At 36.0% G+C, this 144179-nt stretch overlaps 4 protein-coding genes across 4 annotated transcripts in view; 3 read left to right on the top strand and 1 right to left on the bottom strand.

Annotated features, from left to right (window-relative positions):
• The first annotated feature begins 50692 nt into the window (after positions 1-50692).
• On the top strand, positions 50693-69978 carry LOC147386619 (alpha/beta-Hydrolases superfamily protein). Its single transcript, XM_086422319.1, has 6 exons — positions 50693-51113; positions 65279-65762; positions 67255-67594; positions 68213-68311; positions 68563-68683; positions 69618-69978. The coding sequence occupies exons 1-6, from the start codon at positions 50921-50923 to the stop codon at positions 69833-69835; spliced, it is 1455 nt and encodes a 484-aa protein (XP_086278445.1). The 5' UTR covers positions 50693-50920; the 3' UTR covers positions 69836-69978.
• Positions 69979-71251: 1273 nt separating this feature from the next.
• Positions 71252-74425, bottom strand: LOC147386618 (Calcium-dependent lipid-binding (CaLB domain) family protein). The gene is made up of 2 exons (XM_086422320.1): positions 73796-74425; positions 71252-71803 (listed from the first exon to the last, which is right to left on the bottom strand). The coding sequence occupies exons 1-2, from the start codon at positions 74256-74258 to the stop codon at positions 71322-71324; spliced, it is 945 nt and encodes a 314-aa protein (XP_086278446.1). The 5' UTR covers positions 74259-74425; the 3' UTR covers positions 71252-71321.
• A 16803-nt stretch (positions 74426-91228) lies between these two features.
• Positions 91229-107204, top strand: LOC147386617 (Tetratricopeptide repeat (TPR)-like superfamily protein). The gene is made up of 2 exons (XM_086423331.1): positions 91229-91467; positions 105955-107204. Exons 1-2 carry the CDS (start codon positions 91366-91368, stop codon positions 107005-107007), a joined length of 1155 nt encoding a protein of 384 aa, XP_086279457.1. The 5' UTR covers positions 91229-91365; the 3' UTR covers positions 107008-107204.
• A 35583-nt stretch (positions 107205-142787) lies between these two features.
• The window catches only part of LOC147386616 (uncharacterized), a 6177-nt gene continuing 4785 nt past the window's right edge, over positions 142788-144179 (top strand). The window contains exon 1 of the mRNA XM_086424346.1: positions 142788-143341. Within this exon, the coding sequence (XP_086280472.1) occupies positions 142836-143341 (506 nt within the window). The 5' untranslated portion in view covers positions 142788-142835. The remainder of the gene's footprint in view (positions 143342-144179) is intronic.

Raw genomic sequence — 144179 nt, 5'->3', positions numbered from 1 at the left:
ATAAAAGAAATGTTACCTTCGATACACAAAGCTTATATTCCCTCAGATCAGGTGAAACTACTCCTTGTACCGTACTCCTTGCTTCGTTCTGTCTCTGGATTTGATTTCTGATCTCCGAGGCAAGGTATCTCCTTCTTGGATCTGGATGTTTCGAATTTGTTATGGATTTTTTGGGTGTTTTTGAAAGGTTTCTAGGTATTTTTCAAGCTAAAATCAAAATATGGGTGTTAGGTAAGGAGTTGGGGCTTCAAAATTAGGGTTTGGGAAGGTTGTGGAGGCTTCTTCACCTATTTTTTCTATGATTTTTTCTTTGATACAAAAATAGGGTGTGGAAGTTCCTATTTATAGAGTTTTTTAGAAGAATTAGGGTTTGATTAGGGTTTTAATTAGGGTTTTGACTTTGGTCTTATGAGATTGACTTTGTCTTTAGGGTTTAATTTAGGGTTTTGACTTTAGTCTTATGAGATTGACTTGATTAGTTTAGATTAGGGTTTTGACTTTAATCTTATGAAATTGATTTTTCAGGTTTTCAATCTAGCGAGCATGCTCTAACTTTTATTTAGACCACCTTTTAAGGTTTTCGATCTAACGAGCTTACAATTTTCTTTTTCTTTGCTCTGATTTTTGCCAAGGCCATCCTTTCGGATTTTCAACCCTGCGAGCTTGCCTTAATTTTTGCCTAAGCTGCCCTTTCGGGTTTTCAACCTAGCAGGCTATCTTTTTCTTTTTTTGAAATTCTGGAGTTATTGTCTGATCACGCTTGTTATTTTCCTCGAACTTTTCATGCAATTCTTAGGAGGACTTCCATAGGTAGGCTTAGGAATAGGCTAAGAAAGAAAGGAGATTTGAGGTTTAAGAACCCGAATGCCCCTTGTGTGGCATTCTTTTAAAATAGTTTTCTTTTCCTTCCCCATTTTGACAATTTTTCTTTACGGGAGAACATATATATTTTTTATTTTGAACTGGTCGGGCCTGAAGTAACTTCTCAGGTTGCCTACGTACCCCAAAATTTTGGGATCAAACCAAAATGTAGTTCGAACATTTCCCTCTCCTAGGTTAAGTGAACGGGCTGAGAAAGAAGAAAGTTTTTTTTTTCATTTTTTAAAATGGTTGCAAGGGGCTGAGAAAGGAGATATTTAATTAGGTGACAGGAAAATTGGTTCGACCGAAGATGGCCTCTTAAAATGTAATACCGCTTGATCTGGTCAAGGTTTGTCGGTTCTGGTAATTCGATGTCATCGTGATCTTGGATTTTGACGGCTTTCCCAGGCAATACCTCTTTGACAATGAAAGGACCTCCTCAATTGGGCTTGAATTTGCCTCTAGGATCGAAGATGGGTGCTCGATTTTCTTTAAGTATGAGGTCTCCAGCTTGTAAGTTGCGAACTTTAACCCTTTTATCAAATGCCCGAGCAACTCTTCTCTGATAGGCTTGCACGTGGTACAATGCTTTAAGCCATTTTTCATCGATTAAGTTCAACTCTTCGTACCGGTGATGAACCCAGTCTACTTCAGATAACTGACTTTCCATTAGAATCCTAAGCAACAGGATTTCCATTTCAACTGGCAAGATAGCTTCCATTCTGTACACTAGTGAATACGGGGTGACTCCGGTTGAAGATCGTATCGAGGTACGGTATGCCCAGAGCGCAAATGGTAATTTTTAGACCAACCCCTATACGATTGACACATCTTCCTAATGATCATCTTAAGATTCTTATTGGCTGCTTCAACTGGTCCGTTAGTCTGGGGAAAGTAGGGTGATGATTTGTGGTGTCGAATCTTGAACTTTGAACACAGGGAAATAAATTCAGCTTTGAAGTGTGACCCGTTATCAGTGATCAATTTAGAAGGTACCTCATATCGACTGATAATGTGGGTTTGGACGAACTTGGGAACTTTGGATGCAGTGAGAACAACATATGAAGTGGCCTCCACCCATTTTGTAAAATAATCAATGACCACGAGAATGTACTCATGTCCATTCGATGCTTTAGGTGTGATTTTGCCAATTATGTCGATACCCCAAACAGAAAATGGCCACGGCGAAGTCAAACCAACTAACTGAGATGGAGGTACATGTATGAGGTTAGCATGTACTAGGCATTTATGGCAGGTCTTGACCAAGTGATGACAATCTGTTTCCATTGTTGGCCAATAATATCCCTATCTCATGATTCGTTTGGCTAACATCTTCCCACTCATATGCGATCCATAGTTTCCAAAATGCAATTCTTCCATTAACTGTTCGGCTTGATTTTCGTTAACACATGACAAATGAATTCCATCATAAGACCTCTTATATAAGTTTCCTGCGCACATGATGAACTGGGATGCGAATCTCTGTAGGGTTTGTCGTTCTTTCCTTGACGCTTCAACTGGGAACTCTTGTTTTTCTAATACTTTCTGGATGTTAATGTACCATGGCTTTCCATCAGGGAGTCGAGCAGCGATATCGACCTGATGGCAATATGCAGGTTTATCTTTGATTTCGACTGTGATAGGCCTTAGTTCCATGCCTGAAGGTAAATGAATCATCGAAGAAAGAGTAGTCAGAGCGTCAGCGAATCTGTTCTCTTCCCGTTGACAGATGTTCTAACATGTTTTTGCTGATATAGTAGATGGCCCTCTCTTTGTGATTGTCTTTGTTGTACTGTGCCATCATGCATCCCATAGCTTCTTCGTGACTGACAAGTAAAGGAGAAGAGGTTCACCTAGGGTAGGTAAAACCAAAATGGGCAGATTTGAGAGATACTCCTTAACTTGGTCAAAAAATTTTTGACATTGCTCATTCCATATTGTCGGCTCATTTTTTTCGAGAAGCTTGAATATAGGTTTACACACATTGGTGAGCTAAACGATAAATCTATTAACATACTGAATTCTGCCTAAGAACCCCCGAATATATTTTTTAGTCTTAAGAGGTGTCATTTCTTGTATAGCTTTGATTTTTTCAAGGTCTACTTCGATCCCCCTTTGACTGACTACGAATCCAAGTAATTTTTCAGAAGTCACTCCGAATACGCATTTTTGAGGGTTAAGGCGTAACTGATATTTTTGGATCCTTATAAGAAACTTCTCTAATGCAGCTACATGTCCCGATCGTTCTTTGGATTTCACTATCATGTCATCCACATAGACCTCGACCTCCTTATGTATCATGTCGTGCAATAAGATCATAGCTGCTTTCTGATAGGTAGTCCCAGCGTTCTTAAAACCGAAAGGCATGACTTTGTAGCAAAATATTCCTCATTGCGTGATGAATGATGTCTTTTGCATGTCATGAGGGTCCATCTTTATCTGGTTGTACCCCGAAAACTCATCCACAAATGAAAGTATGGCGTGCCCTACTGTATTATCGACCAATACATCTATGTGAGGTAACAGAAAACTATCCTTTGGACTGGTCTTGTTTAAATCTCTGAAGTCCACGCACATTTTCACTTTCCCATCTTTTTTAGGAACTGGGACTATATTAACAATCCATTCTGGGTACTCCACCACTTCCAAGAATCCAGCATTGATTTGCTTAGTGACCTCTTCTTTAATCTTCAAAATCCATTCTGGCTTCATACGACGAAGTTTCTGGTTTATTGGCCGAGCATCGGGATGCAATGAAATCTGATGTTGAACGATATCTGTACTTACTCCTGGCATGTCCTTATAAAATCACGTGAATACGTCCTTGAACTTTCTGAGCAGATCTACTATCCCTTCTCGTTTCTCGAGAGATAATGTGACTCCTATTTGAATCTCTTGAGGATTTTCTTTAGTTCTGAGATTGAATAGTTCTGTTTCTTCCATTACAGGTTGAGCCCGACGTTTATCTTCTTCTTCAAGTAGTTTAATTAATTCGATAGGAGTTTCTTCATCAGAAGATTCATCCTTCGAAGTCAGATTATTAGTTAAATCATTATTGCACTCGGGGTAATCAGAAACTTCTTCTATTTCATTAAAGATAGATGGAGTGACAGGACTTATTGCAGACTCGACAGACTCATCATGACCAGACCCGACATACAACAAAGGATTCATTACATGATAATTGGAAAGAGACCTAACTACGGGTTTGATTACAGACTGTGGGTTTTGAGCACCACTCTTGACTGACAAGACTGACACGTTTCATTCTTCGAGAAACATTTGAGAAATATTGAGTGAATCCATAGTTGTTTGCCAATCATCTGCTCCTTCGAATTCTTCAAATGCTCTATCTTCTTCCTTGTCAGGCCAACCCATCCCAAAGGAAATCTCAAATCCTTGTTGGCGAGTACCTGTGACGTGATCGATAAAGGGTTCTGGAAAATCACAATAAGGGAAATCTTCCTCTACTTTCACAAAGTACCCATTCAGGATTTTGTGATAAGGCTTCATGTTGATTATGTCGATGACATGTCCTTGCCTCCTCGCGTTCACCTTATCTTTTCTTATCTTCCAATATCGTGCCCAGTATTCTTTGGTAGGTTCGTACCCTAATCCGAATGTCCCAACTACTTCTTAAATGGCTGGTGCAGCTTTGATCCCCTGTTGTCTACGATCCAAACCCATACCTGGGAAGAATCTCATGTTTTTGAACATGTTGGCCACACAATAGCTGAATGTATTATCGACAGGTACCAGCTCTTTCACAAAATCGTCCCACTGAACAGCATGAATATTTTCAAATTCAAACCCGCTGAGTTGTATTTCTTTTTATTTGGGTTGAATTTCAGGCAGTGACTTATCCTTGGTTTCTATTTCGTTCACAATCCCCATAATTTCGGCATCCTTGTGAAGTGTGATCACCAAACCGTCCTTGATGAATTTAATCTTCTGATGCAAAGTAGAAGGTACGGCCTTGATCTAATGCAACCATGGTCTCCCTAGTAATAGGTTGAAGGATGACTGAATATCCAAGACTTGGAATTCCACAGAGAAGTCTGTTATACCTGTGGATATTAGTAGCTAGAAAGTCCCTAGTACATCTCTAATCGTATTATCGTAAGCTTTGACGCCTTGGCTAGTTGGTTTGAAGTCTTCTGTTTTGAACCCGAAGCAAGTTACAGTCTTCAAAGGACATACATTTAATGCACTTCCATTATCTACCAAGACTAAAGGGACTCTCATTCCATTGCAGTCAATTGTAATGTGTAATGGCTTTGTGTGGCTCGGCCCTTCTTTCGAAAGATCTGAATTTGAGAAGGACAGACTACTTTCAGCATAGGTTGCCCCTACTATACTGGCTAATTGATCGGAGATGTGTCGAGGGAAACTTGGGCTGCATTTAACACTTTGAGAACAGCTTCCCTGTGAGTTGTGGAGGTCATGAGCAAACCCCAAACTGAAATGTTGGCACCTGCCTTTTTTAACTGTTTGATCACGATATCATCTTCTTCAATAGTTTCCTGAATGGGGTCTACTTTTTCCTTCCTTGTCAAGGCCACTGGATTGTCAACGCTAAGTTCTGATGGCTTAAAGACTCTCCCTCCTCGTGTCATGTACTTAACTTCATCATAAGAGAGTGGAAATGGCTCATCTTCTTCGGTCAATAGGTAGGGATCTTCATCTGTTACAGAGAATGGGCTTTTCGAGATCATTCATGTCAAGAGGTGGCTGGTATATGATGGGTTATCGTATCGAGGTGGGGATAAACAGTATGATCATCTTCAGTTAGATCAAATGGCTCATGACTTGTGGCATAGACCTCATTATTTAAAGCTATTCCAACAAGAGGATAACTGGGTGGCTTGGCGTAGATTGGGTGGATGAGAGAAGCTGGGTCGAATGATAGTTGGGTATTGGAGACCATATTCAATGTTGGCGGAGGTTGATATGCAGGTAGTGGATTGATAGTGACATTTGGCTGTGTTGGGGTAGGAATGATGACTTTTTTTATCATCAATGAGATTTTGGATGGCATGGCGAAGAGAGATGCAACGGTCAGTATGATGACTAAGGCTTTGATGGAATTCGCAAAAGACGTTAGGGTTATGTGAAGTTGGTAGGGGGTTTGGCAGAGGTCTAGGCTGGAGAGGGATGATGAGCCCTTTTTTCAATAGTTTCTAAAAGGCTACAGTGAGGGTCATACCTAGATTGGTGAACTGTCGAGGGAGGGCTCTACCTGAATTTGCTTGATTATTGGTTCGAGCTAGGGATTGAACTGAGGTGGTGGAAGTGTTGGCTATATAGGCATGGTTGACGTTGGATTTGAATTAGTGAAAGATTTTTTGGCAAAAGAGTTGGAAAGGATCCCAGAGGCAAAACATCCTCGAGTTGGCTTCCGACTTGTAATAGGGATTCAAATGTGGGGAGATACTGGACAACTAAATGCTGAGCATACCCCTGTGAGAAGTTTTTCAAGATGATTGCCACTTGTTCCTTTTTTGATGGTCTATCCCACATCTGTGCAGCCTTAGCCCTCCAGCGGCTAATAAAATCAGTAAATGTTTCCCCATTTTTCTGCTTAGTGGATTCCAAATCCCTTCGAGAAGTTTCGATTTCAGTGTTGTACTTGTACTGGTGCCAAAACATCCTTGACATATTTTCCCATGTCCCAATTACAGTTGAATCTTGGGACATCAACCATCGTAACGTTGATCCTGATAGAGTACGTTGGAACAATAATGTCATATATTCGTCACTGAGGCCCATTGTGCACATGTTGGTGACATATACCTTGAGATGCATTTTTGTGTAGCCTACTTCATTGAATTTTTCCATTTCTGGCATAACAAACTTCTCGGGCAAACGGATCTTAGAAATTTGATTCAAAGCCTCTATTCCTGTCGCGATTTCATCAAATCCCTTTTATATTTTTCACGGCTGTTTCTAACAGAGTCATTCTGTTGGCTAACATTGGGTTCTCATTAAAATGCTCCTCATTTCCATCAAGCTCATAAACCTCATCTAGATTATTAACTGTGCTATCTTCCGGTCCCTTGCCCCCTTGATCATCAGGCTGGTCTCTTGTTGACTCAGAGATCTGTTCTAGCACTTCTACCTTACTTTTTATGTTGTTCATATCCATTACAAAGATTGCCAGGATCTTACGAATTTCTGCGAGTTCAGATTCAGAAGTCATTTTTAATGGTTCACTTGGCACTGATGTTCTTTCCAAATGACCTGATTCTTGACTCCAACCAAGTGACGGACGCATAAGTTTGGGCGCAATAGTATCTTGAAACCCCATAAAATGTGAATTAAGAATTGGTCCCTTTTGATAGCATTTGCTTTTATTATTATAATTGATGAGTTGTACTGGTCGAACTTATGTTTGATGAGGTGATTTATTGTTAATTAGGGCCTTATAAAAAAGAGACTTCTCATTAAAAATCGTACCAATGAAACAAATGCGAACACAAAAGAAATGAGGAGGCTCTCCTCTTAAAGCAAAGATGACTCGATCTAGGACCCTACATGCTCTTCTACTTCTCTCTTCTGCTTCTTGAATGCTTGTTGATATTTTAATTTAATAAGTAACCGATGGTCCCAAGCGGTAGCTATGTGTTCTGCCAAGTGCACAGTCAGCTCTTTAATAGGATGTCGATTCCTCGGAAGCATTGGGATCCATGAAGGGAATCCTATTTGTCTTGGTATCATCCTTGGGCAATAAAAAGATGTATTCAACAGATTAGTGAGCATTACATGATCAAACCCTTTTGAAGCAAGCACGGTGCCTTCATCCATTCTTGATCTCAATCTATCCCAATTTACATCTTGTGTAGTCAAATTTGAGAGTTAGTCCTTCTAGTCTTCTATGGATGCAAAGTCCACCAATATTTCCTTTCTTGTGAATTTTTCCCATTTACTTTCCTTAATTTGCGGGAACTCTACGATGCGAAGTCAGATACATAACCACAGATAAAGCAAATGTGGACTTCCTCGAAATCCTACCCCTCCTGGTGCATTCTCATTTGATAATCCCTAAAAAGTCTCGACAAGTATTGTGGGGACTGGGTTAACCTTATTTTTTAGTTGTCCGACAATATCAACGAAGAAGCCCAATAACTAATTACTCATCCTAAATGAAACCAGAAAATATGTTGATAATACCCCTAGACATAAAGTAAAATCCATGACCTTCCGTGAGGTTCTGGAGTGAAATCCCTAGGATTTTCTTGTTCAGGAGTTTGGTGTACTTTTAGGAGTCTCCGTATGTTCAGTAAACCGTGGTCTGTGAATCTTATTATTTTTTTGGCTTAACTCCTAACCCTTTCGAGAGTTCTTTTGTGAATTTGGAGATCGATGGAAGAGAAATCATCGGACCCAATGTGCTTATCCCCATAATATTATAATAATTTTCATGAGTTGGATAAAGTGTGACTGAACCAAAATGGAATACGTGGTGTAATTCGGGTCCCAGAAATTGACCGCGGCACATAAGAGGTTCCAATTAACAGTTACTGACTTGAGAAAGAATACGCTTTGAAGTCCATATGCACCAAAGTTATACTTTTCGACGGTGGTGAACGCATCTAAAGCTCTTTCCATCAACAATTGTACATAACCATGAGCCATCTAACCAAGAAACTAACTCTCATTACTAACATATTTAAAAACAAGCCATGTCCATTTTTTTTGTACGATTTTTAATGTGATCCAACCATTTTAATTTAAATAAAGGTCCGATCCATTGAATAGAATTAGTCATAAAAAAAGTTCAGTTATCACATTCGAACCGATTCTATCCAATGGATTCAAAAAACAATACATCACCTCATTGACATTTAATTGAACCAATTAACTCGATCGGCTCGTATATTGATCCAAAATATCAACGTACCAATTGGGCTAATGGGTTGAAAAATGATGGGCCAACATAACTTTTTCGATTACATTTATTGGGTTGGACCAATATTGCGGGTTTCATTTGAGCGGTGTGGATCAGTCCACCCACTTACCTTTTGGGTTAGTTTGGAGAAAAGCAACCCGGGAGCACTTATGGTCGATTCGCGTTGTGGCCTAGTAAGACTGCGCCTAAGTTCTGGGCTTTCTATATGATTGAGGCTAGATTAGGACGAAGCTTAAGTCATTTCAGACCGAAACACCGATATACTATTCCAGTTTTACCTAGTCAAGCAGTACGTGGTGTTCCAGTTTGATATATCCGAAGGTACTGTACTGAAGTTGTAGCATTCATGGGCGTCCCCCATGTCCCGAAGGACCAGATTAGCTTAGATTCGGTTACTGGGTTTATAAGGACATGACATGATGCAAATATGTGTATGCATGCTCGTGAGTGTATGCAAAGGGACAAAGTGCGCCGGGGCATTTTTCGCAAATATCCAACCATTCAAATTATATACATCCAATCATCAAATCAAACAGAGATAAATAATTGAATACATCTAATCACATGCCAATGAAAGAAAAGACTAAATCTAGCCTTATATAAGAGTCTCATTGAGTCAACTGGGTTGACTCGAGGAAAAAAGTCAACCTAAGGATAGTCTTGGATCGGGTCAAGTTTGACCCTAAAGTCCCCAGTGGAGTCGCTACTGAAATCGACTCGACCCCCGCGACCGTCCGCTGAATAGCTGATTAAGGGTTCGTTCTACATATCTCAGGGATTTTTTAAGAAAGGGGGAGTCGCCACCTAGTTTAGGTCTAGGAACCAAAATTAACTCCAAATAGATATGGGTCGATCCGTGGATCAGAAAGATGGGTAAGGGGTTAGGTTACAAATTTCGGAAGGTGTTAGGCACCGAACCCGCCTGATAAAAATGATTAGTCTCTACTGCGACCCAAAAATATCCTACGGTCAACATTCAAAGACTAAAAGTCAAACCAGGGTCCAATCATCATCATATTGCATCGGATTTACTAAATAAATCCTACGGTTAAAATAATTACATGATTTAATGAGGCATACATGACACCAAAAATTAATGTATCAATTCGATCATATTTTGAACAGTACGAAATCGATTTTCAATGCCGCGTATATAAGATTAGTGAATTGGCTCATTGACGATATTTTATCAAAGAGATTCGATTTTTGAACCATTACGTGCATTAAATTCAATGGGTTAACTCACAAATTTTGAGTTGCCACGTGTATTAAATCGAAGAGTTAACCACGTGCCTAATTTTAAAATAAAATCGATTCAAATTTTCAATGTCCCAAAAATCAGCGAGTCGACTCGCAATTTGTTAACTAAAAGAATCATAATTTTTTTTTGGAATCGCCGCGTGTATTAAATCGGTGATTTAACCCACGTGCATAATTTTTAAAAATTCGATTCAAATTCTCAATGTCCCCAAAATCAGCGAGTCGACTCGCAATTTGTTAATCATAAGAATCAAAAAAATTTCGGAATCACCACGTGTATTAAATCGGTGATTTAATCCACATGCCTAATTTTTTAAAAATTCAATTCAAATTTTCAATGTCCCCAAAATCAGCGAGTCGACTCGCAATTTGTTAATCATAAGAATCATAATTTTTTCGGAATCGCCACGTGTATGAAATCGGTGATTTAATCCATGTGCCTAATTTTTGAAAAATTCAATTCAAATTTTCAATGTCCCTAAAATCAGCGAGTTGACTCATTGATTTTCCTTGAGAAAATTGATTTATTAATTTGTCATGCATTCAAAAATTCATGAGTGGATCAATTCCAATATTAGTGAGTTAACCCAATTTGATATTAGCAAATTGAAAAAAATCAATGAATATATTTGATAATATAAACACCCAAAGAGCCGATCCATCAACTTGATATATGCGAGTTAATTCAATCAATCTAAAAACGGTCGAATCAATCCATTAATATTTCGAAAACTTAAAAGTTACCATTAATGCCACATATATTCCAAAAATCGGTGAAGTGATTCAAATATAAAAAAAAAAATAAAAAAAAAGAAATAAAAAATAAAAAATAAAAATAAAAATGAAGTCGAGAATAATAATAAAAAAAATTAAAATAGAAGCATAAATATTTTTTCTCCTAACCTATTAATAAAAAAAAATATAGGAAACTACCTAAGAAAGTATTCTAATCCTATCAATACGCAAATAAAATGAAAAAAAAAACATCTAAGAAAAACAAACATGCAAAACGAAAAAAATAAAATAAAATAAAAATAAAATAAAAAAATAATATTCTACCAACCTTGTCAATATGCAAAGAGAATTATATAAAAATAGACAAATAAATGAGAAAAACAGAAAACATACATAAGAAATATTCTACTAATCCAACTAATGCAAAAATTTTAAAAAAAGTAAAAATAAAAATAAGAACTAAAAATAAATAAACTCACCTAAGAGGGGATGACAAGGGTCGATTCCTTCAGGTACGATCTCCAAAACTCGTGACTATTCGCTGTGAAAAATAAAGGTAGCGGAGAGGCTGCAATAGACCTTGTTGTTGGAACGAGTTGATGAGGTGTGAGGCAATGGGACGTGACAAAGAGAGGGTTAGAGATTGTATTGTTGTGGCATCCCTAAAGGAGATAAAGAGATGGTTGGAGGCCTTACTGTGACGTTTCTACGGGAGAAAAAGTTGGGCTATGGTAAAACAAAGAATAAGGGAGATAATGGGAGGTTAATGAAGGGCTAAAATGGTGGGTCTATGTGCTAGTTTAAATGGCATAAAAAAAAAACAGCATGTGGTTGGTTTTAATGGCGAAAAAATAATGAGGAGAGGGTGGTTGAATTGTTGTGTCTGGGGCGTTCAAGAGGAGAGGGAGTGCGGCCAAGGCAGCACTGTAGTGAAGGAGATGAAGTGGAGATAGGCTATAGCAAATTTTTTTTTTTTTTTAAATGGAGAAGAAGAGGTGCTTTTTTTTTTATGGACATGAAAGGGTGCTGTTTTTTAATGGAGGCAGCCCAAAAAATATTTTTTTTTCTAATTTATGGAGAGGAAGAAGATAGGGAAGGGTAGAGGTGCAAGGTAGAAAGAGGAAGAAATGTTAGAGAAGAAAACGTGGAGATGAGGGAGACCACAACAGATTTTTAGATGGAGAAAAAAAAGTTGCAGGTTTTTTTTTTCAATGGCAGCTAAGCAAAAAAAATCTCTTCTCTAATTCGTTGCTTTCCTTCTCTTTTATAATAATGTTCCTCATCAAAATGTGAGAGAGGGAGAGAGGGAGAGAGTGGGGAGAAGGAGTGGGGAAGAAAGTGGGTGTTGTGTAGGTGAAGAGAGAAGTTGGAGAAGAAGAAGTGAAACACGTGGGGAAGAAGAAGAAACGTGTTTTCTTCTTCTTTTTTATTTTTGAATTTTTTTTCTTTTATTTTTTAAAAGAATGAGAGAGGGGATCCTACGCTACTCGTACTACAGTAACTCTCCGCCAATGAGTCGTGATTAGTCGATTTAATTTTCCTTCCGATTGGTTGATTTCGAAATTTTTTTATTTGAATCGACATTTTGATTTGAATTTCAATTTGATGTTTTAAATTACATTTGAATTTGTATTTGATTTTAAATTTTGAATTTCGATTAAAATTTAATTTGAATTTTGATTTTATTATTGGTTGTTGGTCAGTTTGATTTTGTTTTGATTGGTTAAGTTTTGAGTTTTAATTTGATTTTAGATTGGGTTCAATTTTAAATTTATTGATAGAATTTGAGTTTAATTTTTATGGTTGATTACTTAAAATTTTTATTTTGGTTGATTGATTTTTGTTTATTATTATTTTTTTTAATTTAAAATTTTTTTATTGGATTTAATTGTTCGATTTTAATTTTAATTGTATGATTTTAATTTTAATTGTTTGATTTTAATTTGAATTGTTTAATTTCTAATTTGAATTTTATTTTTAGTTTAGATTGGATTTCGATTTTTATTACATCGTCCTAGGGATCAAGATCTCTAAATTGTAGAGTTGGATATTGAGGAGTATTTTGGTCTTTTAGCGATTTTTATAGATTTTTCTTGATCTTCTCTGTTTTCATAAATTTGGGTCTTGTTAGACTCGAAATCATATTCTGAGTGCAATGGAGGTACTTTCGAGATTTTTCGAAGGTTCGAGGTATAGGAGGGGGTATTTTCGTCATTTTCATGATTTTTTACAAATTTTTATAAATTTCTCTGTTTTCATCGATTTGGGTCCCGTTAATTCAAAATCACATTCTAAGTGCAATGGAGGTACTTTCATAAATTTTGGATCTCCGAAATTATTCGATGAAGGTAAGTTTTTTTATTTTTTATTCTTGTTCCTGTAATTTTTTATGCATCTGAATTGGTTCATCGGTTATTTGGTATACGTGGTACTAATAGCAATCTTTGAGTTTCCGAAATTAGTGGATCGATTCATTGATTTTTAATGTTGATAGACCGATCAAATTATAATTTTTATTTATAAAATTAGATAGCCAACTCATTGATTTTTTAATCGGATAAACTCGTTGATTCTGTGATGTTAATGGATTAACTCGTTGATTTTACAAAATGTGTGGGCTAACTCATTGATTTTGGTACACATGGTAATTAAAAAAAAAATCAAATTTCTGTGATCAAAATTGTTGAGTTGACTCATAAATTTTTGTGCACGTGGCATTAAAAGTCGATTTCATATTTTTCAAGATATAACCGAATCAATTCACTTATTGTTGAGTCGACTCATTGATCTTGTGTACATTAGAAGTCTAAAATCAAAATTTTCTATGAAATGGGCATATGAGTCGATTCACTGATTTTGTGTGCATTGAAAGTCTAAAATCGAAATTTTCTATGAAATGGGCATGTGAGTCAACTCACTGATTTTGGTGCACATGGTGATTCGAAAATCAAATTTTTTTGATTAAAATATATGGGCTAACTCACTGATTTGGTGCACGTGACGATTCAAAAAATTAAATTTCTTTGATTAAAATGTATGAGTCTACACATTGATTTTGTGTGTATTGGAAGTCTAAAATCAAAATTTTCTATGAAATGGGCATGTGAGTCAACTTATTGATTTTAGTGCACGTGGTGATTCGAAAAATCAAATTTTTTTAATTAAAATATGTAGGCAAACTCACTGATTTTGGTCCATGTGGTAATTCGAAAAATCAAATTTCTTTGATTAAAATATGTGGGCTAACTCACTAATTCGATGCATGTAGTGATTCGAAAAATCAAATTTCTTTGATTAAAATGTATTGGTTGACTCACTGATTTTTGTGTACATGATATTAAAAATCGATTTCATACTTTTCAAGATGTGACCAAATTGATCCATTAATTTTGGTGCCATATAAGCCTTATCAATTGTGGGATTTCATTATGCGAAATTCGAGGAATTCACATGATAGAGTTAAGTTTGGAAAATCATAATTTATATTAATTTGAAGATTCATGTAAACTTGAATTTTTTATTGATTTAGTGATTTTTCTAAAATCAGGTAATATTTGGGAAAATTTTAACCGTGAGATTCGTCTAGCACTTTTGATATAAATTGATGATGAAGGGACTCTAGTTTGATCTTAGTCTTTACTTGTTGATCGTAGGATAGTTTGGATTGTAGTAGAAACTGATCATATTGATCAGGCGGGTTCAGTGCCTAACACCTTCCGCAACACGTAATTTGACCATTTACCCATTTATCTTACTCGTGGACCAACCCGATGCATTTTGAAGTTATCTATGGTTCTTAAACCTAAATTAGGTAGCGACTCCCTAATATTTAAGAATTTTTTATTTACGAATCGGATCCTTATTCGCTATTTAGTTGACGGTCGGGTCGAAGTGATTTTAGTGCCCATCTTGATGGACACAGCCTTGGCCTACTTTTTGGATAGGAATGGCTTGGGAATTTACAACTTTCATCTAATTAGAATCTTTCTCGAGCTAAATATTGAGGCGCTTCACCTCTATAGGGGAAATGAAGCTGTGTGTAACTCATGTATCAACCACTGCCTGAATGTTCTTACCACCAATTTCGATGTCCGCAGATATAAAACATTTTCGTTGATGGCTATGAGTCTCAAAGGTCTATTTGAGTGCATTTAACAAATGCAAAACTCCCTTGTGAGGAGATTCGTCATCATCTCGTCCACTTGTAATCTCGTGATTAGGGTCACTCTAGTAGGTTAATAGTGCATTCAGCTTGGCTCGCTGTGAGCAACTGACTGTCTTATTAGGACCACCACACAATGTATTTAAACTTATGATGATTATTAGATGAGGCACCTGCATTCTTCAAAGGGTAGGAATCCTACTAGGATCCTCTACTAAAATTGGGTCTAGGTCTTTTATTCTTAACTTTGGAGGACTCTTGGGTTGTGCTCATGTTGCTAGGAGTACCCCTTTGATTGAGGGTGTACCTTTTTCCCCCCATTCATGGGAATATAATTAGTCAATCGCTTGATCACAACAATATAGCAAATGTAAGATCTTACACATGTGGCCTTTGGAGTTTAGTTTGAATCTAAGGCTTAAGCCCTTTTAAGAATGAAAATAGTGTCCTTTTCGGACATGTTACAAATATTAAGCATTAAGGCGGAAAATTACTTGACGTAATTGTGCACGGTACCTATCAGGCGGAGTTGCCTCAATTTTCTACTGACAATGAACTTCATATTCTCTGGTAGAAATTGATTCTTTAACTCTCGTTTTAGAGTCATCTCATGTATCGATGGATCATTGGCCCTTTCCATCTCAGAATACTTGGTATGCCACCATAGTTTGGCATCACTTGTTAGATACATGGAGGTCGTGGTAACCTTACCTCTTCTAAATTCGTGCAAGTAGCATTGAAGTACTGCTCCATATCGAATGAGAAATTTTTTAGATCTTTCGCATTACAAGCACCATTAAAGGCGTGTGGCTCAGGGACTCGCATGTACGAAGGAGAAGCTTCACCACCGATAGGCCGATCATTACCAACAACTCTTACAAAGAGACCTACCTTGGTAGTGAACTCTGTGATCAATTATTGTTGTTGTGCTAGAAATCTTTGGACATTTTCTTTGAGGTCAATCAATCTAGCGTTAAGGGTCACGGATTCATTATCAAACGTGTTCTGATGATTACCTAGTTGAGTAATACCATCAACGAGACCTGATAGTTGGGCCATCTAAGCTTCGAGTAGCTTTATACATTCCTTGTTGGTAAATGGGAGTGGTGGAGTTGGAATGAGTTTGTTCGCAGTGCCTTTCTCTCCTTTTGCCATTGTTCATGTGAACTAAATGGAATTGGGGAAAAGTTGGGCTTCGATACCAACTGAGCTTTGATACCAACTATCACAGCCGTGTTCTTTCAAAATGAGTTGTGTGGCATTTTGGGTGATAGCTCACAAGCAAGTGTGTGAAAAATATCTTACACACACGAAACGTAGCTAACAATACAAGAGAAATAGGGCAACACGAGGCGAAGCCCAAAGGCAACTTTTTTGACATAGTATGCAATTACACAGAGTGACTCGTTATAAAAGCAAATAAGGTGTGTTACAAGCAATTGGTGATCTAGTACATGCAGGACATCACGTAGCTTGGGAGAGGGCTCAAAGTTAACATGATTGTAGGTCGGAGATTAGGACCAAAGTCTTTCCTAAGTTTTCAGAAAAAAAATATTAAAAGTAGAGGCCGATCATACTCTTTTACTATAGAAATGCTCTAAGCTAACATATATGTCCTGACACGAGGTTAATATGACTTTATATGTGAGCCTTACATAGATTTTCATGGCCATCACACCTGACTTTTGGTGTCGTAGTACATGGCCATCACACCAAGGCTTTAAAAGCTTATTATGAGTTTTTGCACTAGTCATTGGTGACACACAAGGAGCAAGCCTTTTTTCTTAAAGCCGTGCGTGAGGCCAATTTTCTTAAGGATGTGGATTACCCGAAGGCCCTTGCAAAATCCTTCAAGCTGTGGGTAACCCAAGGCCTATACCTAGTTTTTTTTGTTTTTTCCAGGTCTTTGGTAATTAAGGACCGATGCCTTTTTAACTTTTAGGTTTATGATCTACTTTAAGTAAGATATGCACATATAAGTGTTCTCCCACATTTGGATCCATTGGATCCTTTAGAGTTATTTTTAGGGATACTTGAGGCAATCAATTTGAGGATCATTTATAGGGAGACAATAGATGAACTCTTTTACCCCTTGTTTCCATCACAAGGATAATGGTTCAAGGATCCAACCTCATAAGTGATAAGGTAGTTCTTGAGTCTTCCTTACAAAATGTCAAGGAAGAACTTCTAATCTAATTTCAATGGATTTAACTCTATTAACTTGCTAAAAATAAAGTTAAAAAAATAGAAATTAAATAAATGCTTGCCAAGAATAGAAGGATTAAAAGAAAAGAAGAGAAATTCCAATAATCTTGAACTTGAGCTGCAAATTTCATAGAATTTTTTCCTTAGTATTTCCTTACCCCCCCCCCCCCCCCTTCTCTTCATGATCCTCTCTACTTAGAGGCTCATAGGGGGAATTAGTTACAAAAAGATCAACAAAAATAGGCCTAAAAATATAAAATAGTTTTTGTTGATCATTCTTAGATCAAGGTGATCGCTCTTAGATCATAACGATTGTTCTAAACAATTGATCAATCTTAGAGCGATCTGACTATTTTGTGTATTTTTTTAAGAATCTCCTTACTGTTTTGCTTGTATACTTCTTAAGAACAACAAATGCGTCTTATTTTAGACATAAGCCTTGGTGAGTTAAAAAGTATTATACAATATAAAGTCCCCTTGATGGCTGTCCAACAGAGAGAAGCTCAAGGATAAGCGTAAGACAAAAAATGTTCAACATCTCTCCCTTCAAAATTAAAGTTGGTGCAAAAAGGGATCCATTAAATGACAACCAATCAATCTATCCATTACAATTTGTCAATTTGAAGTGTATGATACAAAACTCATGGTGCCCAAACAAATCCCCAAAGGGAAATGAAACACTAAAAAGCCTAGATCGAAGTCTAGTACGGAATGAAAGTCTAAATAAAAGGCTATGAGAAAAAGATCAAAATTTGTAAAAGACTTAATATAGTTAACTGAAGGCCTAGAAAATTGCAGGTGGTGGAATAGGCATTGACAAAAGCCATTGATTCAATTTTTTTTACCTATAACATATAAGCCCCCTTGATGTTAACCCGTTAGAGAACATTTCAAGGGATGGCATCAAAACCATATTCATCAAAAAAATTTATCCATTCAAATCGAATGTTTTATCTTCTTGATTATCAATTGTCACAATTTTAGTTTGAACTAGAAGAGGTGCAAAGTCTCTAGAAGAAACAAGTCAACATATGCTGACACTAGCCCTAATTACTACATCAATTAGACAATACGATGATTAAATTGAGAGAAAGTATGCTTAGTTTTTTTACTTTATCTTTGCAATAATCTTAAACTACTTATCATTGCTCTCAACTGTAGTCATAGATAAAAATCTTATCCCATCATTTACAAATCTGAGGCTTCTTGAAAAAAAAATCCATTTGATCGCTTCTGCATCTGATGGAATATGATTATCGCGTTTTACATGAAATCGATCCAATTGCACTATCGCACCATTCATAATGTACTCAAGCTTTATCAAGACATTGTTCCAAATGTAGACTATAAATACCAAAAGAATTAAACTCGTATCTTGAGGAAAAATCTTTGAAAAATGAAATTTAAATTAGGGATTAAAACACCAATTTTTATTTACAAATCATTTTGAAAAATTTGACACCACCATTAGATACAAAATAATAGGCAAAATTCAATTAGAGAAAGTTGAAATCCTTGATTTACGTGTCAAATATCTACCCCAAAAGAGGACAATTTGCTAGGATCAAAATTTTGTAAATTCGATAGCATCATTGGATTTATATTGAAATATCACCCAAAATAAATTATAAGCTTTTTAAAAACGAAGTTTGGGACATAGATTTTTTAAAACAAATGACCTTTATGTCATTTTGGTTCTATAAATATCAAACTTAAGTCAATTTACAGACTTTTACTTATCCTACGTTCTTTTCTTTTCTAAAAAGAAATCTTGGAGAAAATCCTAGCATCCTTTTATCATCTACCACAATTTTCACGTACTTAAAGGTGCTATTAAGATTCAACGTGGATTAGAGAAGAGATCGACTCTTCGCAAGCTTCGAGCAAAATTGAAGAAGCAGACTTTTTGAAGATTTTTGAGAGACAACCTTCGACTTATTTCAATCCACAATGGATTTTGACTTTTAGAACTCATATCTAAAGTAGAAAATTTATGGATCTTATTAATAGTCATAGTTTTTTAGCATCGTAGTTTTCGATTCAAAATTTAAGTATGTTGTTAAAATTAGGAAAAATATGTCATTTTTGTGAAAATCATGATCCACGTTTTAAAAATTATCTTTTGTTTTGGTTGAAAAAGACAATAATAATTTGAAAGTTAAAAAAATCGAAGCTTTGAAAACTTTCATTTTGTAGAAGGTTCTATCAGTGCCACAAAAGTCATCGACATCACAACTGATAGACCCATCGGTGCTACCAATAGTTGTCGACAATCACTAATAGATTTCATTGGTGCCACTTACAGATCCATCGGTGCTAGCGATAAAAATATTTTTTATCTAAAAAATTATTTTGACTTTTTACCAGTTTTGGTCATTTTCTTCATAATAAGTTGAGAATGTGATTTTTTATGTTTAGACTTGTTGAAAACTTCAATTTTAACTTTTCTAAAGCATATTGAGGATTTTGATCAAAATTTTGGAAACAAAGTGGTTTTGAAAAGTAAAATGGATCACATTGTAAGATAGTAGACTTTTGTTGTGTGTGTGTGTGTGTGTGTTGGTGAGTAGGTATCTAGGGTTAACTTTATTTCTTGTTATCGCAAGGTGATGTTGTATGTTTATTTAAATTTTATTATTGCAAGGCTATAAATACTGTTGTTTATTTTACGGGATTGGATTGTTACATGGTAGAAAATTGGATATTCATTCCACACACTTGTAATGTTAATTTTTATTTTATTTTTAAAAAGAAAAAGTATATATATGTAGTTATTTTAGGATATATTAAAGAGTTAGTGAATGCTTGAAGGGATATTTTATTATGTTATTTTCGACGTGACATACTATCTTAGGATGTACAATTTGGATGCTAAACTCCTATTTTATATGGGATACATATAGGAGTAGTATCATAACTGAGATCTGGGAGATTCTTTTCTATTTTTACTAGTAAACTATGTAATGTAAAGGAAGTTTGTGGATGTGTAGAGATGTATACCAAGAATTATATGTTCACCGAAGAGGCTTAGATGAATATGACTAGCCAACGATTATTAACAATGTAGAGTCATCGAACGTGTTGAAACTTCGTGAAAAACCTTGTAAGTTTTGGGCACAGTTAACGACAACCTGAATTGGATAAACGGTCACCCGGTTGTGGTAAATGCAACAATCGGCCACAAAATCAAGAATTAACGGTGAGGTTCCACATCAATAAAGTCTAGAATATTTCTAATCCTTACTAGGTGGTATCCAGTCGTGATTCTCAATGTTTCTTATCAATTGTACTACCATTGTTTGTATTTAAGTTTTGTTGTACATGTTTTCTTTTATTCAAATAAGATGAACTGCAAATTGTTTAAACAATGTTGCTTCTATAGGAAATGATGTTACTTTTATATTTCTAACCTGATTGTAAACTACTACTTTTGGTTTATACTGAAAACTTGCATATGTTTCAATATTCTAGAATGAGCTTAACCTTATGTTTAAGAAACTATTAGTTGGAGATAGTTGTTTCTTGTTAAGTAACCCTCCATTAATCACCCAATCATTTCAATTACAGATCCTTCTTTAGTTGAGGAGTACTCAAATGAGCTTTCAAGGGAGTTCCAACTCATAAGACACACGGACAACCAGAGTTTACTTCCAGGTGAGCATTGAAACTACTTCTATTAGCTTAGGTTTTAGGGTCCTTGACTTTATTGTTGAGTGAGTGGGTAGAATTTGATGTTAGTGAGAGGATTTTCGTATAATGGTGATGATATTCTATTTCTTTCTATTATTATGTTTTAAGTTAGTATTTTGAGTACTCATGCACCCGGATATTTTGTAGGTGTTTTTGTCAAACTCATAGTTCAATTTTAATATATTTTTGTTTCTATTTTATCATCTTAACAATTTGTTGGCTACTATGCTACCATCATATATTATTAATACTTTGGATTCTAACATGAGATTTGTAGATACATGGGCTTCAAAGCCTTTGAAGGTTTGAGCTCATCTTCTTGGGTTTTGAGTTGCACTATTCAATTAAGGTGTGAATGGATACCATAAAAAAAATTTAAAATCTATTTTTCTTGGCTTGTAGTGACTTTCATATCCAAAAGGATAATGGGAAAGGTCTTCCTAGAGATTCTAAGTAAAAGAGTTCAGTTGATGGACAAGGTAGATGTTAGGCACCTTATTCCTCCCATCCTGAAATGATTACCAATATGAGTATGAATGAAGCATTTAAAACTCTTTTTTGAAATTTTGAAAAGAGGGAGTTATGGAGAGAACTAGGGAAAATAGGCTATAGTTTATTTTTAGAAAATGAGAAAATTGATACAATAAGCAAGACACTATTAGAAGTAGGTGTTTGCTGGATTTCTTTTGTGAGTTTGGGATTTTGATGGAAATACATTTAGATTTCATCATTTGGGGTCTCAAAGCTTCAAAACTAACTTATGTGCTTCTTTGTGAGACTTTGTTTATTAGTTTGATCAATGGGTGAGGTTCATGACTTGAACTACACCATGTAAGGAATCAAGATTACATGCATGAGACTTTTATCCATTGTTGGACTATTTTTGTTAGTTTTAAAGGTTAGATATAAGCTTAAAAAGATTTTCATTCTTACCAATAGCCATTTTAGTGAGTATGTGCATGAGTGTATGCATGAATGGACTTAGCAAGAGAAGATTACCTCCTAGGAGTGTTTAGTCTCTAGCTCTATTGTCATTAAAGGAAATTTTAGCAAAAAAAATTATTCTATGAAACCTAAAGTGCAAGAAAAGTAAATGAAAGTAAAGCCTTTACACTATGGATTTAAATTGCATGAAAGTAAAAAAAAAGAAAACATATTCTAATGCTCTTAAGGAGCTTATTGAGGACTTATTGGGGTTATTACCTTTAGGAGGGATTACTCTCCACCCCAAGCTTCTAGTTAGGGAGTTGCAAATCTACATTATTAAAATAGAAAGCATGTAAATAAAATAAAATTGCGTGAAAATAAATAAGGGGGATAATAAGAATTATAAATTAGATGGGAAAATGAAGGCTTTAACCCCACCTTAGTTTTCTTTTCTTCTTTGGGATTTTCTTCTAGGGATTTTGAGAGAGATTTGAGGGAATGAGAGGCTAAAGAGATTAAGGAGGGATTTGGGAAAAAAATTAGATTACCAAAATGAGCTCTTCCTATTTGTCTAGGAAGGGTATTTTATTTATAAGATTTTAGGAGACTTTTGGGGATAATGTGATCATAAAACCTAAAATTCCCAATATTTTCACTAAAATTTTCATGGAAGATTCAAATTACTTCTCCTATCTTGGCGTTGATGGTCTTTCAGTCATCCATAGAACTTGCCAATCTTTGAGGAGGGTAAAATGATCATCGATCTTAGACTTTGAGTCAAATGTAAAATAACCAAACCAAATGGTATGTAAATAATTGATAGGCTTTTGATCTCTTTAATCACTTCTCTTGAGATAGTCTCTAACAAATTAGGGATAGGTTGGTAATTAAAAAGAAGTTCTAGAGAATTCTCTAGTATAGATAAAGTGGTCATAAGTTTTAAAAGATGGTCGATTTACATTGAATGCCATGAAATCACATTGCATTTTGAAAAACGTTATAAGAGTAAAAGGGGGATTTGTTCTTAATGAGTCTCATCAAACTAAGGTTAAATGAGGTAATTGGCCTTAAGTGGGGATCAATCAAGACCTTGAGTTAAGATTAGGAGATTGAGAAGACAACTAAAAGATCGTAGGTGAGAGAAAATTAAGGGGGTTTAAGGCATGGGTAAAAATGGAATTAAGAAAGGATTAGGAGAGGGAAAATCTCATTTAGAGGGATTGATGAGGTCATTTTCTGTTGAGAATCTCATGCACATATGGGCTTTTCAACTACCTAACATATTTGGATGTATGCTTGACCGTAAACTTGAGGTATGGCCAAAAAAAATTAAACCTGCACATATCATTTAGAAAAGTCAGCACAAAAAATATATTGGCCATATGCACCAAATGGCCAAGCAAAGCTATGCTTGGCTGTTTGGTCCATATAGCCAAACAAAAAAAATTAAAATTTTGATAATCTGTTGATCACCCTTGATTAGTTTAAGTGGATCATATTTTTTTTTATTGAAATTCTCTTGATTTGATCCTCAATACTCGATTCGAATGAGCTCTCAGGCTTGTTCGGTTAAATTGGGGTGTCTACGGGATCATGGAGATCCGTGTTAGAATTTGGAGATAAAGTGATATCTCAATGTTAGTTCCGTATGGGAGGAAAATTCATTGAGTCTAGAGGTTTGTTAAAGTCTAGGTAGAATTCATGAATATGATCAGGATTGTATGGTACTATTTTGAGGCCATGTGACAGTTTTTCAAATTTTGGATTAAGCGGGGTGGGCATGATTAAAAATCTTGAACTTAAAAATCACACAACAATTAATGGGTAGGCCTGATATAGAATTACTACACAGATGAAGCACTTTCGAAATTTTAGTATGATGAATGAGTGTTATTCTCTATATAATGGTTATCTATTAAGAGAATTTGACCCATGAATTGTTCGTATCGTAATTTACGATATGAGAGAAAGAGAAAGAGGAAAACGAACAATGGAAGATGGTCATCCTTCATATCAGGGTAACGATGACCAGATAGGGTAGTTATTGGAAGCCATAACTCACATCATAGAAAACCAAACCAAGATAACGGAAGTGATGGCTAAGATTAAAGACTGCCAAGTGTAGCCTCAATGGAAAGATACTACTCCACTTTAGGTCCCTCCCCTAGGATCCTTACTTCCTATGCAACCACCAGTTATAATGAAGGTTCCAACGCCTTAGGGTCTCTTACAACCAAGAGTGTTATTACTAACTTTTAGAGCCTACAACCACCATCATTCAGATGGTTATTAGATTAAGTAAAGGTAGAAGAGTGGGTATGGTGGAAAGATGAGCTATTGATAACCACAAGATGCACGAATAAGAAAAAAGTAACCTTGACTTTCTTTATGCTAGAGGGCAATGCAAGTTAGTGGCGACGATTAGTTAAGAATGTATAAGGGGACGTATCGACCACGTGGGTAGGGTTTTAAAAATCATTTTTAGAGAAGTATATGTCCGAGACGACAATAGAGACAAAATACCAAGAATTTATCAATCTGGCTCAAAGTGTATGAACTGTGATAGAAAATGAGGCAAAGTTTACCCAATTGTTTCACTATACGCCAGATGTTGTAGCTATAGAGCTATTGAGTTACAAAAGGCAAGATGGTTCTTTAGGAGTTTGATGCCATTTCTCAGGAGTACAATGACTAGGTTTGAGAACACTACCTACTTAGATATAGTAAACGAAACACAAAAGATTAAGAAATAGGAGGGTGAGTTGTAGATCACTAAAGGACAAATCAATTGTTCTACAAGACAGTTCCCGATTCAATAAGATCCGATTATGTAGATACCCCATTTTCCATCCGCCTATTTTGACAATCCGTCACCTGATTGTTGTAATGATGAGCGCAGAATATGCGAAGAAGTCGAAACCTTGCGAGAGACCTTCTTTTGATTCCCCCTTTATTTTTTATCCAGTCCTCGAATTCCTAGGTTTCTTTGAATTCATTATCTTTTTTCTTGGCTTGCTCAATGTTGAAATTGTTAGTGCCATGTTTTGTCAATTCCAAGATTAGTGATGTGTTGTCATGTTGTAACTACTGGAAGACATTGTTCGTATGCATTGTATCAATGACAAATCCATAGTGTATCAAAACCAATCAAGGACAAGGGACATCTTCACTTTTGGACCCAAAATCAGCTCTATCTCAAGGAAAATAGAAGCTATCGGTAGGAGTGAAGGATCCACCATCAACCACCGACAGAACAAAATGAGTAAACTTCTATCGATGGCAGAAGCTCTAACCTGTTGGTTCCACTGATGAATAACCTATCGGATCCACCGTCATCTACCGACAGATTAAAATGGGATATCTTCTATCGGTGGCAGAAGCACAAACTTGTCGGTCCTTCCGACATAATAGTCATCGGTTCCACCGATGAACAACTTGTCGGTCCCATCGCCATCCACCGCTAGATCTAATTGAGAAATCATCTCTCGGTAGCAGAAGCACAATTCTACCGGTTCCACCGTTATAATGCTCATCGGTCCCACTGATGATTCTTGGAGGTTCCACCGACAGTGTTGTCGATAATGTTCAATGGTAAGATTTTCAACTGTTATGTTTGGTCGGTGCCATCGACGGGATTCAGGTGCCACCGACAGGAAGCCGTTAAGAGCAGTTCCTATAAAAAAAAAGTTCTAGGCTTCATTATTTGATTGATCAACATCTTCTGAGTTACGCCCAAGCAAATAAGTACACTTCAAAAGGCTTAACGACGTAAGAAGAATCGTGAAGTGAAGTCGAAACCATGCACATCAAGCTACTTCATCTAGGTTGATCAAACTTCACTTACTTCATCCTTCAAGCATTTACATTCTAACATCGAGCTAGGCAAGGAGCCATTGATGAAGGAAGTAGTGAAGAATCGAAGAATAACAAACTCACCTCAATCGTCATAATTGTGAGTTTGATTATTTTTGTTTTAAATTTTAAAAATACTCTTGTAATAGTTTACTTGATTTCTCTGTCAAAATCAAGCACTTGATTGAGTTGCGGACTCAAGATAAGTGATAAAGGTTACTGAGTTCCCGAAGTATAAATCTCAAACATTTTGAGTGGATGTGGTTCACTCAATCTTAGGATTGCAGAATTAACCCCGAAAAATTTTATGTACGGTTTAAGGTGAACCACAAACCTCAGTTTTAGTAAACACCAAAGAACCATCGATTGGAGTTCTATTAGGAGTGGACGTAGGCTCAATTGCTGAACCACTATAAATTGTGTGTCTCATGTTCTTCTCTAATTTCCTTATCTTCATGCAAATCTGAATGTATATCATGATTGTTCATAGCTTGCATAAATCTTTATTCCATGAATAATTTGATGATTGTATCAATAGAAAGAACACATTAAAAATTTGGTCATACTTAAGTGTTCACAATAAGAAGAATTTTTTTAATAGTCCTATTCACCCCTCCTCTAAGTCTATACAGTGTCAAAGCCTGTAATTTTAATTGGTATCAAAGCGGTTACTCTAGAAAGGTCTAACAACCCTGAGTGATCCGTGGCCTTTGCATCATGTCTAGAACCGATAAATGGTCATCGGCTCGTCCACCTATGTTCGAAGGCATCAAGTATGTCTTTTGGAAGAATAAAAGGATGATATACATCAACTCCCTAAGTAGGGATGTGTGGGACATGATTGAGGAAGGTTGAGAACCTCCCGTTGACATCATCGAGGTAGATGGTGTCACTACATCTATTTCGAGACCATCAAGAAAATGGACTGAACAGGATAAAATAGACAGTAGCAATAATTACAAGGCTCTTAATGCCATTACGAGTACCATTTTCGATGATGAGTATCAACGGATATGCACATGTCAGTCGGTCAAACAAGCATGAAAAATTCTAGAGGCCGCTCACAAAGGCACGAGTATAGTAAAAAATCTAAACTTCAACTCCTTAGCACCCAATTTGAAAATATTAAAATGAAGGAAAGTGAAACTATCCAAGAGTTCTATGCACGTCTAAGTGACATTTGCAACTCTATATTTTATGTAGGGGAGACTATCTCTCAAGGTAGGATTTATGCAAAAATCATAAGATCCCTGCCTAAGAGATTTGCCTCTAAGGTCACCTCAATTAAGGAATACCGAGATGTGGAAACAATGATCGTTGAGGAACTTATGGGGTTTCTCACTACCTTCGAACTCCATCTCAAAGGCCCTCCATCAAAAGGGAAGACTCTGGTCCTGAAGACTTCCTCTTCAAAGTCCACGTCCAAGCGAAGATCTCGTATCAAGTCTCAATCCTCCTCCCATGATCATAAGAAGATATTGATTGAAGAAGATAAGGAGACCGAATCGAATGAGGAAGACTTAGCCTTGTTAGCTTCAAAGTTTCAAAAGAAAAGGACTTGGTAACACTAGTAAACGTAATCATCCGATAGATAGACATGCGCCTATAGGTAGAACCGTGTCTAAACCAAGGGAAGATACTGAGTGTTACACATGTAGTAGTCGTGGTCACTACTCAAACGTATGCCCTACTAAACCCAAATCCAAAGGTCTCTCTGGACCTAAGACTAAGGGCACAACAATGGTTGCTAAGGCCACGTGGGATGACTCTGAAGAGTCAGAAGATGAAGAAGAGCTAGGTTCTCTTTCAGATACTGAAAACCAAAACTCTTTGGATCCTTATGGCTGCTACCACGGTCTATATCCCGGATGAGGAAGAAATTGAAGGGGAACAGGACTGTGAAAGTCAAAATCACTCCTTAGTCACCTCTTCCTCTGATGAAGAAAAAGAAGATGAGGATAGTGATGAACTTGAGCTTCAATTTGCATTTGACCAACTGTTCGTTAGTTATGTAAAACTAAACAAAAAACACAGTCAAGAAAAACTCCAAAAGGAACAATGGCATGCCCAATATAAGCAAGTCTACGAGGAAAAACTCTCTATAGGCCTTGAATTAGAAGATATTAAGATCCAACTCTCAACAGCCTTAGAAAGACAGTCCAACTTGCTCTCTACATCGGAAACAGTCTTGATTGAGAAAGATGAGATGGCAAAAAATCTTCAACAACTCAAGAATCTCCTTTTGATGGTTAACTCTACAATAGCTCGTCAGAATTTAGAATTAGTAAATCTTCGTGATGAAAATAAAATTCTTAAGTTTGACATCAACGAACTACAAAAATAGAAGACTAGACTTGAGTATAACTACACTCAAGGTAGCTTGGAGTTACAAAAACTTCTAGGAGTGTAAAAACCCTATGGAGATAAAGGAGGATTAGGCTATGATAGGCATATTTCCATTTCCACTTCACCTCCATCTCCTACTGTGTTTGTGCATAGAGAGTCATCAAACACTAAGAAAGACTCCAAGAAAGTTATCACATGCAATTTCTATGGTGGAACAGGTCACATGAAATTTGAATGTATCGAGTACAGAACCATCTACCACTCAACCTCACAAATCTTTATTGGTAAATCTTTATCGGTTGAAAAGAAAAAGCATGAAGAGGAAAAGAATCCACGGTTAAATAAAGTCGAAAAAGTAAAGAAAGAAAAGTCTCTAAAATGAAAGGGAGCAAAGAATACATCTCCTCCCAAACAAAGTAAAATATTGGGGAACTCTTCAAATAGATTGCTTACCTGAACCTAAAAGCTAAAGCAATTGCTGAATCAAGTAGAGGAAATCAAGGTAGTGGAAGGTATCCAAAGAAAAATTTCCTTCAAAATCACCCAAGAAGGGAAGGTCTCCTAAGAAGAGTCCACCGATTAAGGAGAACTTCCCTCCTAAATATAATCCTCAACCCCCCAAGACGACTCTACAATGGAAAGTCAAGAATGGGAATAACAAGTGCCTTGTAATTCACACAGCCCTCAAGGCTAGAAATCTTTCGCGATGGTACCTTGATAGTGGTTGTTCCCGACACATGACGGGTGACCGGAGTCAATTTAGCCACTTGATTGATTTTAACGGAGGGTCAGTCACTTTTTGTGATGGCAGCACCGCTAGAATCGTTGAGAGAGGAACTATCAGTGGTCGTGGATTGCCCACAGTAGAAAATGTATTGTGTGTAGATGATTTGAAACATAACCTTCTTAGCATATCCCAAATTTGTGACAAGGATCACAGAGTGAGCTTCAATCGTAAAGTTTGCGAGATCTCCACCCCGATTGGAAAAATTATCATGATAGGTCTTCGCACTTTTGATAACTATTATGTTATCGAAAACTCAGGAGAGACCACTGTAAGCAACATGGCTCAAATTGATGAAGTCCAATTTTGGCATCAACGTCTAGGTCACGTTCACTACAAGAACTTGTTTCGACTTGCCTCAAAAGGCCTAGTCAGAGGATTACCCAAATTGGGTAAACAAGCAAGAGATGTCTGTGGGGAGTGTCAAATTAACAAACAAATTCGAAGTACCCACAAAAAGACAACCACTCTTGCAACCTCAAAACCCCTAGCACTTTTACACATAGACCTTGTGGGTCCCACTAAAGTACAAAGTATAGGTGGAAAGAGAGATTTCTTGGTAATCGTTGATGATTACTCTAGATTCACCTGGATCGCGTTTCTAAGAGAGAAATCAGATACTTTTGATGAATTCAAAAAGATCATAAAGCGTATCCAAACATAAAAGAAATCTGTTGTTGGTAGAATAAAAAGTGATCACGGTGGAGAATTTGAGGATAGTCGATTCACACAATTCTACGATGAACATGGAATTCGACATGAATTTTCAGCTCTGAAGATCCCTTAGCAGAATGGAGTTGCTGAGAAAAAGAATCGCGTTCTTCAAGAAATGGTGACAATCATGCTACATAGTAAGAATCTTCCTAAAAGTCTGTGGGCCGAAGCTGTATACACTACCTGTCACATCATCAATCGAGTTTATCTTCGAACAGGCCTAAACAAAACAACATATGAACTATAGAACAACAAAACTCCAAGTGTCAAGCACTTCAAGGTCTTCGAAAATAAGTGTTATATCCTTAGAGATCGAGAACATTTGGAAAAGTTTGATTTGAAAAGCAACCAAGCAATCTTTCTGGGATACTCTTCGAACAGTCGAGCTTTTCGAGTTTTTAATCAGAGGACCTCTACAATTCAAGAATCCATAAATGTGGTGATCGATGATCAACCCAATCAGGAGAATGGTCCCTCTAACGTTGAAGGTGAGGACGAAGGAGTGTTCCCTCATACATCCTTACCACCCCCAACGTCTCAGGTTCCAGAAACATTACTTATTGTCAATGATCATCCCGCCAGTCAAATCCTTGGAGATCCTCACATCGGAGTAAAAATTCGATGACAACTTGAGACGTTAAATAGTCATCTCTACTTCACATCCAAGTTGGAGCCCAAAAATATAGATGAAGCCCTCCATGATGAATACTGTGTCCAAGCCATGCAAGACGAACTTCTTCAATTTCATCGAAATCAGGTGTGGCATCTTGTACCAAGGCCATCTGATAAAAATGTCATCGGGAAAAAATGGATTTATAAGAACAAATCTGATGAACTTGGCAATGTTGTCCGAAATAAAGCTCGTCTAATTGCTCAGGGAAACTCTCAAATTGAGGGAATTGACTTTGATGAAACTTTCGTTCCGGTAGCAAGACTTGAGTCAATTCGGATCTTGATGTCCATTGCATGTGTGATGAAATTCAAACTATTTCAAATGGACGTTAAGAGTGTCTTTCTTAATGGCTTCTTAGATGAGGAAGTATATGTTGAACAACCAAAAGGATTTGTTAATCCCAAACATCCTCACCAAGTCCTCAGACTGAAAAAAGCTCTCTACGGTCTCAAACAAGCCCCCCGTGCCTGGTACGAACGACTGACTCAGTTTCTGCTCAGTCATTAATTTGTAAGGGGGAGCGTTGATAAAACATTGTTTGTTCAAAAAATTAGTGGTCACACTCTTATTGCTCAAATCTATGTAGACGACATTGTGTTCGGGTCCACTGCCGAAGGATTGGCTAACAAATTCACCTACCTGATGCAATCTGAATTTGAAATGAGCATGGTTGGTGAACTCAACTTCTTTTTGGGATTGCAAATTAAACAAGTCGAGAATGGCATGTTCATTTCCCAGACTAAATATGCGCGAGACTTGGTAGATTAATTTGGTTTAAAGTCTGGCCGAACTCACCATATCCCTATGAGCACCACTCTTAAACTTTTCAAAGATCCTTCAGGTAAGAGTGTAGATAAGCATCTCTACAGGAGTATGATTGGTAGCCTTCTCTATCTTACAGCCAGTAGGCCGGACATCTCTTACAGTGTAGGAACCTGTGTCCGTTTTCAAGTCGATCCTAAGGAATCTCATTTCCTAGCTGTTAAGAGAATTATCAGGTACGTCGTCGGTACTACCGAAAATGGTCTCTAGTATCCGTTTGATTCCTCGTCCATCATCGCTGGGTACTTAGATGCTGATTGGGCCGGCAACATGGATGATAGAAAATCCACTGGTGGGGGTTGTTTCTACATTGGGAACTGCTTAGTTGCCTGGCATAGTAAGAAGCAAAGTTCCATATCCTTTTCCACCGCTGAGGTTGTGTACATTGCAGCTGGAAGTTGCTGTGCGCAACTTCTATGGATGAAGCAGATACTCGCGGACTATGGGATCTCTCAAGATACGATGAGCCTCTTATGTGATAACACCAGTGCCATCAATATCTCAAAGAATCCGGTTCAACACTCTCGTACCAAACACATTGATATATGACATCACTTCATTTGTGAACTTGTTGAAGAACACATAATCAGACTGGAATATGTACCGACTGAAAGTCAACTTGCTGATATTCTCACTAAGCCATTAGATTCCCTAAGGTTTGATCACCTTCGGAAATCCATTGGGGTCTGCTCTTTATGACAGGGCTTTTCTGACATAATACAAGAGTGCCTGTGTGCACTCGGGATGCAAGATTGCTTCCCACTCTCGTTTTTCATTGAACATTCGATTGGCCCCTATTATTATATGCCCTTATTGGAAAATTTGATAAATGTTAGTCTCACAAAAAAAAGGGGGAGGAAATCCGTCGATGCTAGAATGAGCATCCTATCAGTTCTACCGCCAGATTACTTATCGGCAGATGTCGGTGGCACCAACAGAATCTAACGGTCCGATCGACAGCATACGATTCGTCGTTTTAAACCCTTTTTTCCCATTTTCTCTTCGTGCCCTTTCATTTTCCCTCACTATTTCATTGCCTTGTCTCTCCCTCTTCCTTCGTCTCCGTCTTCCTTCGTCTCTCTCTGCCATTTTCTCTCTCTCTCTCTTGTCGCTTGCCACCATGATGCTTCTCTTTGCTCTCCTTACTCTACTCTTCGCTGGGCTCATCATCGATCTCATGGCTCGTCGTCGCCAAGCGAGGCCACCACCGGCCCAAAGGAATGTTAGAAGCAAGTGTGCTTCTACATCATCTGCTCGTCCTTCCTCCTCGTCCTCCTTTGCTGAGGACGGAGACAATGATGAAGAGGACATTGATCCGTCCCCTCCACAGGGTTCTCGCCATCCTTCTGCTTTAGATATAGGCATTGATGATGATCAGCGCAAATATATAGAGCGATTTCAGTCCTTTCGAGACCGCTCCATTGTCTGTGAATGCCGCGTGGACATCGCAGTAGTGCACCCCTTTGGCATTCCTGATTTACTTCATCAAATAGGCTAGGAGGCACTTCTAGACCTTGGAGTCGATATCTTTCCTGCGCTAGTTCGTTGCTTCTATGCCAGCATTGTGGACTCTCGTGACTTTCCTCATTCTCTTGATGTGGTGGCATTCGGCACGCCCGATCAGATCAGTACTCATGTTACTGCCGCCACCATTGCCTCCATCTTGAGCATCACGTGCACTTATGTTGGCCATCCTGATCCTATCTCCGACCTGGGGACTCGCCGAACTGCATATATGGATGTACTCTGTGGGCGTCGGGACATCCAGTGGGTCAAGGACAGTGCAATTTGTGGCACGGATCTCCTCCCGCGGTATAGACCTTTTCACAAAATGTTTACCTCTAATCTCTATCCGCGTGTCGGGAACAAGACCGATGTTGCGATGCACATGGCCAATACTCTGTACTGTGTTGCCACTGGTCAAGCCATGTTCCTTGCCACCTATCTTCTTCATACAATTGTCGGTTTTGCCCGCTCAGGTCGTTCGTCCGGTAACCTTCATATGGCAACCTTATTTCTCAATTGGTTGTCTTCTGTGATCTTCCAGCTGGCACCAGTCCAGTGCTTCATGAAGAAATTTTCACCACCGCTACATTCTCCAAGATGCGGATTGCCCTTCCAGCCGTGCCTCCCCCATCTCGCCCAGCCCGTCGGGCCCCCACTCCACCTCCTCCGGATGCACCCGCTACTCCTCCGGCTGCCCCCTCGGATCTTGAGTCTCGGTTGGTGAAAGCACCCTAGATTCGCGCGGTGCACGGATCCGCTTTTGACCCTTGAGGTTTGGGAATCGCCACCTAGTTATTATGGTCTAGGAACCAAACTAACTCTAAAATGGATAATAAACTAATCTACTACAAAAAATCTGAATCCGGAGATCATGTTACGGGGTTAGAAGGTGTTAGGCACCAACCCCGCCCGGCCAATACTGGTCTCTACTTATCCCAAATAAAACTACATCGCTAATAACAAACCTAGATTAAAAAAATAACAAAAAATCTTACCTTCGATCTGCAAAAGTACTATTCCCTCAGATCTAGTGGAAACAGCTCCTTGTACCGTACTCCTAACTTTGTTCTATCTCCGGATCTGATTTCTGATCTCCGAGGTAAGGTATCTCCTTCTTGGATCTGGGTGCTTCGAATTTGTTATGGATTTTTGGGGTGTTTTTGAGAGGTTCCTAGGTATTTTTCAGGCTGAAATCGAAGTAGGGGTGTTAGGTAAGGAGTTGGGATTCCAAAATTAGGATTTTGGAGAGGTTGTGGAGGCTTCTTCACCTACTTTTCCTAGGGTTTTTTCTTTGATATAAGAATAGGGTGTGGAGGCTCCTATTTATAAAGTTTTTTTTAGGAGAATTAGGGTTTAGACTTTGGTCTCATGAGATGGACTTAGTCTTTAGGGTTTTGACTTAGGGTTTTGACTTTAGTCTTATGAGATTGACTTGATTAGTTTAGATTAGGGTTTTGATTTAGGATTTTGACTTTAGTCTTATGAGATTGACTTGATTAGTTTAGATTAGGGTTTTGACTTTAGTCTTATGAGATTGACTTTAATACTTAACTTTAGTCTTACTTAATTGACTTTAATTTTGACTTTAGTCTTATTTAATTGACTTTAATATCTTGAATTTAGTCTTGCTTGATTGACTTTAAATTTTTGGAGAACCCCCCTCTAATATATCTTTAATTCTTTGGACCCCCAAATGGAGGGGTCCTTAAAGAAATATCTTACGAACCATCAACAATTTTGCCTGAAAGCCTGATTGATCGATTTTTTTATTTAAATTTTAAAATTAATTTTATTAATATTTCACTTTACATTATTTAATGATTTATTTATTAATTTTAAAATTTTTAATTATTAAAATTGTAAAATTACCATTTTACCCTCGGAGAGGATTTTTTACGTTTTAAGTCGTTTTTCAATGTTCCAGGATGTTTTAGAATCATTTTTTCATAAGGAATTCAATGGGAATGTTGGTTTTTGTCATTTATGAAGTTTTTTGCATGAAATGATCGTGAACTTTATGAGGGGTATTTTCGTAATTTTGTCAAATTTTATGAAAATTGGCGAAGTGATTTACTTAGTTTCGATTTGTTGTTTTATGTGTTTGAATGGGTCTTCCTAAGCGTAATGTAGGCTCTAGGATTATTTTGATGTTAGGGGTATTTTGATAATTTGGTTATTTTTAATGATTTTTATCGTGAAGCTTCTTTTTGGTCTGCAATATGATGATTTCTCTGTTTCTGGGATTTTATTTTCTTAGCGTAGCGTGGTTTCTAAGGTTTTATCAGTTCGAGATACCTCATCCGGATTTTCGAAATATATCTGGTAACAAAATAAAGCATTGGAATAAACATCCATCATTGGGAACCGTTGCGATCAGGTTGACGAGTTGATTAATCAAGCAAGTGCAAAAATGGGGTGTCTACAGTTGGCTGCTCTGGAAGCTGGCCAGCTCCACCTAGTACAAGGGCAAACTCGTTTGGAGTCACTTCTTAAGAAGATGAACTGATACCTCAAGACTCTTATTCGGGCTTGTGTACCCGAGCACGCCACCTCTGATAACAGCTCTAGCAGTACTTAGGTGGCGACTCCCAAACCTTAAAATCAAAAGTAGATCCACACACCTCGAGGATCAAGTACGTTTTCAGGGTGTAATTGTTTGGTTTGGGTTAACATTTGAAATGAAAATGAAAAATTAAGTTTGGGTATTCATTTAGTGGTTTGGTTTGGGTGTAATCATTTGGTACCCAACATGTGTATGCAATAAGTTACAAAGTTAGCATTTTGGTGTGGACAAATAGAGCCACCCTATATGTAGGGTAGTGTTTGATGGAAAACACTAGGGAACCAATAGTAGGAGCCAAAAAATTTCATATATAGCTTAAAATTTTTAAATTGGACAGATTTTTTGTGAGGATGATCTCTATGGCGAGAAGATCATCCTAAAAAAATTCAATCCAAGAACATCCTCACAAAAAATTAGTCGAATCACAAACTTCTAATCCCTTCAAAAGTGGTTTACAAATTGAAGGTAAAAATCAACTGTCCAAATTCCTAAACAACTTTTGATGGGGTTAGAAGTTTAAGATTAAGCTGATTTTTTTGAGGATATATATATTGACATGAAACAGATGTTGGAACTACTGTAGATCTTGAGTCACATAGGATATCTAAATCAAATAATAAATAAGGTTGGAGAAACTTATCGATTTGTTGCGTAACTAAGCATAAAGTAACTGTTATCCTTAACACCAATTTCGTCCCCTTAAGATGATATCCACAATGCAATTAGTCTCAAACAATTGACTTCCAAGATGATAATGTTGAAGTAACATTATGGGGGACATTTCTTACGTGGAAATGTGTAGGAACCATAGTTACTCCTGCACGACTATTTCCAATATTCAACAGTCACAAATTTGTTAATGCACGAAAATAACAGATCTTCGACAAATTCGATCAAATTAATGGGTATACGAGCAACAATAATGATTAATAATGAAAGAGAAGAAAAGAGATCAAAACATCATTTTTGTTTTACAGTCTATTTCTTTTAGTGTATACCCCATACTAGGTCACAACACATTAACTCCTAATAGTTCAAGAATAAAATTGATCAATGAGTGAGATTAAAATAAAACTAATGAATCTTTGAGTAAAAAACCTCAATAAGACCCACCAAATCTAGTTCGCCATGCGTGTGTGTGTGTGTTATTGCTTGTGTGACGTACACACGTTTGCGCATTAAGATTTTGGATCAGATTGGACTCAGAATTCAATATATTCCAATTTGCTAACTTCAAGTCTAAATCTATGTGTTAGATTCTGAAAATGATCCGATAAGGTTTTGATTCAATATCTTGTTGGATAGGATCTGGTGGATCGACCATGTCTCAATCTTATAGTATGTTAGAAAGTATATAAACTATGTTATATATTTATTGAAAGGCATGAAGTTTATTTAGATTTTGTATATAAAATCAAGTTTGGCCCAATCCGATACTTATTGAATTAGTTCACAATCCTATATGGACTCGATCCATTGATAACCTACTTGGGCCCATATGTAGGCGTGAGGCACATTCTCGTTCTCACTCACATCCAATCTGTTGGAAATATTATAATAGTTAGTTCTAGTTTGACTAATATTAATTTATTTCTCTGTATGGCCATTTATGTCCCTTCACTTATTATTAGTTATAAATATATGACAAGCTCTCATTATGAGACTTTAATTTTCTTTTCTAAAATTTTTCTTCGTATTAAAGCCTAAGAAAACCTAATGCTCCCCTCTTGGGCACTCCATCTTCATTTCTTCTCCTCCTCCATTTTTCCTTATCTCACTAATCCCACTACACTTTAACCTTAATCACCTAGCAACAACCTCATCTGGAGTTTCTCTCCTTTGATGTATTTTTTTCTTCTTTTTGATTCATATTCTCTTAATCGCATGTTGCGATAGAGATTTTATTAGCTTTTCACATGCTGCAATAGAGATTTGCATTGTGTTTTTTACCTTACGTTAGGATTTCTACTACGATCATCCCTTGTGTTGTTAGGTCTACTGCAATCATCCCTATAAGCCTTCACTACCCTTTATAGGCCCCTACAAGCCTTGCAATCTACCTTAAAGGCTCCAAACTGACCTACAACAATATCAAAGTGTTGTTGGGTGCATTGCGATCAGCCATACAAGCTTAGATAGCCTTGCGACAGCAACAAAATGTTGTTGGGTGAAGTTCGATCAACCCTACAAGCCCGAAACTAACATATGACAACAGAAAAATGTTGTTGGGTGCCTTACGATCATCCATACAAACACAAACAACCTTGCGATAGTAGCAAAATGCTATTGGGTGGAATTCAATCAGCCATACAGGCCTAGACAGCCTTGCGACAGCAGCAGTATGTTGTTGGGTGACTTTTGATTAGCTTTACAAGCTTTGTATTTGATTGGTTTACAATAACAACAATTATTACTTAGGTATTCTTCTCATATTCCATTTGTTAGAGATCTCCCTTCAATCCATAAATACCTTCCCGTTTATTGTGCACCATGTCATCCTCCCAAAAGATCAAAGATTCCCATACTAGCCTTGGGTCAAATTCTTCTACTCAATGGATTACCACTGCCTTATTAGATGGTCATAATTTTCAGTCTTGATCTCAGTCTGTGCGACTTTATTTGGGTAGTAAAGGTAAATCCAGTTGGCTGTCAAGTGTTATTCTTAAACCACCCCTTACTGACCCCAAATTTGAATAATGGAAATTGAGAATTGCACAATTCTTGGATAACTATTTAATTTCATGGATCAACGCATCTACACTATGTTTATATACCATGAAATTATTTTTTTTTGTGGTCAACACTCACTCAGACATATGCACATGCTCGGAATGACTCGAGGATTTATGAGCTTTATCGAAATATTATTCAGGCTACCCAAGGAATCAAAGTATTCCAAATTACTTTGGATTCCTTCAGTCCCGTTGGGAGGAGCTTTCATATTATGAGTCTATGGCTGAGTTGTCTGCCAAGGCAACCGGGTATGTGGTCGAGAGGATCAACATCAGATATATCAGTTTCTTATGGGTTTAGTCCCTGAGTTTGAGGCACTTCAGACCCAAATCCTTAATACCACTCCTCTACCATCCTTATTTGAGATATTTACGACTATTGATAGTGATGCGCGGCATCGCCGTGTAATTCATTTTCAGACTCAATCCCCTATTATTTTCTCTACTCCATATATAAATTAGATGGCTCTTACAGCCAATTCTGATTTCTCTGACTCTCGTACTCAAGGATCTAGGAATCGAGGTCGTGGAAGTCGTGGACGGGGTAAAGAAAATGGTCTTACTTGTAATCATTGTGGGAATGTTAGCCATAAGAAGACACATTACTTTCAACTCTATCCCCATCTATTGAGATCTCCTGAGAGACAGCGATGTACTGCTATTGTGGAATTTGTAGACATGAAATGTTCACCATGAACCTCAATGCTACATTGTTTGGAGTCGCCACCATTCTTTTTTAGAAATCGGTGTGAATGGGTACCCGAATCGATTTTTGAAAATCATTTTTTTTCATGGCATTGTAGTGACTCACATTTGTTGAAAAAAGCAAGGTCTACCTAAGATCTAGGTAATGAGGTATGGTTAGAGGATGGGGAAGGTGTTAGGCACCCCATCCTCTCCACCGAAGGTGGTTACCTTGCTTGGCCATTTTATTTTGTAAAAATTTAAGATAATAGATAATAAAATGCATAAGAATGCATGCTAAGAGTGGTGTGTGCATTGGAGTGAAATGTCATCTTTTCAAAGGGTTTTTGATTTCAAAGTGACATTAAGGGCATTTTATGGAAGAGAATGACCCATATAGTCACATTAAATTTATGAATATGAATATAGGTTTGAGCTCTTAGAGAGATTTCATGATGGAGTTCCCTTGAAGTCACAATCTTGATGCATGTATGCATGGTTAGAAACTTAATGTTTCACCCCATCAAGAGGGTGGCATATTTCTTCATCATTGCCATGCATATGTGAGTGTGTGCATTGTGTATAATATGATGCATGAAATTAAGGTAAAAAGGGTTTCAACCCCCATCCTTTCAATCGAACCTTAATCCAATCTACCGGGCATGGGAGAGGGTATGCATTACATCCTAAAGGATTTCTAAAAAGAAAATAAAATAGAGGGTTAGAAGAAGAAAATTCAAGCTTTAAAACAAATAAACTACATCTTAACCCCACCTTGTCCTTTGGTGGTCTTGAACCTTGAGAGGTAGACTTGAGAGTTGAGTGAAATGGTTGAGGGTTGAGTAAGTTGAAATTAGAAGATGAGAGAATGAGTATAGATTTTGGTAGAGTTTTAGGTTGAGAGATGGGACTTAAGAGTTTAGTTGTTCATAGAAAATCAGGTATTTATAGAGTTTTTGATAAATTTTTGGAGATAAAGTGGTCTAACCCTAAAAATAAAGAAAATGGACATGAGGTTTAGGTTATTTCTTTTTTGAATTTTTCATTTGTATGAGAGTAAAGACGACATTTGTGAAAAAATCCTAAAAGTATTATTTGATCTTTGATTTTTTGGTAAATAGAGGTGAGAGAACAAAAATACTTTTGGGAGAGTGAATAAATGAGTGACGTGTAAAAGTGGAGTGGTAGGTAAAAAGTAGACCTTGGTTTATTTGTAAATAACACATAAAACAAGGGTGGAAGTGTATTTTTGAAATTGACCAATGGGATAACAAAAGTACTTTTGGGAAGGTGAGTAAGAGAGTGACATGTGTAAAGGTGAAATGGTAGGTGAAAAGTAGACTTTGATTCATTTGTAAATAACTCATAAAGCAAGGGTGAAAGTATATTTTTGAAATAAACTAATGGGAGAACTCCATGTATGTACTTGAAGATTCTCACTTTTTGAGGGTTTGATTGGAAGTTCTCACAACTTTATGGATTATTACCAAAGACCAAATAATCTTTTTGGTTTGACTACACTTTTTGAGAAATGTATTCTTGAATTTTCACAAGGGGGAGTTGACTCTCCAATTAGATGATGCACTAGGTATTGGGGGCTTATGAGATATCAACATGTATCACCTTTTGGGAGGTGTGAGAGAATGGACTTAGAATGAGCTTGGTGTTGGATTTAGAATGGACTTGGTTTTGAGTTTAGGATATGGACTTGGTTTTGGGCTTAGAATGGCCTTGGTTTTGGTTTTAGAATATGGACTTGATTTTAGACTTGGATTAGGTTGGAGAATGGAGATGGATGTGGATTGGATCATGGAAGTGAGTAGAATTGGATTGGATTAGGGACAAGGTATGGGCATGCAAAAATAATATGAGATGATGCATGTATGCATGAATAATGATACCAAGTGGCAATGCGGGCTCGTTGAGAGGCTTAAGTCCTAAATTGAAATCAATTTGAAGAAACATGAATTTTCCTAATGGGTTCGTGCAAATTGGGGTGTCTATAGAATCTACCTCCCTTCATCTTACTCTCCTTAGAACTATTGATTTGCAATACCTCTAGACACAGATTGCAACTATTGTATGGGATTAGATCCAGGCTCAAATTTCCTTACCTCCGACAGTCACATTTGTTACCATACTTTCAGATACATCTTCTACATTTCATGTCACTCAGTCTAGCTTTACTCCTATAACTTAAAAATTGATTCTGGTGCCTTTAATCACATGATTAGTAAGTCCAACTATTTTACTTATTCCATTTTTCCTACTACTCATAAGAAGATTCATCTTGCTGATGGGTCTTTTACCCCTATTCACAGTAAGGGTACCATCTTCTTATCCCCTAATTTTCTTTTTGACTCAATTCTCCATGTTCCTTACCTATCTTTTAACATTATGTCTATGAGTAGTATTATCAAATCTCAGCTGGTAACTTTTATTCTACTCACTACGTTTTTTAAGACCTGACTTCGAGGATGATTTTTGGCAAGGGGTATGGAAGGGATGGCCTATACTTGTTTGGAGCTCAGCTTACTGTTGCTCTAGTCTCCATTTTCCACTTACTATGAACCAGAATTTTTCTTCTCAAACGACTTTAGATTTATGGCATGCTCAATTAGGAAATACTAACTTTCAGCATTTATGTTCTTTATTTCTTACTTTAAAAACTTTTTATAGTGGACACAAATTTTAGTGCTCTCTGTGTGAATTTTCTAAATACACACGTACCACTTATATTTTTTTTTTTGATAAGTAGCATTGCATTCAAGAAAAAAACCAAATCGGTCGAGTTGACCAATCTGGAAGGCCTTACAAATCAGAACTATTCACGTAAATGCCCACAAATCCCATCCCAATTAAACAAAAAATCCTCGAAAAACAAGCCCCTAAGTTCCTTATATACTTTGGACCAACAAAATATAAAACCCAAAATAGACATAATCGAATCTGTGTAATCTTTGTGTTTCCCCTCAAAAATTCGTCTATTCCTTTCAAACCACACCCCCCAACAAATTGCAAACGGTGTGATGCTCCACAGTATCCTCTTTGTGCCGCCAAACGAGTACCCAATTGTCGACCAACCAATGAATATATCCTTGACCGAATTCGGTAAGCATGTCACGACCCCGAATAACTTAAAAAAATGGACCCAAATGGCATGTGAGAATTTGCAATGGATTAAAAGGTGATCCGATGATTCTCCGTTATTCATACATAGCACACACCAACTCGCCCCACACCATCCACGCTGCATCAAAAAGTCCGTTGTCTGAATCCTTCTTAAAGCCGCTGTCCATGTGAAGAAGGCGATTTTGCTTGGCACTTTCGGACCCCAAATTGAAACATGAGGGAATAACGATTCCCCATCATTGCACAAGGATTGGTAAAATGAACGAACCGAAAACCTTCCGTCCTTACTCGCTATCCATATTCTCTCATCTTCTCTTCCCGGGCGTAGCTCGATACTAGAAGCGTTGATAACTAGTCTACCAACTTCTTGTAGTTCCAACTCATTAATATTTCTTCGGAAACCGAGATCCCATTCCCTTTCTCCACCCACATCTCTTCGAATAGAAGTGATGGGTTGTCCTTTCTTCGAGGATATGGAGTATAAGTTTGGAAACACCTCCATTAGAGGTCGATTACCACACCATGTGTCTTCCCAAAACCTTACCCGGTTGCCTCGACCCACCTTAAAATTAATTCTCGTTATGAATAGTGGAATGATCTTCATGATGCCTTTCCAAAATCCGCACCCATATGGTTGTCTTGTTGGACTGCTTTCCCACCCCGTCCGCCTAGATCCGTACTTGCCTTCTATGACTTGTCTCCATAAACTATTACCATCAGTCCCGAATTTCCACAACCACTTCCCCCTCAACGCCGAGTTCATTTCCCGGAGCCTCCTAATGCCGAGGCCGCCTTGCTTCTTAGCTGAGCAAACCTGTTTCCAACTCACTAGGTGGTGTTTTTTACTCCCATCTCTGTCATGCCATAAAAAGTTACGAAACAACTTATCTAACCTTAGCTCTACGCTTTGGGGCATTGAAAGAAGAGAGAGAAAGTATATTGGTATACTAGAGAGCACGCTTTTTATCAATGTCAGTTTACCTCCCTTGGATAGATAATTGGCCTGCCACATTGCTAGCTTCCTTTCGATTCTCTCCACTATCGGATCCCAAATTGCCACCCTCCTATACGGGGCCCCCAGAGGCATCCCCAAGTATGTTGAGGGCAAACTACCTGTCTGCCAACCCAGCGAAGCTGCCAAAAGAGTTACACATCTAACCAATCCAACCGGGAGTACCTTACTCTTCCTTGTGTTAACTGGGATACCTGACACCGCTTCGAAACAACACAACAGTCCGCTTAATCTCCTTGTTTGATCTATGGAGTCATCCAAAAATACTAACGTATCATCTGCGAATTGAAGATGTGAAATAGTCACAGTGCCCGCACCTACGGAAAACCCTGAGAAATATCCATTCGCCACTCCTCTCTCCATCATCTTACCAAATGCTTCTGCTACTATGATAAATAAGAAAGGAGACAAGGGGTCCCCTTGTCTGAGCCCTCTTGTACTCTTAAAAAAACCGTGGGGCGTCCCATTTACTAACACCGAGTAAGATGGGGAAGTAACGCACGCCATAACCCATGAAATCCATCTCCTACCAAATCCCAAGTTCCCCAACATATATTCCAAAAACTTCCAATTGACGTGATCATAGGCTTTCTCAAAGTCCACCTTGCACACCACCCCCGCTTTACCAAACTTCAATCTCGAGTCAATGCACTCGTTTGCTATCAAAACTCCATCTAGAATCTGTCTTCCTTTAATAAACGCGCTCTGATTACACCCTATTAACTCTTGAATGACACATTTTAATCTCTTAGCAAGAATGCTCGTGATGATCTTGTAACTGGTGTTCACCAGGCTAATGGGTCTCAGGTCTTTAATATCTTCAGTCCCCGCTACCTTTGGGATTAGCGCGATGAAAGTACAGTTAGAGTCCCGGTCCAACACTCCCTCTCTGAAGAATTCATCAATTAGCGCGATGAAGTCACCCTTGATGATATCCCAACAAGTTTTATAAAACTCCACAGGAAAACCATCGGGCCCAGGTGATTTATCATTCTTCATGTTTGAGATAGCATCCCAAACCTCGTCTTCTTCAACGGATCTTTCCAGCCAATCACCTTGTAGCTCAGATAATCTATTAAACTGCAGTAAATCTGATTTTGGTCTGTCACCAATTCTGTCAGTATACAGATCCGAGTAGAATTCCACGATCCCCTTAGCAACCGCCTCTTCTCCTTCCAACCACTCCCCGTTCACCTGCAGTCTCATGATGTGGTTGTTCCTACCTCGAGCGTTGGCCATGCTGTGGAAGAATTTTGTGTTACTATCCCCTTCTTTCAGCCATCTAATTCTGGATTTCTGCTTCCAACTGATCTCTTCCATAAGTGCCAACCGTTGATATTTCTCACGAAGGTTTATTCTCGTTGCCCTATCATCCATTGAGATAGGGCTCATCTCTTCTTTACGATCCAGATCTTCAATTCTCGACAGAACCTCCTTTTTTTGCACGTCCACCCTTCCGAAAGATTCTTTATTCCATACTTTTAGTGCCTTTTTTAAGGCCTTCAACTTTTTTCTGAATACCTCCCCTGCTGATCCTGCAAATGAGAAACTCCTCCACCATTCAGTTACCAATTCCTTAAAGTTATGTTGCTTTAGCCACATCACTTCGAAGCGAAACGGAATAGGACCCCTACTAAATGGCCCCGTTTCCAACTGGATGGAGCAATGATCAGAAACTGGGTTTGGAATAGTCGTTTGAGAAATTTGGCAGAACAACGAGGTCCAATCATCTGAGACCAGAAATCTGTCTAATCTGTTAAGAGTGGGTATATCATGATGATTGGACCAAGTAAAACTTCTACCCTGGAGGGGGATATCCATTAAACTGTTTCGATTCACAAATTCCCCAAATCTCCTCATCCTTGTTGTTACCCTCGATCCTCCTTGTTTCTCACAAGCGAATCTAATTACGTTGAAATCTCCTCCCAGGCACCACGGACGGTTCCAATAACTACCCACGTCATCCAATTCCTCCCAGAACTGCTCACGTTCCCACTCTTTATTAGGACCGTACACTCCCGAAAATACCCAATTGTCTTCCTTCCCAACACACCGACACAAAATAGATACAGAAAAGGCTCCCACTAAAGAATCCTCCACCTCGATCACCCTTTTGTCCCAAAGCACCCAAACTCCCCCTGCTGTCCCATTTGATGTAAGAACTTTCCAACCCACATTCCGACCAACCCAAATGTCACGTATCATCGCCAAATCCACTTGGTCTAATTTAGTTTCTTGTAGTGTTACTACGTGTGGCTTATGCGCTTGAAGCAGTGCCTTAACTGACGCCCTTTTGGTCTTATTGTTGAGTCCACGCACATTCCAAGAGAAAAGTTTAATTGTCATTTGCAACCTTAAGTTTCCTCCCGCTCCTTAAGACTACGGACGTTCCAATCTTAATCATATCCCCTGATTTTTGTAACTCCTGGACCTCTTTGACCAATCTGACCCTTAACTTCTTCACTTTATTTTCATCCACCATCTCAACACCTTTCCCTTTACTTCGGCAACCTTGTTGTCCTGTCTCCTCTTGACCCACCTCTGTACTTAGGATTAATTCCACCTCGTCTCGGATACTCGCTTGTTCCTCGTCTAATGGATCATCCTCTCTAATCGCTGTATTATAACATTCGCCAATCCCAACCCGTTTCTTAAGTGCCAGCTCTAACAGAATATCAGTACCTTCTGACTGCCCTTCTGTAGATAACCCAGCAACCCAACTAACTTCGCTCAGATTATGAATGATCCAGTCAGCTAGTATTTCCACTATTTGGTTTTTCGATCTATTCCTTCCCCAGCTCCCCGAACTATCCTCTCTATCGACCATGTCCAAGGGAATGACATCCGTTTCGGTTTCCTCCTGTATGACGTCTCCTGTAGCAAAGTTGTTGTGTTCACCACCATTCACCAATTCCTCACTATTGCAACCATTTCTTTGAAGATCCAAATCTTCAACGGACTGAAGTAACTGTAGAAAACCTCCCTGTCCCAAGGCATGTCTTCCTCCCCGCCTCTGATCATCTAGCAACTCATGATGTATCACTTCATATCCTCCTGACTGAGTTCCAACACTAGATAGTTGCTTACAAACTGTCTGTTCCTCATGAATCAGTTCCATAGGCCCCATGGTGATTGGTACTATCTCTAAATCATCTTCCTGATAGTCGATCTTATCTACACCACCAGCTCCCACTGCCTTCGTTTTCATCATGTCCTCAATGAGGTCCCCTTCCAAGAATGTCAGGCTCGAAGGTTTTGTCCCTACCAATCCACTGGCGCTTCCACTTGCTAAAATTCTATCTGTTGTAGCTATAACACCCTCTTCTGTATTCACCTCTCTGTCCGGGCCAACTAATTGAGTCAAACTAGAGGTAGACTGAATACATACCTTTGAATGTTTTGGATCTGGATCGGGTATTTGGACCATCTCGTAAGAGGGCTGAGTTTTAAACGCTGGGCCTGATTCAGAGAGCATCTCCACCTCACCAACAGGCTGCACATTAAGAGCACTATGCACTGGGCCTACTTGGTTAATCAGCTGGGTTGGCTCATTGTCGGGTTGTGGCCTGCCCACTGCATATAATGGGCCGCCTGTTCCAGAGATCTCCTCTGCCTCGCTTTCGGGCTGACCGTTAAGATGTGGGTTAAGCGTTGGGCCCATGTGGCAAAGCGACTGCTGGTCTGTCTCACAGTTGTGTTGAGAGGTGTCCATTGCGTAAGATGGGCCGCCTGGCCCAGAAACCTGCTCCATCCCGCGTACAGCCCGAATACTAAACTCATGAATTAATGGACCGCCAGGTCCAGTTAATCCGCCCATTTCGTGTAGAACATGATTGTTTCTCGTGTTCGCCCGGTCCACCTCTGAGTCGTAGCAGCCCACCGCACTAGGCCCTACTGATGTTCCATCTGTGGTCTTGGCCCCAACGGTCTCTATCATGTCAGCATAGACATTAGAAGAAAAAATCATTTTACTTGTTTCATACTCATGTGCAGCCGCCTTCCCATTCCTATGATTTGACAAAGCATTTTTAAATCCTTCCACATGGCCCATTGCTACAGTAGTAGAAGCTGGAATTGTATTAAATGGATCTGACATCAATTGCTTTGCTAAGTCCATGCCACCTTTGCTATTGCCAGGCTTCATCTTCTCCACTTTGTCCTCCATGTTCTCAGTTAGTTTGATGCCCACCGTCAACTGTACATTCCTTACTGGAAATTTAATCCATCTGGGGATGTCTAGTGCTCTCCGTCTAACCTTAATGCTTGCCACTGTGAGATCTTCCAAGTTTCGAGTACACTCCTTGATCTCCATGAGACCGCCTAACATATCGCCAATGAGGGTAAAGGACTTAGTCTCCCACCTATGGAAAGGGAGTCCAATGATGTCTATCCATGTCCCATTATGCTCCCAGCTCTTCGCAATGCTATTACAGTTAGCATACCAAGCTCTTAGTCCAACCACGGCATCCTGGACCTTAATTTGTTTCAGTTTTATAAAGATGTCGAAGTCTTTTCTCCTATGGCATACAAATAACCTCCTATTGGGCCCACACGGTCTTAGAACGAGTTTACTAGAATTTGGAGCTAAGGAGTTGACCACTCCCTCCACCTCTTCCCAGCAAGTCGATTTGTCCCCTGATTCGCAGATAATCGCCCACCTCCATACACCGAAGTGTTCTATTGTGTCAATCTTATTGATAAGTATTGTTGGTCTATGGGGATCGTTCTTGCCCTTCCCAGACAGGAGTATGTTACCTACCCCTCTCTTCCAAGGATCTCCTTCAGCCGCTCCACCTTTGTTTAATGCCTCACCAAGATTATCCCATCCTAATCCTGCATCTCCTTCCGGGATCAGTAGTGAAGGAAACCAACCTTGCCCTGAAAATTCTGAAATTTTAATGAATCGACCGTATTCATTTTCATACCCTCGTGCCATCTTGCAGTGCCCCAAAATCGTCGATTTCTTCCAAAACAAACTGCCTGTTCTCCAGCTCTTGGCATCCTCCAAAGTCTGCATCAACCACATTCTTTCTTTTTCAAAAAGCACAAGTTCCGACCCTCCCTTATCTCTTCTCTCCACTACCCTGATTGCTTGGTTATTTTTCACCCAACATCTCTGAACTTCGAAAACCTTCTGATCGACTTGAGCTATAACGGCCCTCCCCACCAGGGAGTAATCTGTGTGTCTCCAATGGTTCATCTCCTTTGTTAAACTTTTTTTTTTTTTAATTCTAAGTTCTTCACGTCTTCATATAATTGACATCCTCTTGAAGTTTGTGATGCCTAGGTCAACTTTTCCCCTTGTGACAATTTCCATATCTTGAGTTTACGTACCACTTATATTCCTCGCATGCCTATATTTATTGTTATTTTTTATTTAATTTATTATAATGTGTGGGGACCTTTTCCTAGTATTATTTTTAATGGGCATAAATATTATGTTACATTTATTGATGATTGTTCTCGTTGTACTTGAGTTTATTTAATGCGTTCTCATTCTGAGGTACTCTCTATTTTTGTTAATTTTTTTAAAATAATTCTGACTTAATACAACATTACTATCAAATATCTTAGAACATATAATGTAGGGAAGTATATTTCTGATGGGATTCGGTCCCATCTCCATGAGCATGGTATGCTTCATCAGTTAACTTGCCCATACAATCCTTGAGCAAAACAGGGTGGCAGAACGCAAGAATCACCATCTCATAAACACCATCCATTGCCTTCTGTGAGGGATGCATGTTCCCAAGTCATATTTGAATATGGCAATTCCTACTATTACTTTTTTTCTTAAATCGTGTTTCGAGCTGCAACTTAGGGGAATGGGTGCCTCTTCATGTTTTTCGACCTAATAGCACTCTCTTCTCTATTACATCGAGAGTTTTTTGGTGTATTTATTTTTTTCAAGATAGAACTCCCCATCGCATAAAACTAGATAACAAAGCTATTCGTTGTATTTTATTGGGTTACTCATCTACGTCAAAGGGGATATCAATGCTATGATCTCTTCTCTTATCGTATTATTCATTCCCTAGATGTCACATTTTTTGAAAATATTCCATATTTTTGTGCATAATTTTCTTTACAAGAATTTTTTTCCTTACGAGATCCCTCTTTTATAATGCTACCATCTTCAATTTTATCTCCATATTCATCTTCGTCGTTGTTGCAAGTTTACTTTCATCGTCTTCCCTTCTCTCCAACCTTTCTAACCTCCTTCTTAGACTCAAGTATAACCCTTTCTATATTTATTCTTATTCCTTCTATTTTTGACTTTCACTAACGTATTGCACTTCACAAAAGGTTAGCGAACGTGTGTTATGGATCACCCTATCAATCAATTTGTTTCCTATAAGGGTCTTTCTCCTTTCTATCGAGCCTATTTTGCTACCACAGACTCTATTCAAGTTCCTCGATCTGTATCTGAAGCTTTACATGATCCTTAGTAGATTAGAGCCATGACTACTAAGATGGATGCATTATAAAAGAATCACACTTGTATACGTATTTCGTTTCCCTCTAGGGTGTGGACTATTGGTTATAAAGGATTTTCATGGTCAAGTATCTTATAAATGATATTGTTGATTGTTACAAGGCCCTTATCGTCGTTAAGGGATTTATATAGACTCTAGAAAAGGATTTTGGTGCCACATTTGCCCTTGTAGCAAAACTTTCTATTGTCTACCTTCTTATTTTTTTAACGGCATGTCATTCATGGCCTTTTCACTAGCTTGATGTGAGGAATGCATTTTTAAATGGCGATCTGACAAAGATTATTTATATAAATCCCCCTCTTGGATTTCGTCTTTAGGGGAAGTATTCTAGGAAAGTATGTCGCATTTTCAAATCTCTATATGGTCTAAAGTAGTCTCTATGAGCTTAGTTCTAGAATTTTCCGGAGGTCATTCTATTTATAGAGTTTTCTAGATGCTACTCTAGCCATACTTGTTTTATTCGATAATAAGTGGATGGCCGTAACACCATTATCTTGGTTTATGTGGATGATATTATAGTAACTAAAGATGATGCATAGTGAATTGACAGGGTTAAAAAACAATTGAATAGTACTTTTTGAGGTTAAGTACGTATGTACTCTTAAATACTTTTTCGGGATAGAGGTAGTCCACTCAAGTCATGATATTTCGCTATCTCAATGCAAATACACATTAGATCTTCTTAAGGATACAAGTATACTTAGTCTGTTATCTATTTGATGTACAAGCTTAAAGACATAGATCAAAGATTCTTGACTTTTACATTTTTACTTAAGGTTTCACCAATTAAGAAAAGTTATACACTACTAGTAATCAAGAGTAAGAGGGCCCGAGTTCCAATATTCAACAGTCACAAATCTGTTAGTGTGCACCCGAAAATAATAGATCTTCAACAAACTCGATCAAATCGATGGGTGTATGAGAAACAATAATGATTGATAACGAAAAAGAGGAAAAGAAATAGGAACATTGTTTTTGTTTTACAGGTTATTTCTTTTTGTATATCCCACACTAGGTCGCAATACATTAACTCTTAACGGTTTAAGAAGTTAATAGATCATCGCGTGAGATTACAATAAAATTAATGGGTCTTTGAGTAAAAAAAAACCACAGTAAGACCCAGCCCAGCCTAGTTTACTATGTGTGTGTGTGTGTGCTATTACTTGCGCGATGTGCACACATGCGCGCATTAAGATTTTAGATCAGTTTGGACTCGGAATCCGATCTATTCTAACTCGATAATTTCAGGTCTAGATCAATGTGTTGGATTCTGAAAATGGTCTGATAAGGTTTTGATTCGATATGTTATTGGATCAAATCTGATGGATCAACCATGTCTTGATCTGATAGCATGTTAGAAAGTATATAAATTATGTTACATATTTATTAAAAGTCGTGAAGTTTATTTAGATTTTGTATATAAAATTAAGCTTGACCCAATTCAATATTTATCAAATTAGCTACCAATTTGATCTAGACTCGATCTATTAATAATCTATTTAAACCCACATGTGAACGTGAAGCATACTTCACATTCAAACAAATGAAAGAGTGAAAATTTTATTACTTGGAACACAAGTCCCCATCTACCCATACAAGATAAAACCCAATAAATAAATCAGAAATCGTACAACAACATAATAATTGGTTGAGCGAGCGAATTGAATCCGTACAATATCTCCGTCTTTCCTCCGTTTCCAAACCTTGCCTACTTCTCTATGTAATGATAGATAATAGCAGAGGAAAAACCATTCGTTCCCGCCAAAATACACTAAATCTCCGAATCCTCTCCAGGAAACCGGATTTTCTGTTATAAAAAAAGTAAAAAAAAAAAGAAAAAACCAGCTTCTGCAAATGAGTTTAGGGTTTGATCATCAGTTAGTGTGCTTTGTACCCCGAATTTCCCGCTCTAAGTTGGAATTCTCGAGATACGATTCATTCCTATTCCCGAGATTTCCCGAAAATTCCGTTTTCAAATATGCGAATAAACAGAAGGAATTCCGCCTGGAAGCTGCTTCAGTTAGCGGCTCTGGCGCCGAGTATTCGGGTGAGCTGCTTCGGTCTGTTTGCATTTTTATGTTATTTAATATATTTGGTTAATTTTTTTATAAAATCAGATTATTCAGATTATGTTTATCATCCGGGTGAATAAACAAAATAAATATAAGCAACAGCAGACTGATATAATTGGATTTTTTTTTTTTTGATAAATAAAAAGATTTCATTAATAGTAAGAAGGGGAAGCAAGACCACCGAGGCAAGTGAAAAGCAGTACACACAAAGTCACTCTCGTATACTACAAACCCAATCCCATCTTCCTACAAAATCTGCAATACCCACCATTACAAGTTCATCAAAAGCTTTAGGCCACAAGAAAGTAAAACCCAAAATAGCGAGAATAAGATTTGGTGTGCCCAAGGACTTCACTTCAAAGATCCTTCTATTACGTTCCTTTCACAAACCCCAACAAATGGCAAAGTCTGTAATACTCCATAGTGCCCTTTTCATCCCAGAGAAAGAGCTCCCAACTTGTAGCCATAACTCAAAGAGGACTCTTATCGACGCCGGTGAGCAAACCGAAACCCGAATAAACCCAAAAAATGGGACCTAACCGCTTGGGCCACCCAACAATGTATTGACACATTGTCTGCCGATTCCGTATCCCTTAAGCACATCATGCAACAATTGGCTGCACAAAAACCCCTCCTTCATCAAGAAATCCATTGTTTGAATCCTTCCCAAAATTGCAGTCCAAGTAAAAAAACCTACCTTAGAAGGTACTTTAGGTCCCCACACCGCACCTCTAGGAATGAGGGAGAATCATCACTAGCCAAATACTGGTAAAAAGAACCAATCGAAAATAAGCCACCCTTACTCTCCCTCCAAACTTTTATGTCCTCCCTCTCTAAGTCATAATGACGTAAAATAGTGCAATTTACCAATCTCCCAACCTCCTCTACTTCCCAATCGTTAAAAGCATTTCGAAACCCAAAATCCCCGACCACAACCCATTTAGGCATCGCCTAAAGCTAGTAATCGGTAGTCCTTTTTTTTGTAGAGATAGAATACAAAGACGAAAACTCATCCATAAGTAGCATGTGGCAGCACCAACTGTCCTCCTAGAACCTTACTCTATCCCCTTTCCCTGTTTTGAATCTTGTTCTCAATCTAAACACCGGTAACACCATCGGAATTCCTTTCCAAACTCCACAACCATGAGGTGCCCTCACCACACCACACTCCCACCCAAATTTAGTCTTCCCAAACTTTACTGTAATAACCCTCCTCCATAGACTATGCACCTCCACCCCGAATTTCCAAATCCATTTCCCCAACAAAGTCATGTTAGCCTCCCCGAGATTTTTTATCCCAAGACCTCCCTTATTCTTGCCTTAGTCACGACCCTCCAACTCACCAAATGATGCTTTCGGTTTCCTACTTTATTATGCCAAAGGAAATCCCGAATCATCTTATCTAGTTTTAACTCGACCTTCCTAGGCATCTGGAACAACGGAAGAAAGTACATAGGGATGCGAGAGAGAATGCTCTTAATTAAAGTCACCTTGCCCCCCTTCGAAAGGTAGTTAGGCTACCACACCACAAGTTTCTTGTTCACCCTTTCTAACACATGGTCCCATGTTTTGGAACATCTGTAAGGAGCACCCAATGGGAGACTAAGTATAAAGTGGGGAAACTATCAACCTTCCAATCCGAAGAAGTCACCAAAAGAGCTACATTTGGAATCCTTCCAACTGTAAAATATTACTCTTCTTTACATTTATTGGAATGCTTGAGACTGCTTCAAAGCAACAAATCAAACCTCCAAGCCTCCCAGCTTGTTCCAACGACACATCTAAGAAGGCAAGAGTATCATCTATGAATTGGAGATGTGACACTACCGTCCCATTGTTGCCAATTGAGAAACCACTGATGTCCCCAACCGGCATCCCCCTTTCCAATATCCTCCCAAGCGTCTCCGTCACAATAATGAAAAGGAACGGGGAAAGAGGATCCCTTTGTCTCAGACCTCTAGAACTCGTGAAGAAACCTTCAGGAGACCCGTTCACAAGGATCAAGAAAGAAACTAACAAGATGCACCTTTTAATCTTACGAATCCATTTCCCACCAAATCTCATCATTTCTAGAACGAATATCAAGAAGTCCCAATTAACAGGATCGTATGCCTTTTCTTAGTAAACTTTTGCACATCACACTTGCCTTCCTAGATTTCAATCCAGAGTCGAAGCACTCGTTCGCCACAAGAACCCCATCAAGAATCTGTCGCCCTTTAACGAAAACTCCTTTATTGAAATTGATCAAGGTAGTGATTATGCACTTCAACTTATTGGCCAACAAACTAGAAATAATCTTGTCAGTTGTATTAATGAAATTGATAGGTCTCAACTCTTTGATATCTTCAGTAGCAATAAATCTTGGTATCAACGTTATGAATGAACAATTAGACCCGACATCCAAAAATGCCTTCCTATAGAAGTCCACCACCAACATGAAATCCTCCCTAATAATTTCCCAACAAAACTTGAAGAACTCAATAGGAAACCTGCCTGGCCCTGGAGCTTTATCGTTAGTCACACCTACCACGGTAGAACTCACTTCTTCCTCCTCGAACTGTCTCTCCAACCAAAAATTTTTGAGTTTTAGAAATTCTATCAAAAGGAAGCCGAGTGGTTCTTGTCCTGGGGATGGGTAACTTTGAGTACAAAATAGAGTAGAAATCCACGATCCCCTTTGCTACAACCTCTTTGCCTACCAATCACTCATTGTTGCTCTTTAACCTGGATAAGTGGTTGGTTCTACAATGAGCATTTGCCATACGATGGAAGTATTGCGTTTTCCCGTCCCCTTCCTTCAACAACCTTACCCTTGACTTTTGCTTCCAACTAATCTTTTCTAATTTTGCCAAATTCTGGAATTTTGCCTTCATATTAAGTTTCAACTCACTTTCCTCCCTCACTAACAGATTGATTTTTACCTTTTTATCTTAAATCTTCAATGGTCTTTAAGGCCTCTTTCAGTTGAAAATCTACTTTCCCAAAGGTCTCCTTATTGGAAGCACAAGAACCCCCTCTAAGGCTTTTAGTTTTTTTTTCTGAACATGCAGCCATCTACCCACAAAAGAAGACTCCCTCCATCCAATCTGGACCATCTTCTTGAAGTTCGGGTGTTTTAGACACATCTGTTCAAATCTAAATGGAATGGGGGCCTTTCTAGAATTTCCAGTCACATTGTAGAAATTTTTTGCATCTCTTGAATCTCCTTTGTGAGTCGGATTTTCAGGTTTTTCACCTTAACTACAACACTCTTTTCCTTGGTTGGAGAAATATACCCCTGAAGATCTATTATTGGAGGTACTTTTGCAACTACAACCTTTTCCACTTCTCCTCTGTGCATGTTTGTTCCTCTCCAATTGGGTCTCATCGTCGATAACTTTGTTCAAACAATTTGCAATCCCTTCTTGTTTTTTCAAAGCCACCTCAAGTAGAAAGCCAGCTTCACCCCGTTCCCTTCTAAATCTAAGCTAGCAGTGATGCCCATTTCAAGGATATGATCAATGATCTAATCAGCGTGGACCTCCACATCTTAATTGGACTTAGTTTTTGGTTTAAGGAATCTTAAGGATTGGATTGTCAAGATTGATAACTAAAGATTGTGTTCCCATTCTTTGGGGATTAAATATCATGCCATTAGGCACCAATCAACGTAAATCTCGATGTTAGGGTGGAATTAGTCTCTTGATGAGCACATTGACCTGTATCTTGAGATTGTACCAAATTCATCTGTGATAATAGATGGCATGATATTTGTGATGGGGTTTATACATTCCTCCTCCCCTAGGCCTTGAATGAACGAGATCTCTTATTTATCTAATTTAGCTGAGTAGCAATTTAGTAATAAAAGATTTGCGTACCTTTGCCCTCTTTGGAGGTCATATTTATAGACCTTAGCCCCTCAATCCCTAAAAATCCAAAACCCCTACTAATTAGGAAGGTATTAGTCAAAGATTCCCTTTCCTTTTGGAGCAAGTTTTCTCCTTATCTTGCCACATGTTTCTTCGTTGGCTAATCAGCCTTTCCTATTTGGAATGTTGATCTTACCTTAAACTCGGTTGCTTGAATATTTGGTATAAAACATTGCTAGGAGTTTGACTTTGTCTCGATAATAGTCACGTGAGTTAGTCTACTCATAGCGTTCTGGACGGGGAATTTATTTCATGCCCTTACAATCTTATTTGGATATACCTAAATATGGGAGTTGCAATTGTAGATGGATAGGTATTAATTTCTTTCCAATTTAGGGGATCAAGATTACTTTTAGGCTTAGGTTTTTATCTATTTAAGGGAATGCATTATGTATTGTAAAAGGGGAGAAATATGGTCAACAGTTTAACTAAAATGGTTCTCATGGAGCCCGGGGACGTAGTTGCTCGATTTGATGAACCTAGTAAAATATTGAATATTTTCCACCATTTTTATTTTTATTAAATATATGAAGCAACTCTGGAGGCTTGGACGATTTTGGGGTGATCAACCAGAGTTTGAACCTAATCAAATTGAGAAAATTATCTGAATTGATTGCAAGGAATGGCGGAACTTTGGGGATGAATGGTGAGCAACTTTAAAAAAAAAAAATACTCCTTCACAAAATTTTAGCAAATAAGGGAGGGATTGGACTTTCACATGTGGATGTTGGAATGCCAATAAGGGGTTTTTTAGCATGTTCTACTTTACTTTCTCAAATTAGTCAGCCATGATCTTCTTCTGGTTGATGGAATAACTAGAGGTGGTTGGATTTATCATTCGGGTGTTTAAATGGACACCTTTCTTTAGGCCTTTAGATAAAAACCCTTTGGTAGTATAGCCTCAATCATGGGAGAGGTACTAGTTATTTATCAAGCTACTAGAAAGTGAATCAGGTTGAATGATGTTAAGGTGTGTGTGCTAATGAACTTGTTAACAGATAACACGTTCAGGTTGAACGATGTTAAGGCGTGTGTGCTAATGGACTTGTTAATAGATTACCCAAAACGTGTATGGATTGGATGTGTTCCGAATGTGTTTTGGTAAACAATAGAAATATGGAATATGTATCTCTTCTAGATTACTTCAATTTTTTTCGAAGCTAGGACATAAAGGAGCCAATTGTCATTAAAAGGGAAAGAATAAGTAATTGCTCCAAAATTTTAAGAATCTCCATTGAGGCAAAAAAAGGTGGAAATCTAAAGTAAAAAACTCTTTCTATTAATGGAAATATTGAAGATATGCTAAATGTTTTGTAAAGTCTTGACTCGGGTATATTGAAGGGAGTACTGGAAATTCTGCAAGAGGTTGACGAGGAGAAAGGCGAAATTGACTTGGGGCAGACCTCGATTGACCTACGAGCCCAAGCTAATGTGGAAGTTCCTGTTGACGTGGTCCCATATGGTTCGAACATGGTGGAAGATTGAATGCTCCAAAAAATATCAAAATTAAAATTCAAAGAAGATATGTTAGGAAAGAGCTAGAATGTGACACCAGTGTGAAGGAAAATTCTCCAAAAAAAATTCATAAACTAAAAATTATTGTAGAAGCATGTGTGGTGGACGAGAAAGAGGGTGATGATGTGTCAATATCTGAAGGAATTCAAATTGTGAATGAAAACATGGTGGATGGGAAGGTGGTTGTTGATGTTTCAAGAATGGAAGTCTTTCAAATTGAAAAGGAAACTCTCAACCCCCCCACTCGGGGTGTCTATATATTGGGGTGCATAACCAAAAGTTTTTGCCCCATTGTATAATATCGGTGACAGAATGGGAAGTTTTAGTAATGATATGGAGGAAGAACAACAAAAAGAGATCATTGTAGGCCCCAATTTACCCTCTATTCAAGACCAAGAAGCAAAGAGGAAGAAGTCTTGATTCCATTTGCAATCATGGACTCAAACCATGACTAGAAGCATATCAATTCTGAGGGTAAGTTCTTTGTCATGAATTCAACACTTGTAGAAAACATTAGTGTTGTTCTTAATGTCCCATCCAAAGGGATATTGTAAAAATTGAAAAATGAGTTTAGTATGATTCTTATTTCAATTCTTGAAACGATGTCAAGAATGAAAAAGGATTTTGGGAAAATTAGGCGATCTTTGGGTAGTACCTTTGCTTTTTAATTGTGCCTCATGTGAAGATTGGGGATGGATTTAGGTTTTTCTGTTTTGCAATCCATTTCAAATTACTTTGATTAGAAGTGGTTAATGGTTCCTTCTTTTTGAAGCTAAGTTTAGTTCCAGATCTGTAATGATTTGTGTAGTCAAACGAGCTTGTATATTACAAAAAGAAGGGAGCTATGAAAGGACCTACATGGTATCTTGGTGTCTCGGATAAATTTGTTGCGGTAGAAGATTTCAATGCACTTATTGAAGCTGCTAAGAAAAGGGGGGAGGGGGATGGCACTACAGTTTGAAGAATTTATGAATGGATGGCACTACAGTTTCAAAAATTTACTTGGAGTAACAATCGGCATGGTGAGGCAATGATTTGTGCCAGATTAGATAGAGCTCTCTTTTCTGCAGAATAAATAGATGCATTGGCACTCCCAGGTGAAGCATTTAGTCAGATTTCTTCAAATCATTGCCTATTACTTCTATCTGTTGAGAAGCATCACCCAAATGCAAGACTGTTCTTGTTTGCTAACTTTTGGGGAAAATGGAACGAATTTTCTTGATGTTTTCATGAAAGCTTGATTGGAAAGGATGGAGTGTTTGTCGACCTATTGGGTGTTTGTTAAATTGAAAATAGTGATGAATGCTCTAAAAGGATTGGAACCAAAATGCTGTTGGGATTTGTCCAAAAAAAAAAATTAATCAAAGAAATGGAATTAAAGTACATGATTTGAGTCTAGATTATTAGAAGAGGTTGGAACCAACCACTATATGAAGAAATATAGAAATCGGAGCTTGTGTCCTTTAGCTTGATTAAGGAGAGGACTCCTTGTGGAATCAGAAATTCAAGGCTCAGGGTGGAAGATCATAAAACGAAGTCTTTAACATGTCTGCTAGAACGAGAAATGCTAAACATATATCTGAAAAATTCAAGCAATTGATGGCTCCTGACTGGAGGACAATGATTTGATGGGATCATGCGTTCAGGAATTTGAAGACCTTTTTTGCATCGCAAAGTCTAGAGCTAAAGGAAGGCATTTTTTAATGCATTATGTATTTGTTTTTGTCATAATAGAATGGAGATTGATCCAACCCAAATTCACCTTGTTAATCACTAATCATTTACCTATCAATATACATGTACAAAAGAAAACAAAACTCCAGATGTGACTCTAGGTTCGGATGGATTCATAGCTTTTTTGTCCAAAAAACTTGGAAAAATAATAAATCTGGACCATTATGGTGTCAATAAGGATTTTCTTTAGTGAGGGCATCATTTTGAAGGTGGTAAATTTAATATGTATAGTTGTCATTCCTTAGGTTCAGGTACCGTCTTCCTTTCCTAATTTCCGTTTGTAGAAAACTGAATTTATTGAGAATTTTTGGATACCCATTACAAATGCCCTAATAGGGTATTTATAGACCAACTATCCTATTACAAGAATATTTTAGAAAACTATCCTATTGTAGAGGATTACAAGAATTTTCTAGAAAGTTAAAAGTGATCAAGAATAATCAAGAAGAATATCCTATTTTCCTAAAATAAGCCTTGGAGATTTTTCAGCAGTCCCCCTCAAGCTGGTAAATATATGCTTTCCATTCCCAGCTTGCCAATGACCTTTTGAAATGTGGTTCCAGGTAATCCTTTCATCAGAACATCTGCAAGTTGCCCTTCTGTTGAAACGTATGGGGTGCAAATTAAACCATTGTTTAGTTTTTCCTTTATGAATTGTCGATCCACTTCCACATGTTTTGTACGATCATGTTGCACTGGATTATGAGCAATATTGATGGCTGACTTGTTATCACAATACAATCTCATTGGACTGTCCCAGGTGATTCTAAGATCTTCCAGAATTATTTTGATCCACAGAAGTTCACAAATTCCTTGTGCCATTGCCCGAAACTCTGCCTCTGCACTTGATCTTGCTATTACCGGTTGCTTTTTACTTCTACATGTAACTAGATTTCCTCCTAGAAATGTACAATAACGGGATGTCGATCTTCTATCCACCACGGACCCTGCATAATCTGAGTCTGTGTATGCTTCCAAACGCAAGTTTGCTCCCTTTTTAAATAAAATTCCCTTCCTTGGACTACCTTTTAAGTATTGGAGGATGTGTTATATGGCTTGCAGGTGTATACTCTTAGGATTGTGCATGAATTAGCTAACCATACTAACAGAATATGCTATGTCAAGCCTAGTATGAGAGAGATAAATCAGTCTTCTAACCAAACGTTAATACATCCCTTTGTCTACAATCTCATCTTTTGGAGCTTTACTTAGCCTATGATTTGCTTCTATTGGTGTCTCCATGGGCCTGCAACCTATTTTTTCAGTTTTCTTGAGAAGATCTAGCACATACTTCTGTTGTGAGACAAATATTCTTTCCTTTGAACGAGTAACCTCTATACCTAGGTCCTTTATTTCAAACTCTTCTGCAAGACATTTCTTGAGTGCTTCTTCTTCCTTCGCATCATTACCAGCGACAATAATATCGTCCACATATACCAGTAGTGCAGTTACTCCCCCAAAGGCCGAGTGTTTTACGAATAGAGTGTGATCACCTTGACTTTGTTTGTAGCCCATTCCTAACATTGTCTTTGTAAACCTTCCAAACCATGCTCGTGGAAATTGTTTTAACCCATACAATGCTTTTTTTCAACCTGCATATCTTCTTATCTCTTGAATTGTCATCAAATCCTGGAGGCCTCACCATATAAATCTCTTCCTCTAGGTTTTCGTGAAGAAAGGCGTTTTTCACGTCGAATTGGTGTAAACTCCAATCTAAGTTGGCTGCCAATGACAACAAAATCCTTACTGTGTTCATCTTAGCTACCGGTACAAATGTTTCTTCATAGTCCACTCCATAGGTCTGTGTATAACCCTTTGCAACTAATCTAGCCTTGTATCGTTCAAGTGATCCATCGGCTTTATACTTCAAAAAAAACATCCATTTGCATCCAACAGGTTTCTTTCCTTTGGGCAGCTCCACCAACTCCTAGGTTTTGTTCTTCGCAAGTGCATCCATTTCCACTTTCATAGCATGTCTCCATTCTTCTTTGCTTAAGGCCTCGGATAGTATTTGTTGTATGGTTGTGGAGTTTAGATAGGTGAGAAAGCTTTTGTGTGATGGTGACACTTTTCCAAATGACACAAAATGAGACAATGGATATTTCGGGTACCTTTTTCTAACTGTAATGGGTAAGTCAAGATCATTTTTTTCAAAAACTTCATAAGACAAGTTGATGACAAGGATATCAGTATTTACCTCATTTCCGAGAGTTGGTTCGGACGATTGAGTTAGCTTCGGCTTAGCAGTGGAACTCTCTTCCTTGAGTAAACTTGCAATGGTTTCGTGACAACTGATTCAATACGAGTATGTCCTGGGGTTATAGGTTCAAGCTGTCCAGCTTTGGGTTGTTTTGATGGCTCAACTTCTTGTTCAAGTTGTTTTGGTGGTTCAGTTTTAGGCAAGGGAAATGGTGGAGTGTTTTGGGTTGGTGGTTGGCTAGCTTGAGCAGGAAAGTCCATTAGAAAGCCATGATCCCCTTGGTCCTTATCTTCACTAGTAAGTGTCTCCCCTTAAAGAGAAGGTTGGAAAAAACTTACTTTCAACAAAAGTTACATTGGCGAACACAGATTTTGCAAGATGGTGGATGATAACATTTATAAACCTTTTGAGTTAAGGAATACCCCATGAAGGCACACCTAAGAGCTCGAGGATCAAGTTTACTACGACCATGAGAATGAATCTGAACAAACGAGACACATCTAAAAACTCAAGATGAATATTTATTGTGAGATGCAAAATGAGGAAAAAATTTGGAAAAAACCTCCTAGGGACTTTTAAAATCAAGAACTCGAGATAGAGTACGGTTTATTAAGTGGGCTGATGTGAGAATTGCTTCACCCCATAAGTATTTGGGGACATTCCATTGGAATAACACTGCAAGAGTTGTTGACAAGAGATGGCCATTCTTCTTTTTTGCCACTCCATTCTACGGGGGTGTATCTATGCAAGAGGATTCATGTATTATTCCCTCTTTTTGAAAATATAGAGATAATACTTGATTAAAATATTCTCTTGCATTATCAGATCTTATTTTTTTTATTTTAACCCCAAACTGATTTTTGACCATGTCATGAAAAATAGGGAAAACCGTGCAAACATCAGATTTTTGTTTTAGCAAAAAAATCCATGTGACATAAGTACAATCGTCAATAAACGTGACAAACTATTTAGCCCTTGAAATATTTGAAATTCTTGACGGTCCCCAAATGTCACTATGGATTAATTGAAAAGGAAATAATGATTTTTTATTACTCAAAGGAAAAGAAACTCGTTTGTGTTTAGCAAATTCACAAATGTCACAATGAAATTCACGAATATCAACATTCTTAAATAAGGAAGGAAACATGACATTCAAAGTCCTAAAGAAAAGATGTCCAAACTGAAGGTGATAAAGCCAAATCTGGTATTTTATTGGAGATCTTGTATCTAACAACATGGAATATGGATAATCAATCCTACAACTCTTATTTTTATTCTGCACATCAAGGTAATAGAGGCCACTGCTTTCCTTAGCATGCCCAATCGTCCTCCCCGTAGCTCGGTCCTGAAAAATACAAGAGGTGGATGAAAAGGTCAAGCTACAATTCAAATCCTTTGTGAGATTTTGGATAGAGACTAGATTTATTGTAAGTTTTAGAACATGCAAAACATTTTTCAGAATTAATGAAGGACTTATGTGAATATTTCCTTGACCTGCTACAATAGCAAATGACCCATCGGCCAATGTAATTTTTCTATTACTAGAACATGGACTATATGTGGAGAATATAAAAGAGCAATGAGTCATGTCGTCAGTTGCTCCTGAATCAATGATCCAAGAGTCGAAATGGTTACTATCCGAGACACTAAAGGCATGAGAAGAAGAAATCATACCTAAATGTGCAAATGAACACATACCCGATGGCTTCTCCAAGGAGTTGATAAGTGATCTTAGCCATTCAATGTATTCTTTGTTGATCTCCTTGCTATTAAAATTCTCTTGAGCACCTGAGCCATCACTGTTGGTTTGTGTCAGATTAGCATGTCCCTTTTGTTGCCAATTCTGCTACCAGTAGAAAAGTTTTGTGGTCTCCCAAGAAGTTTTCAACACTGCTCCTTCAAGTGTCCTGTTTTCTTGCAATAGTTGCAGATGAGATTGGACTTGTTACCATTTCTTTGATCTTACCGTTTACCTTCTGAGTTTACAATAAGAGCCTTCTCTGAGGAAGTTAGCTCTCTAGGATTTGTTGTAGGTAATGCTGAGGCTTCTAGTGATGCGTGTGGAACAAGCATCACTCCCCTTTGGCTTTCCTCGGCATGAACAATCGCAATTGTCTCATTTAGAGATGGTAATTCTTACTTTCCAAAGATCTACACTCTCACTTGATCAAACTCGGGATTGAGACCCGCCAAGAAGTCATATGTTCGATTATTCTCAATAAATTTTTTGAGAATGGCAGCATCTTCACTATCTTTTATCACAATACACCTATAATGATCCATCTCTTGCTGCATGCTTTTCAACAGATTATAATACTCTGTAATTGAACGATTACTTTGTTTTGTAGTAATAAGTTTGGTCTTAATATCATAAATCTGGGTTGAATCGTTTACTTTTGAGTATGTCTGTCAAACTGTCTCCCATATGTCCTTAGCTGTGGTGAGGAACATACAACTGTCTTTGATTTCCGGCACCATTGCATTCCAAAGCCACGCCATGACTATGGAGTCCGCTTCATCCCAAGCAGCGAATACACGATCCTTTTTATCGGGTCCGGTACCAAGGAGATGACTGAGTTTTCCCTTGCCTTTGAGAAAAGTTCGAACTAGCTGTGACTATTTTAGGTAATTTTTACCATTAAGTCTGTAAGCAGCCTGAATATTCTGCCACTCCCCTATAGCCTGATTGATCGTCACCATCTTAGACTGACTGGTGGCTCCTGACTCTTCTGACATCGTGATTTCAGCAAAGATCACAAGGAAAAAATGAAGGAAGGGTAAAAAAAATGAACAACGAACAAGACAGCAAAAAAAAAGAAAAAAAAATCGATTCCCAGGATATGAGCCTAAGGCTCTGATATCATGTAGAAAACTGAATTTATTGAGAATTCTTGGATACCCATTACAAATACCCTAATAGGGTATTTATAGACCAACTATCCTATTACAAGAATATTTTAGAAAACTATCCTATTGTAGAGGATTATAAGAATATTCTAGAAAACTATCCTATTGTAAAAGATTACAAGAATGTTCTAAAAAGTCAAGAGTGATCAAGAATAATCAAGAATAATATCCTATTTTCCTAAAATAAGCCTTGGAGATTTTTCAGTACCGTTCAACTTCCATTCTATAAATTCAAGTAATGTCTTTTATAAAATTTTCTAAAAACAAATATGGTAAATCAGTTGTGTTCTCCTTTTCTCCTTGATCTCAAGATAATAAGGTACTTTTATCAATGGAAGGAACATACATGATAATGTGATCCCAGCCCATGACGTGAAAGGAGATTTGACTAAGAAGATCAAAGGAAATAATATAGTATTGATGATAGAACAAGGCATATTATCATATGGAATGGATTTTTTTTTTTCTTCAAAGCTCTTGAATGTTTGGATTATTTGGTGAATGGATCCAGCTGGTTAGGGGCTGTATTTCAAACGCCTGGTTCTCAGTGATCTTTAATGGATAAAATTTTGGTTATTTTAGAAGAACCCAATTTCTCAGGTTGGGTGATCCCCTCTCCCTCGGACTATTCAATTCTTGTTAAAGACGTTTTAAGTTGAAGCCTGAGCTGATTGGTTGATCAGTCTAGAGTTGAAAGGTTTGTAGGTCAGTCTAGAGTTGAAAGGTTTGTAGGTCCAAGATGTTACTCGGTCCAAAGTCATCTTCTATTTGCAGATGATATATTTGTCTTTGCAAAAGTGATGAAGCTATCTTTGCAAAATCTTCAGCGGGTTTCTGAAAGTATATGAACAAGTGACAGGCCAAGTCATTAACATTGAAAAATTAGATTTTTCATGGAAGAAAAAATTCCAACTGGACATGTGGTGGTTGTCAAAGAGGTTATGGGGTTCGCAGGAGGAAGACTCCCAACGAATTATCTGGGGGTTCCTTTATTCTTAGGTAAAATTTCGAGAGATATTTTAAGCAGTTTTGTGGATAAGATTACTCAGAAGGTTCAATGTTGGGAATCAAAGCTTCTATCTGAAGGTGGCAGGTTAACATTATTGAAGCACATCCTAGCATCAATGCCATTTACTTACTATTAATTCTAACCATTCCAAAATATGTACCTACTGACATAGATAGAAAATTTGCCTCATATGTTTTTGGCACATAGGACTGTTCGAAAACAAGACACTGGGTTGGAAGGCAAAACATTACATACTCTTCATCCAAAGGGAGTTGGGAGTTAAAACTCTATCTGATGTTCATAAGGCATGTTTGATTAAACTTTGCTGGATAATCCAATCAGAGCAAACTAGTGGGTCAAATTCAAAAAACAGAAATATATTGGGAATGGGTATTTGTAGTTTGCTAAAGCCAAACCTAGATTTTCTAAAATGTGTAAGTTCGTGGTTGGTGTCATGCAACATAGCCTGATCTGATCCAAAATGTGATTCGCCCATGGAATAATTACTCTCTTATTGAGGGATATTTGGTCAGGAATTGGTTCTTTTAATGATAAATTTCCAATTATGTTTAGGGACATTTGAGTTTTTATGGGTTAATGAGTTCCCTTCAGCTGCTAGAATAGCTCTAAGTGGTGACTCTTTTTCTTCTAAACATCAGATATAGTCATTTTTAGGTAAAGTTGGGGGGTATGCCCTTGGAACATTTGTAGTTACTTTATTTTGATACCATTGCTTGCTTATCAAAAATAAAAATAAAAAAATGCACTGAGACAACAGATAATAACTTACATCTTGGTTTGTTTCATTTAGTTAATTGTCTTTAAAACTTTTGAGCTTTAAAATTTTTATGGGTTTGGATTTTTCAGAGCAATTGTTGGGGACAAAAACAAGTCAGAAAAAGCAGAGAATAGCTGGTATAGACCAGGATGAATTAGTTGATCCAGTTGTTTTAGCTGATCCTGACAGCTGTTTTTGTGAGTTCAAAGGAGTTCAGATACACCACAAGATATGCCATGCAGAGGAGCAAACAGAACGCTCGTTCCAAAACCAAGCGCCTCAATCTCTCAATCAAACTAAAAAGGTTGGGCTTCCCATGGTTTTACTACATGGTTTTGGAGCCTCGTTGTTCTCGTGGCATCGGGTCATGAAGCCCTTGGCATCGATCATTGGCTCAAAAGTTCTTGCTTTTGACAGACCTGCCTTTGGATTGACCTCAAGGGTGCGTACATTTGAGCATTCGAATGCTAGTGAGGACAAGAAGCCTTTAAATCCATACTCCATGGCATTTTCTGTGCTCGCAACCTTATATTTCCTCGACTTTTTAGCCACAAAGAAGGCAATTTTAGTGGGGTATGTATGTTTTGCTATTACGTTTTTGTTCACAGGTATCATCTCAGAAGAGATCTAGGTATAGCCACTAGAAATGGTCCATTGATATGGCAGGATTAGATAAGAGAGATTCCATTGCCACACCAACTTTTGCTAACGCCATCCCAATTCATATGTATATCACTAAAGAATTAGCACACATCTTGGGGTGGTGCTAGCAAAATTTGGTGGGGAAGTAGAATCTCTCGTAGACAACCCTAACAATCTTCTGTTTACCTTTTTCTAGATCAGTTGCCATATATCGTTTAACTGGGATCACCAAATGGTGAATCACATTTCCGATTTAAAAAATCCTTATAGCCTATCAAATAGGACTATAGGAGCTTGGACTTTGTCATATGACAGATTTTTAAGTCTAATGCCCATTTAAATTGCAATTATTGAACCAGAAATATATCTTAAGAGTTTAATGTTCAGAAAGATATCCTTTTTTAGCAAAAGTAGTGATTCAAACGGCCCACAAGTTTTGAGTATCATATGGGTTTTAGCCATAGTCGCCAAGTTGGGGTTTAGGAATAAGTCTGCAAAAGGAAAATTTGATAAAATGGGAAAAAAATAATAAAATAATTTTTTTTTTTAAAGAACTCGAGCTAGTGTTGATACCTCATGGTGTTCTCATATTATATCATCAAATACCATATTAAGCCACATAATAAATCACCAAATCCCTCATATTGATGTCATCCATGCATCCACAAGAAGTAACCACAAGTTCACAATGCATTCAAGGTTTTTGTATTATTCTAATATAAAAATATTTGATGTCGTCCTCATTATCTGATATTTCATTAATGAAATGATCACATCATCTTCATCAAGGTAATCTTCTGTTACTAGTTCTTCAATGTCATCTTTCGCTTTTTACTTGATTTAATCACAAAGTTTGTGATTTAATTGTGAAATTCGTGATTTAATCACGAAGTCTCATTGGAAAATCACATTTAAATTTGTGAAGGGGAGAATGTGCTAAGTAGCTCAGTTGGTAGTCTTTGGGTGATGATACCATATACTTTGGTTCAATTACCGCCAGCACCGTGTTAAAGCTTAACAATCATTAAAAAAAGTAAAAAGCTTAGTTTCTATTGCCACATAACTTTTGCTAATGCCACCCCAATATGTGTGCTAATTCTTTGGTGATTTACATATGAATTGGGGTGGCATTAGCAAATAGTTGGTGTGGCAATAGAATCTAAAAAAATCAGTGAAGGAAAAGTCAAGATCTAATCATGACTTTTTCAATAAGTCAAAGAATTTGGTGACTATGGTTCTAGCTGTTAGGCCATTATAGAAAATTCCTTTTATCATTTTGACTATTTTTATCAAAATTAAACTGCCATTAGTTACTTCTGACAAATTTTAACCTATTTTAACACAACTCAAGTGTTCTTTCTTGCAAACTGCTCTTTTCTGACACCTGAAATCTGTCCAAATCTGAAAATATGAGATCCCTCAGGCACTCTGCTGGTTCTCTTGTAGCAGTTGATACATACTTTGAGGCTCCTGAACGTGTAGCCGCACTTATTCTCATTGCTCCTGCAATTCTAGCCCCACTTACTTCACCTAAGGTGGTGAAAGGAAATCAAGTTGGAAGAGAAAACAAGATTGAAGATGACAACTCTAATTCAAATGATCGACAGGACCCTTTTTTGAAGATTGGGAATATTTTGTCAAAGATTTCTATGTATATTGCACAATCACTAATGTGGATACTGAAAGGGATGGTGAATATGGTCAACTCTCTGTATAAGAAAGCCTTGACGGCAATTCTGCGTTCAACCTTTGCGGTCATGTTGGTAAGTGGAATGCCCTTCTTGTTATAAGTTTTACCGTTGGAACCATGGTTTGAAATCTCTCTTTGATGTCCCGTATTGTTCATGGACGAGACCAAGTAGTCTCAGACGAGATAAATGATTTAACTCAGTTTATAATTATTTATTTATGTATATTTAAATTTATTTATTTAAAAAAAGGTTGATTAAAAAGATGTTTAATCTTGAAGTCGTATTTTATTTAGATAATATGTATTTTAATTCTAAAACAGTGAATTATTTTAATAGAAATATACAAAATCCTGGTTGACTTAGCTGAGTTTTACTGACTTGGACAAGATTTTCAAAATCTTGGCCAAGTCATCTCGTTTATTTCGCAAGATTCTGTAAGCTTGAGGCACCTTGTCTATCCATCTTGTTGATGGACGATACTGAGAACAAGATTTGAAACCATGGTCAGAACAATTGTCTAATAAACTCTTGATTTGTCAAAGTCAATCATCATCAAGATGAAGTCTTATCCCAAAAATTTGTGGTCAGCAGAACGAAATCTTCTTCATTCAATTATGTCTAAAATCACGTGTAGAAGTTGACACATTCCTAATTTTTTCATCCCAACGTAATTGCATTTTGGCTTTGCAGGTAAGGATGATAATTGATAAATTTGGTACAGCTGCTGTTCGGAATGCATGGTATGATGCAAATCAAGTCACTGATCATGTCCTGGATGGTTATACAAAAGTGAGTTACTTTTATTGAGCTTCTATTGCCACACAAACTTTTGCTAACAGCACCCCAATATGTGAGCTAATCCTTTGGTAAATACATATGAATTGGGGCGGCGTTAGCAAAAGTTGGCATGGCAATAGAATCTCTCTACTTTTTTATGGCTGTCTTTCTCTTAATTATATTGGTATTTCCTACACACAATGGTACTTTTATTCAAACCTGGTTAATTGCTGAGCTTAAAATCAATTTTATCATCAATGCAGCCATTGAGGACCAAGGGTTGGGACAAGGCTCTTGTGGAATACACAATAGCCATGCTTACAGATTCTGCATCTGAATCAAAGCCACCACTAACAAAAAGACTCAATGAAATCTCTTGTCCAGGTAATAATATTTAACTCTTATTTTCTTTGAGTCCTTTGCGCTGATAGTTGGAAAAATTAAATTGAAAGGTCAGAATTGGTCGTGGACAAGTGTGAGTTGTCTGACATTGTGAAAATGGAAAACCTGACTTATTTATCTCTGTGTTGGCATGGTGAACAGTACACAATAAGTTACCAAGCTGTGCAGGAAAATCGGCATTAAAAAAGTTTTTTTTGTCTATTAGATTAAGAGAGTTGCTATTACCGCATAACTTTTACTAATTGCCAGACCAATTCCTATGTAAATCACCAAAGAATTGCACACAGTGTGGCAATGGTAACTCTCTAGATTAATTATTGAGTCGTGCTGCAGTAACATTGAAATGTTGGTTTTCACATTGCTGATGTTGTGGTGCACACATAACCATAGATGCTTTTAACTTGTATCTCGATGAAAAGCATCTATGGTTTTGTACATACATTCACGTCAGTGATGTGAGAATCGATGTACATTTTAATGTTACTTTGGCATTTTCCTTAATTATTATAGAAGAAAAAGAGGTACGATTAGGATGGCGTTGCTTAGTACCATGTACGTCATAAACAATCATTACTCGGGTAGCTATCTGGATTATTCAGTTGGCAGGCCATAATTTGGATTTTGCCCACAACCCAAAATTATTTTGTTTGGGTGGTCATCGTAGTTACCAATCAGCATATAATTTAAAAATGAACTATCTAACCATCCATTTCAAAAAAATTTCTCACAAAAACAAACAAATGTCATTCATCGTCTTTTTTTTTTTTGAACATTATGGTACTAATCATGATGGATGATAGTGATAAGAAATTGATGAATGTAATGACATGAATTGAACAAGTTAAAACTTGGTAGTAACCATTATGAATGTTATTGGTCTCTATCTGATAAATCCTATCTTTCTATATATATACAGTTCTAATCATCACCGGTGATAGTGATCGACTTGTTCCCTCTTGGAATGCTGAGAGACTGTCACGAGCTATACCTGGCTCTTTCCTACATGTAATCAACAACTGTGGCCATTTGCCTCATGAAGAAAAGGTGGAAGAATTCATTTCAGCTGTACACAAGTTCCTGCAAAGAGTATTTGGAGCTACTACAGAGGAGCAGCTTCTGCAAGCCATGGCTTGAGACTCAGTATTATTCTATTATTTGTATAAATTCCTTTTCTTTCTTAATAACGAGAGACAAATTTAACATGGCTTAAGCATAGAAATGTAGAATGATGCAGTATTGCAGTTTAGACCATCAATACAGGAAGAAATTCTGTCTAATAGTCTTTGGAAGCTGGAGTGCTTTTTCTTGAATGCAGACACACATTCGGCAGCTTACACTTAGGGAGCCCATGTTTTGTCCTATATGTGTTAAAAGTTTCGGACTGGGCACATTTTTTGTGAGGATGATCTCTATGATGAGATATCATCATAAAAAATCAGCCCATTCAAATTTCTCATGGGCTGATTTTTTGTGAGAATGATATCCTTACGAGATCACAGGGTCAGGATCCCTTGACTCACGAAGAATGACTAATGAGAAGAAAAAACGATCCAACCATTTAAAATCAAAATTTAATGGTTGAGATTTATCCTCGGCATAAGTATCTCCGAGATGTGTTTTTTCAAGATACCCACAAAATCTCAACTGTTAGATCCAAACGGTTGGAATCATGTGTTTTCTCAGGAGTCATTCTTCACGAATCAACAGATCCCAACCCATATACACATGGATTGAGTGGGTCCTCTAGATTTAGGATGCCTGCATTTCAGAGGACATTCATTCAGGTCTTTATCCATTTCTTTCTGTTGCTTCTAGTAAATAAAGCCGATGCCACAGATGTATGAAACAAAACTATTACTAGTTTACAATAGTAGTTAACAAAGGAATCTAAGAGTACAACACGTCTATCATTATCATCTACATAGATCAGTTAAACAATCAAGCGCACACCTACTCATACCCCACTTTTAGATGTTTTACCTTCTTCAATGAAATACAGAAACAGCCTATCCTTACTAGGACAGGATACATGTAAGTAGGCAAAGCAAAATGGAAAGATGATTCCTATGTTTTCTTATACATTACTTCATTCCCAACAATTATTATTATGGTATAAATAAGAGAAAGATGCAAGTTTTCCATTTCACTTCTTGTCAATTGGAACAAAGAATTGAACTAACGCCCTTGATAATTGCAGCACCAAGGGCTTCTTAAAATAAAATAAAAACAAACATCACAAATAAGGAACGAAAAATGATAGGAATGTTAGTCCCCCGCATTGACCAAGGAAAGAGAATACATCCCATGAGCATATTTGAGAAAACACAAGTTTTCATACGGATTGAGGGTTGAGCTAGTTCGTCAAGTTGGTAATGTTTTTGTTGATTCCACAACAAGGAGCTCTCCTTGAATGAGATTTCCATTACCATTAGAATTGTCACACCGTTTTAAATGGTTACCGGTACCATTAATTCCTAACCCAAGGAACAATGTAAGGTAGTATAATTCATGGGAACCAGATGCTCTAACCTTTTTTTTAAAAAGGGGGGGTTATCAAACTTTTCAACAGATCTTATATTGAAAGAAAAATAAATACATCAAAGTGTGAGGTAGCAAAGTATTAGAAAAGAGGATCACTTGATATAGTTAGATTGGTATCTTGTAGGCCAGATGGAAGCTCAAACCCAGACATAAAATCATCACCAAAGATGACAGCACCAGCTGCTAATGCACCTGCACCAACTCCCATTCCAAAACCAGGTCCACCACTGTGCCCAGGTGCTGCTCCAGATGATGGTAGATTCACGTAAGTCCCTGGCAATTGGTCGTTTCTTGGGATAAAAGTGGGCAAATAGCCCACGTGAGAAGGTGGTGGTGGCGGTGGTGGTGGAGGTGTGTTATAAGATGGGCGATAGCTTGGTCCACCTGCTGATGAATTTGAGTGGTTTGCAGGGAACGATGACATCGGATATGGGGAAGTCATCTGAGGGCCAAGCGGGGCTGGGTACTGAGATTGAGATGGGTGAGGTTGCCCTGGCCCATTTCCCATAGCCAAGGAAATTCCATCGCTGTTACCTGTGAGTTTAAGCCCTTCCCCATAACCTGCAAAACAAGTAGTTAAAAGGGTTGGTGAGATGGTCAAGACCACCCCTCAGGATGCGGAGGTCTTAAGTTTGAATCAACCCTTAGGGGTTACCCTCAACGATTTATACTGGAAATTACTCGGTGCATGTGAGGGGAATGCATGCACCGAGGATTAGTCCAGTGTTCTAAGAGGCCCAGATACCCCTTTTTCGGAAGCAAAAAAAAAAAACATTTAAGACACTATGATATGATACACATGACACTCTTTGGTCCTAACAGAACGGAATTATAAATAACTAGGCCCCCTAATTTCAGGTAATTGTGTGAAGGGGGGGGTCGAAGCTTGATATACCTACTTTACTAGTAGTGTATGTAGGTTTTTCAGCCTCTATTTGGTGGTGGAGTGGGGGCGGGCGGGCGATAATAGCAGAGTTTTGAAACCCCCTTACATGATAAGGAGGGAATGAAGAAGTATCAGAAGTTAGTCCTACAGTTCGCAAACAAGTCCTAATCAATCCACAAGTATATCTGTGGGATTTCCTAAGTATGGCTTAGTGGTTTAGTTGGATTTATCTGTGGTCCTTGTGTATGTGAGATGGGAGGGTGATAGAGAAAGCATTGAGATGTCAAGTTGGATCTTCAATTGTCCAAGTGGTGAAAAAAAAATAAAGAACTGGATAAAACTTTACATAACTGGATACGGTTTTAAAATATTTATGTACCAGATAAATTTTAATGTTTATGGGAAAACTTTTGTAGTGAATTTACCTTTATAACCCGTTGATTTTAAAATAATTCTTAATTTTAGAAATAAAAAGGTATAAAGGTAAATTCATTGCAAAATATTACACATGTAAGAAAATTTATTCAGTTTGTAAATATTTCAAAATCATACCTGATTATAGAATTTGATCAACCTAAAAAATCATAGAGAGAATTACAAAAAGAGATGAATTTTTTAAAAATTACAAAATCGGAATGAAAAAAAGTTACGAAAAGGGGTAAATTAACATTTCGTGAGTTGAAAATGATGAATTTCCGATTCTAGTTCACTGTTCATTTTAATTCCCAAAACATGAAGAACAAGATCGTGGGTTTTTCAAAGTGATGATCTCGTTAATATAAAGTGATAAGATCGTTGATATATATATTTTTTTAAGTTACAATCTCGATAAAAAGTATCGAACCTGCGAGATTGTCACTTTTATAACCAGCGAGATTGTCACTCTTCAAATAAATATTAGCGATCTTGCTACTTTAAATCAGTAAGATCGTCACTTCGAAAATCCTACGATCTCTCACTTCATGTTTTGGGAATTAAAATGAATAGTAATCTAAAATGGGAATTTCATCAAAAGTTGATCATGTTTTGGGAAATTTCTCTATAAAAAGCTATATATTTATTTTTGTAAATATTTTTTTAAATGGGTAAAATGACGAATTCGCTTCTTCGAAAAAAAAATAAAAGAGTAGCAAAATTTAACCCTAATTTTAATCATGCCCTTAACTTTTGATCCGGGAATCTATTTGACTATTATTATGTATGTTCTTTTGGGTAATTTGTGGACATCTGTCAGGTTCGAACAATAAAGCGATTTAACCATTGCATTTTTTGCATATATTTATTTAAGTACTTTTTTGGGCATAATTTTGCAATCCAATTTAGTTTGAAGTCCTAAAAAGTTATTTACAAAGCGATTTAGCCATTTTTTTTTTTTTTAATTAATGAATTTGCCGCTTTGCCCATTTCATATAAAAAGTTATTTACAAAAATAGGTATAAGCACCCATTTTTGTAATTATATTTTCATACCAGTTCTTTTTGTTTTTTTAACAAAGTTCATACCTGTTTTCGGGTAAAACACCCAAAATTTTACCATCTGATTTAAATGAATTTTTACCACACTTACTACAAAAGATGATACAAGTTGTAAGAATGAAAGATAATTCTGAGTTTTTTTATTTTATTTTTTATTAAATGTTCATCCCATGGGCATGCATATTTATATACCTGAGTAAGAAGTCCCTCCTCCATTATCCCTCTCTTCAGAGATCCGAATGGAAACATCTACAAATCCTAGAGGCTTTCCAGAGCTTTTCTTCCTCAATTGAAAGCTTCCCACTTCTTCATTCCCAGCAGGCTTTGAGGAGTTATTCTTCAAATACTTGGCCAAGAACTCTTTAAGGAGAATAGTTGCTGTCCCATAAAGACTCTCTCTAAGAAAAATGGGCTCTCTACTATAGACTTCAACATGTAGTGTTACACCTTCCAAGTTCGATTCTGAATCTCCCATCGAAGCTGAAAACTTGGTTTTCCAAGTCGGGTTACTGCTCCCCGAAGCATCAATTTTTGTACAATATTTGTTATTGGGATCGATCCAACCGACAGCAAACCATTGGAGCTTCCACAGAGACGATGAACGCTTGAGTCCACGAGCGGATAATAGGCAGACTTCAACCCGAATTTTTGCCATGTTCTTCTGATGAAGACGCAAAGGGAAAGAAGAGAAGGACTTTTGTGTGTGTGTGTTGGAGAAGAAGAAAAGTAGATTTACTTTGCTTGATTGTAGGGTAATTCTAAAAGCATCTAATTCCACTTTATGTTAACTTTGCTTATGCTAATTTGGTTTGATTCCAGCTTGCACCCCCCCCACAACACCTACGTACGTATATACAATTGAAAAAGGGAAAAAAAATCTAAATTCTTGTGCCGCTAATGTCGTGGAGAAAAACAGTTATTTTCATGGGGTGCCACTCAATTATTGGTCATGTCTAATTCATAATTTCTACGAATACGACGTTGTTAACATGCACAGTATCCATAAAATAAAGAAAATAGAAAATAGAGCAATCGTACGAAATTAAAATTCAGGGGATTTTACAAAACGTGATCAACTTTTGATTAAATTCCGATTCTTGGTCGCTATTCATTTTAATTCCCAATTAAGTGACAATCTCGCTAATAGTTTATTCCAAAATGACAATTATAATGTCTTAAAAAATCTATTTCATATCTCAGAGGTAATTGATTGTTAATCTATATGCATCTCTAAGAATTTTAAATAAACATTTAAAATTGATTTTTATAAAAATATTTGGAGAGGAGAGTTAAGAAAAATTAGCACATGTCTCAATAAGCATGCACAAAGAATCAATCAAAATATGATTTTTTTTATAAAAGATATTTAAGAAAAGTCTGAGTACACCATAAAATTCATATAAAAAAATTATCAAAAATGGACTATAAATTTGTGTAAATAGAAGTCTCAAGCATTAAGTTATTAATAAAAAAATAATAATAACATAAATTACCATTACATCGTTAATATTATATAAATATCAACCTTAAGAGAGAAAAATCATATTTATCTTTCTTCTCCAATGTAGAATACGCAAATCCTAAACCTTCAAGTAACGATTTGAGTAACTTAGAGCAAAAACTGAGAGCTCGTGAAGAAGAGAAAAAAAGCTTTGCCTCGTCGAGATCTTCACTTTAAGCTAATGAATTTGTGTTGAGATGAAGAGCAAAATTAAGATTTCGAGCAAAGAGCATTTTTGGGAGCCATTCTTAACAAAATCGCATTGTAGAAAATGCAAAACAAGTAGAAAATCTTTCATTTTACTTTTTAATTGCTAGTTTTTTAAGAAACATAGATTTATCAAAGGTATTTTGTTGGGATTTTTTATTTAAGATCGATTCACTTTAAATCATGCATATTTTGGTGTTTGATTCCATAAATTTACTTATATTCAAGTTAAATTATTTGTATTTACATTACCTTACAAGTTTATAAAAGAAAATAAGATACAATAAGTTTTTGATAAGTTTTTCAGAAAAAATCCAAAAAGAAATCTCAAATAACACATGTTTCACTTCTTTGATCGTTATAATAACACTCACCTTCAACCCTTAAATTTCATATTCAAAATTAGCAATCTTCCAACTCAAGATTCTAGGAAGTCCATATTGTCTCTAAGCTTCGAGCTCTTCTTATAAGAGACCTTATTTATAATTCTCAAAGGTTTTAACCCTGTTTAATATAAGGGTAAGGCCCCTCATAGCCCCAACTTATCTATCAAAAAAGAGAGAGATACCTTCTATCAGCACACCAACTTTTACTTATAACACACCAATCCATATATATAAACGTTCATTTTAAAAAGGATTGGTGTGCTATAACTAAAAGTTGAATTTTTTTACTAAATATGAGGACATTTAAGTCACTAAATGTTAATTTTAATAAGAAATCAAAGTACTAACAAATGTATTATAAATTTTACAACCTTGTAAGATCATTACAAAATATGACACGTAAAGCCATAACCTTAACGATATTGTAGATATGTGGACTTCGAAACCTTTGGGGAGGTTTGAGCTCATCTACACGGGTTTAGAAGTTGTCACCATTCAATTAAAGTGTGAATAGACACTACAAAAGGTTTTCTAAAATTTTGTTTCTTACCTTATAGTGATTCACATATCCAAATATAAAGGAGAAATGTCTATCTAGAGAATCTAAGGTAAGGAGATTCGGTTGAAGGACAAGAAAAGTGTTAGGCACCTTGTCCCTCCCATCCTAAAATGATTACAAACATATTGACCATAGGTGAAGATTAAAAAACTTTTTTTGGATTTTGAAAATAAAAAAAATTATAAAGAAAATTTAAAGGGCAAAATAACTATAGTTAAGTTTTAAAAAATTAAGAAACTAAATTAATAAGCAAACTAAAAATGAAACAAGGTGTTTGCTAGAATTTTTTGTAAGCTAAGGATTTTGGTAGGAATCCACATGGATTTCACCTTATTGGATCTCAAGGCTCTTTTAGAGGGTTATGTGCTCACTTGAAGCATCTTTTTGTTGGTTTAATCTTTAGGAAGTGTCTATGAGTTAGACACCACCATGGAAAAATTAGAGACCTTATGCATGAATTGTATCATCTTTGGGACTGTTTTTTGATAGCTTAAAGAGTTAGGTGTAAATCTAAGTAAATCTCTCATATTTGATCCTTAGCTATTTTAGAAAAAATATAGTGTGATATGTGTGCACATTGTGTATACATGTAATGGACTTAGAAAGAGAATATTATCTCTAAAAAGAGACTACTCTCTTACTTTTAAGTCATCAAGAAAGAAAATAAGAAAAATTCTATTCTAGGAATTTAAATTTGCAAGGAAAGTAAAACACATAAAGAGCATCTACACTTAAAATTTAAAACTTGCAAGGAAAATAAATAACAAGAAACAATTACTCTAATGTTTTCATGGAGCTTATTGAAGGCTTATAGAAGAAGATTACCTCTATGAGGTTTTACTCTCTACCTCCAAGCCTCAAGTTAAATGAAACCAGGATCTACATTACTAAAAGTAAAGAAAGCTTAAAAGTAAACTTGCTTGAATATAAAGAGGGGAATAGATAGAAGGGAGAGATTTAAAGGGAGATTACATAAAAAAATCTGAAAATTACAACTAAACCCCATTTTGGTATCTTCTTTCTTCTTAGTTAGAGTTTCTTGGGTATTTGGGAAGGGATTTGAACAAAGTTTTAGTACACTAGAGGATTTTGAGGAAAGACTTTGATAGAATTTTGGATCACTTGAATTCATTCTCATTTTTGCTTTGGAGGGGGGTCATATTTATAGGATTTTGGGAGATCTTTGGGGATAAACTTGCCCTAAATCCTAAAGTTCCCAATATTCTTAACAAAATCTCAATAAAAGATACAAAATACCCCCCATCAAAGAGTCATTGATAGTCTTTTACAATCCTATGAATCTAAGCAATCAAGATGGCTAAAATATAGAATTGTAAAAGACAACAAGTTCTAGAAATTCTATGAGAAGGTTAAAAAGGTCCTAAGGCATTGGCTTTGGATCAAATCCTAGATAACTAGGCTAAATGACATGTAATTAGGTGGTAGGATTTTGGATATTAGGTCATTTAGCCTAATTAGTTCCCCAACAACCAAGGGTTAATCTAGTCTTTATTCGTAAGTTTTAGAGAATTCTATAGGTTGAGAAAAATTATCAAAATCTTTTGAACTTGGTCAAATTAAATTGATCCTTTTAGAATTGAGAATAAGCATGAAGGACATAAGAGTAAACTACTTAGTTGGTTCTAACAAGATGGAGTTACTAATTACATTTATGTAGGGACCAATATTTGATCAAGGGTCTTTGTTGGAAGAATAAGGAAATTACAATAAGACCAAAGTGGTGGGATTATTAGAGAGTTCAAAGAAAGGTAAAAGTGTCAAAGAGATGGATGTCTTGGGGAAAAAATCATTAAGGAGGGGGTTTCAAGGATAATTATCCTTAAAAAAAATTGAGCACACATAGGCTTGTAACTGCCCAACTAAGCTCACCAAGGCCTGAATAAAAATTATGCCTCGTTGTAGGTCACCCTTGGACTATGCAAAAATTACTCTTGGCATAAGTCACCTTTGGCCAGGCAAAAAATTAAGTTTGGCCAAAGATGACGTATAGCCAGGCTTAAATCTAAAGTTGAAAAATGGCATTTAGGCCTTGTGGTTACTTGAAAATTGGACTGGAATATACCTTGGGTCAAACCCTTTCTTAGAATGTTTTTGGTGCTCTTAGGCTAGGTTTAGGCAAAAATGGGGTATCTACAACTGTCCTTCTTTGTGAGAGTTGTATGCAGCAATCATAAAGACGTAAACTCAAACTCCTTTTTGTCTGGCCAAGCTCAAGCCTACTTGCTTGTTCACATCTCACTATAGTGAACTCAAATTGAGTTTATTAACACAAAGAGTCGGTTAGTCCACGCTCTAGGTCTAACATGGATTAAACCTAAAATTCTAGGTTTCTTGATTCGATGTATGGCTTTCGAAGGCGTCGTGGTAAAATTCTGATGAAAATCAAAAATATTTTAGGGTTTTGCTCACACGTGATTCAAAAATCCAATGAAATTTTTTTTCTAGAAAATAAAACTTTGATTTTCAAAATCCTAATCAGAATTCTTTTAAAAATACTGGATCAAACTGTTGTCCCTGGCAATGGCAACAATTTGCTTAAGTTATAATTATGAATCTATAAGAATAATAAAATAAAAATATAAAAACCTTGGCAAGTAAGGGTTGATCCACAAAGACAACGATATCCAATTATCCTTTTAACTTAAAACCAATTAAAGACTATGAGTAACCAATTAAAAATTGATTTAGGAATATTTAATTAAACTAATGAAATATATAAACTATAAAAAAAATGTTAGACCAGTCAAATCTGCCCTAGAAAATATAATAAATAAAACAAGTTCAAATTGTTTTTATCTTAATCTACTCAGACAAAGCTAATGACCATAGATCGAAAAGTGAATCTGGTTTAGCATACACAGTAATTAAAAGTATAATTACATTTTAAATGATCAAATATACATATCTAAAATCAATTACTAGAGCTAAACCATCAGAACTCTTAACAATTTAAAATAGACATTCAACACTTATAAACAAAAATAAAATCAATTAAAAACATTAAAGCATGATAGATTCAAAACAAGTTCATTCATTATATTTTGTTTCAGTTTCATTGACTTTTCTAACGGAGGTTTAGCTAAGAAACATTGCAAAATCAATCAAAGAAAAATTAAATAAAAAGGAAGAGATGAGAAAAAAAGAATTTATCTTTATTGATCTTGGAACCGAATTAATAGAATTTCCTTACAAAATCAAACTTAAGAAAATAACAAAAAAATAATAAACCCTAATTCTCTAAATCTAATTCTAAATTATTGAGAGATTTTTCTATCTTCCTCCACTCCTTTTAAGCTATAGTCTAGTCCCCTATTTATAGAGAGACCAGATTATGGTTTTTGAGATTTTGGATAACTTTCTTAATTCGCACGATTCTGTAACTTGATTTCAATTAAAACTATTTTATACCGCCAACATACTGTATGAATCTCGAGGCAATCCACCTTATGTTTACTGCGCCACCTTACCCAACTTGGGCACCGCAGTCCGTAAGAGCCCACTAGCTTTAAGTCTTGCTCAATTCACTTTGTTCAGATCCTTGATCATCGTGAATGCTTCAAATTTTTCTAATTCATTTTCGAAAACTTGCGAATTTTCCTATTTCATGAAAATAACTGTAATTAGTGCAAAAAATACTTAATTTTATTAAAATTGATAATTATTATGGACTAATGATGAATTATATCTAATTAAGAGACTTATTATATAATTTACTCGTAAATTATATGTAATTAGGACTCTAGAAACCACTTTCTAGACCTTTATTAGAAGGATCGACTCCGAGATCTGGTCCTAAAGGTCCTCTTTGTTCATTTTTAATCTTCATCTCTGATAAACACTTGGTTTTCCTAGATCTATGTAAAGTCTTCGAAGAGATGAAACTTTTCTTCTCTTTCGTCGAGTCTTGAATCTCACTCTACGATCTTCGAATCAAGCTTCTAGCTCTAAGGAAGCTAGGGTTAGGGTGTTAGTCTAGAGAAGGGATTAAAATTCTGTAAATTTTCTATAAATTTTTGTAACTTTAGTATTTATAGAAACCTACAAACATAAGGGTTATTTTCAAATTTGTTTCTTTTGTTTAAAAAGTCTATGTTCTAGACTTTGATTTTCGCAAACTTATAGTCTATTTTGGATAATTTTTCGATACGAATCTCATGGTGTGGTCATATTTCCCAAATTCTAGTTTCAACAATCATTTTTTTTAAACTTTTGGGTATAAACTTGACATGAAATTTGAGTATTTGACAAATTTTTCGTTGGACCTCTAATTAAGGCGTGCTTATAGGCTAAAATATATTTTTTGACCCTTTAAAATATATTGGTGATGTTTGATTTTCTCAAAATTTTGTAAATCAAGATCCATATTTCTAAACCATAGTATAAACTCAATATTTACAATGTCATAACTTTAAACTTCTCCTCGAGATACGAGTTAAATTTTTTAGGTCTTACATGTTGGTTGATGAGATCGAGTTGCTCTACTCAGATTTTTTAGCTTAACTATGAAGACTAAGGGTAAAGTGAAAGAAAATAGGAAGAAAACAAACCCAAGAAACATCATGGTGGGAATTTTCGGATGTTTGAAAGAGAGGGAGACTACAAAGACAAGAAAAGGAGAGGAGAAAATGAAGAAAGGAGGAAAAAGTGAGACATAAAATAGAGTAATGCCCTTAAGTAATTGTATGTGCGGTGGCATTTCAGTAGTGATGTTTTTGATGAAATTGAGCAGTGGCACCTCATGGTCCCACCGCAGAGGGAAATGTTTGAGAACTTTTCAAATACAAAGAATATATAAAATGAACAATAATATATATATCTATATATATATATATATATATATATATATAGAGAGAGAGAGAGAGAGAGAGAGAGAGAGATTAAGAATTGAAATTTTGAAGATGAAATTTTATTTTAGGAGGGGAGAGTATAACAACCTTCCAAAACACAACGTATCTTGAGGAATTTTTGACAAGGCACGTGTGGTCTAAAGATTTGGGAGTTTATAAGTAAATGAGTTTGGACAAGCATTTGAACATCGGAGGATTTGTTAAAAAAATGCACTTGGAAAATTAACGAAGAAACAAAGACGAGTGGGGAGCATCATTAGGATAGAAATTTAAAATAAATGGAAATTCAAAAGGATGAATGTATCATTGGATAGATCTTGAAAAATTATTCAGAAATAGAATACCCGCACATCGAAATCCAAGAAGAGTTGAGTCCGATCAAAAGTTTCAACCTTTAAATTTCTAAAAAAAGTCTTATATGTCAATCAAGCTTGACCAAAGTCCAAAATAAGGTTTGGAATTGTAGAAATTAGGGGTGGACCCCACAACCCACTTAACTAATCATTTGAGCAGTAATTAAAGTTAGTTACTTAAACCCAACTAATTAACTTGGCCAAGGTGCTTAAGACACCTAAGTGTGAGGATGTGTCCTCAGATAATCTGATTTGGGACAAATGTCAACCCCACTTTTTACCCTTGGCACATGGCATAAAAACCTCATGCATGGTTAGGTCAATTAACCAAACCATGGTTAAATGTGTAAGATATCTTTATTTAAAGCCTCCATTAAAAGACAATTTGCCTCCTTTTTGTCTCAATTGGAAACTCATCAATTTGCTTCCATTTTCTCATAGAAAAACTCAGCTAGGATTGAAGGATTTTTTATGGTTTAGGTTTCCAAGAAGTTGGAATAAATTTGAGGTATGAAAGAACAAAAGGCTTGAATTAACTCAAGAAGACTCACAAGGTACATATTGAAAAATAAGAGCTTGAATTATCTCAAAGGACTTAACAAGATTAGTAAGGAATTCGGAGAAAAAGACACCCCTAGCTTAAGGTAGAATCCCTCTTCCTTTATAATTTTTTGATAAAAACATTATTATTGTGAAGGGATAAAATCATCTGCCAACTAAACCATTCATTCACATCATCAATACGCATCCCAAAGTGGGTACGTGGCAATATTTGGGTAGATTTCTATGTAATTAGGGAAGAATCCCAATTTAGGAGGATTCTTCCATAATAGATAATTAATTTATTTGTAAAGGGGTGAAGGGGTAGTTGTAATTTAACTAAGGCAACATACAAGCCCGAACAATGATATCGTTCTTTCCTAGTCGTCTTTGGACATCCATTTTCATCATTTCTTTGAAAAGGTCTGACTCTACTGATCTCTTTTGCCCACTTCATGAGAGAATCGGGAGCTTCAAATAGTAGCCTAGGAGGATGACCAGTCTATCCATCGTTCTATCCAGAAAACTTCGCATTAGGAGTAGTTTGATCATACGGATACCGGGCTTTCTCATCCAATGCTATGGAAGCCTCCGTCTTTTGAATCCCGCTTCTATAGAAGGGAAATCCTGCTGAGGCCAAAAACATAGGGTTTCATAATCTCATATTTTGCTTTGTTTGAAGCCTCTGTTGTTTGCTCCTCCGCTTGCTAGGCCTGGTGGGCCTACTCATAAGCAATTGACTGGCCCTAGCGCACCACGATTGGCTTATTCTTCTCTTGCAGATCCTTTGCTGCTGGGCCTGGGCGCCTACTGATATCAAGTTATGTTCCATGACAAAACACTGATTGGGAGAGACTTGGAAACTAAACCTCTAGAACATTCGGCTAAAGTGGTAATCTGTCTGGTCCATTAGTAGTCATCTTTCATCTCCTTTGTCCCTTTCTCCATGAAGTACCTGCGTTGCTTTTTTAGTTAAAGGCCTTGAGGGCATTGTAAAGAGGGAGAAAAATGAAAGGAGGAAGGGAAATGGGGGAGACCAAGGAGGTTATGTAACCATGAGATTTATAATGAAATGGCTCCCTGAGCCTATAGACATAGGCACGTTTGCCAAACCATATAAAAATTGTGTTATTTATATTTTCATGTTTCTTTTATTATTTTGTGGGTTTAATGATGAAATCATGATCGAGGTCAATTTCTCACAAAATTGACCTCTACAATTGGCGTCATCACCGTGGGAAAGGAACAAGGGACACGATGTACACATGGTCAACAGTGTAAGAATCGAGGGATGAACAACAAGAAAAGTAAATATTAAAAAAAAAAGATCTTTCATGTAAAGTAACGGTCATAAGAGCCATGGAGAGATTGTGGTGAAATTGTGGAAAAGAAAATGGGGGGTTTTAGATCTAATGTGTGATAACAAACAAGAAGGGGGAGTTTTGAAAAAAAAAATTAAAGAAAAATGAGCGGGTTTCTTTGATCTCTTCTTCTCTGTACTTGGAATTGAATTTTGTTCTTCGAAGAATTCATGGCGAACGAATCATTTTCCACCCTCAAATCTCATCAAGTTATGTTCCTCTAGGTTATTATGTTATTCCAATATTGAACAAACTCCAAGACATCTTCACTCAACTTGGGAGTTCTTTAACAATAAAATTACCACAAGTCGTTATTGTTGGGAGCCAAAGCAGTGATATATCTAGTCTTCTTGAAGCTTTGGTTGGGATAGATTTTATATTGAGAGGTTTGGATATCTGTACTCGAAAGCCTTTGGTTTTACAAATGTTGTAAACGAAGCGAAAAGTCGGATGGAACTGAGGAGTACAGGGATTTCTTGCATTTGAAGAAGAATTTTTTTGTGATTTCTCTAAAATCTGGAAGGAAATTCGAAGTTACAAGTTCACACAATTTGCTAAGGTACACACGATATGCTAAGGGATGTCATCATCCATTGGGGTACATGAGGTTTAACGAAGGACAATGCATCAATTGTTAAAAATCCAAAACAGGGTGTTGTATCAAAAGTTCATATTAGATGGAGATGACATGTCACAGTTCCTATTGATGGACCATGTCACACCAAGCCAATAAATTGTTTTGGGGCTTAATTATGTCGACCCAATTTGTTAGTTGGGTTGGCTTTACAAATAAAGTTAGGGGACCAACTATAGTGCCAAGCGATTATATTGCTTGAGGGGCTTAGGTCACACCCATAATAAGAATCCCGAGTGACATAATTTGTTACCAACTCGGCATAAAGAAAAATTTAGGAACTAATTTTATGCCCAACTTGGTCATTTCTACAAACTCCACTGAGTTAAGTAACTCAATTTATAATTCAATTTTATAATCCATTGATTTATGTTTGAGGGCGTAGTTCTAGTTCATAATAAAAGTCCCACGTGACCCAAATTAGTACTTGAGTTAGCTCGATTTAAAAGTAGTATGGGGGCTAACCTCGTGTCCAATTCAATTGTGTTTAGGGACTCCATTGAGGTAAGAAGTTCAGCCTATTAATTTGACCTACTGAGATAAAAGGTATACATAGGGACTCAATACAAGCTCGATTAGTAAAGTAAAATAGTTAATTCATGCATAGGGGCTCAACCCAAGTATAATTTTAGGAACTTTGAAGGCTGCACAAAAGTGAATTTGACCACAATATTGAATAAGTACGCAAAAAGGAGTCCCGACGACCTCATTATTAGTATGTCGGTGCACAAGATAGAAATTCGACCCCTTTGTTGATCGGTCCACATGATATAAATGTGATCCATTGAGTTAAATGGTATACTTGGGGGCTCAATCAGGCATACTTAAAAAGATTTTATAAATAGGATTTTAATAAGTAAAGGGATTTATTTAAATTGTTAGTAGGAGATCTACATTATGCTATTAGATTTCATGAGGTAGAGGGACTCTGTTTTAAATATTTTTAATTGGGCTTATGTTAACAATAAAGATGATTATCTTTTAGTTTATTTCATACTATCAAAAAATAGTTCGACTCATTAAGGGAACTAAACCCTATTATTTTGGATTTAACATGATTAAAATTTTAAAGGTGGCTCGATTCATCAAGGGAATTGATACATGTTCTGGTTGGTTAAACATGTTTAAAAAAGGCTAAGTTTTTAAGTTCGATTTATTGAAAGAACTGAACCTTACTTCTGATGTTGAATAGGTTTAAGATGGTTAAGACTCTGTTCATTGAGAGAATTGAGCCCTACTCATGAGGTTGAGTAGGTTCAAGAACGTTAAAAGTCTTGGTTCATTAAGAGAATCGAGCCCTACTCATGAGGTTAAGTAGGTTCAAGAAGGTCAAGACTCAGTCCATTAAGGGAACTGGGCCTTACTCATAAAGTTGAGTAGGTTTAAGAAGGTTAAAGTTTTAGTTCATTGAGAGAACTGAGCCTTACTCATAAGGTTGAGTAGATTCAAAAAAGTTAAAGTCTCAATTTATTAAGGGAACTGAGCCCTACTCATGAGGTTGAGTAAGTTCAAGAAGTTTAAAGTCTCGATTTATCGAAAGAACTGAACCCTACTCATGAGGTTGAGTAGGTTCAAGAAGGTTAAAGTCTCAGTTAATTGAGGGAATCGAGCCATATTCATAAGGTTGAGTGGGTTCAAGAAGGTTAAGATTCAAATCATTTGAGGGAATTGAGTCCTACTCATGAGGTTAGGTAGGTTCAAGAAGGTTAAAACTCCATTTATTGAGGGAACTAAGCCCTACTCTTAAGGTTGGGTAAGTTCAAGAAGGTTAAAGTCTCGGTTCATTAAGGGAATTGAGCCTTACTTATAAGGTTGAATAGATTAAAAAAGGTTAAAGTCTCAATTCATTGAGGGAACCGAGCCCTAATCATGAGGTTGAGTATGTTCAAGAAGGTTAAAGTCTCGATTCATCGAAAAAATTGAACCTTACCATGAGGTTGAATAGGTTTAAGAAGGTTGAAGTTTCGATTCATTAAGGAAACCGTGCCATATTCATGAGGTTGAGTAAATTTAAGAAGATTAAGATTCGGTCCATTTAGGGAATTGAACCTTACCCTTGATGTTGGGTTGGTTTAAGAAGGTTAAGACTCCATTCATTGAAGGAATTGAGTCCTACTCTAGAGGTTCGGTGGGCTCAAGAAGGTTAAAATTTTGTTTATTGAGGGAACCAAGCTTTACTAATAAGGTTGGTAGGTTTAATAAGGTTACGTCTTAGTTAATTGAGGGAACCAAACCCTATTCTTGAAGTTGAGTAACTTTAAGAAGGTTTAAGTCTTTAAATTCGATTCATCAAGAGAACCAAACTTTATTCTATTGGTTGAACATGGTTAAAATGGTTAAGTAAAGTGGCTTGGGTCAGCAAGGGAACATAGCCTTGTTTTGATGAATGAACAAAGTAAGAATGAATAAATAAGGCAACTCAATGCAAAGAGACTATTGAGATTGAATAGATTTAAGAAGGTTTAGGCTCGGTTCATCGAGGGAATCCGACCTTTTTATTGGTTGGTGAACACATAGAAAAAACTCGGTTCCACCCAATGAACCAGACTCGACCCCTTGGCTAGTCAATTTATTAGATGAAAAATCTTAGATCATTTTAGGATCCAAATCTAATCTATAGGGAAGAAGATAAGTTTGGGAGCTCAAGAATCATTCCAATTGGAAATTAGAGATGGTGCTCATTCAAAAAGGATTGTTAAAAACTACAAAATTTTCAAAGGCAAATCTTGGTACATCAATTTTCACCTTCGAGAGGAGACTATGTAGAGAGATAAAATCACCTCTCAACTATATTATTCATTCTCACTATCAATACACATCCCGAGGCGGACACATGACAAGATTTGGGTATAATTCTATGTAAATAGGGAAGAATCCCAATTTAGGAGGATTATACCTTAATAGGTAATTAATTTATTTGTATAGGGGTAAAAGGGATAAAGTAATTTAACTAGGGTTAGGATTTGTCTTTAGGATTTTTCAATTTAAAGGCCTTAAGGCCATTGTAAAAAAAGAAGAAAAAGGGGATGAGGAGGAAAAAATCAAAAGGATGAGGGGGACTGAGGGAGACCGAAGAGGTCATGTAACCGTGAGATTTATAGTAGAATGACTTTCTGAGTTCGTGGACGTAAGCACGTTTGCTGAGCGACGTAAAAAACTCTTGTGTTATTTATTTTTGTATGTGGATTTAATGATGAAATCACAATCAATGTCGATTTATCACAAAATCGACTTTCTACAGTTATGATTGTAATTTATAATTTGTACACAAAAATATATGTTTCCTATTATATATAATTTAAAATGTTTTCCATCAATATAATCGCAATTGTATGATTGTGTTCATGAATTCATAATTTAGTTGGGTGGATGTGGTTGTTTTCTTTTCAAGGTAAAATCGCATTCGAGTGTTCAATTATCGCTTTTTTAGTCAAAATTAATAGGCAAAAGAGGTGAACTATGCGAATACAGTTGACACAGACCAAATCTACGAAAAATAGCAATTCATGGTGTAAGGCTGTGACTACAAGGTGGGAACCATGGATATGCAAACACAAAAACCCTAGATCTCAAAGAAGAAAAGAGAGATTAATGATATATAACTAAAGGTAGAAACAAAGAAGGAAAGTTTTGCTTCTTCCTTTCCATGTTTCTCTGGCCCTATAAACCTGATAAGCCAATATAAATCAGAATTTTTTTTTTTTTTTGGGATAAATCGAGTTGGATAGAGAGAGATATTATGTGCCTAATTATTGTAGACACCCCATTTTTGCATCCGCCTGATTAATCAAGTCGTCAACCCGATCGCAAAGGTTTCCAATGATGGATGTCTATTCCAATACTTTATTTTGTTACCAGATATGTTTCAGAAATCCGGATGAGGTATCTTGAACTGACAAAACTTAGAAACCACGCTACGCTAGGAAAATATGACCCCAGAAACATAGAAATCATCATCTTGCAAACCAAAAAGAAGCTTTACGATAAAAATCACTAAAAATGATTAAATTACCAAAATACCCCTAACATCAAAACAGTCCTAGAGCCTGCATTACGCTTAGGAAAACCCACTCAAACACATAAAACAACAAATCGAAACCAAGTAAACCACTTCGCCAATTTTCACAAAATTTGATAAAATTACGAAAATACCCCTCATAAAGTTCACGATCATTTCATACAAAAAAACTTCATAAATGAAAAAAACCAACATTCTCATTGAATTCCTTACGAAAAACTGATTCCAAAACATCCTGGAACATTGAAAAACGACTTAAAACGTAAAAAATCATCTCCGAGGGCAAAATGGTAATTTCACAATTTTAGTAATTAAAAATTTCGAAATTAATAAATAAATCATTAAATAATGTAAAGTGAAACATTAATAAAATTAATTATAAAATTTAAACCAAAAAATTGATCAATCAGGCTTTCAAGAAAAATTGTTGATGGTTCGCAAGGACCCCTCCATTTGGGGGTCCAAAGAATCAAAGATATAATAGAGGGGGGTTCTCCAAAAATTTAAAGTCAACCAAGCAAGACTAAAGTCAAGATACTAAAGTCAATCAAATAAGACCAAAGTCAAAATTAAAGTCAATTAAGAAAGACTAGAGTCAAGTATTAAAGTCAATCTCATAAGACTAAAGTCAAAACCCTAAATCAAAACCCTAATCTAAACTAATCGAGTCAATCTCATAAGACTAAGGTCAAAACCCTAAATCAAAACCCTAATCTAATCAAGTCAATCTCATAAGACCAAGGTCAAAACCCTAAATCAAAACCCTAATCTAAACTAATCAAATCAATCTCATAAGACTAAAGTCAAAACCCTAAATTAAAACCCTAAAGACTAAGTCAAAACCCTAATTGAAACCCTAAAAGAAACCATAATCAAACCCTAATGCTTCTAAAAACTTTATAAATAAGAGCCTCCACACCCTATTTTCGTATCAAAGAAAAAACCCTAGAAAAAGTAGGTGAAGAAGCCTCCGGTCCAAAACCCTAATTTTGGAGCCCCAATTCCTTCCCTAACACCCCTACACCGATTTTAGCCTAAAAAACACCCAAAAACCTCTCAAAAACATCCCAAAAATGCACAACAAATTCGAAGCACCTAGATCCAAGAAGGAGATACCTTACCTTGAAGATCAGAAATCAAATCCGGAGATAGAACGAAGTAAGGAATACGATACAAGGAGTCGTTTTCGCCAGATCTGAGGGAATAGCACTTTTGCAGATCGAAGGTAAGTTTTTTTTATTTTTTTTTTATCTAGGTTTGTCATTAGCGATGTAGATTTATTTGGGATAAGTAGAGACCGGCAATGGCCGGGCGGGGTTGGTGCCTAACACCTTCCAACCCCGTAACATGATCCCCGGATTCAGATTTTCTGTAGTAGAGTAGTTTTTATCCATTTTAGAGTCAGTTTGGTTCGTAGACCACAATAACTAGGTGGCGACTCCCAAACCTCGAGGGTCAAAAGTGGATCCGCGCACCCCACGGATCGAGGGCGCTTTCAATTATAGGGATGAGAGTAGAGTAGTTTTAAGTACATATGATGTATAGAATATATTCCTAATAAGTAGTATAATAGTTAAAATAGGTTAGGTGCATGAGATCATAATCTATATTGTGGGAGAAGTTGAGTTGTGGGTTATGGGATAGTGGGTAGTTTGGAGAAGTGGGTAGTTAGGGTAGTATTTCTCTTGTATTTAAATTTATTATGAGATTAATGAAAATATGCAGAAAAATTATTATTAAGATCCTATTGGATTTTGGAGATTTACCATCTCGAATTGGTGGCCTAAGAGGTCCGATCTCCCTTGAACGAAACCAATCTCAATCTTTTTTATTTTTTATTTTTTTCATTTTTTGTGCTCTGATCTAAGTGGGCACGTAACATTGGTATCAGAACGGCGCTCCTCACATGAAAATTGAGTTGATGGATGATGAATTCAAGGAGTTTTGCAAGTATATATGTGATGGTTTGAGGGAATGTTGTCTTATAATTGAAGAATTTCTCAAAAAAAATGAAGAAATTATTTGAAGAGGAGAAACTATATTTAATAGAGTCGATGACCCTATAAATGAGAACTTAGATATGATCGAAGGTCAACCTCCACGATCATCTTTCCAAAAATATGAGATAAATGCCAATGAGAATCTCGTCAAGTATGCTGAAGACAAAGAACATCAAAGATCTAATGAAGATGACAAAGGCGAAGTCAATATTTTTGAAAAATATTCAAAAATTGACTTTATCCTCCCTATTGAATTCAAAGTATATGTCATCCAATCATTAATTATTTTCAAGAAGTGTCAAGACAACGACATCCAAAATGATTATCACGAGGACATCATTGATTCCAATAGACAAATAGTTTGAGAGTTATGTGTTAAGATGAATGTAATTGATTCTAATATCAATTGGGATCCGGGAGGTTTCGATCTTGAGGAAAAAATCGATTTCAAGGAAGATGGAATGTTATGTGCCTAATTGTAGGGCTGAGAGTAGAGTAGAGTAGTTTTAAGTACATATGATATACATAATATATTCCTAATAAGTAGTATAATAGTTAAAATAGGTTAAGTGCATGGGATCATAATCTATATTGTGGGAGAAGTTGAGTTGTGGGTTATAGGATAGTGGGTAGTTAGGGTATTGTTTCTCTTGTATTTAAATTTATTATGAGATTAATAAAAATATGCAGAGAAACTATTATTAAGATCCTATTGGATTTTGGAGATTTACCATCTTGAATTGGTGGCCTAGGAGATCCAATCTCCCTCGAACGAGATCAATCTCAATTTTTTTTTATTATTTTTATTATTTTTGTGATCTGATCTAAGTGGGTACATAACAAGAGAGGTCTTGTTGGCGATGTATTTTGAGGAAGATTGGGGAGATGAAGAGGTTGAGGACGATAGGTTGGAAAAAATAACTTATTTTTAATATCTCAACAGTTGGGTTGATGTTTATTATTATAAATAATAAATAATTATACGAGAAATCCATGCGGGTTATTTTTTGAATAGGACCGAGGTTAATCCAAATCCGATCCAAAAGTTCAAATTATAGATCCAAATCCTAATTTTTCGGATTCGGATCATCATGAGATAAAAATTATAGATCCAAATCCTAATTTTTCGGATTCACCATGGGATAAAAACCGGATCATTGCAGCACTGAGTTTCTTTCTCCCAAGGGTTAAACCGTTAAAACTTAAAACCATAAAACACAGCGGCCCTACTCTCGGAACTCCAAAGCAAATCCCTCTCTTTCTGTCTCTCTCGCCCGTGCGCTCGCTAGTTTTGAGTGTGAGGGCTCGTTTTGATGGCAGAATCGAAGTGATTCGATGAGTAATGTGAAGAGGCTTCTTCTTCTTCATTTACAAGTTTCAAGTGGCGGTTGGATCAGATTGCTCCATTCTAAGAAGCTCACTGGACCAAACTTCAAGGTACTTTCTCTGTCTGGAAAACAAAAATCTCTATTCTTCAATTCATGTTTAGACTTTAGACTATTTGATGGGCGAGAATTTTTTTTTTCTTTGTTTAATTTTTCTAATTCTGAATTAATATGTATGTATGCCTGAAATCAGATAAACTCTCATGGTTTGTTTGTTTTATCAACTGCACTCTGTTATTATAATTATTGATATGTAGTATAATTTGTTACTCTTCAGAGGGATTTGGATTGAACATACATATAATCGCTAGTTCTTCACAAATCACAGAGGGAATACAAATAATGTGGTTATATCTTTTCACCCTATATAAATTTGACTCTGGCACATTTTTTTTTCTTTTCTTTTTGATGTAGGACATCTATAGTTCTAATAGAATTTGTTTCTATTTTCTAGTTCTAGTAGGATTTCTATTTTCTATTTCTAACAGGATTTCTATTTTTGTCTAAATTCGTTTTTATTATTTAGGCTACAATTAGAAGTACTTAAAAGTGTCCAAATTAAGTTTTAATAGGTTTAGAAAGTTAGTATTATGTATAAATAGGTTAAGAAAGTTACTTTTTAGTATTTTAGAAGGTTCTAAGTTGTTATGATGAGGTTATCGATATAAGGAGTTTCAAAAATGAAATCCAATAATTAAAAACATATCAATTCAATTATCTTTGATCTTAGTTACTTTCTAATTTTTTGTTTTATTTTTTTCCAAGCTATTGCTTGTTTATCAATTGAATATATTTATTCAAATTGATTTTATGTGTTCCATTGAATACAATCTCTTAATTCCTTTCGAGTCCATTGATTCACATGCTTTTGCTACATCAAGTAGTATCAGAGCTCTTACTATGATTCACAAAATCTTATCTAGAAGCTCAATTTGCATCCCAAGAAGTCCAAATTGCAACCTAATTTGAGAAATTTGAAGAAAAAATCGTCAACAAAATTATGGCTAAGATGAAGTCTTTTGTTCAAGGCATGATTCTTAACACCATTGAGAAGGAGAAAGGTAAGAAAATCCTTGGAGATGAAGACCCTAAGCATTCCATCCAAAAATTCCCACCATCCCTCCCTCAATATTCCTCATAATTAGCCCCTAGAAACTCTTCTAGAGAGGTTGAATTCCCTCAAAACTAACCCCTGTCTAGAATATTGGTTTTACTCAAATCGCACCTCCCTACACCTCATATGACTCTCTCTCAACTTTCTATCCATATCGCACAATTCCTAGACTCTCAAAATCAAAACCCTCACCCTCCAACAATCACATATCAGCCCCCACAACATGATTCTTATAACCCCAACCCTCCATGTAACCTTCAACATCCTTCCCAAACCCAACCAACCCCTTACCTTGATTATCTTGATAAATTGGATCCCTACTATATTCCATCACCCAATCGAATCAATTAGGTAGAATATCGGTTTAAGACATACATCCCACAATTCAATGACCCTCTTCACATCGTTGATTTCCTTAATTGGTTGTTTACTATGGAATGTTTCTTCGACTATAAGTATAGGTGTTTCAAATCATATGAAGGAGATTTGGTAATGATCGACCTTAATAAGGATAGTTTTCCAATGGGCACCTACAACAAGACTAAGTTCAAGAAGATAGGTCATCATGGAAATCAGCGATAATGCTTACGTTGTGGACTTATCAGAAGACATACATATCTTTCCAACTATCCCAATGATGGAGTGTCTTTATCTGTGTCGAAGATGTAGGACATCTATAGTTCTAGTAGGATTTGTTTCTATTTTCTAGTTCTATTAGGATTGAAAATAGTACTAGAACTAAAAATAATTCTAGAAACTAACAAGGCATTAAGTTCAAAGCCCAAGGTACTGAGGTCGTGGGTTAGTGAACACAAACTAAATGTTGATTTTCAAGGGTGAAGTGCAGGTCGAAGCTAAGTTGTTTTCCTTTAGTTTGTGTTGGGTGAAGAGGAATAAAGGTGTTGAGGTTGTTGAGGAAGTGCAATATGTGGAATCGAAGGTCTTTTTGTTGCTTAAGGAAGGTTTGTGGCTAAGTAAGGTTCTTTCTTCAGATGAAAGCGCAGCCAAGGATATGTATGAAAATTTTACTTCAGAAGGAAGAACTCTGGTTGCAATCAAGAAAAGTAATAGGAATGGTAAGTTTCTGAAGTTACAAGTGTTTAGGGAGAAATTCAAAACTAAGGTTCTGGTTTTTCCTAAGGGCTCTGAAGGAAAAGATTGTTTGGTTTTAAGTTTTAAACTTGAGGTGTTGTGTGAACTAGAAGATTTGATGGAGCTGCCCGGTAGAGTTGTAGATCTTGAGAAGGCAACCTCGTGGGTGGAAGTCCTGGGGAAAGGGAAGCAACTCCTTGTTTGTCCGAAGGTAAAACAGAATGAGAAGGTCTTTGTAAATAAGAAGAGTGGAACTGAGTCAAAAAAGGAAGATTGTTTCGGGGTTTGGAAGAATGCAGTGGTCTAAAAAGCCAATTACTACTAGGTAGATTTGCCGCTTTTAAAGGATGAGGTAAGGTCAAAGGTTGATGTAGGTAAGAATAGAAGAAAATTGCCTCTTAAGTTCTATTCATAGGGAAAGTCTTGTAGTTTACATTTGGTCGAGAACAAATCAATGGCTTATTCGATTATTTGCCTTAAACAAGTGTTGATAGATGGGGTTGAGGTGAGCTTTTCTCAGTGGTATGTGGACGTGAACAAACTGGATGCTTTGTGGAAAAACGAGGGAACTTGGGTTAGAGTGATGGGTTTGTGATGCTGGACGAAGAGGGGAGATATGAAAATATGAGGGGGTTTAGGGAATATGGTTTAGGATTGGGTAAACCGAAAAGGTAAAATGAAAACAATGATCGTAGGTATGACTTCAATACCTATGAAAATTGTTAAAGGTTTGTAGGGTAAGGAAATGATTGAGGGTTAAAGATTTGGAAAAGAGATTAATGAAATAAGGGTTAAAGAAAATGGGAAAGGATTAAGGGTAGAGGTTTGTAGGTTTCAAGAATCAAGAATCAAGAGAGGGGTTTTAAGAATCAAGAATCAAGAAAATCAAGAACAAGAAACTAAAAGAAAATCAAGAAAAAACAAAAGAATAGAAAATTAAAATAAAAATTAGAAGAAGAAAGAAAATGATAGAAAAATAGAACTTTGAAATCATATCAAGGGTTTCTTGAAATCACCCAAGATTGGTGGAGAACTCACTTCACTCCATTATAGAAACTCATTCTTTATTCATCAAAATCTTCGTTTAATAAAAAAAAAAAACCTTAATACAATCTATATAAAGAAAATAAATTAAGAATTCTCGTCAAACTAAAATACCAAATAAGTAACCTTATTTTCGTAACTTTCTCTTTCCTAATTTTCAAATCCTAATAAACTTAAATATAAGACAAACTAAAGTTGCTTTGCCCCTTAAATATCATACTAAGACCATGGGCCAATAAAACATAAAAAAAACAAAAAAAAAAACATAAAATTAAGGCCCTAAAACATAAAACTAAATAACTAACTATAAAACGATAAATCTAGACTCAAATAACTTAAAATCTAAATAATTACAAATTTTCCATCGAAATCCTTGGCCATTAACTTGATTTGCATTCCGCATTAGTCTGCCTTTCAACCTTTGGGGCCCTCAGGTTTTCAACTATATTGGGGACCAGTTAGGGGGACTTGGTGGAAGTAGATGACAAGACCTCAAGCATGGGTGGCGCTTCCTTTGCGAGGCTAAAAGTCAGATTTTGTCCCTAGAGAATGCCTGATTGCCTAATGGTGGTTAGAGGGGATTTTGTTTTATAAGGTTGGCATTGTTCTTGAAGATTCGGAGCTTCAAGGGGTGGTGGACGTTAAAGGAAAATTGATAGTGGCAGCTGGGATGGAAAAAGTTGGCTTGAAATCAGGTTTTTGAGAAGGGTTGGATGGGGTTGGCACTTTTGCGTCTACTTTAGTTCTTTGAGCTATTGGCCTTGGTGCAGAGGTCACCAAAGTTTAGCACTTGTTCGGAGGTAGTTTGGTAGGGGCGACAATGTGTTCTCCAAGTAGAATGGTAGAATCATAGCTCTTTTCAAATTTTGAATTAAAGTCCTCCAAGTCTTCGAAAGATGGATGTGTGGAAGAGTTTGCGTCAAAGAAAAGGAAAAAAGGTGGTCACCTTGGGGTGGGTAAGGTGGCTAAAAAGCGAAAGGGCAAATTGAAAAGTTTGAAGTGTTGTGATGTCTCAAGAGGTTTTGAGGAACGTGTAGTTGAGAATTTTAGGGGTAAACTTGGAAGGAATTAGACACATATTAAACGATTTTGGAGAGCTAAATCCAAGTTAGACACGAGTGGAGAGAATTCTGGTTCAAGTGCAACACATGGGGTAGGTTCTGTGGTGCCATGTTCGTTGGCCCAAGATGCAAGTCAAGATACTGGAGGGTTCGTGGGTTGTGACTGTTTTGTGGTCCATGGGCCTGGGAAAAGGTTTTTTCTGAGATGAAGGTCTTAGTTCTGCCTAGGCCTAGGTTTGGAGTGACGTTCATATTAGTGAGTTGGGGGAGGCAACTCTAAGTGTCTGCTTAGTGGGCTTCAAGAAGGGGTTTTGGGTCCTCAACTGATTTTTTTGAGAAGACTCAGTTATTTTTTTGGCCGACTTCGGTGGGAAGGTTTCAAGCTCTCTCGTTAGATGGAAGGCCCCTCTTTGAAGTATTCTGGCAGACAGGGAGTATTAAAAATCCTTTTTCAACCTCTCTTAGTCTTTTGGTTATTGTAGTGGGTTCTGACTTGCAGTTTCTCAATTTAAGCTTCTGTGCCGAGGCAGGAGGGAGGTCTAAAGGTCGTGAGTTTGACACTGGGACTTCTAAGTTGTTGCCGAAGATTGTTGAGCCTTACAGATGGAATTTAAAAAGGATTTTGGTTCTAAGACAATCGTTGGGGTCAATTTGGACGGTTTAGTTGAGGAAGTGGGTGTTCTGAGAAAGGTGCGATGCTTAGGGATTGGTGGTCGGTGAAAGGTTTATTGAGTTCAGTCATCAGAGCCCAAAGTTGTCGTTGGAGTTCTTATCGATTGTACTGATTGTTCCCTTAATCTGAGTTTTTCGGTGGTTGAGCCAGAAGAATTGGATGATCTGGGGGTAAACACAGAGGCTATAATGAGGAAGAAGTTAAGAATTATGAAAAATCCGGGTAGCATTGGGAAGAAGGAAGGGGTGTGTGCAGTTGAAGACATCTACAAGAAAAGGTTTCGGGAGAAGGAAGTTAGTTTTTAATGACGCTTAAGATTTTTTTCTTGGAATGTTAGAGGTTTGAATGACTCGAGAAAAAAGGTGGTGATAAAATCTTTGGTCCGCAGTTTGAACCCCAAGATTGTCACTCTCCAAGAATCAAACCTTGAGGACGTGGATCTGAAGTTGATTAGAGAGCTATGGGGCAGCAGGGTTGGGACGACTGGGGGTATTGTTGTGATGTGAGACACAAGAAGTGTTGTTGTGGAGGACACATTGTTTGGTGCCTTCTCGACCTCCATTTTATGTAGGCTAGTGGACAATGATTTTTAGTGGGTGTTCTCAGAGGTTTACGTGACATAGCGGAAGCGTGTGAATCAATAGATTCAATAAATTGTGTTCAATGGAACACTCAAAATCAATTTAAATCAATATATTCAATTGATAAACAAGGAATAGCTTGAAAGAAAATAAAACATAAAACTAAAAAAGTAATTAAAAGAGAAAAGATAATTCAATTGATTATTGATTGATTGATTATTAATTTTCGGATTTGGAGCTCCTTATATAGATAACTCCATCATAATAACTTATAATCTTACTAAAATACTAAAAATTAACATTCCTAACCTATCTATAACATAATACTAACTTTCTAATCTTATTAGAACTCAAATTGGAGACTTATAAGCACTTCTAATTATAGTCTAAATAATAAAAACGAAGTTAAAACTAATTAGAAACTAATAAGGAATTGTACTCCTAACATAACTATGAAATAGAAATCCTACTAGAAGTAGAAATAAAAATCCTACTAGAAATAGAAATAGAAATCTAATAGAATTAGAAAACTACTTAGAGCTATAGATGTACTACATCTGGCCCCCTTTCTTTGAAAAGAACTCGTTCTCGAGTTTTTCTTGAAGGCATTTTTTATTTTTCTTGTTTTCCATTCATCTCTCGCTCTAATCCACTTCTAGTGATATCCGTTCTTCAGACTTTGTTTAGAGAATTTAATTGACCATAGCATATCATCTGGTAAATCCATAACATAAGCATTATTACTTATCTTCTCCAATATATGAAAGGGTTGAATTTTCTTCAACTTGGCCTTCTTGTAAATTCTAACAGGGGAACGATTTATACTAAGATAAACCATGACCAAGTCTTCTTTTTCATACTGCTTGAATCTTCTATCGACACCGATTTTGTACTTGTTAATAGAAGCTTCAAGGTTCTTTTTCAGTTGTTCCTTCAATGTCATATTCTTTCAAACTCATCCCATAACGGGGTAGATTTGGGAGACTTGCATCAGGTACCAAATCAATATGATGTATATTATTCATGGGAGACAATGAATCTGATAATTCCAAAGGAAGAAAACAAGAAAAGTTTTCAAGGAGGGATTGTACTTTATGAGAAACTTGAGTTGGAGGGTCTTGATTGGAAGGTTGCACTACCACAACGATCACTTGGCTTGTTTCCTTTAAGTCGTCATTGATGTTGGTAGAAGTAAAATATGTTTCCTTCTCCTTGGTTGGTTCGACAGCCTTGGGCTTGTCATAGGAAATATGTAGAATCAGTTTGACACCATTATGCATGAAAGAATAGGTGTTGGCTTTACCTCAGTAGGTGACATCATTATCATGAAGCCAAGGCCTTCCCAAGAGGATATGACATGCTCTTATTGGGATGATGTCACAAATAACCTCATCCTTATATTGTCAAATATTAAAAGAAATAGAGCATTGACTTGTCATATTCTTCTTGCATTTATTGTCCACCCAACCTATAGAATAAGGTGTAGGGTGTTGTGTAGTGGGTAGCTTGAGTGCATCGACCATGTAGGTTGAAATTATATTTTCCGAACTTCCACTATCTATAATTAATTGGCACAACTTACTTTGAACCTTGCATGTAGTCTAGAAAAGACTATGTCGAATTGAAGGATCAAGATGTTGTACTGGCAATAAGTTGTGGATAATACAACTGAGATGTTCACCTTCTTCAAACTTCTCGAATTGCGCTTCCAATTTAGTTTCAATGATGAATTCTCCTTCACCAACCATGAACGTGGATCGTAGCAAGAGCTTTGATACCACTTGATGTAGTGGAAGCGTGTGAATCAATAAATTCGATAGATTGTGTTTAATGGAACACTCAAAATCAATATATTCAATTGATAAACAAGCAATAGGTTGAAAAAACAAAGTATAAAGCTAAAAATGTAATTAAAAGAGAAAAACTAATTGAATTGATTGATTATTAATTTTCAGATTTGGAGCTCCTTATATTGGTAACTCCATCATAACAATTTGTTATCTTAATAAAATATTAAAAATTAATATTCCTAACCTATCTATAACATAATACTAACTTTCTAATCTTATTAGAACTCAAATTGGAGACTTCTAAACACTTCTAATTATAGTCTAAATAATAAAAATGAATTTAAAACAAATTAGAAACTAACAAGGAATTGTACTCCTAATATAACTATGAAATAGAAATCCTACTAGAAGTAGAAATAGAAATACAAAGCGAATAGTATTAGAAAACTACTTAGAGCTATAGATGTCCTACATCATTACGACCTTTCCATGGACAGAGAAAAAGCTCAATTTTGGAAACAGTTAAGCAATGTGAATTCGTGTTGGGGTAAGCCTTGGTGTCTCGGGGGAGATTTCAATGTTATCTAGTTTTCTTTTGAAAATTTTTGGGGCTCTAGATTCTCGTTAAAGATGAGGAGGTTTGTTCAAACTAATGAGTTGGTAGATCTTCCCTTGGTTGGTAGGTAATTTACTTGGTCCAATAACCAAGAGTCTCCTGTCCTAGATAAACTTGATAGGTTCTTAGTTTTGTCAAGCTGGGAAGTCTTCTTTTCTGGGGTTTCTCAAGAATCGTTGCTAAATCCAACTTCAGACCATTGCCAGATTGTTCTTCAAGTGGGGCCGAGTGTTAGATGCCAGACTCCATTCAGATTCAAAAATATGTGGTTGTTGCAAGAGAATTTTAAGGAGTTAATTGAAAGTTGGTGGTGAGTTTGAGAGGGGACCAGCGGTAAATTTTTGTTTAAAGTTAAAGTTCATTCAAGATAAGCTAAAAGTATGGAATGGGAGGTTTTTGGGAGGCTGGAAGTAAGGAAAAAGGAACTCTAGTTGGAATTAGAAGAGTTAGATAGGAGGGAGGAGTTGGGTCCTTTGACTTCGGGGGGAAGAGCTAGAAGGGGGGAAATTCAAGATGGTTAAATGAAGGGGATGGTAATACTAAGTTATTCCATCGTGTGGCTAATACTCATAGGAGATCCAATAACATTTCAATTTGGGGAGAGGTGGTTTGAAGGGGAGGACGAGTTTAGAAAAGGGGTGGTTGATTTTTATATCGGTTTGTATTCAGAGCCTACTTATTAAGGCCAAAACTTGATGGCTTGCACTTTGATAGTATCACCTATGAGCAAAGGTTGTGGCTAGAGAAACCATTTGAGGAAGAGAAAGTTTTTGCGTCTATATCAAGCTTGTGTTCAAATGAGGCATCGGGCCGGATAGGTTTACTTTAGGCTTCTTTAAGAAGTGTTGGGATACAATGAAGAGGGAGTTGATGGAAGTTTTATAAGATCTCTTTGAGAATGGTGTGCTAGATATTGGGTTGAATTGTTCGTTTGTTACTTTGGTTCAAAGAAGGTGGGAGTGGAAGACATTGCAGATCTTAAACCTATCAGTCTAGTGGGCATCACTTATAAATCATCTCCAAGTTACTTGCAATAATGATGAAAGAGGTGTTTCACGAGATCGCCAAGGGGCCTTTGTGAGTGGAATCCTTGATGGAGTTATTATAGCTAATGAGTGACTAGACTCAAAGTTAAAATCTCAAGTGTTGGGGTTAGTGTGCAAGATAGATTTGGAGAAAGTTTTCGACCATGTAAGTTGGAGTGGTTTGACGTATTTGTTGGGTCGCATGGGGTTTGAGCTTAAGTATTTATTGGGCAATGAGGAGTGTTTCTACCCCATCTTTTTTAATCCTTGTTATTGGTTTTCCGAGGGGTTTCTTCAAGAGCTTTCAGGGTTTATGTCAAGAAGACCCGCTTTCTCCTTTCTTGTTCTTGGTGGTGTTAGAGGCTTTGGGTAGAATATTTGGTAACTCGGTAGCAAACGGGGACTTGGGGGGTTTTCGCCCAAGTACAGGAGGCCCTTTGGTCACTTAGTTGCAATTCGCGGATGATCTGTTTGTCTTTCTGGATGTGGACATTGATTAGATTAGGTTTCTCGGCGGGTTGTTATGCTGTTTTGGAGCTATAACCGGTTTGTCAGTAAATTTTTGTAAGAGTAAGGTCTTTCATGTGGGACAAGCGGTCGATGTGGAGCTTGCAGCTTTGTTGGGGTTTCAAGCGAGTGTTCTCCCTTCTTATTTGGGCTTCCCTTGGGAGCCTCTTATAAGAGCAAAAGTATTTAGGAGCCTGTGGTAGAAAATGTTTCTAGAAGATTAAACCCCTGGCATGCAAATTACCTTTATAAGGGTGGTAAGTTAATCTTGATCAAGAGTGTTTGTTTAGCATCCTGGTTTACTAGTTTGTCTTTATTTTTTATCCCTAGAAGTGTGGAGTTGAGACTAGATAAGTTGTTTAGGGATTTTTTTTGGCATGACAAAGAAGGGAGAAGCAAACTTCATTTGGTTAGTTGGAAGAATGTGTGCACGGTAAAGAGTTTGGGGGGTCTCGGTTTCAAAAAGTTGGGTACTCTAAACGGGTCTTTGCTAGGAAAATGGCTTTGGAGGTTTGGAGTGGCTATGGCGGAAGGTGATAGTGGCTAAATTTGGGGAGGATTCTATGGGTTGGGAGAGGTGTTACTAAAAATCCGTTTGGGTGTGGGGTGTGGAAAGGTGTTTTAAAAATTCTTCCGCAATTTAAAAAAAAAGAGTGACTTTCAAGGTAGGGAAGGGGGACGAAGTAAGATTTTGGGAGGATACTTGGTGTGGGGGAGGTCTTTTGATGGATAGGTTTCCTTCATTGTATGTAGTCTCATGAAAAAGGAATCTTCTGGTCGCAAACTTTCGAGTGTTTGAGCGGATTTCCACAGGTTGGGATTTGGGGCTTAGGAGGTCATTGAATGATTGGAAAGTGCCAGAGATTACAGAGTTGATAGGCCATCTCAATATAGTGTCAGGAAGTCCAATGGTGGAAGACGTGAGATTATGGGTTCGAAATAGTAAAGGCATGTTCTTGGTCAAAGACTTCTACAAGGATCTCACTAGATGTGGGGACCCTTCTTTACCTCATGTTGTGGTTTGGGGTCCTAGGGTGCCATCCAAGGTATAACTTTTTTTGTTTGGTCTACTGTGTGGGAAAGAATTCAAACACTTGATTTGTTGAGAAGAAGGGGAATTCTATAGCCAGAATGTTTGTTGTATGACTTGAAATTCTTGGAATACTTGCTTAGTTAGGGCATTTCCCTACTAGCTTTTATATTAAAAAAGAGAGGATTACAGATTTGAAGAATTTACAAGTATACTTTTATACTCTACAAACTCTAAAATTGCTAACAACACTCCTCCTCAAGTTGGAGCATAAACATCAAACATGCCTAACTTGATAGTGATATCTTGAAGGATGGAAGGGTCCGACTGCTTTGGTGAATATATCTGCAAGCTGATGAGAGGAAGACACATGTTGCGACCTAAGTGAACCATCCCGAACTTTTTCACAACCAAAGTGTATATCAACTTCTATATGCTTGGTTCGCTTATGTAGAACATAATTAGAGACTATCTTTTCGGCTGCTTTATTGTCACAATATTAACGGCATAGATCTCATAATAGGAAATCCTAACTCACATATAGAAAAGATTGAAGCCATAGAAGCTCGCATGTACCATGAGCAATAGCCTTATACTTAGATTCAACACTGGAGCAAGATACTAGTGGTTGCTTTTTACTTTTCCATGCAATCAAATTGCCTCCTAGAAAGGAGCAATTTAATGATGTTGAACAACGATAAAAAAATGATCTTGCCTAATTTGCATCGGTAAAAGTGGTGAGATCCAGATGACCATGTGAACGATATACAAGTCCTCAATTCAGACTAGACTTGATATAACTAAGATTACGATGAACTGCTGCGAGATGGGTAGCAGGAGAAGCATGCATAAACTGACTAACCATGCTCACAACAAATACAATATTTGGCGTGTGAGGGTGAGATAAATCAATCGGTCTACAAGATGTTGATGAGTATGTGGATCAAGAAGAAGATCATTTGCATTCTCATGCAAACATAGCTTTGGATCCATGGGAGAACTAGCCGGTTTGCAATCAATCATACCTGTGTCGCATAAGAGATCTAAGGCATACTTCTTTTGCGAGGGAAAAATGCCTTTCTTGGAATGAGCAACCTCAAGCCCAAGGAAATATTAAGGTGCCGAAATTCATAACTTTCAAATATACGGCCTAATTCCTTCTTCACATAAGTGATGAAGGATGAGTCATCTCCAATGAGAATATATCATCAATGTAGACTAAGAGGATAATACAACTTGTAGAGCCAGAATGAATGAAGATAGTATGATCAGAATGACATCTCTGGTCCGTTTTTTTTTATATTTTATATTGTAGGGTTTTTCCATGCCCTATTTCGATGTGATTAGTCCCTTACATGCCCCAACCCCAAGAATGTTTCCCCACATGCAAAAGGGTAAGTCAAAAGGGCGCCTAGTTTCGAACACGCAACCAGAGGGAGCAAACATCTGTAGCTAGTTTCATTGTTGAGCCACTTAGTCATCTCGATCTTGGGGGCATCTAAGTGAAATATCTATTGTCAATCGTAGTTCTCATTGACCTGCATGAGATCCTAGTAGTCTTGTCAAGATTTTCAAAATCTTACCTGATTTTTTGAAATTTTGGCCGAGTCAACCAATTTTGGTTCATTCTTTCAAACCCTATGATCATTGGATTTTTTTTCACGTTTTTTTTATTATAATTATTATCGAGAATGGAGATTTTCAACACGTTTTGGGTGTTCTAAACACTAATTTTGATGGAAGATTGGAGACCATATTTTGGGTGGTTTAAACGTTTTAATTTATTGAAGAGTACAAAAAATTGAAAATCATCATATTTTTGGTGTGTTTTGAACACCAAATGGTTACAACTCTTATTTTCAATCCTCTGGTCAAAACACCCAAAATGTGTTTAAAATATTCATTTTCAATCAGAGACTAAACGAACATAATAAAAAATTTCAACACAATTTGGTTGTTGAAATAAATACATTTTGATTGTAATTGATTTATTAAAACAATGATGGTTAAGACCACACCTAAGAAAACAAAGGTCTTGAGTTTGATTCCCCTCCTTGTTGGCTACCCCTTGGGATTTTGTATAAATTGTATTTTAAAAGGTATTTAATCAATTTTAGAGTATAAGTAGTGTCTCAAATATTTAGCTAAACTTGTGAGGTGGTTCTAAGATTAAAAAAACTAGTAGGTGGCATGTGTGAAGCACATTTTATTACAAAATTTATGATTTATGCATTCATCAATTTTTATTTTTTATGATTTATGCATTATCAAAATTACTTCAAATTTTTTTTATTTATTTAAATTTCAAATAGACAAACTTATATTTTCATATTTTATCATTTAATATGTTGTAAAGGTTGTTTTGTAATTTAAAATATTAACCAAGGTTATTTTGAAGATAACATAATAGACATATATTCTATTATTTTAGGAAACTGAAAGCTAAGTAACGTGGGTAAGATCGTAGTTTTATTCATTTTGACAAAGATGATGATTATGATAATGAGTTATATGTAAAGGTGGGGGCATTTTTAGTCGTCCAAATTTTGGTGTCAAAAACACCTATTCAACAGGGTTAGACACATAGCTTAGTTGGTTTGACGCATTGCAAAACAACTTTGAGGTCAAGGATTCAAGCCAGCTTACTCAATAAAAAAAAAAAAATAATAAAAAAAAAGCTATTCAACCTTTCTCTTGTTATCACTACAAAGATTTGTGAGGGGCATCAAATTAGTTAAATATTTGGGGTTACATTGTTTTCATTTTTCTTACATATTAGTTGTATTGACTTACAACTTTTCTTAGTAGTTAACTTAATATTATCTTGGTAATGGCATTTACATTATCATTTTGCTCTTTCTTGCATGACCTATACTACATATAAAAAATTGAAACATTAAATTGTTTTTGTCGCCTCGGCCCTAAGGGGGTTCACTGCTTAGGCCCCACCTAGCTCTTTTAACAACCTTGACACCTGGTATATGTGGAAGAGGTGACTTGGCCTCTGAGAATTGGACTGTTGTAGAGGTAGAGTTAGGGTTTTGATCAAAGGATTTGAGAAATAGAGGTAAACAAAAGTGTATCCACTCTAGTGTTACAAGGATCATAAAACCTTAGGTTTGTGGCAAAGAGACAGGGTACTTGTTAAAACAAAAAGAAGAAATAGAGTAGTGAGAGTGTAGCAGTACTCTAGTTCAAAGGAGATTGACTTGTACGAGTCATCTTGGCCTGGGTAGGGGTCAAGGTGAGACAAGAAACTAGGTTTGAGATCACGGTTAACATGCATGGGTTAGGTTCCTAGATGGGGGTGATTTATGCGATTTGATTTTCCAATGAGGGAAAAAAAAAAACAAAAATTTGAGAAAAGCTTACTTCAGGTCTGAAGAACTTTGCCAAACTCAAGGAAAAAAACACCTTGCTTGGTCTTTATCTTGGAGGGGCTGTTTGCTCACTTTGTTAAACAATCAAGAAAATCCTTTGTCAAGTGAAGTGTTCTACTAGAGTCATTGTAATGCCACCCCCCTTTGTCAAGGACACAGCCAATCCAATGACATCCTTATAACCTTGGTGTGATTAACAAGTGTAGTGTTGGCCATTGCAATACACACTCCTTGTGTTGTGTACGCCACCAATCCAATGACATCCTTCTGACCTCATTGAGCGACACTAAGGTGTCTTTCATAGAGTGTGTGTGCCTCCAAATCCTTCTATGCTACCTCAAACTATTTTCTATTAAGCCTTTCTCTCTCCCTTTTAAACCTTTCAACTTGCAACCAAATGCTTCTCACTAGTGTCATTGTCGTTTCCAATATGCATGCCTGATTCATCTCAATTGTATAGTTTATGGAAATTGTATGGTTGTGCAAATCCAAAGAACATTTTCTAGTTGGGAGACGTAAAAAACTTATGGTGAGGATAGTCCAATATTTACTCTTATAAATTTGTAAATCTTCGATTCAAGTTTTCTTTCTCTGCTAACAGATCAAACTTTTTCTCTCAACTGCAGAATTTTCTCTCATCCATCCCACCTGAGTTCAATAGAATCTGGCCGTTCGTTGTTGTTCTAAGTAAGCCCACTAACAATTATCGATTGGTAGCAACACAGGCATCTTTGGATGAACACGAGGTGACAGATGAGGCCTTAAACCGAATTATCTCTGCATTAGAAAATGATCCAGTTTCCAGCAAAGAAACCTGTAGTGTTTATATTGAGAAGCTATGCAAAGCTGGGAATCTCAAGGATGCAGCTAGATTGGTTCGGAGCCTACACGATAAACAGATATTCCTGAACCCAAAAATTTATAATATATTTCTGACATCAGCAGGTGAAGGGAAAGATTTTGAAGTTCTGTTTGAGATATTCGAGGATCTATTACTATCCCGTGTTCCTGTGGGTCCGACTTCTTATTCTATTCTGACCAAGGCTTTGTTGAATGCACCTGATTCGGTCCCGTTGCAAAAATTTGTTGGAAAAATGTCCGAACTGATTTTTCCAAGAAGGGCTACAATCATAAACAAGATCATATCTGGCTTTGCTGAATCCAGACAGATAGATAAAGCCTTGATGATATTTGATTATATGAAGAATCTGAAATGTAAACCAGATATTGTCACATATAACACAATTTTAGATATCTTGGGCAGGGCAGGTCGGGTAGATGGCATGCTTCATGAGTTTGCCTCCATGAAAGAGGCTAATATGGCCCCGGATATTATCTCATACAACACAATAATCAACAACTTACGGAAGATGGGGAGGTTGGATTTGTGCTTAGTTTTCTTACATGAAATGGGTGAGAAAAATCTCGAGCCAGATTTACGTACTTATACTGCATTAATTGAGAGCTTTGGTCGGTCAGGGCGTGTTGAGGAAGCATTGGGTCTCTTTGACGAGTTGAAAAGAAAAGGGATCAGTCCTTCTGTTTATATCTACCGAGCATTGATTAGTAATTTAAAGAAGGTTGGGAGGTTGGAGTTAGCGATTAGTTTATTGGAAGAGATGAATTCATGTATTTCAGATCTTATTGGTCCGAAAGATTTCAAAAGGAGAAACAGGTAGTTTTAGACTTACTGGATTGAGTTCCAAGAAGCCATAGAAATTGAAGAGAGTTCATGAGTTGGCTTAGAAGAATGGATGTTGTGGAGGATACTTTACTGTAACGTGCTCGTGTAATTTTGGTATGTAATTTATGTTACTCAATTTTCAGGTGCTCATATCATTGCTAGAAAATAGAGATCTGCTATTGGCACCCCAAATTTTACTTATTACACCCCAATTTTTTAAATTGTTTATTGCACCCAATTAAAGATTAAAACACACCATTCAAACATTACAAATGTTTGGCTCGAAGTATTATCTAAACATTAAAAAGCTTGTTCAAACAATTTCAATAGTTGTTTATGATGCATGATAGTGAGGGAAAAAAAGAAATTTGGAGAATTAGGGAATTTGATTTAGGATTTTGGGTAAGGATTAAGGATTTGAGATTGGATTTACAATTTGAGTTAACATAGAAAAAAATAAATTCAAGAATCCTAATCAAATTAAAATACCAAATAAATAACCTAATTTCATAACTTTCTCTCTCATAATTTCCAACTCTAATAATTTTAAATCAAAGACAAACTAAAATTACTTAATAGGAATTGATTATCAAGAACTATGCAAATCTGTATAAAACTAGGAACAAAGAAGAAAAAAGAACTGATCATATCCACCTTCAATCAAAATACTTTTCTATAGCTCTAAACTCAAGAAAGGACTTAGAAAAAAGATGACCAAACAATCCCTTACCCAACGTTCACGTCCTACAACCCAAAATAAACCATAACTATTTCAGAAGTCCAAACTTCACCATAATGGTGGCTGAATAATTGAAGTTCTCAATGGACATCACCGATAACAATCTATCTGGAATGATCCCTCATTGTTTTGGAAACTCCAACGAAGATCAAAATTATAAGGATCAATTACTGGAAGTCATGGAAGGAAAAGAATTGTAAGTCGGCATCAACAGGAATCTTTCAAGAAATAATTTGATAGGAGAGATACCCCAGGAGCTAAGCTAATGATTCTTTCTATAGACTACATGGTTTGAATCTATCAAGAAATTATTTAACAGAAAGTATCCCAAATAATATTGGTCAATTGAAGTCAAACGAATCTCTTGATTTCTCCATAAATCAACTTTCAGGGTAATTCCTTAAGCCATGCCGACTTTAATATACTTAAATCACCTGAATTTATCATTCAACAACTTTTTGGGAAGAATTCCATCAGGTAACAAGCTCCAGACACTTAAAATGATCTTTCAATATATAAGGGTAATCCAAAACTTTGTGGAAATCCGCTTAAGAAGAAATGCATAGGAGATGAGCCATCAGAAGCTCCAACCAAAAAGAGGAAGGAAAGAAGCCCGAAGTACATTGGTTCTACGTTGATATGCGATCAGAATTTGGTGTGGGTATTTAGTTGGATGACTGCTTATATAAAAATTTTGGAAGACATAAAAGACACCTTGTTTGTGGTCATGGCATTGAGAATAGGTCAACTGAAGAAGAAACTCAAGTGTGGCCCAGATGAAAAATGAAAACATCTCTCTCTCTCTCACACACACACACACACACACACGTATACGTGCGGGGGGATCGAGGGACAATTGTTTTTACAATAATTTATACTGCGTGTGGATAATAATACAAACAAGTCCCGTTAGGAAGCTGGAGGATGGCTCAATCATAAGGAGATTCAAAACTACGGCCTTTAAGCAATAAGCAAGGAGGTGAGACTTTCTTTAGAGCAAAAGCCATTGCGTGGTAGCGCATCTATTGTGGCCGGGGTTAGAAAAGATGGCTGATTCCAATCGATAGGACCAAGGAAAAAAGTTGGGCTAGTTTTAGGAGGGGAAAAGCTCTGGCTATGATCATTTTACACGATTCCACGACATCTGGGTTGTGTTGTAAAAAACATTGTAACAAATAGTTGTTCCCAGATCCTTACCCAATATATATGGTGAGGTGTGAGGTGCCCATGTATTTGATCATATTTTAAAGAGATAATGTGTAATGGTATACTTGTCTATATTGAATATAATTATCTTAAACAATGTTTTAAAACCCAACTGGAATGTCTATTAAGTCAAGTCACCCGGCAAGTTTGTTCCTACAACAACTCTATTTGAAATAAATAAATAAAACTAAGCAATGTAATTATTTTAAGTACACATAATCGGGCAAGAATGGTATTAGGATGAGTGACCTTTTGGGAAATCCTTGAGTTGCACCCCTCCCACTTAACCTCAAAGGGTTGGTTCACTGGAGATTTCAGACCGGTCAAGGGTTAATGCCTGCATGTCATGAGTTCAATATCTAGTATAAGCATTAATTCCTTTGGAGTCACCGCACACCCTTACTTACCTGGTGCATGTGTTGTGTAGGCGTTGCATGTGCCCAGAGACTAATCCTTAGAAAATATTATGGTCTGTAGATTGGGCAAAACCCGGATATAGGCCCAATCTGTTGTCAACAGGATGTCCAATTATTAAAAAATTAGTAAATGACATTTTTTCTTGTGAGAGGGGAATTCTCTTTGGAGAAATAAATTCCCAATGAACAATTCTTTTGATTGGATTGGAAATCTTAAGAAAATGGGTTTTAGTGGCTCCAAAGTTGATTTGATATGTCCACATTTCAAGCTTGTTCATTTTAAATCATAGTAAAGAAGCTATCTCCACCCAAATTATTACTGGTACTTGTTTTGTTGGTTACTTCAGTTAAAATTAATACAATTTTTACTTCAGAAAAATTTTTGAAAAAAAAATGACCAAAATACCCCTTAACATCCAACTTTGACCTAAAGACCCTGATTCTTAGGAAAACATTAAATAAATAAATAAATAAAATAATTGAAATTCGAAATCAAATTAAAAATCGAATCTAATGAAAATTAAATTTAAATTAAAAATCAAACTCAAATTAAAAATCAAACAATTAAAAATTAATCGACTAAATTAAAAATAAAATATAATCAACCAATAAATCAATATCAATTAAAATACAATTGACCAATCAAAGCAAAATTAAAATCAAAGACTAATTGACCAACTCAAATTAAATTTTCATCGAAATCCAACTAAATTAAATCAAAAAATTCAAAATTTAAAATCAAACTCAATCGACCAATCAAGATTAAAAATACTATTAAACCAACCATTCAAGATTAAAATAAAATCATTCAAGGTTAAAATTAAAATTTAATCACGCTAAAAATAAAAAAAAGTATGAATTCATCAATGAGAAATCATTAAGACAAGTAGTGTGGGATTACCTCTCTCATACTCCTATTTAATAAAGTGGAAAGAAAATAAAGAAAGAAAGGAAAACGTAAGAACAGAAACAAAAATTAGAATTTTTTTTTTTTTTTTTTTTTTTTTTTTTTTTTTTTTGTATAAAAGGAAGAGTCCTTTCTAAAAAGGGCCCCTAGCTCTCTCACCCTCACATATCTGTCTAGCTCTCTCTAATGGCTGGACTCAATCTCTCGACACCCTCGCTCGCACTCCATATCCATTAACGAACAGTTTCTTCACTCGACAAACTGGCTGAATGTCCTCTCTCACACTCTGCCCTCTTCTCTCTCTCACGTTGAACTCCTCTCCAACTCTTTCTCTCTCTCCCACAAACTCCCCTACGTCTCTACCCCTCTCTATCTCATTCTTCTCCTCTTGCTCCATTGCATTTTTCGAGTTCACTCTCTGTTTTGGACAACAAACATGAATAATAATAAAAGAAAGTGGGACTTACTTGGCCGCTCCCTCTACAATCTCTGCTCTCTCACACGACCCTCTCTCTGTCCTCCTTTATTTCTCATGTTCTTCCTCTCCAATTCCCAATAACAACAGCGTTGCTCCCGTCTTGTCCAACTCTTTACAGCAGCAACGATGCTCCCTCCCTTCCTTGAACATCCCAAACAGCCCCAGCCATCTCGTTTTAATATTTCATCTTATCCCATAACAGCACATCCACTTTTGCAATTCTTTCTCTTCTCCTTCAACCCACACCACAACCACTGCTGCATTTTCTTCTTCTTTGATCAGCCCATAGACCAGTGGTCATTCCTTCATCATAAACTTCTTCTTTGGGACGTCTCCAACAGTAGTATCATGAACCTCATCTTCTTCTATCTTTACAATCTTCAGAACAACCTCATTATAACAGCCCTCACAACAGCCACCATCTCTATTCTCTTCTCTTGAATTCTCCGGCCACACATATATTCAATCTTCCATCTTCTCTGCAACACACCCAACAGCGATGTCATCATACCTCTTACGTTGTTCCGAATTTTGCCTAAAGGAATGACATTCAACCGACATCTTATGTTAGAGGTAAGTTTTTATTTAGTTATTTTTATTTGTCTTTTTTCTTTCTTACTTTCTTCTCTTTCTCTCTCTCTTCTCTTGGTGATTTTTTTTGTATTATGTTCCAATGAATGATCTGCCTTCTATTGAGATCCGATAATAATCTTGAATCGTAATCATTATGATTGAATCATTTATAATAGAAGAAGTTCATTTTTCTTCTTCTTAGGCTAATAGTATTAAAGAACATTTTTGTTTTGTGATAGTCTTGTGATCATCATTCTTAAATTAATTTTATATGATGAATCATGGTTAGAGTGATTCTTCGTATTTAGGTATCCAAAGGGTTTGATTCGACGGACCTTAACATGTAATATGTTGGGTGATGATTTGAAAATTATTCCGTGTGACGATGCAATGGCTAATTTGATAAATATGCTATGGCGCCCCGCCAAAGGCTAACACAAATCCCTATGTCAGATCTCGAGGTATTAGGTGGCACTTCGAAATTTCGGCATGGTCTCCTCTGTTTATGTTAGCATTCTAAGGCGTTCAACCTGCACCTGATAAACGACAAACAATCCTGCATACATACAGACAAAATATAATACTAACGGAAGCCTATATGCATCTAATAACATATAAAAATCAGAGTGCAGAAGAAGAAGTTTATATACACGATTATATAGAAATTTCTCACTCTAACAAAATTCCTAACGCTCAAAACCAAAATCTATATTACTTTTGGACGAATCGACACCACTAGGGGTAATAACCCTAGTACTCACCAGGTAACGGACTTTGGTCGTCTATTTGACCCACCAGATGGTCCCCACTCGTTGGTTCTACGCTCGCTTCGCCAACTGCAGGCTTTGAAGCTAAAAAAATAGGAAGGAACGGGTGAGTAACAATGGTTACCCAGTAAGGAAACAAATAATTTCTACTAATAACCCCTCCTAATATGAACGAATAAGCATACTAAATCATTTTAACATATGCAAAGTTTTACAGAATAAAATACGATTAACTGATACATATAGCCAAGGATGAACAACTAAACATTTTAAAATTGATATTACATCAATCAACAGTACTCACTATAGCATTTTCTTTATATACAAATCTAATTGACCAAATAGAAACATTAAACATGCATTTCATTTTATATATCAAAGTAAGACAACAGATACATAATACACTATGGTGGAGTATTGAAATTAGAAAGTTGGGATTCACGACTGGATCGGTCCCAGTCGGGACATGATGTTAAAATTCTTCTCTGACTTTTAGTTCTTGATTTTGTGACTGGTCACTACACTTACCACGCTTGGTTGACCATTTATCCAGCTCAGGCTGGCCGTTTGACGTGACCGTAAGCAATAAGTCTCTTTTCGATATGTCAGAACGTTCGACTACTATAAATTGTTAGTGATCACTGACTAATCATCTTCGTCTATGCCTATCAGGCGTATATGTGATTCTCAAATATACAAACCATTCGTATACGACCACCTTTAAATTATAAGTTCACTGGTAAAGATAGAGAGGAATAACCCGGATTCCAGTTGTGACTCCACTCTCATACGCGTCCCATACCACGTATGAGCTTGGTGGTCCCTACCGTACATCCCAAGATAGTACACCACTCCGGATGATATGACGCACTATCCCTTCAGGCATTCACAAACTCTTTAACAGCTCACAAAATAATTATATATATATAGGGAGCGGTTCGACAGCCCTAAAGTTTGCCAAGTTTTGTGCCAAACATTTTTTGTAAATCACTTTTGATGGGGTTAGAAATTTTGGAATAGGCTGATTTTTTGTGAGGATGATCTCTACGGTGAAGAGATCATCCTCACAAAAAATCAGCTCATTTTGAAACTTCTAACCCTAGTTTACAAGTTGAAGAATCATGGACCGTCCAATTTTTGTAAATCACTTTTGATGGGGTTAGAAGTTTTGGAATAGGTTGCTTTTTCGTGAGGATGATCTCTTCATCATAGAGATCATCCTCATATTATATATATATATATATATATATATATATAGATATCTTATTTTCATTTGAAAATAAAAGAGAAATTAACAATACAAGGTTGAGAATAGATATCCATTTTCCTACCATGCAAGCGTGGCCACCCGAGCTAAAATAAATAACAGAACGGAAAAGTAAACAGCGCCTCGCGCTAATAGAAAGTAAATAAACATGCAACCAGTAACATTATCCCTAGATATCCGTTCACCAACTTACACACAACACAACAATGTAAAATGCAGACATCACCCCTCGGGTGTGACTGACATTTTATCGTTTCATACCATTTTTCCCTTTTTTCAATTTTTTTACAGTTTTCAATCTCTTAAATAAAATATCCACTTTCTGATATTCATCAACTCAATATGAGTTCATTGAATATTAAATCATTTTTTCAACTATGAAATTCATTTTTATCAATAACATTGAAAAAGTACAAAACTTAAATCAAAACGGGGTCCGAGCGATGCACAAGACCTAACTGACGGAAATAACCCGGTGAAATATCCTATCCACGTATAATTTGTTATAAAATACAGTTAAACATATTAAACATGTAAGTTCTGGCGTGAATTTGAAATAACCAATTGAATTCGATATTTTTGAAAATTCACCACAAATTTTTAATAAAATTCTAAATGCAATTTTCACAATCTACGATTACTAATAGAAATTGAAAGTTCCTTACCATCTCTATGTGAAAGGATTGAAACACGTGCACGGAAATCGAGATAATCGGCACGAAAATTGAGATGGTTCAAACTTCGAAATGGCTAATTTTCGAATCTAACCCAGTGGTTTCGAAGATCTCGATGCCGTCATCTTTTCTCCCTTCTGCAACGGAAGACGGTTTGACCCCGAAATAGGCGAAATCCGAGGTCAAAGTTTCGAAACTCCCGTATATATATACGGTTGATTTTTGACGATACAGGATGAAAGGAAGATGAAATGAAGAGATCTTGGGTGGGTTTTGTAGATGTCGAGGCTACGGACCTTTTTTCATTCTGCGTCGATCGTCGAAAGCGGGTCGTTCGCGATGAATCTAAGGTTGAAAATCAGAGAAAAAATAATTTTTTTTTTCATAAAAAGGTTGGCTGATTTTTGGTCATTTAAAACGAAGGTGAAAGTGAAAAAAAAATTAAAAAAATTTATTTATATATATCTTGGGACGAAATCGGTATTTTGCCTATTATTTTGATCGACGATAACTTGATCGTCTGGACTTCAAAAATGACAAATGAATACTCTATTTCGCCTAATTTTTCGTTCTAGATCTAATGGTAAGTCAATTTCTACAAATTCTATCTCTAACAAAAGTTTACATTTTTAGCTTGTGGTGACCCCTAAAATTGACGTCATTTTCGTTTTTGACGATAATTTGACTTTTTGTGCTAAAAAAATGATAAATAAATAGTTCATATTTAATAATTGTTTTATGAATCCAATGGTATGATCAAATCTTAAAAATTCTTGCTCTAGCAAAAAGTCATTATTTTAGCCCGGTCCAACTCGATAATCGAGGATTTTGTAACTTTTATGTTCGGACTCGTATTTGAGCGTGCTTATAAGCTAAAGTATGTTTTTCAATCATTTTGAATCCAATGGTGAGGTCAAATTCCATTAAAAATGATCATAAACATCCTAAAATTTTACCCCTAAGTCCTATTTTTAGGATTTTCTTAAAATTTCACAATTTATTTTTTCCTCGAGATACGAATAAAAATTTGGGGTTTTACATATGCACATTTTCAGTGATGACTATTTTGAAAAAATCAAAAGTCGTGCACATGTACCTAAGTGGTTAAATTTGAAATCGAAGGGACGTTGAAATTTTTTCATATATGGAAATTGTGCATACATCATTATTTTGTTAATTTTCAATTTAGTAATTTTTCATGTTTTTATGATTTTCTAATTCGGAAACTCATATCCGCGAGTTGCTATTTTGAAAATTTCATATTCAAGAATTTCTAATTTGGTAATTCATCAATTTGTATTTTTCTAATTTGGAAATTTACCTTTATAATTTTCTAATTTGAAAGATTTCATATTCATAGTTGCTTTTTTGGAAACTTCATTTTTGGAAATTTCTATTTTGGAAAATTCATAATTTTCTATTTTAGAAAAATTGATATTCATAAATATCTAATTTAGAAATTTCTTTTTTGTGATTTTCCAATTTAGAAGTTTGCATTCATCTATTTAGAAATTTCATAGAAATTTGAGATTTTCTAGTTCGAAAATTTCGTGTTCTTTTGAAACTTTGTATTTTAGGAAATTCCTGTTTTGCAAATTTCTAATTTGAAAAATCGTCCTATATTTGTAATTTTCTATTTTTAAATTTTTATTTTTATAAATTTTTAATTTAGGAATTCATCATATTTGCAAATTTCTGATCTGGGAAGTTTCATATTCCTAATTTGGAAACTTCATAAATTGCCAATTTAGAAATTTCACGTTCATAATTTTCTAATTTGAAGATTTTTACAAATTTATATTTTATCCAATTTGAAAAATATTTGCACATATGAATTGCTAATTGACTTTAGATCATGGGACATAATCAGGGTTTTTTCACAAATTTTCCTTTGATGTGCGAGATTCGAGAAATAATTTAAATAATTGGAAAATTTCAGTCGTAAGATTCGTTTAGCAAATCCTATATAGATTGATGATGATTGCACCTTAGTTTAACTTTAGCCTTTATATGTTGACCAAAGGATAGTTTTGAATCGTAGTAGAGACCGATCGTCTCAATCAGACGGGTTCGGTGTCTAACACCTTCCGAAACCCGTAATCAGACTCCTTACCCATTTATCTTATCTGTAGACCTATTCAGATCAATTGAGTTATTTTTAATTCCTAAACCTAAACTAGGTGGCGCTCCCATTTCTTAGAAAATCTCCCATTTTACAAATCGTATTCTTTTAAAATATTCAGTGAAAATAGGTCGAGGTGATTTCAGTGGTGACTCCACTAGGGATGTTAGAGTTAAACTTGACCCAATCCAAGACTATCCATAGGTTGACTTTTCACTTGAGTCAACTAGGTTGACTCAAAGAGTCTCTTAGGTTAGACTAGATTTTGTATTTTCTTTTATTGGTATGTGTTTGGATATGATTGATTGATTATTTCTTGTGATTGGTTTTGATGAATGTATGTGGTTTGTATAATTGAATATAAGTAAAAACGCCCTAAGCGCATTTTGTCCCTTTGCACACCCTCATAAGCATGTATACTCATATTTGCATCATGACATGTCCTTATAAACCTCGTAATCGGATCCAAGCTAACTTGGTCCTTCGGGACACAGGGTATGACAATAAATGCTACAATTTCAGTACAGTACCTCCGGGTATATCAAACTGGAGTACAACGTACTACCAGACCAAGTAAAACTAGGATAGTATATTGGTGTTTCGGGCTGAAGTAACCTAAGTATTTGTCCTAACCTAATCTCAATCATATAGTGAGCTTAGAAACTTGAACTTAAGTGAGGTCCCATTAGGCCACGACTCAAATCAATCAAGAGTGCTCCCGGGTTGCTTTACTTAATTTAACCAAAAGGTAAGACGGTGAACCGATCCACATTGCTCAAATTAAATCCACAATATCGATCAAATCCAATAGACATAACTAATGAGACATATCGATCAATGTCTAGTTAAACCAGTTAGTCCAATTGGTAAATAGATCTTATGAATCAAGACATGGACTGGTTGGATTAATTGGCTTAAAAATAGTGGATGAAGTTATTCAAGTAGAATATTTTGATCTATTAGGTAAAATCGGCCTAAACTCAAATGGGTACATAGTCCCAATCACTTTGTATTGGACAATTTAATTCAATGGATTGAATATTTCATAATCGATAAGATTGGGATTAATAAAAACATATTAAGGGGTGTAACAACTAGTACAACCTAAATCTTACTCTTTGAAGATCGAACAACCCTTAATCATGGTTCACAATTTTCTAAGATTCTTAATCAATCAGCTAATCATTTTCATGCAATTTATTGCTCAGAATGTTTTCTCAGTTAGAGGCTTTGAATTTTGGGGGTTAACTTAATAAACACTATCAAGATGGACCTTTAGTTTTAATTACTAAAAACCTATTCTTGGGTCTGCAACGAATAATCTACTTTTGATGGGGTTTTAGGATATTATTGCTCCTAAGCTTAAGCATCCACCACCTAGTTGGAGTCATAAGTCTGGTCAATTGGAATGTATGTCAGTATCAAGCCAACAATCAGAAATGGCCTCAAATCTCTCAACATTACCCAATTGTTCCCTGGAGATCACAGTACCTCAGTCTTATCGGTTGAAAGCGATGATCTGAGTCTTCAGTTTGTAATCAAATCCATTGTAAGTACTTGTCTTTAATTTTTCACGAGTCGTGTGGCTTAGTTTAAGTCTAATTTTTTTATTATCAATTTCACAATGTCTTATTTTCATTAGATAGAGTCTAACCCTTTTATTTTTATTTAGTCAAGTCAATTCGTTGAACCTGCAATGGAGTCTGTTGCCCCATAAAAGGAATTTCTGAATACCTAGAGTGCATTAATGAATTAAATAATAATTTAACTTTAGGAGAGGATCATCTAACGAGAAACCCCCTCCTGAGTTATTCGCATTACCTAAACAAGAAGACAAAGGTCGAGCTCAACCTCTAATCAAGGAAGCGAAGATCATTGACCTCAAAACAAAAAATAATTCCCTAGAAATGTATATTGGAATTAACTTATCTCCAGAGGAACATAAGGAGATGATGAATTTGTTCAGAAAATTCAAAAGACTTGTTCGCGTGGTCCTATGAGGATATGTTGGGTAAGCATTGGTGTTGTCCAACACGAAATAGATACTCGCTCTATGAAACGGGAACATCACATACAAAGCCAGAATAAAATCACATAATCGGAGGACAGGTTACGCTGGAATTCTCAAAATAATAGAGTACCCAAAGAGAATTACCGTTGCCATCATCATGAATATCTAGGAGCCACATCGAGATTGGTATGAGGAATTGTTTTTTGCACCCTTGGCATGCCAAATTTTGACTTTAGTTACTTAATGCCCTCTACTATATGGTATGAGAAAAAGCTTTGAAATGGAAGTTTTACTTCTTAAAGTTTTAATGGAAAGCCAATCTTTGGAAACAAATTTGATTTATTGCAAGTACAAGATGAGTCATTTATGTTTTTGATAAGATAGTGAAGGTGCTGGACATGTAAGTCGAAGATTTAGCCATCAAAGAAAATCGAGTAGTTGTCTTTAACTGAATAAAGAAAATTGCAAATCCAACAAGGAAAGTCCTTTCATCACCAAGATAAAACTGTTTGAAAAAGTTGTTGGACTTCAAATATCATAACAACGTCAAAATGATAGAACCAACAAACCTTGACTAAATCAAGCGGTACTACATTTAAGGAAACCATCTTCGGTCGAATCAATTTACCTGTTACCCATCTCAATGTCTCCCTTCTTAGTCTTTTGTAATCTTTTTCAAAAAATAAAATAAAATAAGAAATGTCTTTTTCTTTCTCAACCCAGTCATCTAACCCAAGGGAGGGAATGACTTGAACTACGTTTTGGTCTGATCTAAAAAATCTGAGGTATATATGTAACCTAAAAAGTCACTTCAGGCCCAACCACATCAAAATAAAAAATATACATATTCCTCACACACAAAACATGTAGAAAGAGAAATAATAGTAAATAAAAAAACAAAATAGGGAATAAAGTTCAAAGAAAATGAAAAAAAAAAGTTTCAAAAAAATGCCACACAAGGGCATTTGGGTTTTAAGCCTCAAGTTCTTTTTCTTCCTTAGCCTACTTATGCCCACTTATGGAAGTCCTCCTAAGTACCGCACGAAAAGTCGAGGAAAATATCAAGTATGATCAGGTAGTAGCTCTAGAAGTTCAAAAGAACTAAAAAAAGTTTGGTAGGTCAAAAACTCGAAATGATGATTTAGGCAAAAATTAAGGCAAGCTCACAAAGTTGAAAATCCGAAAGGACAACTTTGGCAACAATCAGAGTAAAAAAAATGATAAGCTCGCTAGATTGAAAACTTGAAAAGTTGATCTAGGCAAAAGTTAGAGCGTGCTCGCTAAATTGAAAACCTAAAAAAGCGATCTAAGTAAAAATCAGAGCAACCAAAAGAAGAATCAAGTTGAGAATCTAAAAGGCGGTCCGAGTTAAAACGTCAAATTTTGGAATAACCAAGCTTCATCGACTTTGGGACAAATAATTAATTATCGTACAATTAATACCTGGTCTGAATCAAATATAGACTCAGTGGATACAAGTTTCCCATTTATGATTTGAAAAGCTTCACGTCTCTTAATGAACCAACGAGGAGAAAGAACAGATTTTGTGATAAATTTCAAAAGAAAATATTGTGTTCTAATTTCTTTGAGCCTGACTCAAAATCTTCAATATAAAAAGTCAAAATTAAAAGTTAAACCTTTATTGCGCTTGCGGTAATAAAAGATTTCAAACTTTTATAACAAGGGCATTTCCATTTTCTAAAGAGCTTAGTTCCCCCTTACACTAAGGGCATTCGTTTTCAAGCATATTCAATTATCCTCAGCGCAAAGTTTCCTATCGAACTATGGGCATTTTGTTTTAAAGCCTGATCAATTTCAACTTTAAAGGATAAGGTTAATCTTGAATTAAAGGTTACCCTCTTGATAGAAATTTTGAAAATCCCTGAGATTCAAAGAAAGTTAAAATGTTGACCTGAACTTCATAAAATCCAACTCTTTGTTTTTTTAAAGAAAAAAATGGTTCTTATAAAGTGGGACTTTACTATAATTTTTCTCATTTTTTTTTCTCAGAACCTTTATCAGATTTTCTCAGTTATACTTAGACCTCGTTGAGATTTTCTTAGATTTTTCTTAGACCTCGCTGAGATTTTTCTCAGATCCACCGAGATTGTTCTCGGATTTTGCTTAGACCTCGTCGAGATTTAACTCAACTTTTGCTCAGATCCCGTCGAGATTTCTCTTGACTTTTGCTTAGACCTATTGAGATTTTTCTCGGATTTTTTTCACATCTCATTGAGATTTTTCTCAGACCCACCACGATTTTTCTTGGATTTTTGTTCAAACCTCGTTAAGATTTTTTCCAGATTTTTCTTAGACCCTATCGAGATTTCTCACGAATTATACTCAGACCTGCTGAGATTTTTTCTCAAATTTTACTCAAATCCCGTCGAGATTTTTCTCAAATTTTTGCTAAGACCTACTGAGATTTTTTTCTCAGATTTTGTTCAGACCTCGTCGAGATTTTTCTTGAATTTTGCTTAGACCTATTGAGATTTTTCTCAAATTTTCCTTAGACCCCCGCTGAGATTTTTCTTAGATTTTGCTTAGACCCGTTGAGATTTTACTCAAACCCATTGCGATTTTTCTCAGATATTGCTTACTCGTTAAGATCTTTCTCAGATTTTGCTAAGATTATACTCAGACTATGCTCAGTTATGCTAAGATTTTATTCAATTTTACTCAATTTTTTATTCATAATTTTCTAAGGTTTTGTTTCGATTTTATGTAGATTTTACGTAGTTTTTCACTATTTAGTTTGTTATCCTCCCATAAAGAATGCGTAGAATGGAGGTGCGTCTTTTCAAAATCATCATTACACTGTTGTACACATGTACATCCTCATTGCATTTGCATTTCTCAAGGATAATTTTTAAAAATTCAAGGATTTGACATTTTTTTAGTCTAGTGAGAACTTACCCTTAAGGATCTGGACGCCTCGACAAATTGCCAAATCAAGTTGCAAAATGAGTTGTCACTGACTTTGGCATTTAGATGTCGTACTACATACCACAATAAATTAGCCATTTAGTTTGCTTCCACTTTCTATCAAAGAGAGGCATCTATAGACACCCCATTTTTGTATTTGACTAGTTCAATAATTCGTCACCTGATTGCTGTGAATTCGTAATGATGAGCGGAAAGAACTCGAATACTTATGAGTACTATTCTTTCATCTCTCATTTCAAGTCTTTCATCTCCCCTACTCGTTACAATTCAACATAGAAAATTACGCACGCTTAGGATCATTACACCTTACACCCAATTTAGCAAGAATGTATGCTTAGGTTTGGTACAAAGCTCAATAACTTAAAGATCTCACTATGCTAGGAAAACGCGACCTTGAAACTTAAAATAATCACGTCAAAATTTGCAAAAGCTGTAAAAATGACAAAAATACTCCACATGAATATCTGACCTCCGAAAAATCTCGAAAGTACCTTCATTGCATTCAAAATGTGATTCCGAGTCTAATGAGACCAAAATCGACGAAAACATAGAAATTTAGGAAAAATCATAAAAATGCCCTTCAATAAACTTTAACCTAGAGACCCTGATTCTTAGGAAAACATGAAATAATTGAAAATCGAAATCAAATTAAAAATTAAATCTAATGAAAATCAAATTTAAATTAAAAATCAAACTCAAATTAAAAATCAAACAATTAAAATTAAAATTAAAATTTAATCGACCAAATTAAAATTAAAATCCTATCAACTAATAAATCAAAACCAATCAAAATCCAATCGACCAATCAAAGTGAAATTAAAAATCAAAGACTAATTAACCAACTCAAATTAAAATTTCATCAAAACCCAACTAAATTAAATCAACAAATTCAAAATTCAAGATTAAAAATAAAATTAAACTAACCATTCAAGATTAAAATAAAATCATTCAAGGTTAAAATCAAAATTTAATCACACTAAAAATAAAAAAAATAGGAATTCATCAATGAGAAACTATTAAGGCGAGTAATGTGAGATCATCTCTCCCATTCTCTTATTTAAGAAAGGTGGAAAAGAAAAGAAAGAAATGAAGGAAAACGTTAGAAAAGAAACAGTTAAAAGTTGAGAGAAAAATATAATCATATTAATTAGCCCTAATTAGGCTTTAAAGAGTTTACATAATCTAAGTAGGTAAAAAGACCAAAAAGGACATCTAGACTTATTTTAACACTCCCCCTCAAGTTGATGCGTGGATATTAATAATGCCTAACTTGGATAGGACGCCTTCAAAGGTGATTTTGCTAATACTTTTGGTAAGAACATTAGCGAGTTGTTGAGATGTAGGAATAAAAAGAGTACAAATCTGTCCAGAAACAATTTTTTCTCTAACGAAATGACGATCAACTTCGATATGCTTCATTCTATCATGTTGAACCGAATTTGCCGCTATGTTAATAGTTGATTTATTATCACAATATAGTAAGAATGGGATTGGCACAAGAAGACACAAGTTAGCTAGTAAGATCTTGAGCCACAACAACTCACATACTCCAAGTGTCATAGCTCTGTATTTTGACTCAGCACTCGACTGAGAAACCACATCCTCCTTCTTACTGCGTCATGTTACCAAGTTGCCACCAACTTTAGTACAATACCCAGAAGTAGACCGTCTATCAGTCACTGAATCAACATAATCTACATCTGTTCATGCCTCAACATAAAGATGACCATGATTACTGAACAAAATACCTCGACCAGGACATCCCTTAAGATATCTAAGAATAAGATAAACTGCAGTAAGATGAGATGTTGAGGCGAGTACATAAACTGACTTACAACACTAACAGCATAGGCAATGTCAGGACTAATCATAAATAAATAGATCAATTTTCCCACAAAACGTTGATACTAACCAATATCCAACACACACTCCCCCTCAGAATCAGCTAACCTATGATTCTGCTCAATAAGAGTATCAGCGGGACAAGAACAAAGTTGACCGGAGTCACTCAGTAAATCCAAGACATACTTGCGTTGAGAAATAAATATACCAGACCGGGACCGCGTAACCTCAATACCCAGAAAATAGCGAAGAGTACTAAGGTCCTTAATTTCAAATTGATGACCTAAGTAAGTTTTTACCTCGATAATACCATCATCATCATCTCCAGTAAGAACAATATCACATAAACAATCAGAGCAACAGTTTTACCCTGGAAGTGACGCAGAAATAGAGTGTGATCAGCAGAGCTCTGATGGAATCCAAACTGATGTATGGCCATAGTAAAGCGCTCAGACTATGCGCGAGGGGACTACTTTAGTCCATAAAGCGAACAGCGAAGATGACAGACATGGATAAGAGAAGCTGATGAATGAAATCCAGGAGGTTGGACCATATACACCTCTTCTTGTAGAACACATTTAGAAATGCATTCTTGACATCTAACTGATAGAGAAGCCAGTCTCGAATAGAGACAACAGAAAAGAGAACACAAATGGTGGTCATCTTGGCAACCGGAGCAAATATCTCTTGATAATCAATCCCATAAGTCTGAGCATAACCCTTGGCCATCAGACAGGCCTTACAACGAGAAATAGAATCATCCGGATTACGCTTAAGAGTGAAAACCCAGCGACAGCCCACAACTTTCCTTCCAAGTGGGAGATGAACAATTTCCCAAGTCTGACTCTTGTCAAGAGCAGTCGACTCATCAATCATAGATGTTCGCCATTCAAGATGGATAATAGCATCTACAACAGTAGTAAGAAGAAAAATAATGGAAACAGAGCAAGAAAACTTCGATAGGAGGGTGAGAGTGCAGAATCAGAAACATAATTGGAAATATGATAAGTACAAGTGCACTTACCCATACGAGTGGCAATAGGACGATCATCACATGGAACAGAAGGAAGCGGAACTAGAGGCGAAGAGACGAGCTGATCTGGCATAGGAGTGATGGTAGTATTACGTGGACGCTGAGAGTAAACTTGTAGGGGAAGAGATGACAAACTGACAGGAGGTGGAGAGGGAGGAAAATGTAATGAAAGAAGAAAGGGGACAGGCAGAGGATCATTAGGAGAGTCTAGGGAAAACTCAAAAAATGAAACATCCCAATAAATGAAATGCCGTCGAGAAGGAGGATGGTAACAACGATAACCTTTCTAGGTAAAGGAATAACCTAAAAAAATGCATTTTACGGCATTAGGGTCAAGTTTAGTATGAGTTTGGTTAAGAATTTAAACAAAATAGACGCACCCAAACACACCCGGAGACAGGGGAAACACGGGACGATCTGAACAGAGCTGAGAAAAAGGCATGACAAACTGAAGAGCCCGGGATGGGGTTCGATTAATAAGATATACAGTAGTAAGAACTGCATCGGCCCAATAAGATTGTGGCACGTTTATACCAATAAAGATGGCACGGGCTAACTCTAAAATATGATGATTTTTCCGTTCTGAACGACCATTCTGCTGAGGAGGTCTTAACATTAGACATTTGATGCTCAATGCCAGACTCTAAACAAAGTTTTAAGACCTCACTATAGGTGTACTCAATTCCATGATCAGAACGGAAGGTTTTGATTGTACGACCAAACTAGGTTTGGACCATAGCAAGAAATTATTTGAAGATCCCACAAACTTCACTCTTGTGTTTCATAAGATAAATCCAAGTAGTACGACTATGGTCATCGATAAATAAAATAAAATAGCAAAAATCAAGAGTGGATACGACTAGAGAAGGACCCCACACATCTGAATGAATTAAGTCAAACAAAGCAGGTGCAGTAGTATTCATACTAACAGGATAAGATGAACGCACATGTTTAGCTAATTGGAAAGTTTCACAAGAAAAATCAAGCAACTTGTTATTATTAAATAAAGTAGGGAACATGTGTTTCAAATAACCAAAAGAAATATGGCCTAAGCGTAAGTGCCAACACATTACAAGAACCTTATTAGACTGACTAATACTACTAAGTTGAAAAATAGAATAGGTGCTAGGTGAACCGGGTACATCCAAGAGATATAATCCATTCACTTCACGTCCAATTCCATTCGTCATCTTCGACCCCAGATCTTGAAAGACACAATGAGAGGGATAAAATGTTACACTACAGTTCAAATTTTTAGTAAGACTACTGACAGATATAAGGTTAGTAGTAAGTTGAGGAACATGTAGTGTGTTATGTAGGGATAACAAAGATGTAATAGGAAAATGACATTAACTAGCTATAGAAGACAAAGAACCATCGCCCAGGTGAACCTTGCGATGACCAGAACAAATACTATAAGTTTGAAAAAAGGTGTACCAGTCATGTTATCTAAGGCAACATGATCAATAATCCATGGTGACGAAATGGTGGAAACACTGTGTGCAGATGTAAAGGTACCTGAGTGAGCGAAGGTAGAAATTGGTTGAGATGAGGTCTCCATCTAATTACAAAATTTCCTAAACTTGTCAAGCTCGACTTGAGATAGAGATACCGAATCCAATAAGGAAATAGTAGCTAAAGGATGTGCTAAATCAGTTGTATGTTGAAAGACTACATGAGCTGAAGATCGTTGAGACTGTTGACGATTCTAATTAGGATGACCATGAAGTGCATACAATGAGCCTTCACATGACCCAACTTTTCACAATGATCATACTTATGTCGCGGATGGGTAAGCAGAGGTTCACTGGAGGGCTGTGGAGAAGGTAGGCTAACAAGCATAGCGGAGTGATCTCTTAAAGAAAGAGGTAGGGCAGCTGCACGACAACTCTCATAAGCCAAGATATAAAAATATGTAGTCATACCCAATAAATGAACTCTCGCATACTCAAACTCATCCTGGAGACCCGTTAGAAACTGAAAAACCCGATTCTTGTCCAGAATTGACGTATACAATGTCTCATCAAGAGGGTTATTCCAAGCGTAGTACGAGGAATAAAATGTCAACTCTTCCCACCGAGCACGTAGTTGTGATATATAGGTAGTAATAGAAGAGTCACCCTACGAGAGACGAGAAATCTCACGCTCTAGGTTAAAAATCCGGATATTATTTTATCGTTGCGAGTAAATACTCTTTGCGGAATCCTATATCTATTTTGCTGTCGAGGAGAACATAAAACCGGCTGCAATGTGTGGTTGCATAGATGAAAGCAACCAAGAACGGACCATAGAATCATTAGCAAACCACTGGGAGTAAAAACTATCGATCTGTGTAGGTTGTTTGTCCGCCCCTGTGAGGTAACCAATCTTCCATTTTCCACCAATGACCATTTCAACCGATCATACCCAAAGAAGATAGTTAGGACCATCTAATTTCACGCTAGTGATTTGAATGCCGGGAAAGTCGGTTGAATGAGACGGAAAACCACTCGATCCATTACTAGTACCAGTGATCGAGGAAAATGATGACTCAGAAGCCATCAAATAATCCAAGTACCTTGGTTTGTAGAGAGTTCAAAAAGATGAGAGCACAACTTCCTAGGATAAACTGATTGCAACACCCTAAAGGTGACAATACACGATCAAAAGAGTTGCAAGGACTGATTAAACACTGTTGTGGGTGACCCAAGTAAGCATTACCCTGATGTGATCGAAAAACTTCGTAGGTGTTCAAAAACACTGTTGGTATCCTCATATAACCACTATGGGAGTTAAAAAATTAAAAACAGAGCCACCTACTATGTCGCACAGGTCAGAACAACAACTTACTAGTGTCGTCTGCTGAAGATTCAACTACCTGCTATGGTTGTAGGGCTTAGACAACCACCAGCTGTGTCACACGAAGCATAACAGCCACTTACTGTGTTGAAAACACTTAAACAAATCACCTGCTGTAATCGCAGATGTCCAGGCTGCTACCGTAGGTGTCACATGACTTCACTACAGCCACCAGAGGTGTCGCAAGGCTGAGATACAGCCACCTTGGGTGTCGCAGGCCCTAAACAACATCGTTGCTATGAGTATAACCTGATCGTAGGCTCTGAACCAACTTAACTCCCTATCGCATGGGTTTTGCAGCAACAAAGAACTCCCGTAGGGGTGATATAGGTTGAAGACGAGTGATGTAGAGTTTTGTTTCCAAGGAAAAATGAGTTGATTGAGTTTGTAGTGGAAGAAGAAGGAGTTCGATAGAAATTCAGATCGTAGGCTCCGATACCAAGTTAAAAGTTGAGAGAAAAAGATAATCATATTAATTAACCCTAATTAGGCTTTAAAGAGTTTACATAATCTAAGTATGTAAAAAGACCAAAAAGGATATCTAGACCTATTTTAACAGAAACAAAAATTAGAAATATTTTTGTATAAAAAAAAAACTTATTATCTCTAAAAAGGGCCTCTATGTTTCTCACCCTCATGTCTCTGTCCAGTTCTCTCTAATGGCTGGACTCTCTCTTACCTTCACGTCTCTACCAAGCTCTCTCTAATGGTAGGACTTAATCTCTCCACGCCCTCGCTTACACTCCATATCCATCAATAAACAATTTTTTCACTCGACAGACTGGCTGAACGTCATCTCTGACTCTCTACCCTCCACTCTCTCTCACGTTGAACTTCTTTTCTCCAACTCACTCTTTCTCTCCACAGACTCCCTTATGTCTCTACCCCTCTCTATCTCCTTCTTCTCCTTTTGCTCCTTTGCATTTTTCGAGTTCACTATCTATTTTGGACAGCAAACAAAAAAGAAAGAAAAAAAAAAAGAGAAAAGAGAATATGGACTTACTTGGCTGCTCCCTCTACAATCTCTGATATCTCTCATGACCCTTTCTCTACCCTCATTTCTCTTTCACGTCCTCCCTCTCCAATTCCCAACTGTAGCAACTCTACTGTGGCGCCCCGCCGAACGCTAACACAAATCTCCATGTCAAAACTCGAGGTACTAGGTGGTACATCAAAATTTCGGCATGGTCTCCTCTGTTTATGTTAGCATTTCAAGGCATTCAACCTGCACCTGATAGACGACATACAATCATGCATATAAACAAACAAAATAGAATACGAGCGGAAGCCTATATACATCAAATAATATATGGTATATCAGAGTGTGGAAGAAGAAATTTACGGGATTATACAAAAATTTCTCACTCTAATAGGAGTCCTAACGCTTAATACAAATCTATAATACTCCTAGACAAATCGACCCACTAGGGGGTGTAGCTCCAATACTCACCAGGTAACGAACTCTGGTTGTCTATCTGACCGACCAGATGATCTTCACTCGTGCTCTATACCTGCCTCGCCAAGCTCTAAATCTGAGACTAAAAAATGGAGAAGGAAAGGGTGAGTAACAATGGTTACCCAGTAAGGAAGCAACACTTTTTGTCAATAACCTCTCCTAACATGAACGAATAAACATACTGAATCATTTTAAAATAAACAAAGTTTTTACAGAAGAAAATTACGATTAACTGGTACATATAACCAGGGATAAACAACTAAACATTTTAAAACTCACATTACATCGATCATCATTACTCACTATAACATTCTCTTTTTATACAAATCTAATTGAACAAATGAGAATATTAAACATGCATTTCATTTTATATATCAAAATAAGCAACAGATACATAATACACAATGGTAGAGTATTGGAATTAGAGAGTTGGGATTCACGACTGGATCGCTCCCAGTCGGGACATGATGTTACAATTTCTCTCTGGTTTTTAGTTCCTGATTTTGTAGCTGGTCGCTGTTTATCACGTTTGGTTGACCATTTATTCGGCTCAGGCTAGCCGTTTGACGTGATCGTAAGCAATGGGTCTTTTTTCGATGTGTCAGAACGTTCGACTACTATAGATTGTTAGTGATCACTGACCAATCATCTTTGTCTATGCCTATCAGGCATGCATGTGATTCCCAAATATCCAAACCATTCGTATACGACCACCTTTACATTACAAGTTCACTCATAAATATAGAGAGGAATATCCCGGATTCCAATTGTGACTCCACTCTCATACGCGTCCCATACCACGTATGAGCTTGGTGGCCCCTACCGTACATCCCAGGATAGTACACCACTCCGGATGATATGACGCATTATCCCTTCAGGCATTCACAAACTCTTTAACAGCTCACAAAATAGTTACATATATATATATATATATATATATATATAATAGATATATATATATATATATATATTATATATAATATATATATATATATATATATATATATTATTTTCATTTGAAAACAAAAAGAGAAATTAACAATACAAGGTTGAGAATAGATATCCAGTTTCCTACCATGCAAGTGTGGCCACCCGGCCTAAAATAAATAACATAACGGAAACGTAAACAGCGCCTCGCGCTAACAGAAATTTAAATAAACATGTAACCAACAATATTATCCCTAGATATCTATTCACCAACCTGCACACAACACAACAACGTAAAATGCAGACATCACCCCTCGGGTGTGACTCTAACATTTACGTTTCATACCCTTTTTCCCTCTTTCCGACTTTTACAATTTTCAATCTCTTCAATAAAACATCCATTTTCTGATATTCATCAACTCAATATGAGTTCATTGAATATTAAATCACATTTTCCAACTAAATAATTTATTTTTATCAATAATATTGAAAAAGAAAATAAATTTTATATCAAAACGGGGTCCGAGTAGTGCACAAGACCCAATTCATGGAAATAACCCATTAAAATACCCTACTCACGTATAATTTGTTAAAAATACAATTAAACATATCAAACATGCAATTTTTGGCGTCAACCCAACATATTCATTAATTAATCACTCTATTTCAAGTCATACTCCAACTAATCCATTATTTGTATAACCCTAAGATAACAATCAATTCACATTGTATCACTTCCCCACCAATATCTATCAACCACAATCCTTTCACATTTTTATTCTTCATCTTTACTTCTCTCATCATTTAACATCGTCTATTATGTTTTACTCATAATTATTATGAATATTACTCCCCAATGCAATAGTCTTACCGTAACACACCACTATCCTTATATTCGATTCAATATTACATTTTCTACTTATTGTGATATCTCCTCAAAACCTCTGTCATAACATTTATAATTTAAAATCTTACTCGATGGGATAAATCCTACATCTATTTTCTCATAGTTCCATTAAGTCACCATTAATGCAACATTGTCACAAGATTATTCTTTCTCACATTTTACATAGACCCACCTCCTAACTTATATTTCTACTAAATCTCTTTAGGATGGATGTGGTCATAGGTAGGTGGTAGCCGCTGCTTCTACGGAGTCATAATCTTTACTTATAACGTTTTTATTTCGAGGAGTGAAAATGAGTCACAATCGAAGTCTTGAAGTGAGCGCTTGTCTATTGAAAGCATTGATCACGTAACGAGAACGATAATAATGAATTCTTCTATTAGAAGGCGATCGTGAAATGAGAAGGCAAAAGAAGAGTTAGAACCGACACCGATGATAGAAAGATAAAAGGAAAAAAGATGATCTATCTTTTCAAAAGAGGAGAATCGATTCAAGAAGTCGTAAAGCAAGAACTGTTTTATCTAATAGTTCAGTCGTTAGGCCTCCCAAAATTAAGTCATCTTCAATCGAAAGGAAAGATAAGCAACTCCCTATGTTGATATTCGAGGAAGTAGCTCTCGACATGAAGGATATATAAGAAACACCTGCTTATCTACTAGCGTAATATACGAGTAATTGACTAGCCTATTGATATAAAGACTAGCGTACCAATTGAACGTCACTTGTCTTTTCACACTTTACAATTATTCTAATACCTATTTTGCAAGTTCTTAAATGATCTTCCAAAAATCTTATTCTTTCTTCGCAAGGCTTCCCAATGGTATAAATAATTCATTACTCGATTCGTGTCAATAGTTTCTAACTTTAGCAAGTGTGCAAACTCTCAGTGGAATTATATGATCTAGAGGAACTAGTGTTGAATATAACTCCACTTTTTAATATTATAATTAAAAATCATTACTTCCAAAACTTCGTCGGAGATAGGTACTTTCTCCTAAGTCATAGCTATTACTTGCGCCTGTGATAAATGACATTCTTTCTTGATATGTCCCACCTGATCAAACACGTAACAATGTTAATGATCTTGTCTTCGTAGATCTCTGTGGAATAGGTAGTTGGAAGATTAGGGTCTGTAGGCTCTGAACCTACCTTGTTGATTCCTTTGGCCTTGTTGGCATCATTGGAGCTCCAACTGCTTTCTAACTTAGTGATGGAAAACTCTACAACTCAGTAGTAGAGGAGTCTATATTATGGATACGCTGATCCAGAGGAGATTGGTCTCGAATATATCGACCTTTTGCCCGAATCTGATCTGGGGGGAAAAGAAGTCTAAGGTCAACTCATTTGCCCCCTGGAGGTTTGTAACTCTATCTCCTCTCATTTTATCCTTTAAACTCGGCTCATCGTATGTATATAATTAGTAGTCTCAGTCATCGACTTCCTGGCCTAGGTAAGTTTATAGTCCTCTAAAGAATCTACGGGCCTTCTGCAGATTTGTCAAGATAAGCTCGGACGCACATCGTGACAACCTAATGAACATCCTATCATAGTTGATAATTAATAGATTACCCTGCACTAATCTCAAAAACTCTTAGTACTGATTTCTCGAGCAATCTCGGATATAAATCTATCAAGAAATATCCTCTTGAATTTTACCCACTCGAACGATTCATTTCCCAATATATTCATCTCAAAACGTTACTAATGATTGGTATCCTCGTCCAATTAGAATGTAATCACCATCATCAACTGATTTCTTGGGCACTACATGACACTCAAAATCTCTTAGGTTTTCAAAACCCACTCATTGACCTCAATCGGATCGAAAAAAAAAACACCCAAATCTCAGTAGACATAATCGTTAAAAATTCTACAACCACACCTTATATTTATCTATCCTTTGAGTTGGAGAATTCTCTCATTATTCAAAGACACGACCTGTGGTAGTGGTCCCTAAGGTAGAATAGTGTTTATCTCTTTTGCAAAGAAGTCCAGCACTTCCTCATTTCTTGGATTTAGTGGTGTGCCTTACAATCGTGGTAAGTCTTGTACCATCTCTCACTTCCGATTGCTAGTCTTGTCTGTTCGGCATGGCACGAATACATTATCAACTTTATTTAAATCTGGTGCCTTATTGTTCCTTTAATTGGTTTGTCTAGCATCCTTTTGAAGTACGCATCCTTAATCGATTGATATTGACCTTAACATTGTTCTCCTTTATATCCCAATTTACCACATTCGTAATATATAACAACTCTTCTTTTCAACTGATTTAATCGTATATGTTGTTGTTTCTTATAAAATTCTTCTATCCATTGAGTTGGTATGTTTATAATCTCACTTCTCACGTATAATTATTTTTCATATGAATTTGCTAGTTAGTTTTGTAATTATTTATCTCTTATTATAAACTAATTGTCTTCCTTCTATTTGGCTTCGAGGTGGTAGTGGTTGTATTATTCATATTTCCTCTCTAAACTTAATATGAGACTTAGCCATCTGTCTCATTAATGACATTAGCTGTGCTATTAGGTCAGTGGTCTGATCAAAACATGTCTTGTCTCTATTGCGTTTCGACCTCTGCCTCGTCCACTCCTCTCGTTTATGTTCATCCGTATTAAGGCACTTATCAGAAGAAGGCCAAAACTACTCTTACGCAACCTAAAATTACTATCGCAGTCTTGAACTTAGTAATGGATTCCATTTCCATTACTAACAGAACAAACCTAGAATCCTATCTTAGGCTTATTAGGCTCTATAAACATCTAGACATAGAAGAACTCATAATTCCAATACGGAATTACTAATGAGGTCGGATACCGAATTCCTAGTGACATTCTATGATTATCGCTCTAATATCTGTGGTATCAGCCAACTCCTATAAACATAATAGATCTGTATCCCATACGGATCTAATGTTATGCTCTGATACCATCTATGGCGCCCCGCCGAACGCTAACACAAATCTCCATGTCAAAACTCGAGGTACTAGGTGGTACATCGAAATTTTGGCATGGTCTCCTCTGTTTATGTTACCATTCCAAGGCGTTCAACCTGCACCTGATAGACGACATACAATCCTGCATATAAACAAACAAAATAGAATACGAGTGGAAGCCTATATACATCAAATAATAGACGACATACAATCATGCAATTTCTGGCGTGAATTTTTGAAATAACAAAATAATTCTATATTTTAGAAATACATCCAAATTTTTTCGATAAAATCCTAAATGCAATTTTAACAATCTACGATTATTAATAGAAATTGAGAATTCCTTACAATCTCTAGGCGAAATGATCGAAGCATGTGTACGAAAATCGAGGCGATCGGCAATGAAATCGAGACGGACCAAACTTCGAAGCGACTGATTTTCGAAACAGACCAGGTGGTTTCGAAGATCTCGATATGCTTGTCTCTTCTCCCTTCTACAGCGAAAGACGGTTTGACCCCGAAATCGATGAAAAGCGAGGTCGAAGTTACAAAATCTCTGTATAAAAATACGGCTGATTTTTGACTATACAGGGTGAAAAAGACAAGAAAATGGAAGGAATTTAGGTGGGTTATGTAGAGAATGAGACTGTAAACGTTTCTCCCTTCTGCGTCGAAAGACAGTTTGACTCGGAAACGGACGAAATCCGAGGTCAAAGTTTCAAAATTTTCGTATCCAAATATGGTTGATTTTTGACGATATCGGGTGAAATAGAAAGTGAAACGAAGAAACGTTGGGTGGGTTTTGTAGAGAACGTAGCTGCGGACATTTCTCCCTTCTGCGTCGATCGTCGATGGCGAGCCGTTTGTGAGAGATCTGAGGTGGAAGATCAAAGAGAAAAAAAATTCGTTTTTATATGTCTCGGCCGTATGGACGCGTTGGGAAAGATGAGATATAAAAAAAAATTAAAATATTATTTATATGAAATTTGGGACAAATTTGGTATTTCGCCTATTGTTTTGATCGACGATAACTTGACCATTCGGACTCCAAAACTGACAAATGAATATTCTATTTTTCCTAATTTTTCGTTCTGGATCTAATGGTCCAGCTAATTTCTACAAATTATGTCTCCATCAAAAATTTACATTTTTGGCCTGAGGTGACCCCTAAACTTGATGTCGTTTTCGTTTTTGACGATAATTCGACTTCCTGATCTCCAAAAATGACAAATAAATAGTCCATGTTGAATAATTTTTCGTTATGAACCCAATGTGTGATCGAATTTTAAAAATTATTGCTCTAACAAAAAGTCACTGTTTTAGCCTGGTCCGACTCGGTAATTGAGGATTTTATAATTTTTATATTCCGACTCGCATTTGAGCGTGCTTACAGGCTAAAGTATATTTTTCGATCATTTTGAATCCAACGGTGAGGTCAGATTCCATTAAAAATGATCAGAAACATTCTAAAATTTTACCCCTAAATCCCACTTTCAAGATTTTCTTAAAATTCCACTATTTATTTTTTCCTTGAATTACGAATTAAAAATTCGTGGTGTTACATCTACTCTCGCCCTCTCCAACTATTTACAGCAGCAATGCTGCTCCTTCACTTTCTTGAACGTCCCAAATAGCCCCAGCCATCTCATTTTAATCTTCCATCTCATCCCATAACAACACATCCACTTCTACAATTCTTTCTTTTCTCCTTCAACCTACATCATAGCCACTGCTGCGTTTTCTTCTTCTTTAATCAACCCACAGACCAATGGTCATTCTTTCATCATAAACTTCTTCTTTGGGACGTCCCTAACAACAACATTATGAACCTTGTCTTCTTTTTTCTTTATAGTTTCCAAAACAATCTCATTATAGCAGTCCTCACAACAGCCACTATGTCACACTCCTCGATTTAGGATCTAGATTTTCCAAATCTCAAAGGTGGAGTGAAAATAAAAAAAATCCAAATGAAGATCTTCAAAGTTTAATTATAATATAGATTTCTTTCAAATAATTTTGACAAAGTTTCATCTAAAAATTAGACTTATGAAAAATTTTCACCTGCAGAAATATACATGTATAATCGAAATCCATATATTCATTTCATTCCAACCACCATATCATAATGAATATACACCACTCAAAAACATATTATAATTACAACCCAAAAGTATATATAGATCAACTACACATTTCATATCGATCAATAATTATTCACGTCATAAACATTAATTCTCACTCTCTGGACACATACATACAAGAGTACACAACACACATTATTCTAATATATACAAAGAATCCTAAAACTACACAAAATAGTTCTACTAAACTCAAATCTCAGCTCATATATAATAGAAATAGTGTTTATCATCATGATCTTGTGATCCTTTATATAAAATTCTCCATCAAGAATAGGTAACTCGGTATCTAGGACATTTGAAATGTTTTGTTGGTAGGGTGAGTAACATGGAAGTTACTGATAATAAACTCACATTTCAAATTAATAGTCCTAATATGAATGAATAAACAAATTAATCTATTATAAATAATGTAAGTTTTCAAATAAATAATTAACACTCGAAACAGGCTAATCTTTAATAAAATAATAATGAAATATCTCCATCTTATAACAAAATATAAAAAAAAAATCATAAACATATCATAAGAATATCAATCCTGGTGGTGTATTTGATAAGAATGACGAGGTACACGACTGATACAAAAGTACCAATTTGTATATTGATGCTCCAGTACTTAACCAGTGTGGAACTCACCGTTAATTCTTGATTTTATGGTCGGTTTAGTAATTTACCATAATTGGTTGATAGTGTTTTCTGGCTCAGGTTGGCTGTTGATTCCTAATAGAGATCAATCGTTTGATTACTATAGACTGTAACTGATCATTTGATAAGTCAGTTTTATCATACCTCTGTGGTATGTATATGTCATCAATTAATCTAGTCATCTACAAACCATCTTTACAATACAATTTGTTATTTTTCAATAAAAATAAGATAGAAATTTCCTAAATAGTAGGTACTACGATATTCTAAAGTGATATTCCATAATATTAGAAAAAATATCAAACCCCTATTATTCTCAATTAATCGGGTGCTTCTGGAAAGAGTTACTGCTTAATCTTATAGGCATTCACTATCCCTTTAATGAATAACAAAAGTAATAATTATATTTTTTTAAATTCATTTGAAATAAATTAAAATAAATTTGTAAATATGACGATATTTTCAAATATTCTAGAATTATAAACATGCAGTAGTATATCAAAAATAATAAATCATAAAGTAGTAAACATGCAAGTACACCGTCTCGCGGTTACTATTCTAATTGCATCCTATGCTTTATTACACAGTACTCAAAAGTACTTTAAGCATGTAAATTCCTTAACACAAGCACATATAACCAAGAATCACATTCTCAATTCTAACAAATCGATAATCCTATTCTCTATTATAAATAATCAAGACTTTCATTCTCGATTTCAAATTTAAAATTAAACAATTTCTTTTTTTTTTTTTTTTAATAGATAATTACTCAATGAAAATACATTTTCAAAATAGGACGTCTTAATAGTTTTAAAACAAACATTCTACGAAAATTACTATGAAATCAATTTGTTAAACAAATTAATTCTCTAGTTACACCTACCCTAATTCATTTCTTTTTATTTCACGATATTTAAATATTAGTAGAAAGATATAAAATAAATTATTCTACAATTCGGTGCATTAATTTTGAATTTAAATCATAATTAATTTGAAACTAACAATAAAAATTGAAATAAAATAGATTTTATTGAAAACTATACTATGAATTTGAAATTATAAATTTCTACCTTCGCAACTGTGTTTTACGCATTCTTATGTCAAAAATGATTTTTCTAGCTAATCCCCCCAACAATTTGACCAAGTAATCTAGCGATTAGGTAGATCTTGAAGTCGTAGATATTTTCTTCTTCAGTACCAGATATTAATTCCTATCCTAAATACATTTAAATCTTAATTAAACGCAACGTATGCAAACACAATTTCAAACTCAATCAGTCATTGTTTCGATTTCAATATTTTGATTAAAATGATTATCAAATTCTTTACTTTATAATAATATAAACTTTTATATTATAATATATAAACCGGTACACATATTCTACAATAATTCTAATACCTTTTACTTAAAATATATATAATAATGTATTATAATTTATATAATTTAACTTAATTTTAATAAAATAATTTATTTTAATATTTTAATAATATAAAAATAAATAAATATTATTATCTTTTCATATATTTTTCTTTTCTTTGTTATGTCCATTACATTAGACTAATTCGAATTGTGTATCTCATATTTTCGAAATTCTACTCCGATTTTCTTCTATTGATCAAAATATCTCTTACGTCATAAATTTTCTCAATAAAATTGATATTTTCATAACTTATCATATTAAACTCGAATTTAAACAAGCTAACAGTCTAAACTATATTTTTCGATGCTTTTGAATTTAACGATAACGTCCGTTTGATTAGAAGAGATTCCTATAAAATTTTGAATTTTATCTATTTCGACTAAATATTCTAATTCTTTCATAATAATCATGATAAGATTATCTGAAATATATATTTCATTTAGTAAATTCTCCTTTTAGAAATTATTAATTTAGATAGATAATTTCATGATTTATTTTTTAATAATTTATTTATTTATTTATTTTCTAATAGGAAAACAGGTCGATATTGTAGACACTCAAATTTGACCAGGCCCTTGACGCAAAATGCCCCGAAAATCGTAAAAATTGGAATGAGCTCCGAGGTCCAAACCTATAAAAATCCAATAAATTTTGTTATTCATTTATCAATAAATGGCCCAAGACTTCTTACGTGGCCCACAGACCAAAAACTTACCCACTCATTTATATCCCTCAACCCATTCTTATTCTAACCAAACCCAAGCTCACTCAACTCAACCCCCAAACCCATTCTTATTCTACCCATTATCTAAGCCCATTCAACTTAACCCAAATCTATTCTTATTCAACCCAACACATTACCCAAGCCTGAATTCTCTATCCAAGCCCAACATCACAACTAATCACCCAACGTCATCATGGTATGACACATGTCATCACCCCATCTCACCTCCCTTATCAAACCACTAACTCCCATCACCTTTTTCTAAAGTATTAACTATCACATTACTTCTATCTAAATATCATCTACCCATACCTTCAACCTACACCTCTCCCCTAACCTATTATATCCATTCTCTCAAATCAAACACTTATAACCTACACCTCCCCCTAACCTACTACCATCACTCCTACTAACCAACCATCACCCTCTCCTAATCTACCCTCATCATTCCTTACAAAACCTACATCTACAATCAAAACCTACATCCATTCTTTCAAATCAAACACTCATCATCTCCCATCAACTCTCTAAATCCTCATCTCACCCACTTTGACACATGGCATCATCTCCTTCACCATCTCAAAATATCACCAACCACTCTTTTAAATCCTCCATTCTCCTAAATTAATATCATTCAATCACAACCACCATATTAAACACCCATCATCTCACCTCACCACACACTCTACCCAAATGGGTTAGGTAGGATCCAAATCATTTGGGTTGTAAACAACCCATTTAACCCCCCTTCCCTAAATACCCTCCAATCTCCTCTAAATTACACCCACTTCTCTCTCAAACTTATAATCATTCTATCCTTTTTCTTCATTTCACCCAACTTTACCCCTAAAATAACTCCTCAACTTTTATAAAAAAAACCCTCAATATCTCCTTATAACACCTAATAAAAAATTCAATATCCAACACCTAATGAAAATTTGAAAAAAAATACTATCCTAATATCAATCATCTACATTCAACTATCTCTCAATACTCATACTCAATACTTCACTCTCAATTCTCTACACTCTCAGGTAAGCTAAGATCAAGATAATGACTCATCCTTTGAAGATCAACTCAAGAACAAAGTAGGAAATGGACTAAAAGAGGAGAAAAACTCTCCTTCTCTCATTTCTCTCCCTTCCAACTCTCCTCTTCTACTCACCCCTTTCTCTACACTTTTGTACGCACCACAATGATTTGAGTCATTTAAGAGCCCCTTTTTCAATAAGGGTGCCCTCAATAGATTAAATCAACATTAAAGCTCCTCATACTTGAGGGCACATATTGACTCTTTTTTATTTTATTTTTCTTCTTATTTTAAAAGATTGAATCCGAGGTTACCACCTATGGTGGGTGGAGTAGGGTGCCTTTCACCTACCCTACTCCATAAATGGTCCCCCTTACCTTTGAATCAATGGTTGGACCATGTGTATTATCCTATGAGAGTCATCAAATGTTGAAATGACAAAAATTTCAAAAAATGTGACACTAAGTGACCATTCACACCCTTTTACCAAATTTGAATAGTGGCAACTCCAAAACACTCCCAAAGTGGAGGGATGTTTCAAAAATGATGAAATTTCTGTGTCCACAGATATAATTGACTTAATTGCTCGATATACGTCATAAATGTCACGGTGTTACACACTATATTCATTCTCTTCTCTTGAACTCTCCAGCTACACATGTATTCAATTTTTCAACTTCTTTGCAACACATCCAATAATGTTGTCATTGTACCTCTTTCTCATCTTCAATACCTCTCACGTTGCTCCGAGTCTTGCTTGAAGGAACGACATTCAACCAACATCTCGTGTTAGAGGTAAGTTTTTATTTAGTTATTTTTACTTGTCTTTTTTTCTTTATTGTTTTCTTCTCTTTCGCCTTCTCTTCTCTTGGTGATTTTTTTATATTGTGTTCCTATGAATGTTCTGCTTTCTATTGAGATCCGATAATAATCTTGAATCGTAATCATTATGATTGAATCATTTATAATAAAAGTTCATTTTTCTTCTTCTTAGGCTAATAGGATTAAAGAACATTTATGTTTTGTGATAATTTTGTGATCATCATGCTTAAATTAATTTTATATGGTGAATTATGATTAAAGTGATTCTTCGTATTTGGGCATCCAAAGGGTTTGAATCGACATACCCTAGCATGTAATATATCGTGTGATGATTTGAGAATTATTCCTTGTGACAATGCAATGACTAATTCGATAAATATGCACATTTTGAGTGATGAAATTTTGGAAAAATTGAAAGTTGTGCACATGTGCCTGAGTGGTTAAATTGGAAATCTAATGGACATTGAAATTTTTTCATAAATGAAAATTGTGCATACATCATTATTTTGTTAATGTCCAATTTAGTAATTTGTCATATATTTATGATTTTCTAATTAGGAAACCCATATCTGTGAGTTGCTATTTTGAAAAATTCATATTCAAGAATTTCTAGTTTGGTAATTCATCAAGTTGTTGTTTTCTAATTAGGAAACTCACATTTATAATTTCCTAATTTGAAAGATTTCATGTTCATAATTGCTCTTTTAGAAACTTCATTTTTAAAATTTTCTATTTTGGAAAATTCATAATTTTCTGTTTTGAAAAAATTCATATTCATAAATATCTAATTTAGAAATTTTCTTTTTGTGATTTTTCAAGTTAAAAGTTTACATTCTCCTATTTAGAAATTTCATAGAAATTTGTGATTTTCTAATTCAGAAATTTCATGTTCTTTTGAAATCTTCTATTTTAGGAAATTCTTGTTTTGCAAATTTCTAATCTGAAAAATCGTCCTATATTTGTAATTTCTATTTTTGAATATTTATTTTTATAAATTTTTAAGTTGGGAATTCATCATATTTGCAAATTTCTGATTTGAGAAGTTTTCATATTCCTATTTTGAAAACTTCATAAATTGTCAATTTAAAATTTTCATGTTCATAATTTTCTAATTTGAAGATTTTTACAGATTTCTTATTATCCAATTTGGAAAATATTTACACATGTAGATTGTTAATTGACTTTAGATATGAGACATAACTAGGATTTTTTCACAAATTTTCCTGTATGTGTAAAATTCAAGAAATTATTTAAATAATTGAAAATTTTTAATCGTAAAATTCATTTAGCAAATCCGATATAGATTAATGATGATTGGACCCTACTTTGACTTTAGTCTTTATATGTTGACCAAAAGATAATTTTGGATTGTAATAAATATCGATCATCTCGATCGGATGGATTCGATATCTAACACTTTGCGAAATTTGTAATCTGACTCCTTACTCATTTCTCTTATCCTTGAATTGATTCAAATTCATTTTGAAATTATTTTTGGTTTCTAAACTTAAAGTAGGTGATGACTTTCATTTCTCAAGAAATCAACTATTTTATCAATGAGACACTTTTAAATTATTTAATGAAAAAGGATTGTGACAATTTTATGGTTGCATTGATTATCAAAGTTGAAACATTGGTCAACAAAAAGTTTCTTTATACTATTTATTATTTATTATACGTGCATAAAAGACAGAAATGAGGAATAGTCAACCAGAAACTTGCGGTGGTAGGACTAGTCAAATATTTGACTGTCAAGATTGATGGCCAAGTGTAAGAAAAATCTCAAACAACTGCGCTTCACTACCGACGCCCCATGCGCACGTTAGAAGAACCATTAAGAAGTTTCGAAGGAACCATTTAGAAATTTAAATTGATGCCATGCAGCTACCAATATGGAATTGTAGGACAGATACGTGAAGACAAACAATCTTTAATTATTCTTTAAATCAACCACCTTTTAATAATTGCATTTGCCTCCTTTATACACATCTAATCTAACAAGGGTTCCTTTAGACCCCTTCCATTCATTGTTTGTCCGTCCAAATATTATTTTTGTACATTTTATAAAGATGATTTTATCTTTTAATTTTTATTTTTTAATGTCATTATTTTCGTAAATAAAGAAAATAATCTTTTTAATAATATCCATTATAACATTATGTTTATCTATTGCAAAATGTAAGATTAATTAGATATTACTGCTTGACCTAATGTCAAGGTCCCTTCTGATTGGTGAATTAACATTAAATTATTTTGATTTAATAATGTAAGTTTTTGAAAAGTATTTGTGCATAAAATAAAATTTTCACCATTATTTGTCGACAAAAGGAATGTAATTGACTTTGAAGTGAAAGGTAAACTTAATTTGCAAGGGAGGCTAAACCTAATTAATATCACCAATTTCATAAGGATGTTACTATGATAATTGAGGAAATACCCAATTTTAGAGAGGGATGAGAATGCCTAAAAAAAAAAAAAAAAAAAAATTAGATTATCAGATTGGTAATAATCCAACATCATAGCCCTCTAGATTTAAGGAAAAAAATTAGATCTTTCATAAGAAAAAAATTCAAAGGATTATTTTTTGGCTTCATCTAATGTTTTAAAAATTGATGGTTACTGAACTTCACGAAACTCTTAAATTTAAAATTAAAATTAAAATTCAATTGTGAATATAATATATATATATTTTTAAATTCATAGAATTTTGTCCTCTACAGCCCTGAAGCATCGGATAATGTTTTTGAATGTCATAAGGAGAGCCTATGGGTCGAATCCTTACTAACTTAGTAAGGGTAGTCGGCCGCACATTTAAAATAACATCCGTTAATGTCATCTACAATAGTGGATTCAAGGTTTGAATGTCATGAGTCAATTGTCAAACATAGAATTACATCAAATAATCAGATGGGTCAAAGGGCAATTTATCCAACTTTCAACTCTCGTCACTTATTTCCTCTCTCTCTCTATCTCTCTCTCTCTGTCTCTCTCCAGCCATGGGCGACATCGATAGCAAAGACCTGGAAGAGAGCTTCTCCTTCAGCTGCTACGAGCTTGATTATCCATTTGGAATTTTCTCAGACGATGATACTGATGATGATGAAGATGTAGATGACAACGAATCATACATAGAAATCGCTCTCGATTCTAAGCGAGAGGAGCCCCTCGAAGAATTCGAGTTCTGTATATCATTCTCCTCGAATGATATTTGCAGTCAAAATCCATCTCATAAGCTCTTTGAATGCTCCTCCCCCTCTGTAATTTCTACTTCTGATCATAAATCATCATCTGAATCGAAATATGTTCCAGAAACTTCTAGTACTACAGATGTATCAGTACCGTGGATTCACAAACAAAAACGCTTCAAGTTTCTTTCAATCATTCGACGGCTATTCAATGATAATATGTCAAGGGGTTTGAAATCTACAGATACAGCCGAGGAAAATGATCGACGACCAGCAGAATTAATCGTCAAGGCTAAGAATCCAGAAGTTCACAGCAGGTACGGACACGTGTCGCTCTTTTTTTTTTTTTTTTTTTTAATATCTTACGCTTCTTGGTCCCTTCTGTAGTTTTCTTCGGTGACTAGTGATGTTGGATCAAGATTAGTCATTATTATTTATCACTACACCATAAAACGATGAATAAATCCCACATAAGTGATTGACTCGTGCTGGAGTGACCTCAAGATTAGACTTCGCATGGCACATCATGACGTAAAAGTGGAAAGGAATGGTAGATGCTTTTTCACACATATCCCAAGGACAAGCATCTATGGTTCCCATGCACTTTCACATCAAGATGTGCGATGGAGGTCCAATCTTAGGTCACTTAAGCATCATTATTCTTAGTAAGTGATTTTGTTATGCAAATCATAAGAGTCTTGTTAGAGTGACCTCAAAATTGTACCTCGTATCGCACTTTCCTAAAGTGGAAGTATGTAGGAAGCATAGATATATTGGAATATTTATGCAAACATGATCAACTTTTGACGAATTTACAATTCTGGTTCATTTAAATTACCAGAACATGAACCATAACGAATTCAGAGGTTTTAAAGTGACAATTTCACAGGTTTAAAATGATTATAGATATGCTACTTCTGAGCTCGAAGATCACCGCTACGTGGATTTGAAGTCGCCACCATTCTTTTTAATAAAAGTGTCTGAATGGACAATCAGAAGATAATTTTTTGGAAATATGTTTTTTGACTCTCGTAGGATTTGGACATTAATTTACCTAAGATATAGGTAAGGGTTCGATTAAAGAAAGGGGAAAGTGTTAGGTACCCCCTCTTTGCACCAAAAGGTGGTAATCTTAAAGAACGTGACTATTTTAGA

Source organism: Akebia trifoliata, chromosome 14, assembly GCF_017979445.1.
Source record: "Akebia trifoliata isolate Shusen 1 chromosome 14, ASM1797944v1, whole genome shotgun sequence".
Classification (NCBI taxonomy): Eukaryota; Viridiplantae; Streptophyta; class Magnoliopsida; order Ranunculales; family Lardizabalaceae; genus Akebia; species Akebia trifoliata.
This window is presented reverse-complemented; position numbering and strand designations above follow the sequence as displayed.

What these genes read in the sequence shown, in the direction of transcription:
- LOC147386619 (XM_086422319.1), top strand. Translation starts at nt 50,921, where the DNA reads ATGAGTTTAGGGTTTGATCATCAGTTAGTGTGCTTTGTACCCCGAATT. An exon ending in AAGAAGGCAATTTTAGTGGG is followed by an intron (nt 65,763 to 67,254) that starts GTATGTATGTTT and finishes GAGATCCCTCAG; the next exon opens with GCACTCTGCTGGTTCTCTTG. An exon ending in CAACCTTTGCGGTCATGTTG is followed by an intron (nt 67,595 to 68,212) that starts GTAAGTGGAATG and finishes TTGGCTTTGCAG; the next exon opens with GTAAGGATGATAATTGATAA.
- LOC147386618 (XM_086422320.1), bottom strand. Translation starts at nt 74,258, where the DNA reads ATGGCAAAAATTCGGGTTGAAGTCTGCCTATTATCCGCTCGTGGACTC. An exon ending in AGGAGGGACTTCTTACTCAG is followed by an intron (nt 71,804 to 73,795) that starts GTATATAAATAT and finishes CTTGTTTTGCAG; the next exon opens with GTTATGGGGAAGGGCTTAAA.
- LOC147386617 (XM_086423331.1), top strand. Translation starts at nt 91,366, where the DNA reads ATGAGTAATGTGAAGAGGCTTCTTCTTCTTCATTTACAAGTTTCAAGT. An exon ending in TCACTGGACCAAACTTCAAG is followed by an intron (nt 91,468 to 105,954) that starts GTACTTTCTCTG and finishes TCTCAACTGCAG; the next exon opens with AATTTTCTCTCATCCATCCC.